Here is a 137959-nt window from a genome sequence, read left to right as displayed (position 1 = left end):
GCCGCAGCCGCCGCAGGTCCTGGCCGATGCTCTCGTTCTCCTCACGGTACCAGGCCTCCTTCTCCTCGTAGATGGCTGTCAGCGCCTCGATGTCCTCGTGGAACAGGCGTCGGCTGTGCTCGAGCCCACGCAGGCCCTCCTCAGCCGCTGCCACCTCCTCCAGCACCTTGGAGAAGCGCTCGAAGTTGATGTAGGTGTTGTTGGGGGGCATGCTCGAGTGTGACTTGATGGTGTACTCCTTGAGGCGGGCGGTCTTCAGGCGCCGCCGCTCTGGCTTCCGGCTGCTGTCCTCCCGCCGCACGTTCCGCCGCCGGATGGCCTGCAGCAGAAGGGAAGGGTGGCCTGGACCCGGCACCAGCCCGGGCAGCCCACCCAGGGCCATGTGCAACCCTCCGCTCACTTTTGTAAGTGAAGTTTTATTGGCACACAGCCACGCCCACTCAAGTACACATGGTCCTTGAGCTTTCCTGCCCTGAATTCTAATTCTGATGGCAGTCGTGTCAGAGACCGAAGAGCTAAAAATAATCACTCTCTGACCCTTTATAGAAGGTAGCCAACCCTGACCCTGGCCTGCAGGTGACCCTTTTCTGGGACGTTTCTGGGCAGGGAGCCCCAGTACATGCAGATGGGCCGTGTGTTCCGGCTGGTGTCTCAGTGAAACGGCTCCAACACCACATCAGTGAACACCGCATGCCCCGCACCATCCAGGACCACTCCTCTGTGCTGAGCACTGGGCACGCCTGCCATGCCTACATGGGGACAGCCCCACCACCTCACCTTGATCCAGGAATGCTCCAGGCTCTGGGCGATGGTCATCCTCCTCCTGGAAGAACCCCCCACCCTAGTTAGTCTCACATGGGCCACCTGCACTGTCCTCCCCCAGGGCAGAGAGCAGGAAGGGGTGGTCCAGGCTCTCCCCACTGCAGCTCCGGCTCCCAGCCCCCACATATGGCTGATTCAAGCACCTGCCCCTGGGGACTTCCAATTCCCTAAAGTCAACATCCAGCCCAGCAACAAGTCCCTGAAGCCACCATGGAAGTACAGGCACAATTAAGAGCTCCCACCCTGCTTGGCTGAGCACAAGGAGCCTACCTAGGGGCCTGGGGGTGCAGGCCCCAGGGTCTCTGTGTTTTCTGAGGGATTTTGTTAACAGTGCTGAGACCCAACACTGGGGTCTCACAACCCAAGCACCCAGAGGAGGAGCCTGGGGAGGACGGTATCCAACGGGGGCACCTCTGTGTGAATGAGGGCTCCGTGCTGCCAGTATTTTTTTTCTAGGGAATAAAAAATAGTAATCTGGAATCTTACATGAAACCTCCTATCTCAAACATTGGCAACAAATTAAAAGCCAAGACACAGCGTCCTAAGAGGCCAGCCTAAGCCCTCTGTGTGCTCCCTCCAGCCAGAGCAGAAGCCACGCCAATTCCATTACAATAGGTAGCAGTTCGGACACACGTTTTACTTGTCCACGACCACAGTGCCCATTCTGGGGGACTCGCTGGGCCTTCCGTGCCAGGCTGCCCCGGACCCCCCTGCCCAGCCTGGTGCTCCTACTTGGGGTCTTTGACGAGCAGCCGGCGGATGAAGTCCTTGGCCAGCTCGCTGGTGTTGCTGAAGTACTCCTCGTCAAAGTCGTAGTTCACGGCCGAGATGTTAGTCAGGGTCTCCTGCTTGGTCTCGCCCAGGAACGGGGATGCGCCGCTCAAGCTGGCAGGCAGACACGGGGCTCAGTGGCGCGAGGCCATGACCAGGCTGCTGCCCAGGCCACCACCCAATTCTGCCATGCCCAAGAAGGGGCCACACGCAGAGGAAAGCGACGCCAGGCCCCGGGCCATCACCCACCCCCGACAGTGCCCTGGCTGCCACCCAGAAGGCAGTGAAAATCCACCATCCACTGACAGGCACCGAAATGAGAGGACAAAACTCGCCGCAGAAACTCAAAAGTATCTACACAGGCACGTAGTCTCGAAGCACCTTCGCTGAAGCATTTATTTGTTAGAGGGAAAGTGGCTAACTTTCGGAGGAGTCCTGGCCGGCACTACTGCAGCACGTGGCCGAGTGCAGTCACGAGTGACTATTCAGATGTCATGTCTTCCTGACATGCTGCACTGAGGCCACACCACCACCCTGTGGGGTTCTGGGCATGTGACACGGTGACTTAGGGTGAAAAATACACATTTAGTCTTCCATTCCCATCCTTGGGCACACAGATCCTAACACCCTTGTAACTTCCTAAAGCCAAGGTGGGAGCATCTTTTGTTGTAATATTCGGTCTTTGTTCTGTTTCCTGAAACAGCTCCAGAGAACAGAAGCATTTTTTGTTATTCACGACAAGCCTCTTCCAGCCACACCTGAGTGCATGCCAGTGAGGTGACCCTGGGACGGCCTGAGGAGGGGCTGGTGGCCGCGAAGCCAGCAGAGGGGTTAGAGGGATGGAACTTCAATCCTCACCCTGATCTCCGGGGGGGAAAGGCGCTGGCGGCTGAGTTAGTCCCCAGTGGCCTGCAATTTAATCAACATGCCTGAGCTGCCAGCCTGCAGTTGAGGGGGACATGCTGCCCTGGCAGGCACCTTGCATGGTTATTTCACACGAGGGTGCCCTGCCTTTTGAATTCTCCAGAACACATCTCTCACTCCTGCACAAATTCATTCATCCACCCTTCCAGAGTCACTGAGCACTGCGACGGGTCAGAGTGCTGGAGGTCCTGTGTTCTGCTCACTGCCCCCACACAGAAGCCTCCCAGCCCTCCTCCTGACCCAGCAGGGCCCCAGGAGGGGGCAGGACGCGCCAAGCAGGTACTCACAGGATATAGGTGATGACGCCGATACTCCTGGAGAAGAACACACAGAAGAGACAGGGATCAGTTCTGCCGTAGGCACAGCTCCCCAAACCCCAGAGTCCCGAGGGGGCCAACCTTTGTTCTAAGGCAACAGTCTGTCTGGCCCTGACCCCACAGCTCTAAGGCCAGAAGGATGGGCTACACCCCAGCCTGTGGCTGTGACCTGGCAGCTCCTGGGGACAGGCAGGGGATTCCCTAGGGAGAAAGGACAAAGGCAGCCCTGGGCCCGCTGCCCCCTACTCACCACATGTCTGCCTCCAGACCCAGGGGCTCGTAGTTGACAATCTCGGGAGCTGCGGAGACAAGGAGAAAGGGTCAGGTGGCGGGTGTGTCTAAGGGGGCACAGGGGACATGGCCAACAGGAGCAGCACAGCCCTCAGGCAAGGCTGGTTCTTAGCGAGGAAGGCCAGGACGGTGATAGCACCAACCCAAGGCCTTGAGGTCCCCATGCCTGGCACCAGGGGCGGGAAGGGAAACTCGAGGCCGGTGGACCCACCTTGCTCGACGCCAGCCAGAAATCCCCCAGCGCCCCCCAAGGCCCAAGCCAGGCCTCACCCACAAACTCTGGGGTGCCGAAGATGTTCTTGAACTCGTTCCCTGCTTCGATCTTGTGGGCGATGCCGAAGTCAATGAGCTTGATCCGCGGGTTGGGCACGTTCTTGTCCAAGAGCATGATGTTCTCTGGCTGGGAGCGGGGCAGAAAGGCAGGGCGCTGCGGGGGCGCTCTGCTGCAGCCCGCCCAGCGTCTCTGGTGTCTCTGGGAGCAGCACTGAGCTGCCCCTGGGCTCCCCTCAATCCCAGCGTGTGGGTGTGGGCACGCTGACCCTCTGCACAGGTCCAGGCCTGAGCCAGTCAGTCTCCTCAACACCCTGCGCAGGGACATCCTGTGCCGAGGGGAGGTGGACCCTCTCGACCCCCACCCTCGCCTGCTGTGGCCAGGCTGGTCCAGCGGGCTCACCTTGAGGTCGAAGTGGGCGATGCGCTTGGAGTGCAGGTAGTGGACGCCGTCCAGGATCTGCTTGAGGAACTGAGTGGCCTCGTCTTCCGTCAGGGACTCCTTCTCGGCCAGGAAGTCGAAGAGCTCCCCGCCCGAGACCAGCTCCAGGATGAGCACCACGTCAGTCTTGTTCTCAAAGATGTCGTGCAGCGTGATGATGTTGGGGTGCCGGATCTCCCGCAGGATGTTCACCTCCCGCTCGATCTCCTCCCGGCTCACACCCCGCCGGCTGGATGACAGGCGGCGCTTCTTGATGAACTTGGCTGCATACTCCTTCCCGGTGCCCTTCTGCCGGCATTTCCGCACAATCGCAAACTGGCCGCTGCAGGGACAGAGCGGGGCAGGGAACAGGCACTGAGAGGGCCGCGGGGCTCATGGGACCTGGGCCACCACTCGGACAACACAGCCTTCTCCAACAGCACGTCCCAGCTCCTGGCGCCACGAGGATGCACATCCCCACCACGTTGAGAGTCCACCCCACCCGGCACGTGCTCCCACGTGACTGCAAAGTGGCACATGATACAGTGACTGCCTGGTGCTTCTCCAACTGTGAAAGAATGGAAAGGGCTCCACGGTTAACAAAAGGGAACCAGACTCCACCATGGTAAGCCCAGGGTAATTTTATGCAGTCGTAAAAGAGAGTGACTCTGTGCTGACAAGCAATACACCCGTGAAGACCTGTACCGTGAAGAAGGCTGCAGAATAACATGAGGAATGAGATCTCTCTGCTTAAAAAAAGTACATGCTGTGCTGACACTTACAGGGACGTTTACGTGTGTGTATGTAGCAGAAAGGCCTGAAGGACACACACCAAGCTATGAGCAACACACATCTCTGAGCAGCGGGACTGAGGACAGTGAAGAGGGGCTTTTTTACTTTTTATTTGATATGATTCTACATGATTCAACTTCTCACAGCGTATTTCACTGTTTTTTAAAATCTAAAAATAAAAGAGGAAAAGCCATTGAATTCAAAAGAGCTTCCCATTCAACGGGCATAGTAAAAGAAGTACACACATTTTCACAAGGGAGAAGAGCGAGGATGTGGAGAAAGTGGAACCCTTGTGTGCGGCTGGCAGGGATGCAAAATGGGGCAGCTGGTGAAACGTGAGTTCCCCTCAGACCCAGGAATTCCACTCCACAGAAGTTCTTCTTCTACAGATGTTCACAGCAGCACTATTCACAGTAGCCAACAGGTGGAAATGTCCCAAATGTCCATCAACGGATGATGGATAAACAAAATGTGGTCTACTCACAAACGAATATTATGCAGCCATGAAAAGAAGTGAAGCATTGACACTCACTACAACATGGATGACTCTTTAGAACATGATGCTCAGTGAGAGAAGCCAGACACAAAAGGCCACACAGTGTGTGATTTCATTTATGTGAAACATCCACAGACATGCAGAGTGGATATCTGGTTGTCAGGAGCTGGTGGAGAGGATGGGGAGGTGACTGCTAACGGGGATGAGATTTTTTTTTTGGATGATTAAAAACAATCTGGAATTACTTAGTGGTGATAGTTCCAAAATCCTGAGAAATATAGTAAAGATTATTAAACTGTATACTTTAAATAAGTAAACTGTATGGTGTGTAAATTACATCTCAAGACAGCGGTTATTTTAAGAGAAAGACAGAAATTCTATTTACTGCACTCCAGGGAGCTGTCCAATGTCCAAATTCTTTTGCTGTCTAGGAACTTAGTTTTGTTAACTTGCTTTTCACTCAGGAGTTGACTGAAAAAGGCCAGAGGGTAAATATTTTAAGCTTTATTGGCCATCTGGTCTCTGTCACAATTCTTGTGTGTTTTTACAACCCTTTAAAAAAGTAAAAAGCCATCCCACATTCACGAGCGGGCCACACTAGGGCTGGAGGTGGCTCACAGGCCGTGCAGCACGCACCTTGGCCTCAAGAGGTTATATGTACACACACGTAAGTGGAGAGACCAATTTGAAGACAGAAGGCACACGTTCCAGACAAGAAACTTCAACAAAGCACCATCAGGGGTCCACAGAAAGGAGACCAGGTGACTTTCTGACATCTGGTGAGAATGGGGGGCGAGTGAGTGGAGGAAGAAACGGCAGACAGGCCTTGGGGACAGGAGGGATCTCTGAGGTTGGCGGGGCACAGGGAGGACAGCACAGGCAGAATGAGACAGATGAGTGAGGGTCACCTCTGTCAAGCCGGCAGGGCCCTCATGACCATGTATCCCAGCAAGTGGACCTCACTGGGACACCCAGGGCTACCTGCAGCCAGCAAGCACCTAAGTCGCTGCCCTCATGAGCACTGCGGCACCAAGGCACCCACGGCGGGCCACCACAGACATGCTCCACAAATACCTGGGCAGGTGAAGTTCAAGGTGGGCAGGTGGGAAGAACAAACTGCTGCACCGAGGTAGGCTAAATAATGCTCCACATTCAAATCCTCAGAACCTGTAGACATGTCACATCACGGGGCAGAGGGAATTTGCAGACAAGATTAAGTTAAGGCCCCTGGGATGGGGGTGACCCTGGATTCCCCAGGGACCCAGTGTCACCACAAGGGGTCCTTATAAGAGGGAGACAGGAGGGTCAGTCAGAGAGAGACAGGAGACGCTGCATTGCTGGCGGTGAGGATGGAGGGGGGTGGCCGCGAGCCAGGGATGCGGCGCCTCTAGAAGCTGGGAGAGGCAGGAGCCGCTTCTCCCTGGAGCCTCTGGAGGGACCAGCCCTGCAGATTCATTTTAGACTCCAGACTCCCAAAGCTTTATGATAATAAATGCATACTCTTCTAAGCCACTAACTGTGGTAATTTGTTATAGCAGCAACAGGAAACTCAAACACTAGTCTAAAAGCCAGAGCATAGGTCAGTTGAAAAATGTCAAATGTTCCTGACCAGGCCTCAACCCCCTACCCAAGTCCACCACAGCGGTCCCCTGGGTACACTGAGCTCCTGCCCTCTGCACATCTTAGCTAATGTCCCCCAATCTAAAATGTCCTTCCTTCTCCCCTTGGCCTACATCAACCAAGCAGATTCTTCCAGGCCCCGCTCCCACCCCACAATGACACCCTGATGGCAATGACCAGAATGCTGAGTGTTCACCACTTGCTGGGAGCACCGTGCTAAGCACTGGACATGTGGCCTAACTCTCAAATATTCCAAGTTGGAATAACAAAGACAAGTAAGACAGAGCTCATGGGGACAGGGACAAAGACACTGTTAGGTGTTGAACTGTGTCACCCCCCAAATCCTAACCCAGGACCTCAGAATGTGACTATTTGGAGATGGGTATTTAAAGAGAGAATTAAGTTAAAACAGGTCACCGGGGTGGGTCCTGATCCAGTATGACTGGTGTTCCTATAAGAGATTAGGACACAGACACACAGAGAGAAGACCCAGTGAGGATGTGGGGAGAAGGCAGCCATCTCCAAGGAGAGAAGGACTCAGCCCTCCAGACACCTTGATCTTGGACTCCCAGTCTCCAGCACCAGGAGAATCAATCTCCACTGTTCAAACCCCCGGTCTGTGGCACTCTGCCACGCAGCCAGCACTAACCAATACAGACACACACAGCACTCCGTCACGTGGGGGCCAGGCTAGATGTCCACACTGACCGACCACAGATTAACTTATTTCCCAAGACCGTCAAGGTGACTTGAATTGGGAGGAAAGAACCCTCCCTAAACATCCACACTCACTCCCAGTTCCTTCAGCCCTGTGACTCCTGGGGAGAGAACACAGCCCTGCTTTACTCCAGGCCCAGGTCACCACGGCGATGCCCCTAGACAGTTAATAACCAGGTTTGGGAAAGACTCAGCTCTGCTCGAAACCGAATTCCAGCGGGATCCAGCCTCTGAGACCCAACACTTCTCACAGTAGCCAAAGTCAGAGTGTGCAAAGTGAGCGTCTGAAAGTGGGTGGTGTCTGGGCAGAAAGCCACACTCCCTTCCCAACATGCAGGGCTAAGCTCGGACATGTGACATTGGGGCCATTACTGGAGTGGGCGGAGGAAGCTGGACGCCCACCACTGGTTCCAGCACGCCTGGGCTTTGTAGCCAGCAGGGCATGGTCTCTAGGTCTGAATCCCGTCAGGCCACTGATGGTCTATAAGGCCTTGGACAAGCTGCTTCCCAGCTCTCAGCCTGTTTCTTTATCCATAAAATGGGGTAATAACAGTACCTGCCTGGTAGGGCCCTTCGCAGATGAATGAAAGTGTAATATAAAAACAGCCCCGAACTCCGATGTCCAAACAACATCTACACTTTATACAAACTGCAGCACAGTATGCACAGTGTTTTGTGGCATTAATCCTTCATCCCACGTGTTTCCAAGAACATTCCAGATCATTACACAGGGCAACACTGTCCAAGATAGCAGCCACTGACTGCACGGAAGCTGTCAACTGAGACACTTGAATGGAGATGTGCTGTGAGCATGCAAGACACATCAGATTTCAAAGGCTCCCTGTCAAAAAAAAGGCAGGGGAGATGAAACGAGCACCCTGAAGCTGCAGGAAGCACCCTTCTCCCCTGGAATCTGACTTGGGCTATGACTGTGAAGTTTCCTGTCAGCTTCTGCAGAGAACAAAATCATTGCATCTGTGGCAACCTGGAAATCATTTCTGCTTCTGAAAAAAGTCATTTTTTTAAATGGTTTTCTTTTAATCAAAATGAAGATTTGAAATAGATTAATTTGGGGGGGGAGGATATAGCTCAAGTGGTAGGGCACATGCTTAGCATGCACGACGTCCTGGGTTCAACCCCCAGCACCTCCTCTAAAAATAAATAATAAAACCTAATTACCTCCTCCTGCCAAAATAATAATAATAATAATAATAATAATAATAATAATAATAATAATAATAATAATAATAATAGACTAAGTTTCTTATTACAAAAGCAAATTATGTGATTTATAGAAAAAAAGGAAATGCAGGTAAACACAGAATAAAATGAACACCTGTACACCCCCTTCCCAGGAATAAGCACTGTTACCCCTTTAGTGGCTATCCCTGCAAGTCTTTTTTCGCGATACATACATATATATTTTCCACAAAAACTGCTATGCTATTTTACAATCTACTTTGTTCACACGTAAGTATGTCCTAAACACCTTTTCATATCAATAAATGACCTTCTATAACAACAACAAAAAGCAATAAACTATTTCATTAATAATTTTTATAATGATCACAAGCAAAATGATAATAGTTTGACATATCAGGTGAAATAGAATATATTATTAAAATTGCAAAAATTGACACAGCTACTGGAAAATCTCAATAGACTTCCTACGTGGCTCACGTCACACGAGGTGCCTGGCTCTTTTTAATGGCTGCATAGTAGTCCATCCGTGAGGTGGCAGTACTGAGGTAGCCACTGAAGAGGGTTCCCTCATATAAAATTCTTAGGGTGACTCTCCCTGTCCCTAGATCCTTAGGTCCACGCACGAACTAATCCCAAAGAATTAACCCCAGAAGTGGGATCAGTGGATTGCAGGGAATACACATATTTTTGCTGACTTTTGCCAAACTACCCTCAGGAGACCCTAATACATTTTCAGCAGGAGTATGAGATTTCCTTGGGGGTGGGGGACAGCCTGCATTCTCTATCACTCCGACAGGGGAAATTTCTAAAGGAGAGACTTCAGAATCCCAAAAGAGCCCCACACACTCTCAGCAAAGGTCTGATGAACGGCTCAGTTATTTACATTCCCTTCTGCTGACATCACGGGGCAGCCAAGGCGGCTCTGGGAAGGCCAGCCAGCAATACACTCACCAAATAAGGTTTGAGGCTCTGCGGAAAAAGGATGGTGCCTGGCGAGTCCTAGGCAGGGGAGCTCCCAGGGGACAGTTCCAAGGCCCAGCCAGGCAGGAAATCAGCTGCCAGGCTGGATCGGGAAAACTCCGCTCTTTCCCATAAGAATGCTAACAATTGGCAAGGGTGTGGGCTCCGACAGGAGGCCTTCCCTGGAAATGTACTAGAGCTGGGGAGACTCAACTGCCCCCAACAAGAAAGGATTAAAGAGAGGGACAGACCTTTACCAACAAAACCTGCAAAATCTTCTGCTCTCACACCATATACCAGGCACTGTATTAGGTACCATATATACTCAGTTATGTTTTTCCCCAAAGAAAATGCACAGAGAATGTCAGAGCAAGAATTCTAGGCCCTGACTGGCAGACTCCAAGGCCCAAACTCGTTCCACAGCACATGATACTGACTCATGCCTTCTCGGAGAGTAGGATGAAGGACAGGAGAGGAAATACTTCCAGAAAACCCAACAGTGACTCTCCCCCCTTCTCCAGAGCCCCATCAGAGGGCACACTGCTCACCTGCCCAGCTCCTCCCCCATCTCATAGTGGTCTTCCACATCTTCCTGCCTGAATGTGGACATGGTGGCCGGTCTGCCTTCCAGCACCTTCCACTCCAGTGAAAACTGTCACAGTGGCCCGGGGAATCCTCTAGCTGTGACCCTGGAGGAGACAGGGAAGTAGGAAAGGAGATGCCAGCCATTACTTCTAGGTGAACAGACTCGCTCCCCAAAAACAGGTTTCACATCACCCCACAGTGAAACTCCACTCTCCTCACAGAAAGCACTTGCACTTGGTGGGTGGGGTACTTTCCTGTGTCATCTCATTTAGCTATCACACCACCCAATAGGTCAGTATTAGCCCCACTGTGCCACCTTCACTCCCACAACTCCCGCCAAGCACATACCTCTGGTTCTCCACAGTGCCCCAGTCTTTCCCTGCCTCTCCTTCCCAGGCTTCTCTCAACATGTTCGTCCAGAGCCCCACACATTCCTGCAAGTTCCCCCACACTCTTCACACCACCAAACCCTGGGGCTCCCTGATTCTCTGACAAGTTTCCTAACTGGTTCCAGTCCCAAGACACTCCCATCTCCCTGCCCATCTGCAACCTCAACCCCTCCCTGTCCTTACCCGCGCTACTCCTACACCCCCTCCCTATCTCGGCTGGTCTCTTAAGACGCCCCGCAGCAGTGCTCACCCCATCTCTTACTCCCCTCAGTCTTGAATTCCCCGGGAACTGGACAATGGCTTCCAAGCTCCTGCAAGGTCCCTACTCACTCTTGCCTGCCCCTGACTTCCACTGTCCTAGCAAAGCTAACTTCTTTCTCCTCGCTCCTCGAAAACGCCCACCCTTCAAGGTTTCAAAGTCCCCCACCCAGAGTCTCCAAGCCCCAAACGGGACCCCGCAAAGGGCCACATTTGAGAGTCTCCTCCATCGTCCTTCACCCCGAGCCTTCTCACAGGCCCCAAGGCAGACCCCGATGGCTTCCGTCATAGAAGCCTCCAAGGTCTCCCCAACCCCTAACGCCCCTGCTCCAGCGTCCCAGATGCCACCACGCCCCTCACAGGCCCCGGTCCACCTCCTCCGGCCAGGTCATCCCAGGGGTCCCTAAACGTCACCCCTCAACTCCCCCGAGGGCCCCTCCATCCGCCAGCCTCAGACCGAGCCCATTCCGCACCCTCCTCGGCCCCGCACCACGGACCGGCCCCTCAGCCGCGCTGGCCGCCGCCGCGTCCTCGGGCGCCGCCGCTTCGGCTGCCTCGAAGTGCCGACCCGTGCGACGTCACCGCGCCCGCCAGCTCCCGCCCCCCAGAGGCCGATCCCACGGCCCAGTGGTCAGTGCGCCCGCCGCTCATGAAGCCCCGCCCTCCACCACTTTCCAAGCCCTGGCCCGCGGGCGTCCCACCCTCCTCAGCAGAATGCTGTCTCTGGAAAAGCCTCGCCTTCCCGCAGCTGATTGGCTGTACTGAACGCCGGTCAAGCTTACGGAAGTTGACCTTCCGACTTCCGGCCCCTGGTCCGCCCCGCCCGTTCTCCGACGCGGCTCTGAAGTCGGGAGGCGGGATGCTGAAGTCCTGCGTCGCTCTTCCTGCCTTTCTTGGGCATGATACGCGAATCCAAGGACCAGAACCGGTATGACAGCTCCTGGGGTGGATCCTGGGGCTGTTTAAGCCCTTGAGTGGCAGTTTCCTCCTCTGTAAAATGTTACCCAACTTCCAAATACGTAAAAACGCGAATCAGGTCAGTCAGGTGTTGCCGTTAACTCTTGAGGATTGTTTCGTGACTCCTTTTCGACCTAAGATAAATGATAGCAGCTACTGCTGAATGAACCTTAAATGCGTACCAATCAACCTGAGAAGGTAAAATACAGTAATATCTTTACCCACTCTACAGTTGGGGGAACAGATCCAGCCAAAGTCACATAGCCCTTAAAGGCATAGCTGAGATTCTTTCTATGCAGAACTACCTTAGATGCCGTCTGACACAGACCCTGTGTCTCTTTGTCTTTGCTAACCGCCCTGACTTTGGCAAGTCTCCCTCTTCTTCACTCCAACACGATTTGTCTTCCTTCCCACCTCAAACGTCTCATTTCCGCCGTTATGTTTTGGCACAAGCTGTTCCTCCTGCCTGGAGATCGCCTTCCTGCACCCTTACTGAACTTCAGTTCACAGCTACAGCAGTGCCTTCTCCCATATCCAGTTCTCCCTATCATTACATCTTACATTAGTCTGGTACATTTGCCACCACTAATGAACCAACAGTGAAACGTTAACCAAAGTCCATACTTTATTCAGAATAGACTCCCTTGTTTTTCCCTAATGTCCTTTATCTTCCCATGTCACATTTAGTTATGCCTCCTTAGGTTCCTCCGGGCTGGGACAGCTTCTCGGTTTCCGATTTTTAATGAGCTTTGAGGATTGGTCAGGTATTTTATGTAAGTCCCCTGAATTGGGATTTGCCTGTTTTTCTCATGGTTAGACTGGGATGATGGGTTTTATGAAAGCCACAGAGCGGCATTCTCATCACATCAAGGGTCTACATTATCATGATTCATCACTGATGTTGACCTTGGTCATCTAGCGCCAAAAATGTCTGATATCGTTACTTTTTTCTCCTCCTTCCACACTTAGATTCAGCAATAAAGCTGAAACCTCATGGACACATTAGTGAAGCTTAGGCCTGGGCAGCCTGGCCAACCTCCTGGCCAATAACCCACCAGTACTTCACTCTCCCCATCTGCCTGAGGACAACCCGTATATAACAAATCCGAGTTAAACTCTTTGACAAACCCAGAGAATCTGACAAAGGAATCTTCACTGCTGCTCAAGGAGCTGGTACGAGCACAGAATTTAGGTAAGGGGTCTTTACCACATCCTAGGAACTTTTACAAGTGAGCCCCTAGCGTGCTTCACTAGTTACAAGTTTTGATGGGGTAAGACAAAAAGCAATTTTATAAGCCTGCACTAACAGCACCAGCCCCGTCAGGCTATGGAAATGTAGTTAAAACTAAAGGTCAAAAATCTGGTTCTGGGGCTGCTCCAGTTTCAACTGCTCAGTAGACACATGGAGCCAGTGGCTGCCCCTCAGAACAGCACAGATGCAGGACAGTTCCACCATCACAGAAGTGCCATTGGCTGGCCCTGGGTGACAGATGGACTACTGGACCGGCCTGGATCACGTGTCTTGGACCCGCTGGTGTGACCTTCTGACACGTTGAAATGATACTGAACACTGTACTGGGATAGCACCAACCACCATGCACTGGCAGGGGCAGCCTGAGTGGATGGTGAAGGAACACGTGGACACACACACACGATCACCACCGTATCAAATTTATTATTCCAATGGCACTAGTACAGCTGGAGGTGCTCATGGTGACACTGCACAGGATTTCCTGCCTTCTAGTTTCTGTCCAAAGAGAACGTCTACCCGCTTGTTCCTTCCCCCTTCTAGAGGAAAATCCACTACGGACCATTTACCCAAATAAACCTCTTAATGCAGTTTGTTTTAATTTTTTTATGGACATTTGAGTTTCCCTCTGAAGAAACAAAATCAAGTGTTGGGTGTCCCATCTCCCCATCCCCACAGGCCAGGTAAGTCCCTGCTGTAAGGATATTTCTGTTGCCTCAAATCTGGAAATAAATATCGAAAGAAAACGTCATCAAGTGTTCATGTTGAGCGATGGCACGGAGTAGGCCCCAGAAACCGGTCAGGCAGAGAATTACTGGGTCTGGACAGTCTCAAAGTGTCGTGGAGAATGTGGGGGCTTGTTGCTGTGGTCACCTGTTCCCAGGCGCGGGGGCTGCGCTGAGTCCCACCAGGAGGCAGGCTGCAGGGAGCCCGCCTACAATTTGTCCAGGAAGTTGTCCAGGGCTGGGATGCCTTCCTTCAGGCCTTTGCGCTTGCGCGTCTCTGCCACCACCTGGCTAGGGCGGCTGGTGTTGTCAAAGGGGTCCCCGGGCAGGATCTGCCAGTGGTCGAACACACACTGGGGGAAGGCCTGGCCACCGGTGTTGGACCTCAGGTCAGCAGTGAAGCCTGCAGAGAGGAAGAGGTGGCGCTCACTGGCAGCCCCGGGCGTAGTGCTTCACAGCCCCTTAGCAGCCCCAGAGGGGAAGGCGGGGACATGGGCCCACGCCAGAGGATCAGAGCCAAGCCAACCTGGGATGTGTCAGATGTTAAGCACACAACCCCAAAACTCCCTCAAAGACTACTGATGACCAAGTGAGGGAGTGCTGCCCTTTTTGGGCCTCTGGTCTCCACCCACTCCTTCTCCGGATGAACCCGGGATAAAGCACAGCTGCTCTGCAAGCCTTGCTCTTCAATTTACAGACCCAAGGACCCTCCCCTCTAATTCCTGAACCCACGTGAAAAAAAGGTCACCTCAACTATGCTGCTCCCACCTCCCAAGTAAGACAGAGCAGAAAGCGCCAGTTAGCAGATTATGTCAACAGCTCCCATCAGACCCAGCCCGGGCCCCATGTGAGGACCTAAGTGGGGCTGTCCTAGACCAGGTGGGCTCTGCTGGGCTCCACTCTGACGACGGTGAGCAGTGGCTATCTGAGGGCCACACCAGGCTGGCACTCACCAAACGACTCATTGACAGGCAGGTAGGCCTTCACAACAAACATGGGGGTGCCAGCCACCTGGGACTCCTCGAAGACGTGGCCCCGCTTCCTGTTCAGGACACCATAGATGCCACCAACCACTTGTTCCGGACACTGTCAGGCAAAGAAAAGCTGTCAGCAGCTCTTGGGCAGGACGGGCCCGGCAAGAGGAGCCAGATGGCCAGGCCTCCCTACCTGGATCTCCACAAGGTAGATGGGCTCCATGAGCCGGGGCTGGGCGGTCAGCACGCTGGCGTAGAGGCAGCGCCGGGCCGTGGGGATGATCTGGCCACCCCCGCGGTGGATGGCGTCTGCGTGCAATGTCACGTCGTGGACGTCGAAGCGCACGCCCCGCATGTTCTCCTCGCACAGCGCCCCCTACAGAAAAAGGCAGCAGAGACCACCATCAAGAACCTGCCTCCACTGTAGCCCTTAAGAACAGCTCAGCCACATAGCTCTGTGCCAACTCCTCCAGGTCTCCACCCACAGGGACCAAGTGGGTCTTGCCTAACTCGGCCTTCCTAGGTCCCCTTCCAGGAGACAGGACCATCACCCCACTTCAACAGGGAATCAAGCACAGATTATCTGGAGACTCCCACGGGAAAGCACCCTGCTGAGACCCACCGGTGCGCTGCCTGAGCAGCCCCTCACCTCCTTGGTAGCCCACTGGAAGCCGGCCACCACGCTGTCCTTGATCTCATTGAGGTACTGCACACCCTTGGTGATGTCAGTGAGGATGTTGGGGCCGGTGCCATCAGGGCCAAAGCACCAGATCTTGCGGGCCTCAGCCACGTCCCATTCGTACTTCTCGGCCAGGTAGCGGGCCCGCTGCTTGAGCTCCTGGCGGGCAGACACCTCGCCCTTGTCGATGTCCTCAGCCAGGCCGTCTGGGAAGGGCCGGGCCTTCATGTACAGCCGGTTGTGCTTGTTGGGGGACTTGGACAGGCAGAGTACATTTGACTCCTCACTGACAGTCTCACGGTACGAGACAACTGGGTCAGATTTCTGCAAAAGGAGTATAAAGGTCAGGCCTGCCCATAGGCAGCAGAGGCACCCAGGAGTCATCTGAACAGAAGACCTTCCTAACGAGCGCCCAGGAACCAGAACACATCTGATTTGATGGCAGAGCCATGCACGTCTCACTCCAGTCTAAGCATGAGGTGTGCAGCTATTTGCTTCACACAGAGGATGCCCACTGGTTAAACACAAAAACGGACAGCTCAGTTCCCTGAAAAAGCAGAGAACACAAATCAGAGCACACCAGTCAGGTGCGGGGCTGGGGCTAGAACCTCAGTGTCTGCACCCTTCAGAAACTTCTAGAATTTGTCTCTAAGAAGCAGACCCCTCCCACCCCAGCCTTGGAGAGAAATCTAAGCCACTGCTGTCACAACAGTACATATTACTGGCAGGAATGAGCACAGAGGAAGGAGGGAGTGCCCCAATCAGCCGGGATCCTGGTCTGTGCTCTCTACCCTCTTCCTCCTGGGAACCTTGGGCCTCCAGCCATCCGACCCCACCAGGCTTCACCTTAATGGGAATGCAGGCGTGGTCCTCCTCCAGGTCCTTCAGGCAGATCTCCAGGTGCAGCTCGCCAGCCCCCGCGATGATGTGCTCTCCAGACTCCTCAATGATGCACTGAAAAGGCCCCAAGAAGTCACCCCCTGTGCACAAACCCCAGGACAGATTCGGGGAACCCAAGGGATTCTAGGGAACAGGTGGAAAGCCGGATCCAAGCTTCCACCCAGCTGGAGACTCCCAAAGTGGGTTTTTTTGGGGAAGGTGCCAGGGCCCTTCAGGTGGTTTTCAGCTTTGGCCTTCTAGTGCTCGACCACTCTAGACACCTTAAGCAGCCTATGAGAGAGAGCTGGGATCCTGGGTAGGAAACCACCATCTACATAACCAGGCAGCAGCTCTGCCAGGGTTGGTGTGCCCAGCACAGGTGATTTTCCAAACAGTTGGAAATCTCTACTTTCATGAGCAGCCACTAGGATCTTTCCTGCTCAGCCATACCACATAGCCAACCAGTCACCCCCTGCATGGACTGCCTCTGGTCAGGGGCCACCCACCTGCACCATGGGGTCTGACTTAGCTAGTCGCTTCAGGCCCTCCACCAGCTTGGGCAGGTCGGCTGGGTTCTTGGCCTCTACGGCAACCCTCACGACAGGGCTCACGCTGAACTTCATCACCCGCATGTTGTGGGCATGCTCGAAAGTGGTGATGGTGCCTGTCTTCACCAGGAACTGGTCCACACCCACCAGCCCCACGATGTTCCCGCATGGCACATCCTCGATGGGCTCCACGTAGCGGCCCATCATCAGGATCGTCCTAGGGGAGACATAAGGTGTCAACCCAGCAGCACCAGGCGCCAGATCCCCAAATGACCAAAGCTTCCTTCGTCTGCGGTTGTCACTCGTCTGGAGCAGTGCCACCCCACCCCCAAGCAGTGAATATTGACTGTCTAGAGGAAATCACTGGTGACACGGACTGTGTAAAGCAGAGCCTCGTTCACTACCCAGGGGTCACAGAGCTGCAGCAACTGGGAGTGAGACAGCTCATTCCTCCGGGCCATGTACAGAACTCCACACCCCGGCCTAGGTCAGATGTGAGCACCACACGGAAACCATGTGGCACCCAGTATACAGCCAGAGCCCTGAGGAGCTAAACTGAAGGCAGGCTGGCTGAGGCGGGGGAGGCAGAGGAAGCAGTCTCAGCTCACAGGTGCTACCAGGCACCCTCACCCCACTGAGCTCTCACCTCTGGATCGGCTTCAAGTACAGGTCCTCCTTCTTCCCGGGCGTGTAGTTGGGCCCCATGATCCTGACCTTCAGGCCAGTGGACACCAGCCCTGAAAAGACCCGGCCGAAGGCGTAGAACCGGCCTTTGTCGGAGGTCGGCACCATTTTGGAAATGTACATCATAAGAGGGCCTTTGGGGTCACAGCTTTTAATGCCTGAGGAGCAAGAAAGGGACCCCCAAAGGGGACATCGTGATTCCCTGCAGCTCAGCTTTCCAGCATCCTGAGACCCGAGGCTCTGCCCAGTGTTCTGCCCCTGGGTGCAGGCACACCCCACATACCCATGGCTGCCTCATCATCCGGGGGCCCCTCATACAGGAGCTCGCAACGGTACTTCTGCGCCGTCACAGGGGAGGGCAGGTGGATGGTAATCATCTGCAGCAGGGCATCCCCAGCGGGCAGCCAGCGGCGCATCACAGCCTAAAGGAGGCATCATGAGGCTCAGGAGGAAGAACCACGTGCTCCCCAAGGTGATTCTCAAAGAGCAGTACCAACACTTGAGTGCTCCTGCCCACCCCTGCTGGTGATGGGGCTTCTGCTGGTGACACTTTCTAAGAACCAAGGCCCAAGCCCACAAGGGAGAAGGGCTGGCGGGCCACCCTCTAGCCCCCACAAGCACCCAGAGCTCTGGTGGGGACTCCTGAAATGGACCCTCCACTCACCTTCAGAAGCGGTTTGCCTTCTTTGTCTTTATCCTCACTGTCCAACTTGATGTCTAGTTTTTCAATCAGTTTTGCCGTCTCTTCTTTCTTAAAATTCATGATCGCATCAAACACCTAACAACCAGAGGTGGCAAAGTGGGTTTGGGAACATACCGGGAAGCCTGCTTCTTGCTAAGGAGCTTAAGGCCACAGACAGAGTAAGGGTAAGGCTGCAAAACTCCTCACCATCAAAGGCCTGACCCACTTAAACAAGTCATTGAAAAATCTCCTAAGGAACAAAAAAAAACTCACAAAACTCGAGCACGCTTTAACTTACAATCAGTTAAAACTCCCCAGCTTGCAAAGCCCAGACCTTCCTACCTCATCCCACCTTACACCCAGGGGCCTGGGAGACTAATAAAATCAAGGCTGAGAACCCCGAGGGCCTCCAGACCCTAGTGCTGCCTTCCCCCTCATCCCAGGAGCTGCCTTGAGGCCTGGCCCTGCCCAGCCCCATGGCATCTTGCTGCAGCAGGCTGGATGCTCAGGAAGCCCAAAGACAATACAGGGGATACACATCCATCAAGCACAAGCCAGCTCAGCTCACCTTGAAGATGGGGTCCAGGATGAGCTGGCAGAATGTCCTTGGCAGTTTCTTGCCATCAGGGCTAGTGGCCGACTTGCTGAATTTGCCATTGGATGGATCAAAGTACCTGTCAGAGAATCCCTGTGTTAGGGGAATCTGGGGAGACCCGGGTCAGAAGACCCCAGACACTTTAGCTGTGTCTCCAGCACTCACCGGTCTCCCCACAGCTTCTTCATCATGTCCTCCACCTTCTTGGCCCGCTCAGCAGGCCTCAGCTGGCCCTCACCCTTGGCGGCAAACTTGGCCACATACATCTCGGCAAACTGCTTCAGGGTGAAGGCCCAACCGTGGAGACCAGACCCGAAGCCAACAGTACCAAGGACAGGGTCAATCTAAGAGACAAGAAAGCTTTGAGTAGGGACAATTGGACAGAAAAACCATAGCTTCAGAGTCCCTGGGCATCATGGGCCTCAGACATTCGATTTCTTCAGTTAGCCATCAGGTCAAAGTGAAGAAATTTTTAGTCATCACACACAGGATGCCCAACTCTGCCTCCACCCCCCTCCCCAAGGGCACTGCCCCATGCACTTCTGAGCAAGGGTGACCCACTGCCCAGAGCCTCCCAAACCCAGCCCCCTTGTCTCTCCAAAGTTCCTGGCAACCCTGCTTTCGGATCTCTGAAAAAACCCCAGGAGGCCACACAACAGTGGTTCCTCAGGGGAGAAGTGGGAGGGGGTACTGGGAATGCAGCAGGGGAGGCAGCGCCCCTACCATGATGTTGCCCATGGGGCCACTCTCGCCCTCCCCATAGGTGGAAATGATGACGTTGACGTTCTCCACGATGCGCTGGAAGGTTTGGTAGAGCTCCTCAGGCTCCAGCTGCAGCTCGAGCAGGGCCCGGTCCATCTTGTTCATCATTAGCACAGGTTTGATGCGCTCGGCAATGGCCTGGCGCAGCACTGTCTCTGTCTGCACGCACACACCTGTGGACGGGCAGGGGACAGGTCGCCACTGGCCAGAGAGAGAACAGCCCCAGGTCCCAGGCCACCTGTAAGGGCCACCCACAGGTTACCTGACACACAGTCCACCACCACCAAGGCACCATCAGTGACACGGAGGGCAGCTGTCACCTCTGAGGAGAAGTCCACATGCCCCGGGGAGTCAATGAGGTTAATAAGGAAGCCAGAGCCATCCTTGCTCTGCTTGATAAAATTCAAGTCGTTCTCTGAGAGCTCATAGAAGAGGGAGATGGCCCTGAAGGGATTGGGACAGGTCAGGTAGATGAAGCCACACCTCAACCTGGCTCTTAAACTTTGCTCCCAGAATTCCTGGGGTCACTCAGGTTCCTACTGAGAGCCACGGCTAAAACTCTTGATCTGTAAGTGAAGTGGTGATCTAGTAAGAAGCCAGGGAGACACTACAACCTGTCTCCTCCCCCAGTATTACTCATCCCCAGAGATGAACTTCAGAATTCCCATGCAGGAACCATCACCTGCAGCTCCCTCAGCCAGGAACACCTACCTCCCTGGTACCAGGTGTAAAGGTACCAAAGTCCTCCCAGGTTCAACACACCTGATTTAAAGAGCAACTACACCATCAGGCAAGACCCAGAAACCCCAAAGACTACCTTTCACCCTTCCCTCCCCCTGCAAGCCCAGGTGATATTTCAGAGCAATAACCAAGGAAAAATTGCCAAAGGGAGACATTTGGTAGTCAACTTTTCTCGGATTCTCACCCTATTGACCTCTGGGGCCAGAAAATTAAGAGACACCTGCCAAGTGCAGAGCAGGATTCTTAGCAAGCATTATTCTCAGATGCCAGCGGCCCTCTCCTAGACTTCTCCAGGCACTGCCAAGAGCCCCTTGGCCCCCTTTCTCTCCAAAACCCCTTAACACCGCCCATCGCTGTGCTCTCCTGCTGGAAGCAACACATCCTATCTCGCTAGATGCCTCACTGTTCCTCTCAGTTCAACCGAAGTGCTCCGTCTGCCCAGAAGTCTCTCAGGAAAGTGATGGCATCTACTGTCTGTCCTTCCTACCCACCATCGAAGGCTCTGGTGCGTGGCAAGCACCTTCCCTCCCTGACCCCTCCCCGGCCAGAGGGCAGCAGGGCTTGCTCACGTTGACTTGATGGTGATGCAACGCTCCTGCTCATCCTTCCGGGTGTCAGTGAAGCGGGTCTCCCCAGCCCTGGCGGAGGCGATGATGCCCGCCTTGCACACCAGGGAGTCTGTCAGAGTGGACTTGCCATGGTCCACGTGGGCGATGACAGACATGTTCCGGATGTTGGCCTTCTTGTCCATGATGGCCCGGATCTGGTCTACTGTGAAGTTCACCTGGGGGCAGGGGAAGGGGACACTCAGACTGCGCACTCCAGGAATGGGGCTGGCAGGGAGACTTTGGTCAAGAGACTGCTACGCCACTGCGAGTGGGGTCTGGTCCTGGGGCCACCCCACCACCCCCCAAACACACCGTCCCGTTTCTTGACATCCCTTTAAAAATGCAACTCATCCCGTCCCTGAAAAGCAGGATCCTACTTGTCACTCAAAAGAGACAAAGCAGAAGAACTGGGGAGTAGGTCTCAAAAGGTGACAACAGATTTCCTTCAGGCTGAGTACAAATACTGGGGTGTCACGAGGGTCGTCATAGATCTAAGCTCCCAAAACCGCTCCGTATTACCAATCGTATATTCCCAAGGTTTCCGACCGAAGGGCTTCTTTAAAACCCAAGGTCACCTCTCTCGCTTGGGGGGGGGGGGGCAGACAGAACCATCCCCGCACTAAATGTGCCACCCCCGGTCGGGAGGGAGGCTTGCGCAACCCTAACAGGCTCAAGCCCTCCACTTCATGGTTCCGGAGTCAGGTGTTCACAACTAGGATACGGAAGGACAAGGGAACCAGGCCCAAGATTACAGAGCGCAAAGAGAGCCTTTCTAAAGCCCCTACTTCCCCCTCCTTTTCCCATTTCTTTGCTGCATACCGCTCCCGACAGAAAACCGAACTCAAACTCCCGGCCCGCGAGTTACATAAGGCGGCTCCCCTCTCCCCGCGACGCCCGCCATTACAGCGTCTGCCACATCATCGTATCTGCCCGCCCACCCAGCTTCAGCCGGGCCCGGGGCCCCGCGAGGCCGCGGCGCCCCCGGAAGCGGAGCTCGGCAAGCAGTGAGGAGCGTAGACATGGCGGCAGCCGCTTTCCCAGCCAGCCGGCCCGCTGGCCCCGCCACCGCCATGTCTCCTCTCGGTCAGGAATGCCACAGCGCTCCAGGCCCGGCAGCGCCGACCCTACCGGGGCCCCGCCGCCCTTTCAGACAGCCAGCTGGATAGCGTTGCTCACCATGGTGGCGGATGGCGGTGGATTCTCCCTAGCAGATCCAACAGCGGTAAGCCGCGCCGAGGATGGCGGCGACGACGGCGGAAGAGAACACTGACGTCAACACCTGAGCTTTTATAGGCCGACGCCGGTTGGGTGGGTCATCTGATCGCGCTTCGAGGGCGGGGCGAAGGGACGCCGCGCGCAGGCGCATGGACGCCCTTCCCTCGGGTAACCCCTTAGGCGCAACCCCTTAGGTGTCCGTGCGGTCGCTCTAGGTTGGAAGGTCTGCCTTCCGCGCTTGGATTTCCCTGGGGCGTGGTTGGCTCAGAGCTGCGTACAAGTTTCCAGGATGCAATACTCAGATGCAAAAAGCGAAGAGCGCCGTTTTAGCTGAGAACGTTGTATCACAGCAACTGTATCAGTTTGCAAAATGCCAAGCACTTCTATTTAAAGCATATTACAATCCGAATAGGATCTGCAGATTGTACCAAGGTCAATTTCCTGGGATTGATATTGTTATGTAAAACGACAGCACTAGGGGAAGCTGAAGGAAGAGTACTGGGGACCTCTCTGTACTATTTTTGCAACTACCTGTCTATTTCAAAATATAAAGCTTTTTAAAAACCAGGTATTAATCATTAGTTTATTCCACAAAGACAGATTGAACATCTACTATACCAGGCATTGCTATAGATATAGCACTGTGGGTATAACAGTGAACAAAACACCTTACTAGCTCCGCCACTGTAAGTGTTCTTACACTAGATACTTGGATTTTCTTCTATTCAGTTTCCTCATCTGCACAATGAGGGTAATCAGTGCTACCTCACTGTTTGGGGGAGAGTAAAATTAACTAAATAGATGTAAAAGGACTAGCGCTGTGACTGACACAGTTCTGAATATACAGATTAGCTACCATGACTATTAATAAAGCATTTCAGGGACTGTTTTGCCATGTCGCAGGCACGGGGGCTCAGAGCTTGTTTACATACGCAATCTCATTTTCTGTTTCATTTCTTCTCCAGGAGGAGGCGCAGGAAGACTGTTTTGTGTTTGTGTCCTAATATGACCCTAAGAAACGGTTGTAGTTCCCAAATCTTTGGCTCCAGGGAACGAATTGGCATTCAATTCAGTATATTCATTCTTAATAAAGAGCCCAGCTTAATGTCTGGTTCACTGTAGGCACTCAGTATTTCTTGCATCAATGAATAGTATTCTTTTTAGCGCAAATAAATCCCCTTCAGTAAATCTCTTAAACTCACTCGGTCAAAAGGAGGTGGACTGCAGTGCTTTCCCTGCGCTAGGAGAAGGGGAGATGTACATCTGTAAAAAGCCACGCAAGTTCAAGTCTGAACTCTAAAATAAGCCTGTGCACTCTTCCTCTTCTGGAAAACGCTTTGCGCATTTTGCTTTGTAAAGTGCTGTCACGGCCCTGATTTCGTGTAATCGAAGATTGCTAACACCATACTGCGTTTAACCAAGGCAGGTAGGAACTGCTCAGTAAATATCTGTTGAATAATCGAGGCTCAGAGCGGCAGTGTCAGGCAGCAGATGTCACTCCCCGTGCTCAATCCGGGATCTTCAAACACCTGCACCTGTGTTCGTGACCCTGTTAATTTTACAAGGCAAGCGCATGCGCTATTCCGGGGACGTGTATTCAGCAGATGGGTATCCAGTTTCCCGTTCTTAATATGTTTATTTTAATTTTTAAAAATGTTTAAATGCACTCAGCACCCATTGTGTGCTGGGCTCGATATCAGGCACTTCGCAGCACTTCCTTGCAAATTGGAGCATTTCAGAGATGAAAAGCAAAGATTTTCATAAACAGGGTTGAATTTGCTCGCAAGTGAATAGACTGATTATTGAGAAATTTTAACTTAGTGTAAGGTAAAGAAGCCGGGGAGAATTTGAAGAGAATAAGGAGATTTAAGACATTCCCTCCCCACTGTAACCCTCCATGCAGAGATGTAAAACCCCACAGCAGCACGTACAGGTTCGCAGGGGACCTCTCCCCACTACCATCCCCAGACCCACGTTTATTAGGAGCCTAGAGAAGGAGCACAGCTTCAGCAGAGAGCAAAAACAGCCACAGCCAGGCTCAGAGTCTGCAGTAACAAATAAATGCGGGGGTAAAGGGCGGGGAAGAACCGCGAGAAAAAAAAGTACCCTCTGCAGGGAGGCTCCGCTGCGCATGCGCCCGCTGCGGCGCGGGGAGGGCAAGGAGGCCGCGGCAGCGGCCCCTGCTGACCAGAGGCCGTCACTGCACGCCCCTTACGTCTCCGTTTCCATGCTGTTGAGGGCTTATTTGATGCCCATTACCACTCTGAAACAGTTAATTCACTTAATTCTTTCCACACTGGGGGCTTTGTGTGGGCTTATTTATGCAGGAGCAAACAGGCTCAGAGAAGTTTAGTGATTTTCCCCAGGTCATATAGCTAATAACGGCGGAAGCAAGTGACTCAAAAAGGCATGGCTTAGTGATCCATCCATAGAGTGGAATACTATTTAGCCTTAAAAAGGGAGGAAATTCAGACACAGGCTACCGCCACATGAATAAACATGATGCTCAGTGAAATAAGCCAGACACAAAAGGACAAATACTGTATAATTCTATCTATATGAAGTCGCTAGAGAAGTCAAAGAGACAGATAGTAAAGTGGTGGAGGCTGGGGGCTGGGGGAGGGGAGGGGGAGCCAGTGTTTAGTTGGGGGCAGAGTTTCAGTTTGGGAAGATGGAAAAGTCCTGAAGATGGCTGTTGGGCATGTTTAGTGCATTAAGTACATTACAAAAACGATTAAAATGGTAAATTTTATGTGATACATATTTTACCACAATTTTAAAAAGCATTTTTTAATCAGGGAGCAAACTCTGCCCCACTACTATTTCCTAGATGTATTTCAGAATTGATTAACCTGAAGCCAGAAATCCTGAGTTTAGGTTCTGCCCTCATGGACTGTGTGACCTTGGGCAAGTTACATAACCTCTCTGAACCTCAGATTCTTCATGTAAAATGTTGACTAATAACAGAAACCATTTTATTATGGGGCTTTTGTGAGTCTTAAACACGTTAAAATAAACAAAGCAAAATAAAGCACCTAACACAGTGCCTGGCATATAGGAAGCCCAATTGATGACTACTCCTACATTGGGCTGAATTGACCCCCCTCCCAAATTCATATACTGAAGTCTTAACTCCCCAGTACCTCAGGATGTGACATTATTTGGAGATAGGGCTAGAAAGAGGCAATTAAGTTAAAATGAGGTCTTTAGGGTGGGCCCTAAACTGACACTAGTCATATTAGGAGATGACTGGCTCAGAGGGAGACCCTGTGAAGACAGAAGAAGCAGGCAAATTTACAAGTCTGCAAGCCAAGGAGAGAGGCATTGGCAGAAACCAACCCTGCCAATACCTTGATCTGGACTTCTGGCTCCCAAAACTGAGAAACAATAAATTTCTGCTGTTTAAGTGACCCATCCTGTGGCGTTTTGTTGTGGCTGCCCCAGCAAACTAAAACACTGTGAGATAGAAACACTAGATTTTGTATATTGCAACCATTCCTTCCAGGAACATTTGTTAGCACTCCTGCTCTGGTGCAGAGAGGGAGGCATTCTCCTCGACCACAAAATTTAGGGAGCTCCAAAAACTGTCATGATGATATTTTAACATCACTTTTTAAAATTCAAATAAATGCCAGAAAAATCCATGAAGAACAAAGCATCAAAATTTAAAATAAAGATAGAAGGAGTATTATAGATTTCTCCTTTTGCCTCAGGGTCCAGGATGAGTGCGAGCAGGGTTGGGTCGTCCTACCATATGCTCTAGGAAGGTTCTGTAGCATGGAATGTTCTGGTATGACCTTAGGAAGGGATGTACTACCTTCTCTGGATGGTTGGACAGTTGGGTTTAGGGAGGTCTAGCGGGGCTGCGTGGTGAGAATGGGCAGTCCAGGGTTGGTTCCTAAGATCACTGAGCTGTGTAGACAGGTTTGCTTGGCACCTTCAGAGGGGTCTAGCTGTGGCAATCCAGTTTATAGAGGCTAAAACTGAGACTCCAACAGGGCAAGTGAAGGTTAGCGTCAGTTCAGGATTCAGCCTTCAGTGATGGCTCCCAGCAGGCCCTTAGGGACTTGATTAGAGCCCTAGGCAAACTGTTTTGCATTTCACTGTTTGTAAGTTGTCCCCTGGGACCTCCAGGCTGAGGGACTTTCCACACACCCCGCCCTTCCCCGCCTGCAAACACACCCATCAGCTTTGTGGCCTGGCTCAACCTTTTTGCCTAGAATTCCTCACATCCCTCAGACTCGCCACTCATCGGTCTAACAAATGTTTTCCTGAGAGCCCGTGGTAGGAAAAAAAATAATCCCTGCCCTTGGGGAGCTGACCTGCTGGTGAAAGAAATAGTCAAACATATGCACAAATTGAAACTTTTGAATTGCTCCAGGAAGCAGAGAGAGAATGAACAAAGGAGAGGATAGGGCGGAGAAGTCTATGATCCAGCCTGGGGAATCCTGGAAGGCTGCCTGGAGGAGGTGACTCCTCAACTGTTACCTGAAAGATGGGAAAGCTCTCGCTGGGCCAAAGTGGGAAAGGACATTCCAAGGAGAGGGAACAGCAAATACCCTGAGGTGGGAGGCACAGTGAAGAAACAGAGTATGACTCTGTAAAAAGAGCAGAGGGGGCTGCTTTAGATGGACTGGTCAGGGCATGACTCTGAGACAAAGGTCAGCTAAGCTATTTCTAAAAAGGGCCAAGTAAAAACTATTTTGGTTTTTCAGGCCGCATGGTTTTGCTCCCAGCTACTCAACTCTGCACATAAGCAGCCACAGATGACATATACACAAATGGGCATAGCTGTGTGCCACTAAAACTTTACTTACGGGCCCTAAAATGTGAATTTCACACAATTTTCACATGACATGAATTATGTTTCTTTTGATTCCCCACCCCCAATCATTAAAAAATAGCAAAAAAATTCTTAGCTCCTGGGGCATACAAACGCAGGCAGTAGGGGGGGATATGGCCTGTGGGTCATAGTTTAAGAGCCCCTTGCTCTAGGATAAGTGTGTCCCCATAATTCATCACCTAAATAGGAAAACTTTACATCTCAAAATTGTTTTTTGTTGTTTTTTTTCCTTTTTAAAAAAATGTTTGGTATTTACATTTGCAAAGTTGTGACTGAAGTTTAAATAATATGCAGAAAGGGCATAAGTTAAATGTGTAAAATCTGACTGTGTTCACAAGCAATGTGAAACTCAAGATAGCGAGTGACCAGCCCTCAGAAACCCCAGAAATCCCCCTTGTGCCTCTTCCAGTCACTACCACCCAAAGATACCCAGCATCATGTCTTTCAACAACAGATCTTAGGGGGCCCTATCTTTGAATTTCCTACAAGTTGAATCACGCAGCATGGCTTCTTTTAAATACGGCTTCTTGCACTCAACATTTATATGGTTTGTCCAGGTTACGGATGGCTGAGCTTTATCTATTCTCACAGCTCTGTTCTTTTGAGACCAGGGTGCAATTTATTTATCTTTTTCATTGCTGGTGGGTCTTTGGGTTGTTTCCAGTTTGGGGCGGTTATGACTAATGCTGCTATGGAACATTCTAGCACGTGTCTCAACAGCATTTGTGTTGGGTACGTCCCTCCGAGAGGGATTGCTGAGTCATACACTGTGCCTGATTCCAGTTTGAGTGGATGAGTCCGTTCACCAAAGTGCCAACCATAAGGATTCTGAAAGCAAAAGGGATGCTAATGTGTTTACACCAGGAGGATGATTGTAAACTAGGTTTATCCCAGGCCCCTGGGATGTGTGGCTCCCCAGAGTTAGGGGAGTATATGTGTGAAGACCCCAATGAGCAGAACCCCAGTACTACCCGTGCCTGATGTAAGCTGCATTCGTAAGATGAACTCAGTAATCCTACATCACTGGAACATATCCAGGAGCGACCCTGCCCCCAGGGGACCCTGGGTCATATCTGAGGACATGTGTGGTCATCACAACTGGGGCTGCTCCTGGCATCAAATGAGTGGGGGCCAGGGGTGCTGCTCCACACCCCCCAGTGCCTGGGACAGCCCCGCAGAGAATGATCTGGTCCTGAATGTCCATAATGCTGAGGTTGAGAAAAACCTTATATTTGATTATTTACTTAAATGATGTGCTCTAAATTTTTACTTTATTTTTTAAATTTGTTTTTTGATGGAGGTACTGGGGATTGAACTCAGGACCTCGTGCATGCTAAGCATGTGTTCTACCATTTGAGCTATATCCACCTGCCTGATCCAAACGTTTAGAGAGCAGATGGTATTCATTCAACCGATACATATTTAGTGAGCACCTCCCATCATCCAGATTTTGAGTGAGAGCAAGCATTCCTGTCCTGGTGGGGTTTATATTCTAGTGAGAGATGGTGGGGGGGCAATAAATAAATATATGCCATGTCAGATGGTGAGAAGTGCTCTGGAGGGAAGTGAAATAGGGTTAGGGAACAGGGTCCTGGGGGCAGATGATAGCAGATACTTTATAGGTATAAGGAGATATCAGAGCAGAACCCTGAAGGAGATCAGAGAGGGGGCAATTGCGGATGTCTGGAGGAAAGGCATTCTAGGTGGGAGGAACAGCCTGTGCAAAGGTCCTGGGGCAGTACCAATACTGGTGTGCCAGAGGAACTACAAGGATGTGATTGAAGCAGAGTGAGTGAGGGGGAGAGAGGGAGGAAGGGAGCGAGTCCGGCAGGGCTTGTGGGTCACCAGGAAGAATTGGGCTTTTACACTGAGGAAAGTGGGATCCCTGGAGGGCTGGTGGGCTGTGGGCAGAGGATAGGCAGGACCTGACTCAGGTGCTCATGGTCGCCCACTAGTGGCTTCTGTGGGGAGGACAGACTGTTGTGGGGGGGCAGGGCATGGCCTTGGGGATTGTGCTAGTCTACAGAGGAGACAGTGGGGGCTGAGGAATGGATAAAGAAAATGTGGTCTAGCCACACAGTGGAATATTATTCAGCCATAAAAAGAAATGACACGTGCTACAAGGTGGATGAACCCTGAATACATGATACTCAGTGAGAAAAGCCAGACACAAAAAACCACATAGGGTGTAATTCCACCGATGTGAAACCTCCAGAACAGGCCAATCCACAGACACAGAGAGTGGGTTCGTGGTTGCCAGGGGCTGGGGAGGGGGAGGGGGTGACTGCTAATGGGGATGAGGTTTCTTTGGGGGGTGACAGAAATGTTTTAAAATTATATTATGGTGATAGTAAAACTCATTAAATTGAACAGTGAAAACAAGCCCTTTGATTCTGTCCATTTCACCCCATCCTCTCTGGCCCCCACCTTGGTCCAGGACCCCATCATCACGTGCCTGGGTGACTGCACCAGGCTCCTCCCAAAGACAAAGCCTATCTTACCCTGGGTGCTGGTTAATTTTATGTGTCCACTAGGCTGAGTCACAGTGGTGCCCAGATACTTGGTCAAACAATACTTGGATGTTTCTATGGTGTTTTTGAGAAAGATTGATCTTTAAATCCATGGACTGTTAAGTAAAGCAGATTCCCGTCCCGAATATGGATGGGCCTCATCCAATCAGACTAGAATAAAAATCTGATCTCCCCAAGCAAGAAGCAATTTCACCAAGAGACGGCCTTCAGACTTGAGCTGCAACTTCAGCTTTTCCCTGAATATTCAGATGCAATTTCAATGTGCTTGTTTTCCTAGGTGACTTGGGCAAGTCACTTAACCACTCAAGATCTCGCTGTTCTCATCTGTCAATTGGACCCAATAATGGTACCTATTGCACGGGGTTGGTGTGGGGATGAAATGGTGACACAATCTGAGTGCTTAAAACAGGGTTTGACAGTATTAGCCGGTATTATTACCATCAGCAGCATTGCAGTGATTTCTATGGGAAGTGGAGTTGGTGGGTCAAAGGTTAATTGACCTCGGTTTTTCCAAATGGCAGCCAACCCAGCCATTTTCCACACTGGCCCTTTTAAATGTTCTCAGCTTCTCTTTCTTTCGGTTTTTCAAAAAATAACATACTTATCATACTGGAGAAAGGGTACAGGGTAAAGCGATCACAAAGATCAACTTGGGAAGCGGTGGGTCTGGCAAAGAAGGGATGGGGCCTTGTACCTGTTTAACATTTTGTCCCCTAGAAGAAAAGGCAGCCGGGGGGGGGGGGGTACAGATCAAGTGGCAGAGCGCATGCTTAGCACGCACAAAGTCCTGGGTTCAACCTCCAGTGCCCCCTCCAAATACAAATAAATAAATAAACCTAATTACCTCCCCCCAATAAAAAAAAAGAAAAATAAAGGCAGCCAAGTACTTTTTTTCTTTTTTTATATTTAAAAAAAACTTTGGTAGGATACATATAACATAAAACTAGCTCTCACTTCTATTCCGCTGGTCTGCGTGCCTGTGTGGATGCTGGGACCACACTGTTTTACTTATGTAGCTTTATAATAAATTTTGAAACGAGGGAGTGTGAGTCCTTAAGTTTGTTCTTTTCCAAGATTCTGTTGGCAGTTTGGGACCCCCTGAGATTTTCTACCCCTGTAAAACATGGTTGGGACTTCAACAGGCATTGCATTGAATCTGTAGATCAATTCGGATCGTATTGACATGGTTTTTTTTTTTTTTTTGGAGGGGGAGAAATTAGGCTTTTTTTTTTTATTTAATGGAGGTACTGGGGATTGAACCCAGGACCTCATGCATGCTGAGCACGCACTCTACCACTGAGCTGTGTAGCTTCTCCCTTGACATCTTAATACTATTGTCAGGCAACCCAGAAAATGGGAGAAAATGTTACAAAACATAAATCTGATGAGGGATTAATGTCCAGAATACATACAGGACACTTACACCTCAACAACACAAGAAACAAACAACCTGTTTTTGAAAAAATGGGTAAAAGACTTGAGTTGACATTTTTTCACAGAAGATATACAAATGGCCAATAAGCACATGAAAAAAAAATAAACCCAAAGAGAATCCTAATCATTAATCCTTAGGGAATTCAAATCAAAGCCCCAATGAGATACCACTGCACATCTGTTTGGATGGCTATTATTAAAAACACACAAACAGGTAGAAAGTAACACATGATGGTAAAGATGTGGAGAAATTGGAACCCTTCTGCACTATTAGCGGGAATGGAAAACAGTATGGAGGGTCCTAAAAATATTAAAAATAGAACTGCAACATGATCCAGCAATTCCACTTCTGGGTATTTACCCAAAAGAGTTGAAAGCAAGGTCTTAAAGGGCTATTTGGACACCCATGTTCATATTAGCAACACTGTTCACAACATCCAAAAGACAGAAACAAGTGTCCATTGACAGATAAATGGATAAACAAATGGCCCATCCATGCAGTGGACCATTCACCTTACAAAGGAGGGAAATTCTGACACGTGCTACAACATGAATGAAACTTGAGGACATGATGCTCATTGAAATAAGCCAGACACAGAAGGACAAATACTTTCTTATCCCACTCACAGGAGGTCCCTAGAGGAGTCAAATCTATAGAGACAGAAAGTAAACGGTGGTGGCTAGGGTCTAGGAGAGGGTCTGGGGGGGGGGGTCAGTGTTTCATGGGGACAGAGTTTCAGTTTGGGAAGACGAGAAAGTCCTGGAGATGGATGGTGGGGATAGTTGCACAAAAATGTGCATGTACTTAATGTCACTGAACTGTACACTAAAAACGGTGAAAATTATAAATTTTATGTTATGTGTACTTTGTCACAATTAAAAATTTAAAAAAAACACGGGATTTAAGGAAAGAGGAAAGGGAAGGAGGGAAGAAGGAATGAGGAAGAAGAAAGTGTCAAATCTAGCCTGACAACTGTCTCTGTACAGCCCCTTGCAGGAAATGTTTGCCCATCTCTAATTCAAAACAGCCTGGCATAGAGTAGGTATTTGAATATAGGGGGAGATTATCACTGAATATGGGACGTTAGAGTCTGATGCAGTTTACAACTGTGGTGTTTGAAGAAGGTCAGACCTGGATTAAGATTCTGGCTTTGCCAATGTCTGGATTTCATCATTAGAAAACTGGGGTCCACCAGATTGCTGACCACAGGGAAAGAGCCTGTTCTGGCAGCTCTGGGAGAACTCAGAGTCTTACCTACTGAATATCATGACTCCCTCTTGAGTCTGTCCTCAGGCCTCAACAATAAGCAACTGACAGTCCATTTTGTTTCATCTATCCTTCCCCAGGCCCTCCTCATTATTGTAAAGCAAATCCTATACCATTTCCTCTGTAAACATGCCCTCCTGTATTTTTCACAAAGACTCAGCCATAAATAAATAAAATATAGCCAATAATACCATTATCACACCTTCAACTGTTCGAACCTTGACGGTTGTTAAGAATTTACATGAAATTCAAATTCATAAAACTAGACATCGCCACCACCACCAACAAAAAAGGTGCATGTAAAGACTGGTGAAATCCAAGTGCCTGTACCTCAGCTGCCTGCATGGTATCAACATCAACTTCCTGGTTTTGACAACACACTGTGGTTATGAAAGCTATTACCACTGGGGAAAGCTGGGTGAAGGGTACATTAGAGTGAAGGGTGCTAGTTTTGCACCCTTTTCAAAATAAAGTGTAGCAAAAGTAAAACAAAACCCTGCAGAGTCATAGTTCGGATGAAGTGAATGAACTGGGGTGAGGTTTAGGAGGTCACGTGTGCAACCGCAGAGATGGATTCTCTCTACTTAAATGAGTATTTTCTTCATCATGGATTATATTTTTGCATTAATTTTTGTTTAAAAAATATCACACATACTTATCTTGTTGACTGAGTCATTTGGGACGCTTTCTTAAATTTCGCCTCATTCTTGCCCTGAGACTTATAATTTTAAGGGATAAGCCATGAAATATACATTGTTTTCTTGCTTCCTGCTTTTGATACAAGAAAATTTGAGCTCCGCGGCCCGTGGGCATCGGGGAGCCATGAAGAGCTCTTGAGCAGGGTAGGTTGCGGTTCGTGCAGATTCCAAGGGTTTACTGTGGGTGGGGAGGCGGAACTAGCGGGGAGCAGAGGTCTGCTGGAGTGAGGGATGCACGAGCTCACGGGAACCGGGCAGGGGGCCAGCCGTGGGGTGTAACGTCCGCGCCCCCGCTGCCGTGCCAGGACCCGGATGTGCAGCGCGCGGGGCGCCGGGTCCACCAAGGCTGCACCGCGCTGCGCTGCAAGGATCCATCGCCGCCCGCACTGGCGACTGCTGAGCAGGCCAACCGTCTCCTCCCCCTAAGCCCCCTAGGCGCCCGGTCACACACCTGGCGGCCGCGTCGCGCCAGGAACCGCAGAACCTGGCTGCATTGTTGTCGCCGCTGCTGTCCCCTCCCTCCCCAGACAGGACCCAACACCAGCCCCAACCTGTACGGGGCTCGTGCCCCTTTAAGAAGCCAGAGGCGGCCAGGGGTGGGCGTGGCCGCCGCTAGCGAAAAGGGAGGGGCTGTGTCGGGCCTCCCTGATAGGCTCGAGGCCCGGGCGGTGGCTGCGCGCGCCTGCGCAGTGAGAGTTCGCGCGCGTCCCGGGGAGGAGGGTGCGCGGGTGCTAATTGGCCGCAGCGGCGGCCCCGCCCGCGTGTGGAGGGTGGTCACGTGACGCGACGGCTGGGGGCTCCCGGCGCGGGGGACGCTGGTGGCCAAGATGGCGGCGGAGCTGGTGGAGGCCAAAGTGAGTGAGCGGCGGCGGCGCCGGCCGGGACGGGCGGTGGGGCAGCGGCCAGGCGGCAGGCCGAACTCTGCGCCTTCCGCTCCGGGCCCCATGGCGCGGCCTGCCGGCGGCTCGGCATCCGGCCCCTTCACCCGCCTCTGGCCCCGGGGCTCTGGGTGCGGGCGGGGCTCAAGGAGGCCGGGGGCGGGGCCCCCGAAACCTCACCCTAGTCTTCGCGCTGGGGTGTCGGCCCCCGAGCTTGAGGTTGGCTTCCCCTCTTCCAGCCCAAGAGGTTGGGGTCCGAGTCCGCCTAAACACGGTCATAGGGCCGCGCCTCCCAGCTTGAGGCACAGTCCCCTCGGACAGTATGACGGGCTGGGCTGCTCGTCCCGAACTGGAGTCCGCGCGTTCTTTGGCCTGGGGGTGTGTCTGCGTCTCCCCGACCTCCTTGGTACAGTGGGCTGGCACCTGGGTTTCAGCTTACTTGCCCAGCAGACCAGACTGGGTTTGGTGACTCCTTGCTCACAAGGATCTCCTGACTGTCCTACCGCTTCCACAATCCTGGGTGAGGAGCTAGGGTCCTGAACCGCCCCCAGACACAGCGTGTCTTTTGGAGTCTGTACCCCAAGCTTGGGTTTGGAGCCCATATTCAGCTCCCGCTCTAGTCCCAGAGCCCCGCCCCCCTCCTGACACCATCCGCGCCCCGGAGTGAGCGCGGTATTAACTCAGCTTGCCCCACTCCGTGGGATGGAGCCCTGGCCCCTGTGTCCAGGGCCTTCCTAACTCTCTCTTCTCAATTTTGGGTCTTGGGCTCTGTGTTCCTCCTCCCTCTTTCCCCTCAAGACAGCATCTGTGAGGCTTTGGACTCTGCTCCTGGGGGCTCTGGAGTCCACATTTGAAGGATCAGACCTCATTTCCAAACCTTGGCTGCTTCGCTTGTACTCTCCTCCATCGTGGTCTACTTCTTAGGTCACATGCCCTTCCCACACAGCCCCCAGAAGTCTTGCTTTACATCCATTTTGTACCTCAGCTCTGGCATCTGAGTCCCCCCTCTTTCTGCAGGTTCCTGGCTGATTGCAGGGTATGTCTCTTTCTTTAGGATAGTTCCTAGTGCTTCTCTTCTATGTTCCTGTCTTGGGTCCACGTCCTATAGATGTCACCCCCCCCTCTCCTAGTTTGGGCTCCAGTTAATCCTCTTGGGACCGAGCTGGGAGCATCCCTCTCCCAGGGATGCTCCTTTTCCCAGGTGCCTCCCCGAGGTGAGGCTCCAGAGCTCTTGTCCCCGAGTAACTAGACTAGGCTCCTTCCTTCCTTCCCTGAGTAGTTTACTCAAAGCCACTGATCCCAGGAAGGTAGGGGACAGGACCTTCCCAGGACCCAGGCACAGTCCCCACCCCCTTCTGGTCTCCCCTTCCCAGGGTCCTGACCTGTAATTATTTTCTTTCGCTCCTCCCTCTCCTTAAATTTCTCTTCTCTTCCCACTGGGATCTAAAATGCAGCCATCAGGGTTTTGTGATTATAGGGTATTACCCTCCCTTCACCTCTGAGCGCGCTCCCCCTCTACCTGCACCACACATGTTTCTGCCTCTCTCTAGAGTTTCGAGAAATTGAGATTTGCCCTAGAGATGTGGAAGTCTGAACTCTGCAAGCCCAAGGCGGCAGCCTGTGGGCTTGAAGTCCCTTGGAGCCCTAAAATTTAACCTCCTTGGGGCGCTGTAGGGCTGTGGCTCTGGTCTGTCGCCCCCACCCCAGCCAGAGATGAGGGTCTGAACTCTTATACTTTCCAGGGCCTTGAAATATGATCTGATGAACTCTACTTGACCCTCTGGTGGCTGGGGCCCCCCCACTCCAATTAAATCAAGTTGACCCTTTTTTCAAGTTCTCTAATCAGGACTGCAGCCCAGCTTGCTCCGATCCTATGGAGCCTTCTTTCTTTTTTAATGCCTTACTCTCACCGTGGGGTGCCTTCCATGCCATTGAAATGTCTCCCTCTTATAGGCACTTTCCCAAGTGTCTCAAAGAGCTGGAGATTTTATCTTTTGGGGTGCAAAGTGGGCTGGTCCTAGGGTAGAATGAGGGGGGCTTGTTAATAAACTTGGAAATCTGAGAATTTTAATCTGAGGCCCCTGAGAGGAGTTGGGGGTGGGTGTCTGAGAACTCCCTGAGATAGTGTGTAGCGTTTTGTACAGAGCTCCTATTTCTTGGAGAGAAGAGCCCCTGTTAAGTTCCACGCAGCTGCTCTGTCCAGGCTGATGTTTCTCCACAGGGCTCGGAAGGCACCCAGAGTTGAGACTCTGGAAGCTGTTGGGGCCTGGCGCTGTTTATAAACACAGATCTGAGGGGCAGGCGGGTCAGGATGAAGCCACGGCAGGAAGTGATCTGCGAAGTGCTCAGGGCTTCTTCCTGAATGTTTGCACCCTGCTCACGCTGCCCCTCCCCTCCCGTGTCAAGGGCAGGCCCCTTGGTGGTGGCAGCTGCGGAGAAATCTGAGTCGTGAACATATGGTAGCTTGAGGGGTGTGTGCTGGGGTGCGCGTGCATGAGGCAGCTCCGGATGTCCAACCTGGTGGAAGGGATAAATGGGGGCAGGGGCTCGCAGGGGTGGGATGATGTGTGGTGGTCAGACTCCAATAGGCCAAGCCCACTTGCCTTTGGCTCTGTGGCCAGCGGTCAGCTCCCACATGACATTGCCTCTCCTTTTGAGTGCCTTGGGCCTCTTCCAGAAGAAACATCTTGTCTGCAAGCATTTCTTCTCTGCTCAAGGTAGGAAGTCAGGGTGAGGGAGATGGAACCTCTTTGTTTTTATAGTATTCAGTCTCTCTGCTTGGGTCCCGAAGCAGGTGGTGCTCTGGGGAGTGAGGGTCTCTCAGGCAGATGGGTGCAAGTGGAAATAGACAGCCTTAGGAGCCCGATGGTCCCAGGTCCAGATGCCTGCCCTGTGGTTGACAAGCAGGGAGGCCTGGGGCCAGCTGCTTCCCTCTTGGGGGCCTCAGTTTTCTCACCTATATAGTGGGCACCAGTCCTCTTGAGAAGGCCCTTGTGGTGCTTGGTATTGGTGACACTCCACATTTGTGCAGGAGTGGAAGGAAGACCCGCACATTTGTCTCGTGTCATTTTGAGCCCACCTGGCCATCAGCCGGAGCCTGGCGCTGGACAGCGGGAAGGAACGTTGGAGAGTTCCTGTCTTGGAACTCCTGGAGGGCAGGCCACTGCCAGGCAGTCCCAAAGGAAACATGGGGATCCACTGCACTCATGTGTTTGGTTTGATTTCATTGGCGGGACCCTGCCAGGTAACAGGTGTCAGACCTCGTTCATCACTTTGCTGCAGCTCAGTTAACAACCTCTATGGCTGGTGGAGCCCTGTGGTTCTCAGTTGGGATTGACTCTGCCCCTAGAAGACACTTTGTAATGTCTGTGGGACGTTTGTGGTCATCACGAGTGGGGCTTGGGGGGGCTTCTCCCATCTGGTGGGTGGGGCTCCACACCCTGCAGTGTGCCCAGGACGGCCCCCCAAGGAGGATGATCCAGCCCTGACATCCGCGGAGCTGAGGGGAACGCCTGCTGGAGGTACTAGCAGACACTTTGATGGCTTCAGCCGTGTTCAGCTCTGAGTCAGTGCTGGGACAGCATGGTAAAGAGGAGCCACCACTGGCTTCAGAGTTGGGTTTGAATCTTGTCTGTGACAAGCTCACCCAACCTGGCCGGGGTGTTCAAAGGATCAGAATTAAGCATATAATCACATGCCCAGCTCAGTCCCCAGCAGGTGAGCGGTGCTAAGCAAGTGGTGGCTGCCAGCCTCCACACTGAAGGGAAAACATGTTTGTGACCGATGTTGTTTGAGCACTCACTCTGCTTTTCACCTCATTTGGTCCTTCCTGCATCCTGATGAGGTGGACCTGTCATTGTCCCTGATGAAGAGACTGAGGGTCAGAGAGGCCTTCAGTGTCCTCGGCTAAGGAGTGGCTGAGGCTGTTTATGAGGAATGAAGATTCCCAGTTCCTGCCCTGGAGATGCTTTCAGGGTTGAAAATGGGAAAAGAGAACCCAAAATAGAAGCAGTTGAGGGGGCAGTCAGAGGAGCTTCTGCTGCGTTGGCGATGCTGAGGAAAGTTGGAGGAGGAGGAGGGGAGCAGGACTGAGCTGGGAGGGGACATCATAGGGAAGGGTGAGCCAGCAGCCTGAGCTCAGGCGTGGAGGTGGGACCAAGCCCAGGCCAGTGGAACTGGGGCTGAAGCCACCATCTCCTGGGGGGCCAGCTGCTGACAGGGTCTCACTTCTCTATACCCTCAGTCAGAGCCCAGGTGGCTCCGGAGAAGGCCGGCGTCCCCTTGGTGGCCCCTCACTCTGACACCTCCCTCTAAGCATATGTGTCTGTGGTTGCTCTTCCCCAGAACATGGTGATGAGTTTCCGAGTCTCCGATCTTCAGATGCTCCTGGGTTTTGTTGGTCGGAGTAAGAGCGGACTTAAACACGAACTTGTCACCCGGGCCCTCCAGCTGGTCCAGTTTGACTGTAGCCCCGAGCTGTTCAAGAAGATCAAGGAGCTCTACGAGACACGCTACGCCAAGAAGAGCTCGGAGCCCGTGCCCCAGCCCCACCGGCCCCTGGACCCCCTGACCATGCACTCGACCTACGACCGGGCCAGCTCAGTGCCCAGGACTCCCCTCACAGGCCCCAACATTGACTACCCTGTGCTCTACGGGAAGTACTTAAATGGACTTGGACGGTTGCCTGCCAAGACCCTCAAACCGGAAGTGCGCCTGGTGAAGCTGCCCTTCTTTAACATGTTGGATGAGTTGCTGAAGCCCACCGAGCTGGGTGAGTCATCGCCTCCCCTGGGGGAGCCCCACCTTCTGAGTTCTCCTAGTACCCGAGGCCTGCCATGAGCCAAGGGGCTGCGGGGGCTTGACCGTCCCAGGAAGTACAGGCGCCACCTCTGGGTCCTTGTGTTATTGACCTGTTGCTGTGTAACAATTTACCCCAAATCCCAGCAGCTTGAAACAGCCAACATCTGTTAGCTCTCAGTTTCCGAAGATCAGAACTCAGGAGTGGCCTGGCTGGGTGGTTCTGGCTCCAGGTCTTTCAGGAGGTCACAGTCAAGCTGTCGGCCAGGAGCTGCCTCATCAGAAGGCTCGACTGGGGCTGGAGGTGGGGCGCTTACTCACGTGATTGCTAGCTGTTGGCTGAAGACCCCAGTTCTCACCATGTGGGCCTCTGTGGGCTGCTTGGGTGTCCTCCCAGCATGACATGGTGACTCGAGTCCCCAAGAACCAGTGATGGGGTTGGGGGTTGCTGTAGTGGAGGGAGAGAGAGAGGAGGTAAGTGTGTGCACACGTGTGTATGCATGACCCAGCTGGAGGCCACAGGCTCTCTCTCTCATAACTTCAGCTTGGAAGTGGCATACCTTTGTACCTTTACTTCTGCGGCACTCCACTGGTCACAGATACCAAGCCTGGTACACCATGGGCAGGGGCTATGCCAGGCTGGACCACCAGGAGGCAGGGGTCACTGGGCCACCTGGAAGAAAGGCTTGCTCCCGTGCCCTTAATCCCTGTGGCATAGGGGCTGAACGTTCCATCCAACCTTCCCTCCTTCCCCTCGCAGAAGGCTGTTTCCTAGTGGGCATCCAGCGGGAGTGACATTGGTCAGGGGGTTCAGGCTTGTCAACGTGGGCCAGCCTGCCAAGGCACATCTAGGTGTACGCCCAGGAGGTGGGGTGCAGTCGCAGCCGGAGGAGGTAATGCCAGGGAACCTCGTATTTACGTTGACTGCGCGCCTGCTGTGTGGCGGGCCCCGGCCCCTCCCAGACAGTTCTGATGACAGAGCTGGGGGTGGATGTCAGCCTGGACTCAACCTCAGATACTGTCTTGAGCTCCAGGCCGGGAGGCCGACTAGCCACATTTTCTAGGGCTGGAGATGGGGTGGAAGGCAGTGGGGCTCTTGTCGCTCCTCCAGTTTTACCAGGTCCCTGCTTGTTCCTAGAGAACCCCCTCATCCATCCACTCACTGGTTTATTCACACGGCACGCATCTAAGCGCATGGAGCAGACAAAGCCCCCACCCTTGTGGAAGTTCCCTTCTTGCACTCCTTGTCTGGGGCCTTGGGTGCCCCCAGCCTGTGCTGGCCCTCTGGGTCCTGCAGCCCATCATGGTGAGCCCTGCGCACCGTGGCAGAGGTCACGGCCCTTCCACCCAACTAGCCGCTGGGCCCCTGGCTGCGCGGTTCTCTCCCTCCCACCCTGCTGACCCAGCGGACTGCCTTGCTTGGCCAGGGGCCCTCTCTGCACATAGGCTTTAGTTCAGCCCCACGCCCACTGGCCCTCTCGGTCCTGCCCTAGGTTTGGGAAAGGGGAGGGGGACAACTGCCTATAGTCCTTGGACTTGGTGAGGGTGGGTCGGAGGGGCTGTGGTTCCAGACGAGGCTGCAGGAGGCCAGTGAGAGCTCTGGTGGTGGCCTGGCCCTGGGATCTGAGGGCCTACACTCCAGCCCGGGGCTCTGCCCTCCTCTGCTTTCTCTGATTTGAGCAGGCATTTCTCGCCAGCCTTCAGGTGGGGAGCAGGTTGCCTCAGCAGCACCTGTTGTGGGAGTGACGTGGCAGCACTGAGGCCCAGAGTCCCCTCCCTGCGTTTCTCCGGATGACCTCCCCTGCCTCTGCTCCCCACAGTGTCTCATAGATGCAAGGACCGGTTCCCCCACCCTGCCCCTAACAGGCTTTGAGGCCTCAGAACTGGCTGGCTGGCTGGTTCTGAAGGTCGAGCTGATGATTTAGGCTCCTAAGGACTCCCAGCATGATCTTTGTAACAAGGAGTCTGGGTTTTTACTGGGGAGCTGCAAGGCGGGCTTGGCATTGGGCGGAGGATGGGGCTGGAGGTGACTTTGAACTCAGGGCGGCAGCCTCCCTCCCCTGCCTGGACCGTGGGCTTCCTTCCTGCACGGCGAACGTGCAGTCCTTCCGCCCCACAATGCATCACTTTGCCCTGAGCCCCCGGGGACCCCGGTCACCTGATCTCCGGGAGAGTCTGCTCCCCTGTCTATACCGGGAATTACTCTGCTGGCGGCTCAGAACAAAGAGGCCGACCCCACCCTGCCTTTGCTCCCACCCACTCCCCTGCCCCATCCCAAGGTGTACGCTTTTCTCATGACTCTCTTTTTTCTCGAGGACTCCCAGCGGCTGCCCGGTTTCCTAGGGAGGGGCCTCATCCAGCACAGACGCTGGCCCCAGAGCAGGCCAGCCCCTTCTGTTCCAGGAGAAGTGGTTCTGCCTGCCCAGCCTGCACCCTGGGTGCCTCCCTGTGGTGAACCCTGCAGCGCTGGCTTTGCCCAAGGGCCACTTCAGGAGGTTCTGGCCAGCTTCCCCTTCCCCCTCGCCCCTGGTCATGACCTGCCGACCAAAACAAGGCCCAAACAGTCTGGTCCTGTTTCACCAGAAGAGCCGCCAGCCAGCTCCAGGATGGAGACTGAGCTAGGCCGACAGGAGACATAAATCACAAGGAGAGGAATGTTCGGGTTGGGGGAGGGGAGGGGAATAATAGAACCACAGAGCGAGAACTGGAAGGACCTTAGGAGACAGATGATCTGCTCCAGCAGGGGGTGAGGACCGGTGCCCAGAAAGGTCAGGAGACTGGCCCAAGGTCACACAGTCTCCTGAGGAGGGGAGTCTGGGGCTACGTGCTCAGCCATCTTCCCAATTCTCACCCCCTCCCTGCACTATCAGTGCCTTGCTCCCCTGTGGGGAAGCACCTGTTCTGAACCACATGAAGCTTCTGGACCCCAGGCCTCTTCTCAGGATGGGGACCCCAGCCGTCTTCCCCTTCCCAGTTGGGAGAGGGGCCAACGGCCAGGCACACTGGGACCAGAGGCTCTCACTGCCCAATGATGGGGTGGGGCTGAGAATGCAGCCTTGGGTTATGACACTGCTGCTGGGGGCTCACTGGATATCTGGTGACCTGAGGGTCCCCCAAGCCTGGCCCCTTGGGGTGTCAGCAGCCAGAGTTTGACTGGTGACTGTCATGAGACTCAAGGACAGACAGAAGAAAACACAACCTGGCCTGGTGCTGAACCTGGGCTCCTGGCATCCCCGTGGCCAGCGCCTTGCAGGGTGGGCCCACTCCCATGGCCCAAGAGAGAGAGTAAGCTGTCCCTGGTACTCCAGTGCCCAGAGAAGTGGCTGATCGAGAGCCAGTGGTCTAGTGCCCGCTCTGTCCTGCAGAGCCCACACATGTCCCTCATTCAGGCTTGACGCCCCTTTGGTTGGTATTGCCCAAATGACAAGCAAGGTAATAGAGCCCTGGCCTGGTGCATTTTGCCAGGAAGCTGCACTGGAGGTGATGATAGGGTGATGGGTGAGGAATGTTCTAATCAGGGAGGGCAGGGTTCCCAGGGAGCCAGTAATATTTCAGTACCAGGAGCCCCTTATTGCACATTTGTGGGGAGGTGGCAGTCAAGGAGGCTTCCTGGAGGAGGTGGCATTCCCATCTGGATCTGAGGGATGAGTAGAAATTAAGCTGGACCAAAGGAGGTTAGGGGGTGTGTGTGTTTTTTAGGCAGAGGCTGGGTGGTGAGAGAGGGTCGTGAATGGAAGCCATTGTGACTGGAGCATGGTGTGGTGCAGGCTTGGGGAGGGAGAGCAGCCCAGACATGGGCCGCAGAGGCCAGGAAATGCAAGATGGGTAGGCCATTGGGAACATTGGGAGCCAATTGGACTGTCCTGAGGGCTTCTGAGCTTTTCCAGGTCTTGTTTTCTTGAGTCCTTTCTGCGGCAGGGAATATCCTTGAGGCACAGAGGTAGGGTGGCCTGCCCGCCACCCCATAGCCTGGAGTAGTTCATACCAGGCCCCTGGTGCCTCCGTGGCATCAGGTCCATCTAGTGCCCTGGGAACCTGGACAGTCATGTGGCACCCCATGTCCTGTGTCCCAGCTGCAGGGCAGGTGGCCTGTCCCACTGGGCTGGTTGGTGGCAGGAGGGGCTCTGCCAGCTCTGCCGTAGGTGCCTTAGGGAGCATCCAGCACAATCTGTGAGGAGCCTGCAGGTGGGCATGGAGGTGGTCCTGCCTTCATGCTTTCCCCCCAGCAGCCAGAGGAAGCTTTTAGACTAGCAGGCTGGTTACGTTCCTCCTCTGCTCAAAACCATCTCATGATCTGGTTTTTCTTCTCTGTCCCCTCTATGCCCTTACCACCTCCCTCTTGCCCGCCCACCTTGCTCACTCTGTTTCAGTCTCCTCCAGCATTCCAGGCCTGATCCTGCCCCAGGACCTTTGCATGTGCTGTCTTCCTGTCTGTCACACTCTTCTCTATACACCCACATAGTCGTTCTTCCCCTATCGCGTAATCTGAAGCTCATCTGCCTCTTCTCCTTGCCCTCCCTCACCACTCTCTCCTCCCAGCCTGACATTATTCAATGCCTGGGACTGGCTTGTTCCCCCACTGCATCTGCAGGATGGAGTGGGGTGGGGGCAGAATGAGCAAAGGCTTGGAGCTGAGGAGCAACCTGGGGGCTGCAGTGAGAACGACTTTGAACTCACGTTCTCTTTCAGTGCTTGTTCCTCCCACGGCCCCACCAGCAGGAAGTCGGGAGCCCAGGTCCCTTGCCCCGTGAGTGGAGGAGCGTGGTTTTGAACCCAGAGCCCCCAACTGGAGTTTGTGGTACCCGTCTGCTCCCTGACATTTTCGAGGCCTCTGTCCTCAGCCCAGGACACCTGTTTTCTGGCCTTGTCCATGACACCCCCCACATCCGACCAGCACCACCTGCTGGGGCGGGGCTTCAGCCTGGACGCCAGGCCTGGGGCCCCAGGGGGCTGCCATCTAAAGGACTTCAGGCCAGTGGGAGAGACACCAGTCCCATCCGATTGAATTCTTAAAAGGTCTTTTTCTTCCTATTTAAATTTTTGTAAATATGTGTTCATCATAGAAATCACAGGTTAACACCAAGGAAGCCCGTTGTCCAGGGCAGGGGCGGTCCCTGTGGGCGGTCTCGGCTAGTTCTTGCCACCGCCTTCTCTGTGTGTGTGCGACCTACGAAGTGTGGTGTGTCCTGACTACTGGTGTGTCACCTCCTACCCCCTGGTATATCGTGCGCACCTTCTGAGGTCACTAAATATTATTTGCTAGTGGCAGTTTGCGAGGCTGTGTGGTAATGCGTATGTCATGCTCTGTGTTGGGGTCTCAGATCGAGCAGGCAGCTAGTTCCCCGTCTCCCTGGTCCATTTGCTCCTCCCGGGATTCCAGCTCCCCTGAGCACCCTGGAACAGGGGCTCTCCCTTTAGTCCTGAGGGGCGCTCTGCCTGGTGAGTGTGCTGGAGGCTAGGAGGGCGATTACCTCCTCCGCCCTGCTCCACCTGTGCAGCATGGGTGACAACAGAGGTACCTTTGGCACAGCGTCCACAACGAACCAAAGACATGGGAAAATTGTGTTCACTCTAAGAAGATAAAAGTTTTGGAGAAAACAGAACAGGGAAGGGGGTGGGGAGCGCTGGAGTTGCAGGTGGGTTGGGGTGGAGGTTGTGGCTTTTAAATAAAGGCACTCAAGGGAAGACTTCTATTCCAGGGGCATTTGCGCAGACTTTCTTAAACACCAGGACTGTGTAGGTACTTGAGGAGGGGAACGTTCTGGAAGAGGGGATGGCAAGTGCAAAGGCTTCTAGGCGAGATGTTCTTGGCAGGTGAGGAGCATGAGGAGGTGGCTAAGGTGGCTGCCGTGGAATCAAGGCCACCAGGGCTGGGGACAGAGTGCCCCCTAAGGTCCTGAGCTGAGGGAGCCAGGAGACCAGCATCGGGTCTGCATTCTGATCAGATAAGCACTGGCGGAGAAGGGACCACCCTGGATGCATTTGGGATTTGAAGTGAGCAGGATTGGCCTCAGGAGCTGATGGTGAGGATGGACGCCACATCTCAGCCCTGAACAGCCCGAAGGGTGGGGCCGCCACTGGCGGTGGACGGCTAAGGCACGGTTTTGGGGGACCCTCACCCCCTCCTGGTGGTGTAGGGTGTGCTGTGTCCCTGCTGAGGTGGCAGCTCACCTCCCACTGGCCATTTGGCTCCCTGGGGAAACAGTCACAGCCGTCCCAAGCTGATGGCACAGCAGAAAATCTGGATTCAGTGTGCATCCCCTGCCCCCACAGCAGCCTCACCTAGAAGTAGGAGTCCTTCTCGGAAAGGGACCCCGGATTCTAGTCCTTCAGTGACCTTTCTTGCAGTTTCTACTGGCAGAGCTCCCTGATTACCAGGTGGACCGCCCCCCTCCCCTGCCTTCCAGGGGACTCGGTGGGATCTATCAGATGTGAGACCCCCTCCCCCATAAATAATTGCCCCAACTCTTTGGGCAGGTCTGGGCATGTCTGCAAGTAGCCTCCCTGCACCCAGCCCTCCAATTAGGCGGCCCTTTTCCAGGGCCCCAGCCAGGACTCTGGAGGGACCAGCCCTCCTCAACAAGCAGGAACTGGCGGCAACAACGTGGCAGTGTCAGTGGCCACCTCTGACTGGCTCCATCTCCAGACCTAGCCCTGAGAGATGGGTCCTGTGCGTGGAGGCTGTCCAGGCTTGGGTGGGGATGGAGGTGTACAGGGCTGGGTAGAGCTGGGGTACGAACCAGTCCGAGCTGGTTTCAAATTTGAATTGTGTTTGCTTTTTAAATAGCTTCCCCATTGTGCTGCTTTGGACTTCGGAAGTAGGGGTGGGCTGACCAGGGCCTGTTCCCTGCTGGTCTTGGCCACGCCAGGCCTGTGCTCAGCTCTCACTGGCGGCTTGCGTGGTGCAGGGCAGAGTGGGGACGTGGAGGCATAAGCCACGTGGCTTACAAAGCCGAAAATATTTACACCCCTACTCGTTACAGGGACAGTCGGGCCATCGCTCTTCTGACGGGTTTGCAGTATGAAAAAGGCAGACGCCTTACCTCGTGGCCACTCCAAGGCTGACATGTGGCCAGCTCTCGCACCCCCAGAGACAGCTCTTGCACAGAGCCCCTCCCTCGGTTTTGGGTTTTGATTACACAAATAGCAACCCCTGCTCCGCACCTGCCTTTTTCACTTAAAACCATCTTGGGGATGAGTCTGTATCGGAGCACCTGTTTTCACGGTAGCATAGTATTCCCTTGTGTGGGGTCCCGTGTGGATGTTGACCAGACCACACGGGTGGGCACCTAGGTCATTAACAGTCTTCTGCTGATAAAAACCATCTGGAGTCGCGTCGGGCGGCAGGCGTGGTCCTGCTGCGCGTGCGCGCGTCTACCGGCGCCGGTGGCCGTGGTCCGGGGTCTGTTCCGGCTTCTCCGCAGAGCCTTTCCCTCCTGCCAGCGCGGCCTCGTCAGTGTTTATCAGACTTCTCCACCTCTTCCAGTCTTCCAGTCACATGACTGCCCAGTGTAGTGGGTTTTGTTGGGGGGGGTATTGGTGTTATTTGTGTTTTGGTTTTTTTGCTTCATCAAATTTATTTTTACATTGAAGTGAGATTTTTTTTTTTAATTGAAGTATATAGTCAGTTTACAATGTTGTGTCAGTTTCTGGTGTACAGCACAATGCTTCAGTCGTACATGAATATACTTATATCTGTTTTCATATTCTTTTTCACCGTAAGCTACCACAAGATATCGAATATAGTTCCCTGTGCTACACAGTATAAACTTGTTTATCTATTTTATGTATACCAGTCAGTATCTACAAATCTCAAACTCCCAGTTTATCTCTTCCCACCCCCTTCCCCCTGGTAACCATAAGTTTGTTTTCTATGTCTGTGAGTCGGTTTCTGTTTTGTAAATAAATTCTTTTGTCTTTTTTTTTTTTATTGGATTCCACATATAAGTGATATGTCATACAGTATTTTTTTTTTCCTTTTTCTGGCTTATACATTGAGTAAGATTGACCTATAATCTGATATTAGTTTCCGGTGTACGACATAGTGACTTGGTATTTTTATGCATTACATAATGATCACCACTTCTCAGTGCAGTTTTATATTTTTAATCATTGAGGTATAATTTACATACAGTGAATTCCAGATATTTAGGGTGTAATTTGAGTTTTAGCAAATGAACGTACCCGAGTAAACCAAGTGCCATCAAATACAGAACATTCCCGTCACTGTTAAGTTTCCACGTGCCCCTTCCCTGACAGTCCTTGCCTACCCTGGCCCCAAAGGCCACCATTGTTCCGAGTTCTGTCACACAGGTTCATTTTGCCTGTTCCGGAATGTGACACAACACACAGGCAGCACATACTTCTTTGCATCTGCCTTCTCTGGCTCAGCGTTTTGGGTTTCAGATTCATCCATGTCAATGTATAGATAACAAGTTTTATTTTATTGTATGATTGTAACACATCTTGCTTGTTCTTCCGTTGGCAGGCTCTTGAGTTGTTTGCAGTTTAGGGCTACTAGGAATAAATTTACCAAGCATTCTTGCACAGGTCTTTTTGTAGACGTTTATTTGGGAAATACCTAACAGCAGATTGCTGGTTATAGGGTAGGTTTAGATTTAACTTTATTAGAAAGTGCCCAACCATTTTTCCAAAGTGATTGTACCATGTTACAACCACCATCACCCCCAGCAGAAAGTTCTGGTTACTCCACATCCTCATCAGTTGGAATTGTTGGTCTTATCATTTTAGCCATTCTAAGTCGACGTGCGGAGGTTTTAAACCAATCTTGCATTCGTAGGCCAAATCCCAGGGGCCCTGGCTGTCTGCTAGTATTTTGTTAAAGATTTTTACATCTATGTTCATGAGAGCTGTTTGTGTTTTTCCTTTCTTGATGCATTATTGTCAGGTTTTGGAAGCAGAGTTATGCTGCCTCATAAAATGAGTTGAGAAGTTTTCTTCCTTCTCTGTTTTCTGAAAAAGTTTATATATAAAGTTTATATGGATTCTTCCTTAAACATTTGATAGAATCCACCAATCTGGACCTGCAGTCTTCTTTGTGGAAAGGTTTTTAATTATGAATTCAATTTCTTTAACTGATAAAAAGCTTTTCAGACTCTCTATATCCCTTGGTGTCAGTTTTGGTAATATGCATCTCTGGAAGAATTTGTTCATTTCATCTAAATCGGTGAACTTACTGGCATGACGTTGCTTACGACTGCCTCGATTGAACCGGAAGGCTGTAGGGTCTGTCCTGTTGTCCACCTTTCGTCTCTGATAGTTCATGTTCTCACTGTCTGACTGTCCGGTCTGACTAGGTGTTTATCAGAAACCTTGGGTGCTGTTGGGCCGTCTGTCGTGTACTGGGCTTTCTGTTTCATCGGCTTCCATCTTCATCTCCTTCCTTCTAATGGCTTTGCTTTTAGTCTGCTCTTCTTTTTCTAGCTTCTTGTGGAAGGAGGAAGCATATGTCATTCATTTTAAACCCTTTTCATTTTTTTTTAATAGAAGCACTTAAACCTATAACTTTTCCTCTCACGACTGCTTTAGCTGCCTTCCACACACACATTTTGGAAGGCTGTGTTTTCTCATCCAGGCCAGAGCACTTTCTGATCGCACCTGGGGTTCTCAGTGCAGGTACGACTGAGAGTAAAGACCCAGCTCTTCACCACCAAGGTCTCAGTCCCCTGGCCGACTCCCCTAGCCTCTAGGGGGTCTCCAGTGGGTGCCTTGTGACGCGAGCATGGCTCTGTGTGCCCTGGCCCTGCTGCCCTCCTCACACTTCCCACTGTGAGCCAGGCCAGACTGCTCTGTGACTCTGATTTTGTGCACTTGGACTTTTACTGCTGGTTCAATTCCTTATCTCCTCGGCCAGCCCGTGAGTGCCTGAGGCAGGATTTTGTTCAGCTTGTGCCCTGTCCCCTCTGGCAGTGCTGTGCAGGGCCCACTGAGAACCCATCACGTGCAGGACCTGGGCCGAGTGCCTCACAGTTGGGCACATGCTCACAGGTGCCTGGAACAGCCCTGCGATTTAGGGACAGGGCAGTCACTGGTGTCTCTCGGACCTGGAGCAAGCGGCTGACCTGAGGGCACTTGGCCTGTCGTGCTGTCTCCTGCCAGCCTGCCGGGCTCTTCTCCTGGCACGAACAGCTCTCAGTCCTCTTGAGTAGATGCCTGAACTCTGGAGGGCTGAGAAGGCTGTTACTCCCCGAGTGGCCCTCAGTGGGGGGCGTGGGGGACACAAGTGTTCCCTGAACCATAGGCTGTGGTTAGTGGCCCCAAGAAGGGGCAGGATCCCCCATCCCTGGAGGTCCCCCGTCCAGCCTACATGTCCAGCCACATGGATGGGGCTCAGCCTCCCATTTCCTGCTTCCCAGTCTAAAGATGGCCAGGCCTGTAGGAATGACCATGGTCAGCGCCTGCGCCAGGAACCAAACGTGTCCCTGACCCCGAATTTGTCTCCAGTTCCACAGAATAATGAGAAGCTTCAGGAGAGCCCATGCATCTTCGCCTTGACGCCCAGACAGGTGGAGCTGATCCGGAACTCCAGGTGCGCCAGGGCCACTGCAGAACCTGGGCTCAGCACTGGGGGAAGGGAGGCCCCAGCCTGCTCGGGGCCCGTGCTCTCATGGCCTTTGACCCACAGCCCTGAGGCAGGCCAGCCGTCCTTCTTTAACAGAGCCCCGCCTGGGTGCTGCCAGCATCGGGGCTTGCGTTCTCTTGGGGGGGTGTGGAGCAGACTCCCTGGCCCTGCTGTCCCCATGCCAGGAGCGCCCCGCCATGACCACCAGAGACGTCCCCAGACATCACCAGTGTCGTGGGGGCGGGACTGCCCGGTGAGGACACTGGGCTGTAGCAGATGACGGTTGGAGGCTGGTTCCGGGCTGCGACTCTGCTCTCTGAGGCCTCCATCTCCAGCCATTTGTCAGGCACCCACTAACCCACTATCCACACCAGCCCCCCACTTTTCAGAGAGAGGAGGTCATTTGCCCAAGTCACCAGTGAGTCAATGGCAGGAGAGAATGTTCTAGATAGTACCCCTTGGCCTTTGGTTGTTATAGAAGGTAACAGGTTAGTCCACCCAGCTGGCCCAGGAGGGGCCCACAGTCCCCAGCAAAGGATCAGAGTGGCTCCCGGCACGCTCCCCCACTGACCCCTCTTCTCCTCCCCGTGCACAGAGAACTGCAGCCCGGGATTAAGGCCGTGCAGGTCGTCCTGAGGTAAGCCCAGGTGTGCCAGGACCCCGGGCGGGGGCACGGCAGGGACCCTTACCTGACTCTACCTCCCTGACCCTGGGTGGCCAACGTCCTGCCATGTCCCGCCCCAGGCCCCTCTCAGAACCCCCTGCTTCTCCTTTCTTGTTATCTGGCCTTGTCTGTGGGGCATCACTATCCAGCCCCACTCAGGCCAGACACGGGACCCCTGACACCTCCCACTTACAGTCCAGCATTGAGATCTACCCATCAGGCCTGACAGGGCCTCTGTCGCCTCCATCCACCGTCTGTCCTCCCTGCCGTCCCAGCGGGCCCTCCCGTGCCCGAGGTGCTGCGGCCCTATGGTCCCCACTGTCCTTGCAGAATCTGCTATTCAGACACCAGCAGCCCCCAGGAAGACCAGTACCCACCCAACATTGCAGTGAAGGTCAACCACAGCTACTGCTCTGTCCCGGTGAGTGCGGCCCTGCCTCCGGCATCTGTGGTGGTGGGGGGGAGGGGGCAGAGAACAGAGAGTAGAGGGGGTGACGCCGAACACCTCGGCGATGGTGTGAGCTGGTCTGTTTGCTCTCAGGGCTACTACCCCTCAAATAAACCTGGCGTGGAGCCCAAGAGGCCGTGCCGCCCCATCAACCTCACGCACCTCATGTACCTGTCCTCGGCCACCAACCGCATCACCGTCACCTGGGGCAACTATGGCAAGGTGAGCGCGCCCTGCCACCCCTGCCCTTTCCCTCCTACCCCCTCCAGTCACCCACCCTTCCTCCAGCTCAGTCTTGACTCCCCTCCCCCGCCCTCAGAGTTACTCCGTGGCCTTGTACTTGGTGCGGCAACTGACCTCCTCGGAGCTGCTGCAGAGGTTGAAGACCATCGGGGTTAAGCACCCGGAGCTGTGCAAGGCACTGGGTGAGCCCTGGGGCCTTTGTGCTGATGGGTGGGGCTCCCACGGCCCCCGGGGGTGGTTGCAGCTCCATCATCTCAGACGTTCCCTGTCCCGGGTGTGAGGTGCAGGCCCAGTCCTCATGGGAGCGTGTTGCCTGTGAGGGGCCCCCTGACAGGGCACCTTGACCTCCCAGGGCCCAGCTATCACCCTGGGGGTTAGGGAGCTCTGAGAGGTCTCTGGAGGGTGTGGAAGGAGGAGGGGGAGCCAGGCAGCGAACCGTCAGTGCAAAGGCCCTGAGGCAGGGATGAGCAAGGAGTGCTGACAGGCCCCAGGGAGCCCAGTGAGTAGGGCAAGGAGAGCTAGGGTGGGGGCTGTCGGGGTCCACCGGCCAAGCACATGCGGCAAGGAGCCTTGGAGCCTTGCTGGGAGGGGCCGACCCACGTGGTCTGTGCTCAGGCAGGTGCTTCTGGCTGCCCTGCAGGGGATGGGGCAGGTCAGGGTCGGGGCCGGGGCTCAGAGAGTTGGAGCAGAAGACGGGCTCACGGCGGAGGTGCATGCCTGGTGATGAAGGTCTGACCAGAAAGCCGAGACCACTCATTTGGTGTTGTGCTCTAACAACCGAAGAAAGGGGGTGAGAATACAGAGGGCATTTTAACGAAGCCAAAACCTCCCCTTAGACCAGCAGCGGAGCGGGGCTGCCCGGCACACAGTAGTACTCAGGAGTTTCCTCCCGGGTTGCCCAGACGCCCGCCTGGCTTGGCTTCTGACCCCAGCCTCACAATGGCTCTGGGCAGTGGGACCTGGCCGTGTCCCAGTCTGACCAGTGGGGACAGACGTTGGGGTGCAGAATGGCCGAGTTAGGGGGCTGTGACCCCGGGACCTCTGCCTAGGCGCCCTGCTCCACCACCTCTCTCTTTTCACAAAGGGCCCTTTTCCTTCAGCCCCACCCTCACCTGCCTGTTGGCCTGCAGGGACGGTGGCCAGCTTGACCAGAGGAGGCAGGCTCCCTGCAGCAGCTCGGCTAGCCGCAGTGCCTGTTGGCAGGTGCACGGATTGGTGCAGGGCTGGGTAGGGCTCATCTAGGCAGCAGGGGCTACAGGGGGGGGACCGGCTGGTGGAGGCTTAACTCCTCAGTGACCAGCCAGGAGCCAAGGCCTAAGGCAGTGCTGGGGGCCCTCAGGGTGTGTGTCGCTCTGTGCGTGCCAGCCTGGGCCTGTGCTGGGCAGGGCTCCCTCTCTGCAGCCAGCCTCCTGCCGGGCATCACCGCTGCTGCATTTGTTCCTCTCTAGTTTCGGCCACGAAGTTCTGTTGAACCTTTTCTGCTGCACACGCCTTGCCTCTCTTAGGTAGGGGAGGAAGAGGCCTTGCTTTGAAACAGTGGATGCTGCATCCATTCTTAGCTGTCCTGGGTCTTTTAGAGGGGCCGAGGCCTCTGGGTCCACCATCAGTTAGCACTTGTTAGCCAGAGAGGGGAGCCACAGGGTAGAAATTCATACTGAGGTGTGAATGACTGGTGTGACCTTAGGGACAGTGGGGGAGTGGTGGGGGAGAGGGGGCAGGGGGCAAGCTGGCAAGTCACCCTCAGCCCCCTGTGGGATCGGCTTTCTGGAGGAGAGGGCGCAGGAGTTGTGTTGGGGGAGGGGCAGTTCCAGGCCCCTAGCAAGGTGGCCTCCCCCACTGCAGGGCCCGGGGTTGATCTTCTCCTGAGCCATCTGGGAATGAAGTTTAACGAGGTGCCCCTCAGGTGCGTCCGCCAGCCTCCCTGCACCCCCTGCAGGCCCATCCCCAGGGCTGCAGTGGGCGAGTTTCCTTCCAGGCTTTTTCCAGCCTTGTGTGTTTGCGGTAGGGTGGCTTTAGTGGCAGGTACCCACTGTCTTCTCATCTGATAGAGAAGCAGACTCAGATGGTGCCAGAGAGCCGCGCTCGTGGGCCTGCTCTTGCCCCCCGGGTCCGTGGTAGGCACTCCTGACCTGGCATCAGGGCTTCCCAGCCCTTGGAGTGTGCAGGAGGCCGTCGGCACTGCCTCACCCACCCCAGAGTCCTCAGGGATGGTTTTCATGGGAATTAACAGTCACAGTAGGTGGCCTGTGTTAGCTGCTTGTTGCCTGGATCTTTTCAGAAAAGTCACATGGGTCATGAAAAGCCCCAGCAGGGCAGGCTTATTTGGGGGGCCTGTCCCCCATCGTCACGCACCCAGAAATAACTAGCTGCTGCCCAGAGGTTTTTAATGTAGGTGGTCTCTGTAGCCCCTCGCCCTGGAGCTAAAACTCATGTCTCATCATCCTGGAGGTGGGTATTAGGGTGCTCTTTATGTGAAACGCTGCCTTTCTGAAACAAGGGTGCCGAGCGTGCTCGCTGCTGCCCTCCGAGCACCTCTGAGTGCTGCAGAGAACCCGCCTCTGGCCTCAGGCCTGCAGGCATCTCCGTCCCTTCCCTGCTGATCTAGGCTGCCCCTTCCCCACAGTCAAAGAGAAGCTGCGCCTAGACCCTGACAGCGAGATCGCCACCACGGGCGTGCGGGTCTCCCTCATCTGCCCGGTGAGTGAGGGAGCGCGGTGGCCTGGGGCAGCCAGGCGGGCGGTACTGGGCCGGGTGGCCACTCACACCTTGTCATCTTCCCGGCTCCGCAGCTGGTGAAGATGCGGCTGTCGGTGCCCTGCCGCGCGGAGACTTGCGCCCACCTGCAGTGCTTCGACGCCGTCTTCTACCTCCAGATGAATGAGAAGAAGCCCACCTGGATGTGCCCGGTGTGCGACAAGCCGGCCCCCTACGACCAGCTCATCATCGATGGGTGAGTCGCCGGGGCGCTCATGGGGCTGTGCTGGGCTCAAGCTCTCACCTCTCAGGGCCCCTGTGGAAGGAGGAATGGAGCCAGGCAACCTGTGAGGCCTCTGTGGCTCCTCCTCCTGGGACCTCTGGGCAGCCCTGTGGGACATGTCAGGGGTGTTGCTGTGCAGTGGCAATGGTGTCACTTAGGGTTCAGAAGCAGGGCTAGGGAGGTCCACTGTTGCTTTCCACGTGACCTCGCTGCACGATTCAGGAAGCTGCTTCCTGGGTGGCATTCAGCACAGGCTCCGTCACATCCTGCATGTAGGACGGTGAAGGGGATATGTCTCCCCAAAACTCTGGCCCTTTCTGTTGGTCCCTTTGCTAGGTAGTGCCAGCTTGTGGCCAGTCTGCCTCCCCAGTCTGACTGGCAGGCCCTCCCCTTGCCACAGGGGAACGAGGGGAAAAAGGCCATTCTCCCCAAAAAGGAACCTTTGCTCTGGTCTTAGGTTTCCAGAAACTGAGCCTAGCACCTGACTGACCAGCTCCTGCCAGGCGCCAGCCACACCCGTTTCTGTCCCCAGAGCCGGGGCAGGGGAGGGAACAGGGTGGCCCAGGGAGGAGCAGGCCAGGGGCAGCATGGCTGAGTCTGGTAGCCACTCTCTGAATCACCGGCTACACGGCCCACACCAGTGCGTGGCGGCCGAGGTGCAGCTAGGGCACATGCTGTGGGGAAGGGAGTGGCCGCGACCTGCAGTGGCCACGTGTGAGTTGTCCCCACGGTCAGCCACTTGTCTCCATCTGATCACCGCACGTGAGGTCCTGCCAAGCCCTCCCTCTCAACCATCCTGGGAGCTGGACCTTGATCCTCTCCACCTTACAGATGAGGAAGCTGAGGCTCAGAAGGTTCCCCCCAGCTCACAGGTGGCCAGGCTGGGACTCTGACCACACTATGGCAAGCTCTGAGCCTGGGTCCTCTCCCCAGGAGGACTGAGCTGCCACCCCCATGCAGTCCAGCCTCAGGGTAGAGTGAGGAGGCCCCTGGGGCCGGGCACAAGGGCTGGGCCTGAATGGCAGCTCTGTTCCCGGCCTGGCAGCTGTGCGGCCCAGAGCCCGACTTCCCCCCCACAGGCCTGGAGTGGGCCACCCAGGCTTGGGTGGTGGTAACTGTGACAGCTCTAGGGACAGAAAAGACTGGGGCTGGGCATTGTGATGGTGTCCCACACAGACTGCAATTCCACTAGCCCATGGAGCCTGGGTGTAGCCAGGGAGGCTTAGGGTCTTTGATTTATGCATTTATTCCTTGAGGCTCTACCACTTTGTTCCTGGCCCTGAGCTGAGTGACTCAGGGGTCCCCAAAAGGACTCTGTCCCAGACTCTGCGTTCAGGGAACTCCCAACTGGGCATGAGGGGTGGGGGGACCAAGCCAGACACAGATAATTCCTGTTGTCTGTGCTCTGCCTGGAGATAAGCCATAGAGTGGGGCTTTGGAGGGTGAGTAGGAGTTTTCCAGGTAGTGAAGTGCATTGCAGGGAGAGTTGTGTTCACACCAGGGTAACCCTGGGGTGGTGGGTCTGTGAGTGTGACGGTGGAGACAAGGCCTCAAGGTGGGCCTGGGAGGGTCCACGTCAGCCACAGCGGTGTCCTACACAAGGCTTCCCTCCTGCGTGACCACGACCCAGGTGGTCGAAGTCACCTAGAGGCAGGTGCAGCGTTGAGGTTGAACAAACGCTGGGGGCTCTGGTATGTTCCCTGCACCCAGCCTGGTATGGGCACTTGGCCACTCCTCAGATCCCTGCAGCTGCTGGAGATGGTGGGCCCTGTGCCTGCCTCATCCTGCAGACAGAGAGACCAAGGCTGGTGGTCAGGAAGTAGCTGGGGGTTAGGACCTGAACCCAGGCCTGCTGCTGCCTGGCCTTGTGGCCTCAGGAGGACTCACCTCCCCATCCCAGGCTTCAGTTTCCCCAACTGTAAAATGGGCCTTGCTGGCTGTACCTCAGAGAACAGTGCCCAGGGCCACAGCTCGCCATGGGGCCCTCTGGGGTTGCTGCTGGCCATATGGGAATTATGTGGGCTCATTCTGTTCCCAGGTGAATTGAGCCTGTTTCCTCATCTGTAAAAACAGGGGCAACACAGAATCAGGATGGGAGGGTGGGAGCCCCTCATTTAGGGGGTCAAGTGGCCCCCTAGGCCTCATGCTCTCGAGTAATTGGAGGGCAGGCCCCATTCTCTGCCCCGGCCGGCTGTCACCGCAGTCCCCTTGCCACGAGTAGCTCATTGCAGGCCCTCCTGGAACCCCAGGTCACCAGGCCTGGCCAGTGCTGCCCCAAAGCCGCTTCTGCAGAGAAGGAAGTGGCTCAGCAGGCATCTCACCCCATCCAGGAGAGCAGGGTGTGGCCCAGGAATCAGCACCCACTCCTCCCGCCCCCAGGCTCCTCTCTAAGATCCTGAGTGAGTGTGAGGACGCCGACGAAATCGAGTACCTGGTGGACGGCTCGTGGTGCCCGATCCGCGCCGAGAAGGAGCGCAGCTGCAGCCCCCAGTGCCCCATCCTCGTGCTCGGTGAGGCTTCACCCAGGCTTGACCCAAATCCCTGTTCCGGGGTTTGGCACTCTTTGAGTTAGACTTGTATCCACTGTGTGGCCTTTTTGTCTAAAACACAACCATCCCGGGGAGTCGATCCCCTTGGAGCAGGGTGGCTGAGGTGGTTAGTGAGTGCTCGCTGTGTGCTGGGCCCTGTGCAGAGCGTGGGGGACCCGGCAGCGTCAGGCCACCTCACCCCGTCCTCAGAGGTGTGCTGCGCGACACGGCTGGCCTACCCTTCGCCGGCCTCAGCTCCTCGACAGCCATCCCGAGCATCTGTCCCTGTCTCCCGCAGGCACCTCGGACGCCAGTGGGCTCCTACCCACCCCCAGCGTCAACAGCGGGGGCGGCGGTGCTCTTGGGGGCACCGGAGGCGGCGGCGGCGGGGGTGGGGCGGCGGGCGGCCTAGAGAACGGGAAGCCGGGAGCTGACGTGGTGGACCTCACGCTGGACAGCTCGTCGTCCTCAGAGGAAGAGGAGGAGGAAGAGGAAGATGAAGAAGACGAGGACGAGGAAGGCCCCCGGCCCAAGCGCCGCTGCCCCTTCCAGAAGGGCCTGGTGCCGGCCTGCTGACCGCCCGCCGCCGCCGGCCGGACGCGCGACTTCCCTGGTGCTCACCGCGCAGAGGGCGCAGGCGGGCCTCGGGCGCAGAGGGAGGGGTGGGTGTTTTTTTTTTCTTTTTATTGTTGTTCATTTTGTTTTTCCAACCCTTTCCCTGGCTCCTGGCACCTGTACCTCTGGACTCTATCGGAGGATTAAAAAAAGTAAAATGACAAAAAAAGTACAAAAAAAAAAAGAAAAACAAAACAAAGAAAAATCAAACTTAAAAACAAGGCCAGCCACCCACACAGCTGCTTCCTCGGCCGGAGTCAGAGCCCAAAGACAGCTGACCCTGGGAAGGGCGGGCGGGCCCAGGATGCCGCGCCTCCGGACGACCATTCCAGCTGGTGCAGGGGACCGGGCGGTGGGGGCTCAGGGAGGACTGCCGGGCATGCGGCCCTCTCCCCGGCAGCAGACACGACTTCGACATTCGTCTGTTCCTTTGCTTTTTCTCTCTTTGCAAACGTGTCCTCTGCTGAGACCCTGGAGCAGGGAGCGTTTTAGCCAAGAAGCCATGGAGTGGGTGGGGGCGGGGAGGGGATGATGGGGGGCGGGTGGCAGGGGTGGGGCAGCGGGGGGGAAGTGGTGGGCTGGGGAGGGTTTAGCCACAGATGTGTTGTATTTTTTGAAAGTGCAATAACTTGGTATTTTGAAGACCCGGCATGTGGCCAGGACCGCCTGTGGAAGGCGGGGGCCCCAGAGTGCGGCACCGTGTGGCGTGGGGGGGTCTCAGTTTTCTAGCCAGCTACCTCGGTAACTCCAATTCAGGTTAACTTCCCTACGGAACAGCGCAGATGTCCACGGGTGCCGCCGTCACCCGCCCCTCCTCAGCAGGGCGCGGGGCGGCCACTTCCAAGGGGCAGCAGGGACCTGCCCGGCCTCTCCATTTGGGGCAGTTCCTTCCCCCTTTTCTTGCTCTTGGGTTTTCTGACGGGTATGAGGCCTGCCCGGCACCCCCTCCCCCTGGGAGCCTCAGTCTCGTCTTCCAACAGGACTGGGCTGGGCCGCCCTTCAGCTACCCGCCTGGCCCCAGGTGGCCCCCGGCCTGGGGTCCAGTGACCACGGGGCTCCCACAGCTGCCCCAGATGCCTCCAGGGACCCGCAGCTGGGTGCCCAGCCCCCAACCCAGCACCCTTGCCCCCGGAGGCCACCCCTGGTTCTCCAGACTGCCTGTGCCCACCGTCCTTTTTGCTTTTCTTCTTCCCCACGTCCCCACTCCCAAGCCCCAGAATAATTTTTCTTTATATAAACAAATCTAGTCAGGAAGCAATATCATTTCAGGTCTAAAGAAGAAAGGGACACAAATCTGGTCGAGGACAAATTCAGTTTTACTGTATAAACTCGGTTGTGCAGTTCGGCCCCCACCGCCCTCCGCCTGCACTGGCAGCCGAGGGCCGCTGTTTTCTAATATTTGTATTCTAATTTAATTGTTTTTTAAAAACGCAAATAAAAAAGTCAAGGTGAAGCCACTGAGGCGTCCGCTTCTCTGTGTATCGGGGCTGTGGCGGGGAGCAAAGGACAAGACTTCCCGCCATGTGCTGCACAGCCTTCGGGTTCCAAAGGCACAGCATTTGGTCAAATGAGGAAGATTGCATCTTGAGCTGCCAGGTCCAGTGTGTTTGCTGGGCCGGACAAGGAATTCAGACAGCCACTGAATCCCAGGACCGTCCCTGGCCCCCTGGGTGACCAAGAAGATACGCAAATGCTCAGTAAGCTCAGAAAGATGCTCAACATCTCCAGTCACCAGGGAAACGCAGCTCACGACCACGGGAGGCCGCCCCATGGCTCACCCGCACCGGGTCAGCGAGGATGAGGACGCAGAGCCCTGGAGGGCGCCGGTGGGAATGTGAGATGGGGCAGCCTTGGTGGAAGGGTCCCAGGTTGGAGTTGCCATCTGACCCAGCGGCTCCTCTCTGAGGTATCTGCCCCAGGGTAAATGGAAACAGGTTCACAGAAACACTGGCACGTGTGTTCGTAACAGTACGATTCACAACAGCCAAAGGTTTGTTGGGAAGCAACCTGGGTGTCCATCGACAGGTGAATGGCCACACAAAATGTGCTCCATCCGTGCAGTGGAATGTTAGCCTTAAAAAGGAAGGCAGTTCTGACACCCACTACCACGTGGACGGACCTTGAGAACACGATGCTCAGAGAACCAGACATGGACGCACAGTGTGTGATTCCATGGATGTGAAACATCCAGAATGGGCCAATCCACAGAGGTCAGAGGGTACCAGGGGCTGGGGTAGAGATAGGGAGTAACTGCTAATAGGGAACGGGTTTCTTTGTGGGGTGTTGAAAATGTTCTGGAACTAGATAGAGGTGATGGTTACATAATTCTCCAAATATGCTAAAACCTCTGTTTCACTAGGGTGAACAGTGTGTGAACTTGATGAAGAGCCAAAGCCTCCCCCCTCAGCAGAGGAGACAAGGGAGTGTGAGCGAAGACGCCCTCCAGGGCCCAGTGGCTTAGAACCTTCCTCCACCGTTCTGACCAGAGGCCTCCAGTCTCCTTCATGGCTGGCTCACCATCCATAACATCTTCTATTTGCACTGGGTGCCACCCAGCCTGAGCAGGAGACCTGGGTCTACAGGAACACAAACAAGCGACCTTGCTGCTGACGGAGGACCCCCACTCCCCACACCGAACCAGCACTCCGAACCCCTCCCCAAGCTCCTGCCTTTGTGGCATTTCCAGGCAAGGGCTGTCCATCCTCTCCCAGGCTGTGGTGTGGCCATTGTGCCCCCTTGGTGTCCCTCCATCACCCCACCCCCAACCCGGCCCAGGTGGCCCCAGTCTGATTTGGGGACTGGAGGGAGGGCACTCCCCAGGGCCCTTGAAGTGGTGGTATTTGGTGACCCCAACCCAGAGGAGGGGGCCGCAACCCATTCCCCCCAGGGGTTGGGGGAGCAGTGAGCTCAGATCGTGGATCATGTCACAGAGACCCATTGTAGGGCTGCATCTTGGGGCCCTCTGGCTGACTTGGGGCTCCCTGGCCAAGGCCATCCCACCCAGGGCCTCAAAATACCCTGCAGTTGAAGGTGACCAAGGAGCCCGCCCAGCCGGTTCTCCCCACCCACCCCCGCCCTCACCTGGTGGCACCCGCCTGTGCCCAGGGGTGTGGGTCACCTCCTCTGTAGGGGCCCTGGGCCTGGCACTGCTGGCAACACCCACCCCACCCTGGGAGCCCAGAGGCAGGGTCGCTGCGTGCAGACCCCTGCCTCCCAGGCCTGGTAGGAAGAGTCAGGCTGAACTTGAGGTCCCCTCCTGGAACCCGAGTAGAGGGGCCCCCCAAACCCTCCATCCCCACTCCCAAACCTTCCCCCAACAAAACACAAAGAACATCAAAATCAGGCAAATGAGGCAGCAGCGGTCGTAACAGGCTGCGTTTAGTGGTTTTTTTATGTACAAGAAAAATGATTTTTTTGTCTGGTTTTTCATCATCTTTTGTCCTTTTGTTTTTTTTTTTTATTACTTTCAAAGCTTCTCCCTCCCCACCCCCAAAAAGTGCATTTTTATCAATTGTTTTTTTTTTTAAATCTCCCACACTTTATAAAGACTCTCAAATACAGTCTATGGAATGTCTGCTCTGTGCTCTGTGACCCTGTGGGCGCTGCCCCCCGCCCTTCTCCACCAGGCCTGGCCCCCCAAAGTCCAAGGCACCTCGTGTCTGGGCCCGGGCAGGGCGGGGAGGACCCTGGGCATCAGGACCCCTGGCCGCAGCCTTCAGGCAGGGATGGGGGAGGTTCTCCTTAGCCCCCTCCATCTCCTGCCCTGCCCCCATCCCACATGTAAATCTATATATTTAGTGCGAGCTAGTCTCACTCTGAGGTTATGGCTCCTGGGGTGCCCGAGCCCCAGGCCCTGACCCGTCCTGCGCCAGCCATCATCGCCCATTCAAGGAAGGCTGCTTCCTCAGCTTAAATAACTTTTTTAAAATAAAACTGCAAATATAAATATCTTTCTTTCTCAAAAAAATAGGATTTTTGCTCTTTTTTTTTTTGTTGATTTTTACTTTTTTTCCCCGCTTTTCCTTTCACTCTCTTGGTCTCACCTCCTACGATCCCGGCTGCCTGGACTGCCTCGGTCCTGGGGGGGCCCTGGCCCCTGCCTCCGTCCCATGACCTGTGATGAGGCAGTCACAACCACGGCCAGTGGGTCTCAGTAGTGCAGACTCCCCAGAAGACCCTGGAAGGGGCTGGGGGACTCCCTCCCCTCCTACCCAAGACACCCCCCACCCCTTTAGAAAGAAGCAAAGGGACAGCCATGTACAAACAGGGTGACAAGACAGGATGGCCACAAAGGGCCTCCTGGGCAAGCCGCCCATGGGGGCAGACTTTGGTACGGCCCGGGGGAGCCCGCAGGGCCCAGGCCCAGGCCCACACCCGAGCCCGGCTGGGCCTGGTCCGGCACTTTACATTCACTGGTTTTTGATTTTTTTTTTTTTTTTTTTTTGCTTTTTTTTTCTCTTAATCTCAAAAGGCAGGGTGGGGATCAAGGTCGGGGCTAGGCAGGTGCAGCAGCAAGGGTGCTAATCTCTCTCTCCCTGGTCCTGAAGGCTGGCGACCGCTCCAGGTGAGGGCTCCGTCCCCCACCATCCTGTCAGGGACCCCTGCCCCTGCCCCGGTGTGCCCCTCTGGAGCCCCCACCTGGAGCCCCCCACCTGGACCTCACTCTCGCACACACGCGCACACACATCCACACAACTTCACCAAGATGATGGAAATAACAATTTTGCTGTTTTTCTTTTTTCTTTTTTTTTTTTTGTACCAGGCAGTTAAAAAAACACCCCAAAAAAAGAAACCACAAAAAAAAAACCCCAAACAACCAAACAAAAAAACTTTTTGCTGTGTCCTTTCTGACCAGTCAGCACGTTCCCCTCAAATATTTTTGTTTGTTTGTTTCCTGAAACGCAAGAATTCAGCAGTATCTTTGGCAACACTTTATCACGACCTTAATTTAAAGAATAAAAATAAAATTGATCCACGTCTATATACAGTATGTGATTGCGCGGAGTTGGGGGACTGGGCTGGGAGGGCGCGGGTCCCGGCACTGGGCCCATGCAGATGCTGCGGCCCCCGGGACGGGCTGGCGGGCAGCAGGAGAGGGGTTAAGGCGGAGTGGATGGGCAGGGCTGGCAGAAGCTGAGCGCAGAGCTAGGGGCAAGGGTTTAGTGCAATTCCCGAGGAGGTTTGTGTTAAAGTGTGCTCGGCGGGGTTCGGCCCTTGCCCCCGCCATAGTCCCAGAGGCCTCGATCCCCCAAGTTCGGTCGCCCCCACTGGCCAGGACGACAGCTGTGATTTTTTCAGTTGGTTTTATTGCGAGGGGGTGTATGAGTAGTGGGGAGAGGGCTGTCCCCTCGGGGAACCTCTCTGGGAGCTGGAGTTGGGTGGGGGGGTCCCTGGCCTGGGCACTTGAGCTCTCCGCTCGGCCTCCACAGATGGTTCTCAGCAAGAGCTCGCCCCATGACGCTGGGTTGTGGACGGGGCCACCCGGCCCTGGGCTCCCCTGCCACCCCCCTCAGGAGGGGGGGTCCTGAGACATTTGGGGGGCTGACGGGCTCGGGGGGGTAGGGGGAGAGCAGGAAGAAACAAAAACTATCCTGTAGAAACAATGATGAAAGTTGCCTTCTTAAAAAGCTTCCCTTTAAAAACAAGAAAAAGATGGGGTTTGTCACAGAACAAAGGGGCATGGGGTAATGGGCCAGTGGCTGGAGGTGGGGAGCAGGGACACCCCTACACCTTGGGTATTGACGAGGAAGGGTCTCAGCTCAGCAGAGTGTCTATTTACAGGGTCCCACGCTAGGGTTGCATATGCGACAGTCGGGGAGGGGGGAGGGTGCCCTGGCCTCTGGCAACACGGTCTCCCTAGCCCTGGCCCCAATCCGTGGCCTGTGGCTCGGTCAACACCGGGCCTTTGGGGAGCCAGAGGCTGGGGGGAGGCAGGTGCCAGCCCCCAGATTACAGTCAGTGCCTTTGAGTAAAAAGAGGGGTGTCGGGGAGGGTGTAAGGCCCTGGAGACGGGGCCCCTGGTCGCCCACCTCGACGGGGATGGCATATCCAAGATGGCAGCTCCTCGGTGGCCACAAGGAAGGGCGGCCATGTTGGAGGACGGGGGACAGCGAGGGTTGGGGACAAGGGCAGGGACACAGGGTTGCTCTGGCTGGTTGGAAGGCCAGCCCTCTCTCAGGCCCATCCCTGAGCTGGGGAGTCGGTAAGGAGGGTCCCCGTGGACGTGGGTGGCCACTGAATGGCTAGCAAGTAATGAGACATCTCCAAATCAGAACCCAAAAAAAGGACAGGACAGGGTGGGGGTGGAGGGGTTGGTGGGGACACGGCAGAAACACAAAAACCCCACAGTCCTGCCTGCAAGGCAGGCCCCCGTGGTAAAGCACAAACGCCTCAGAAGGCCTCACCCTCACCCGTGCCTTCCTGACCCTTCTCACCTCGGGGAACAGAAGTGGATTCTACGTCTGCAGTGGGTTTCTTTTTTTATTATTTTGTACAAAAATAAATCGACTTTTAGGAATTTGTTTGCTCTCTCTCGCTCTCTCTCTCTCTTTTTTTTTTTTTTGTCTTTTTGACTTTTCATAGAAGTTGGTTGCAACTTGTAAACATGTTTTTTAAATTAAGAATTAAGATAAAGCGTAGTACCCGTTCTGTTACAAAGTGCCAAGACTTCTATTTGTGGTTGGTTGTCTTGTGTTTTTTTTTTCTTTTTTTCCTTTCATTTTGTAAAATCTTGTTTTTATTGCTTTTGTGACATTGGAACTTCTGGACATTCTCTCCCCTCATCCCTGCCACCGTGAGACCCTGGGTTCCCTCTCCTCTTGGCTCTCACCCCACACTGTTGCCTGCTCCTCTGAGGAAAAGTATATTTCATATATATATATATATATCTATATATAAATTTTGTTTTTAAGGAGGAAGAGAAAAAAAACCTTAAAAGTGCTTTAAAAAATTGGGAGAGGGCTAGGGGGAGGGAAGAGGGTGAAGACAAAAAGTTTCGAATCTCCAAACATCTCATGTGGTCTGGGGGGCTGGGGTCAGGGGATGAAGACAGGGGTGGCAGGGAGCCCTGAGCGGTGGCCCGAGGGTCACGCTGGGTCGTAAGTGCCATGAAGGAAGGCAGTGGGGACCCCGGGGAGCCTCCCTGGTGTCCCCCCCACCTCGTCTTCTCCCCTTTCTCCACACCTGGAAATAAATAGATTTGTGTCCCAGTGGCCAGGAGATACGGGGGACCACAGGCAGGAAGGAATGGGAGGCGGGGAGATGGAGGGGGAGACCCCCACTTAGGAAGTGCCCTGAGGAAGGAGGGTGGGGGTGGGAGGATGGGGCCATTTTAACGTCCGCTCACAGCGGACAGAAATCATTTAAGGTCTTGTCTAAAAGACTCTAGAAACCAGCGAGGAAAGGAAAGGAAAAGCCCATCCCGTCCCCGGCCCCCCGAGGCCCCACTCACCCCTGCTGGGGCCCAGGGCCCTGACCGAGCCTCGGATGGGACCCCAGACCCCGAGCCGGCGGCGCCCGGGGAGCTCAGAATCCTTGTGTCCCACAAAAACCCCAAACCGAGCCCCGAAAGCCATTGTCGGGGTGGGGGGAAGAGGGGCCGCAGGTGGGGTGGGGCGAGGGTCCCCGTGGAGGGAGAGAGCATGAAGGAGAAGAATCTGAGAAAAGCACTACCCTAGATTCTGTGACGCTTCATATATATATATCTGTATATATATATATATATATATATATAGATATAGATATCTGTATATAGATAGATTTTCTTTTTTTGTGTTTTTGGGGGGGGGTGGGTGATTTTCTCTCTCTCTCTCTCTCTCTTTCTCTCTCTCTCTCTCTCTCTCTCGGGTTTCTGTTTTCTCTTTTTGGTTTTCAGGCAAGTCCAGCCGCGAAGCTGCCATCGGCGGTGGCCCCGGCGCCCCCGTCGCCTCCCCCTGCGGCGCCCGCTACATTCAACCTGCCCAGGCCCTCGGGGCTGGCCTCGTCCTCGTCCTCCTCCTCGTCCTTAAAGTGCTTCTCCTGGCCGTTGCGCCGCGCGTCGGGCGAGCCGGGCGGGGCGGGGGCGCCGGGCGGCGCGGGGGCCCCCGGGGCGGGGGCGGGGTCGGGCCCCCCGAGCCCCCCGCTCCGCACGCGGGGCTTGCGGCCGCGGCGCGAGGGCACGCCGTTGCAGCCGTCTTTCTTGAGGTGTCTGTGCAGGTGGTCGGAGCGCACGAAGGTCTTGCAGCAGCTGTCGCACTGGTAGGGGCGCAGGCCGGTGTGCACGCGCATGTGGTTCTTCAGGTCGTAGTTGTGCGCGAAGGCCGCCCCGCACTGCTGGCACAGGTACGGCTTCTCGCCCGTGTGCTTCCTCATGTGCACCTTGAGCTTGTCCTGCCTGTGGGCGGGTCGAGGGTCAGCGGTCGCCCGGCTGGGCCCCCGCGGGGGACAGCAACCCCCCTCCCCGCCCCTGCTGGCCTGGCGCTGAAAACCTGGACCCTTGTGGAAAGGGGAGCTGCTGCCAGAGGCGGCCCGGGTGAAATGGGGCCAGCGGGTGCAGTTTCCCGTTCTGAGGACAGCACCAAGGGCCCCTGAAGGTCTGAAAAGCCCCTTGGACCCTGCTTGCTGCCTGGTCTTGGGGAAACAGCTGAATCTCTCTGAACCCTTTTTCTTAACCACAGAAGGAGGAAGATAACAGGTCTCCCACCCCCACGGGCTCTGCTCAGTGGCAGGTGCATGCCTTCACAGCACAGGCATTTATCGAGCACCTGCTGAATACCAGACCCTGTTCCAGGTGCTAAAAATGCTACAGGGAACAACGCAGGATGCCAGAGTGGTAACAGAGAGGGTGAAGCTGTCCTGGTTTTAGCACTGCAAGTCCTATGTCCGAGGAAACCCTTCAGTCACTGAAAAGCCTGGGCAGTTGATCACAGCAGTAACCAAGTCCTCACTCTAGGGATCCCCCAAGTTCCTGCCAAGTCTCCATTCACCTCTGGCTCACTCTGCTCTGGCCACACTGGCTCCCTGGCTGTCACCCCCGCATGCCAGTAAGCACAAGCCTACTTCAGGGCCTTTAAACATGCTGTTCCTGCTACCTGGAACACTTTTTTCCTCCCAGATCTTCACAAACTTCAGTCCAAAGGCGACCTTGCCAGAGAGGCCTTCCCCCACTCCCCCATTCCTGGTCCCTCACGGCACAACCTTGTTTCTCGAGAGCACAGACCGAGTGTGATTACAGGGCCCCTCCCTGCCCATCTCACCCCACAGAGAAATGTGGACCTGGTTCAGTCTGGGGCTTCCAGCCCACAAAGCTGGTCACCATATCAGTCCTGGGCTGACTATGGCCCAGTCGCTGCTCTGTCCCCAGCCCTTGGCTGTCCAAAGTGAGATGTGTAGGAAGTGCAAAAGGCACACCAGATTCTGAAGACTTCATTTGCTCAATGCAATGTAAAATATTCCATTTATAATTTTGCATATCAATTACATGTTGAAATGGAACTAATGGATTATGTAAAATTTGATTAAAATTACTTTCACCTGTTCTTTCTACTTTTTAAAAATGTGGCTGCCAAAAAATGTAAAATTACGGAGGTGGCTCACACGATATTTCCATTGCACTGAGCTGGTCCGTACTGATTGGGCTGTATTCCTTTGTGGACTCCACAGGGCATGAGCAGGGACCTAGGTCTCCAGAGCTCTGGCTACCATCTGATCTGCCCCTTGCTGCAGCCTTTTGTGTGCCTCTGAGTCACTCTGGGTCTCTTCCTTCTGATGCCCACCAGACTGAGAGGTTCTTCGGTGCCAAGACTGACAAACTCCTACTCATCCTTCAAAGCCCCACCTGAAATGCCCTTCCTCCCCCAAGAAGCTTTTCACAACCCCCAAAGACCTAATTGCCTCCCACCCTTGGGGCTCTTCTAAGTCCCTCCCTCTAGCACCACCCACACAGCTGGTGTCCCTACTTGCTCCAACTCTTCTTACGGCTCCTTATTGTCCTGAGGATCAAGACCTGGCCCTTTGCAACAAGACCCTTGCCTATTCTCTGGCTTTGTTACCTCCAAATGAGCCAACAGAACTCAGGCCACAATGAACTCAACACTCCCTGGATTAATTGGGACTGTTAACAAGGGGCAGCAATCACCAGGAGCTCCCCTTCCCCCGGCCTCCCTCAGAGCCCACTAACATGGTCTCCCAGCTGTCCTGCTCAGATCTAGGAGCCAGCTCATGGAGGGGACGGAAGGGACTCAGACTGTTCTAGCACTAAACAGAGATTTCCCCAGCTGAGGCTTGGAGGCTCAGAGAGGGGAAGTGACTTGCCCCGAGTTGCACAGAGGGTTGGGGGCTGCGCCAAGTTGGGGTGGGGGTGGAGGCAGCCCCAGTTTCATCACCTCAAGCCCCGGCCCGGGTAATTATAGCCCCGGCCGCCACAGGCCCTGCTTACTCAATTCTCTAGTGTGACTCAGAGGGGCCCCTGGGCTCCCCAGCCTGGAAGGAGGGGTGGGGGCTGGGGCCCTGGGTGGGGGGGCAGAGAAGAGCCAGGCGGGTGCATTGGAGGAAGGGGCCTGGCCTGGTGTCCTTCTCTATGCCTCAGTTTCCCTGACTGGCAAACAGGATCGGCCCTAGGGTGGGATGGCCAAGAGAACTCCAGCTCAGAATGAAACCGAGCCTGGGAGGGTTCAGTGGGGGTCACCTACAGGTACTCTGGCTTGCTGGGCCTCCATCAAGCTGTTCTTCCCAGGCCCAGAGACACTTGAGGGTAGGACCCACAGCCAGCCCAGACCCCCCATCTGGAGGAAGAGGTAGCCCCAAGACCACTGGCACCCTAATCTCACCAAAGGGAGAAACTAGACTGCCTTCCTCCCAGTAGCTGCCCTTTGCCCCTGCCTGGCACTCCTGGGCCCTGGAGTCCTGGCCACACCCTCCTCTCTTGGCCTGCTGGGGAGGGGGCTGGGGAAACTGGGTCGGGGGTCAGTCCCTAGATCCTGTCCCCATTGGGGTAGGGCCGAGAAGCTGGGACAATGGCTTCTTTCTTCAGCCTGGGTGGGCGTGGCTGGGGGAACCCCAGGGCGGGTGGGGGTAGGGGGTGGTGCTGAGTCATCCAGCCTGGCCAGGCCCCTGCATGCCAGCCCCCCACCCCCACCAGGCTGGCCCCACAAGGCCTAGCCAGTTACCTCTGGACTCTTAAGACCAAATCACAAATTACCCCCAGCCTGGCCTCAAACTCCTCCTGTCCAGGGACCAAGCCCAGTGGCTCCTGTGCCCTTTTCCGTCCACTGGCTGTAGTGATCCCCTAAGTGAACTGGCCTCTGGGCCTTTGCACTGGCTGTTCCCTCTGCCTTTCTCTTTCCCTTTCTCCACGGCTCCCTCCCTTTCCTCCGTCAGGTCTCGGCCCCTGGGGAAGCCTCCCTGTTTAAGGCAGCACGAGCAGGCAGCACGAGCAGCCACCCCCAGCCCTGTGCTCTGCTCTCTTTTCCTCCCAAGCACTTTCCACCAACCAGTGCCATCAGTTCTGTGGTTTCATCTCGCGCATGCTCTGTCACCCCCACGGGGATTTTGGCTTGCTTCTCCACTTCAAGAACAGGGTCTGGTACCCAGTAAGCACTCCATAAATGTTGGCTGAATGAAGCAAGTTCCCCAAGTGACACAATAACCAGGGTTCCCTGTTCCCAGTGGGGCTGCCGCCCTCTCTCGTGGCCCAAATTCTCCAGTTGGAACAGGAAGAACCACCCCAAGAAAAAGAAGAGCGACTCCTTGGGCCCTTCCTTCCAGCCTCATGAGGTTCAGCACCGCCTGGCACGCTTTACATTTATGTAGTCACCTTGTTTAGGGCCTGTGCACCCCCCACCCACAGGCTCTCGACAGGCACACAGGGATGCCCTGATGGAGAAGGCACCCTGGCAGGGCTGGGCAGTGCTGGTTTTACAAGCGCACAGGCACGTGTGTGTGTGACGGGGCAGGAAGCCCCTGCCACCCCCGGCCACCCCCCGCCACGGTGGCGCCAGCTCACCTGGTGAATCGGACTTTGCAGATGTTACACTCGTAGGGCTTCTCGCCTGTGTGGGTCCGGATGTGCCGCGGCAGCTTGCCGGCGCCCTGGATGACCTTCTCACAGATGGGGCACTTCTGGAAGGCCTTGGCCCGGATCTTCTTCTCCACCTTCTGAGACCAGGCCGGGTAGACGTCGCCATCGTGGGCACTGCTGAAGTACTTCAGGTAGTAGTCCACGACGCCCTTGTCATCAGCCCTCGACTCTTCGTCGCTGTCCCCTGCCGTCGCTGCCCCAGCCCGGCCCACAGACGACATCATCTGCTGCAGCAGAGTGCTGGCCGCCAGCCCGTCCGCGTCAGCCCCATCCCCGTCCTCGCCCTCAGCTGCGCCCGACAGGAAGCCCGGAGAGTCGCCTGGCTCGGGGGCCGCCTCTGACAGCGAGGCTGCCTCCTCCTCCCCACCTCGGCTGTAGTGGCCATTCTGCGTGGCGGTGGACGGCGGGGCCACGGGAGGTGGGAAGAGACCCCCAGCAGGGGCATCCTCGTCCCGCTCTGGCCACAGACCCGGGTTGCTGTCGCCCTCATCCCCATCCCCAGCTGGGGGCCGCTCAGCCGGGGGGCCCGGCCCGTAGAAGTCCAAGCCGTTGCAGTCGCCAGCAGCCACAGCAGCCACTGCAGCAGCCACAGCCTCCTTGGTGGCATCCAGGTCATCATCAGATGTGCCAAAGGCAGACCACGGGAATGTGGCAGCGGCGGCAGCAGCGGCGGCAGGCAGGCTATTCATGGGGTTGCTCTGGAAGAACTCGAGGTACTCCTTGGCGCGAAGGAGGTTTCGTTGATCAATTTGATCTACGAGGTCCAGCTGCCCAGCGTCGGCGCCCGCGTCAGCCGCCAGGATCTGCCGATCGAGGAGGTCGGCGCAGACGTGGCTCACGGCAGGGATCTCAAGTAGGCGGGCGGCGCTGAGGATGTCGCCCACGTTGGCCGTGCTGACGGTCAGCGTGGCCGTGTAGGCGAAATCCATGAGGGCCGTGAGCGCCTCGGCACTGACAAAGTCGATCTCGTACACGTTCTGCTGGTCCACCACGGCGCCCGACGTGAACAGCTTCTTGAAGTACTGGCTGCAGGCAGCCAGCACCGAGCGGTGTGTGGGGAACTCGCGGCCCTCCACCAGAATTACCACGTCGCACAGCAGGCCCTGCGTCCTCTGCTCGTTGAGTCCGCTCAGGATGTCACTGCTGTGGTCGGGGAACGGGATCCCGATGGGGCCGTCCACGCCGCCGGCCATCTTCCGCGCCGAGACCTGCAGTGCCGGGAGGAAGAAGCGGTCATGAGGGTGGGGAAGGGCCGAGCCAACTGGCCGGGGTGCAAGACCCTAGGAAAGTAGTGCCCCCCTGCCCCCCAGACTCAGTTTTCCCAGCTCTGCACCAGGATGGTCGATGTCTGGTTCTGCATTATCCATGTGAGATTATGCTGACAAAATCCAACTGGGCACTTCAGAGATGAACACCAGCACCCTCCACCCTTCACTAGGAGGCCCACTGGAGTGCCCAACCAAGGGGCGATTTGAAGTGGCATAGGTGCACACAGTAGGTGTTTGATAAATGCCCAACACGAGGTGTTTCCCAATGCATCTGAGCACAGGCTTCTGCCCACGCTCTCTCTAGGGGGCCACAGCGACATAAAGCACTCACTGTGCGCTGTCGTGGCCGAGCACCCAGCAGTCCCACAGCCAGCACCATCTCCGCTGCAGAGGTGAGAAAAGGGGGCTCAGGGAGTCCCAAGGCCCCATGGCTGCACCTGACCCAAGAGCCAATATCCAAGCAGAATGGCCATCCATCCCTGCCTGCCCCTTCACCTCCCTGACCTTCCCTCCTGCCTCTTGGTTAGGCCTAGTTCTCCTGGGGGGGCTTTGAGTCAGCAGGAAGGGGTGAGGCCAAGACCCAGGGACAGGGTTAGGGTCACTGGGGCTGTGGGCGTGCCCCAGTGGGGTGGGGTGATGACTCTGCAGGACAAACCCCTTTCTGCTCTGCGGAGCCCCTAGGATGTGGCTCCCCTAGTACTGAATAATGAGGGAAACCGGACCACTGCCCACCGAAGCTGAACCCCCTCAAAGAGTGGGGGTGCTGAGGGCCTCCTGCTCAGCCCTCTCCAACTTCTGGCCACCCTGCCTGCGCTGTTCAGCTCAGGACAAGGCCCTGCCATACTCTGGGCCTCAGTCTCCCCATCTGTTGAATGGGCGGAAGCCACTGGAAATACAGGGGCGGGGGGGGCTCTGTCTGTCCCGCCCCTCTCCCCCCCTCCTTTTTTCCGCCTTCCCCTGGGCTGTGACTCATCCACCCACTCGGGCGCTTGTGCAACCCTCTGGCTCCTGTCCCCACCCCTCCACCCTCTCCGGGGAGAGCCCCCGGCTGCCCTAAGCCACCCAACACAACCCACAATCCTCTTGGCCCAGCCAGCCTTTCAAACCAGAGCCCCCGAATGTCTCTGGAGAGAGGGCCCAAACCAGATCTTTCTCAGCCTCCTAAAGACCCGGGGACCCCAAGCTGAGTGACCCAGCTCAGCTCTACCCTGATCCCTCCCGCTGTGTCTCTAGTGGGATGCAGGCGGTTGGCCCGGCAAGGGAGCTGGGGTTGGTCTGGGAGCCCCAAGGCTAGGGCAGGACTGTCCCGAGTCAGGCCTGCCCTGGGAGCGGGCTCCAGGCTGCGGGGCCGACACAGAGGCCTTTGTGTGGTGCGCAGGCGGGCAGTGCACTTCCCGGGACGCCTCTCTCTGAGGCCCGCCCTCTTTCCCGCCGACCGCACCAGCTGCTCTGCTCCCCCCCTCTGTTCCGCCAGCCCGCAGTGGGTACGGGGGGAGACTCAGATGTGGCTGCTGGGAGCAGGAGGATGGGGGGGCGCGACCCCATCCAAGGCTCGGCCATGGGAAGCCTTGGCGGAGCCCCCTATGGCGGCTTCCACCCCCTGCCACCATCTGCCGTCTGGCCTCGGCCCCAGGGAGCAAGTGGGCAGATGGGACTCTGGATCAGACCAGCCTCCGCCCCTTCTTGCCCCCCTCCTCTGATCCAGGCCACCGATGTGCCAAGATGGCCACCCTGGCCCTGCTTGCCAGTGTCCCTCAGGTGTCTCCAAGGGCTTCTAGGTCAGGACTTGAACTGGTCCAGGTGACTCACCCCTCCCCATGGCCACTCTACCCCATCTTCCCACCAACACCCAGCCCACCAGGCCTACTTCAAGCATGAAGCTGCCAGGTGCCCACTTGCTGGAAGCCACCCAGCTGGGAAGGAGCAAGCTCGGGCCTTGAACCCAGTACCCGGTCTGGGGCACTGGATGAAGCCCTGGGCCTGGGTCTCCACCAGCCAGCTGAGCAAGGCCACATGCAGAGAGCCTGTTGTGTGGGACAGCCCTTGAGTCTGGGCTGAGTCTGAGGGTCACGTCCCTGTCCTCTCCCAGCTGGGGCTGCTATTTCTCCAAATAAGCAACAGAGACCGTCCCCCAAAGGGCAAGGCCTGGAGAGACGCCAGCCAAGGACAGCCCCCGTGACAGTAGCATGATCCCCTACTTACAGACGAGAACACCAGAGAAGCTGGAATCTGGGCCAAGGGCGCCCAGCAAGGCTGATCCATAGGGCTGACCCAGGAGCTGATAGAGGCAAGAGGTTGGCCCCTGCCCTCCCCACCTGACACCTCCCAGCAAGCCACAGCCTCTTCCCTCCCTCTGGAAACTAAAATGGTCCTGCAGACACCTGACCCAGCCCTCTCTCCAGGAACACATGCTACCTGCCTGCCACGTCGGGCCACTGCCCCCACCGGGGCCTCTCAGGGCCCCCCCAAAAGGTGCGAGGTGGGGGAGGGAAATCAGGTAGGGTCCCGGCAATAAAAAGCACCGATTACGAGCACCCACTGTGCGCCATGGCATCTTCTAACCATGAGAGGCTTGTGGCTCCCTTCCTCGCTTTATGAGGCCCTGCTGGCACCTGACACCTAGTAGGTGGCCCCACACGTGGCGGTTTCCTCTAATGACTAGCCAACGAAACTTCTCTCCTCCAGGAAGCCCCACCCCCACGCTGGCCAGGTCCCCACCCTCAACGGCCAGGGTCCCCTGAGCTCAGGCCCACACCCACCCAGGGCCCCGTCTTTCATCACAGCTCCACCCCCACACTCGCCTCCATGGGATTTCCGGGGCTGTTCAGTGCTGACTCGGCGGCCAGCCGAGGGGCAGGCCTCAGCAGGCTCCTCCTGGGCTGGAGGTGGGGCGTCCTCCTCCCTCTGGGCTGCTCCCAGGCCCCCACACCCAGTCCTCTCCCGGGCAGCGCACAGTAGGGATGCAGCAAATGACAGGACAAACCAAAGACCAAAGAGCTATGCGCTGGAGAGAGCCCACACCCAGTCCCGCCCACTTGGCTGGCAGGCACACCCAGTACCAGGGGACTGTGCCAGTCCCACCTCCAATCTAACCTAGGGTCACTTGCTGCACCTACTTTCCAAGGCAGCGGGACCCAGGCCTGCTTTCAGCCCTCCCAGGAGCCTCCTCTGTGCCTGAGAGCTTTCAAGAACCAACTGGGCTCCTTTATTTTTCACCCTCCCCACTGTAAAGCCCTGGGCTTTACAGATGAGGAGAGGCTCAGTCAGGGAGGTGATGGAGACCAGAGTAAGGTCCCACAGCAGACCAGAGGCCAGGTTGGAACTCATGCTCTGACCTGAGCTGCCACCACTGAACTGCTGGAGATGCAGGGTGAGGTCAGAAGTGTCCTGACCTGGTGCCGGGAGCAGCAGGGGCCGCCCAGGAAGGGCCCCGGGATTGCAAGGAGGGTACCCTGGGCATGCGGACAGCAAGGACAAAGGCCTGAGGGTGGGTGCCTGGGAGAGGGGCAGGGGGAGGAGGAGGCTGGGGACTCCCCAAGGTCAGGAGCAAGGTGAGGGCTGGGGCCAGGCCTCCTACTCCCAGCTATACTCCTCAGGAAGGAGGGGCGGCCAGCAGGAGGCAGGCAGGTAACTGCCACACGACGCCTTCCTGAAGGAGTGTCTAGGGATGGGGGCAGCTTAATGAGGTCTTAAGGGCTTCCACCCCCACCCCCACTCATGGAGAGAATGAAAGAAACTAAATAAGGGACCTCTAACACCTACTGTGTGCCAGGAATGGCAGCTTGGGTCCAAATCCTGGCTCCTCCACTTCCAAGCTCAGTGACCTTGGCCAAGACACAGCACCTCCCTGTTTTCCTCAGGGGTTGGAATGGTAGTAAAGGGTCCCACTATCGTCCATTCAACAAACTTTGGCCTAGGACCTACTGTATGCCAGCGCCAGTTCCCAAAGGCCCAACAAGACTGTTTACCCCCTCCCTTGTGAATTGGGGGACTTTGAACTTCACTGCTGAACATTATTTTGGGAGTCCAGCCCCCTTCCCACCTACTATGTGCCAAGGAAGTGTGTGGTGGGCCCCAGGAGGAAGCTGAACCATCATCTGGAGGGGAAAGCCAGGCCCAGAGAGGGTGGGCAGCCGGCCCAAGGTCACACAGCATGTCTGGTGCCCAGGTGTGGCTGCCAGGCCAGCGCCCAGCCACCCCCACCCCCTCCCAGCCTGGCAGCCTGTGTTGCAAGGTTGGTCCTGACGGGTTGCCCCGCCCTGACCTGGTGCCAATCCCCGCCTGGCCCAGTCCCCGGCCCGGGGTTTAATGGGACAGGAATGCAGTGTCCTGATCGGGGGGTGGGGGGCACCAATGGCTCAGGGTGACTGCTGGCTGCCAGCTGTCAGCCTGCCCCCTGCCCGCCTATCCTCACAGGCCTCACTCCAGTCAGACACCAGCAAGCAGGCCCTCGGCCATTTTACGTGTCCATTTATTGCCCTAAATGGGGAGGGGCTTCCTGCCCGGGCCTTAAAGGGCCAGAGGCAGGAAGGCTGCGGGCCCAGTGGGAAGTGTGTGTGGGGAGGCTGCTGGGGTGGGGATTAGGAGGTCATGGGGATCCCATCTCACCCCCAACTCACGGGTGGGGTTAAGGCCCACCCTGTTCTCACACTCCGAGTGCTGTCAGGGGCCAGGAAGTACAGCCCTGACACCAAGACCGGGTTCCAAGAGGAAGCCCCACGAAGAAAGAGCCGTTCTCGGCGGAGTTGGACGAATGAGCTTCCCGTCACTGGGAGTAACCAAAGCCAGGCTTCACAGAATCCCATCACTGTCTACCCTGCCCTCAGCTCAGGTTGCACCTGCTTATCCAAGACCTGGATGACCTCTAGGAGTCCTGCCCCTCTCTACCTCCAGACTGCTCCCTTCCTCCCCTGAGGCATGCTTGTCACCTGGAGACACCTGCACTACCACCCCCAACCCTGGCAAGTGGAGGGCTCAGCCTGGAAGCCCCAGACAAAGGGGTGCTCAGCCTACTGGGGCCCAGGGTCCCGTGCCTACAAATCCAGCCAGTTCCCTCCCATTAAACACATCCTGATGGGAGGTGGGACCTGGCCTTGTTTTCCAGTCAAACCAGAAAGGCGTGGGTGGGGACGCTTCCACTGAGTGGCCGTCCACAGCCTGCTGGGGGGACAGATGGAGGGACTGGTCCTGTGGCCAGATTCTCCACAGGGCGCCTTCCGCACTTTGGTGCTCCAAACTCAGGACTCAGGCCCACAGGGCAGGGGCTGCTCCTCAGTGGGGCTTGGTGGGGGGCCTAGTCTTGATCACCTCAAAATGGATTCTCATAGCTTTGGGAGGCAGGCTCTGCAATCACTGCCACACTTTACGAGTCAGACAGCCGAGGCAAAGAGAGAGGAAGCAACTAGCCCAGGGTCACACAGCAGAGCTAGATTTGAACGCAGGTCGTCTGTCTGCCTCCATCTTGCCTAACTAGTCCTCCCAGGGCTCCACCCCCACCACCCCCACCATTGCCCCCAGGTACCAGCTGGGACTAAATCCCCCTACCCTGGGGGCCTAGAGGCTGAGGACAGCTTATTCTCACGCCTCCTCAGAGCTGCATGATGATGGCTCAGAAAAGGAAGAGGTTTGCCTTAGGTCTGGGGCAGGGCTGGAGCCTGCGGCAGGGCTGGAGCCCAGCTGACATCTGTGAACTCAGGGCATGAGGACAGGGATGCAGGAGGGGCTCCTCCAGGCCCTGACACCACACAGCAGTCACTCAACAAACATTTCTGGGCAATCACTGAGTAAATTCTCTGTACAACACTTTTGGGCTAAAGGTAATCTCCACATTGTACTGATGGCAAAACTGAGGTTGGCAGTGGGAGGTGACCTCCCTAGCTGGACCTCAGGTGGAGGTAAGGGCCAGGCTGAGACTGGACCACACTGGCCCCCACCCAAGCCTGTTCCTCTGGTCTCACTCCCCAGGGCTGTAGCAGGGCGGTTTATGTCTATCAGGTGCCTGGAGCACAAGGTGACAGGTGGGGGCCCATCCCTGCTGGGCCCTAAGCTGACCCAGGAGCTTCGTCCATGAGGGAGGGAAGGAGAGGGGACACAGGTGTACCTGCAGGCAGCACCTGGGGGGACCCTACAACCCCCTTTTACAGAAGGGCTCTGAGAGGCCTCGGGGCTTGTCCAAGGTCACAGAGCAAGTGGGCCGGCATTTGAAACCCCAGTGGCCTCTCTCCTCAGGCCAGCTCTGCTTCAGAAAGGATGGCTCTGAGTCTTGGCTCTGTGAGGTGACCTGGGTCTCCTCAGGAATGATGGGTCGTAAAACCCAGGGCCCTGCCAGTCTCCAGGGGCCAAGGGGCCAAGGGGCCAAGGGGCGGGGCTGCAGCTCAGATGCAGTGGGAAGGGCCTGCCTCTGAAGGTGGGAGGCAGGACTGAGGCTCCTGCTGTGTGACCTTGGTCACCTTGCTGGCCCTCTCTGAGCCTCACTGTCCTCTTTGGGCAGAGTTTCATAAGCCTTAGGCAGGTTCCATTCGGCTGACAGGTGCCTGCTATCAACCTCCAGGCCCTCTGGAAGACAGGTGGGCAGGCGCCCCTTGGCTGCGACACAGAGAGGACTTTGGACGCGTCCTGAGCTGGGAGGGAGGACCACAAGGGTCAGACCCAACTCTGGCTGGGTGACCTTGGGCTGCTCTGTGCTTTCCCCAGGCCTCAGTCTCCCTTGCCCACCACAGTATCGTTCTGAGGCTTGCTCTAAGGGCTGAGGCTCCACACCTGGGTTTGACTTCCCCTCCTGGCCTCGGTTTCCTCACAAGGCACTGGGGACTGCCACTGGCCCAACCAGCTACGGGTCAGAGGGCCCCAGGGAAAACAAAGGGAGGAAAAAAACCAACACAAGGACTAGTTACTGCCTTGGGATCCTTCCCCACTGGACGAAGCCTGAGCTCTGCCAGGCCTCAGTCTTCCACACCGAGAAAAGGGTGCATCCGCCGCCTGTAGCCACCCGCAGCTGAGAGTTACGTGGCTCCCCGCCCAGCCCAGGGTGCTGACTGGCCACCATGCAGCCAATCAGAACTGAATAATAAATACCCCCCCAAAGTGACCCACGAATTAAAATTTCAGTGTCCCCGTTGGCTCCTCTTTCCTTCATTAGGCATGCGGATCCCAGGGCTTCGCTCTTCCAGTCATCGGCTTCTGCCCCCCCTTCTCCCCCAGGCTCCCGTCTCCACAGCGATGGCTGGCGGTAAACAGAGCCCCGAGCCCAGTCGAAAAGTGCCAGGCCTGGTATGCTCAAAAGGCCCCACCGGGGGTGGCCCTCAGAGAATGCCCCGTGCCTGGAGCCTTAGGGGCCTGGGCAGCAGCAGGGCCCAGCCTGGACTCCCCGACCTCTCCCAAGACCAACTCTGCCAATAGGAAGTGATCGGCTGGTCCTAGGGAGGCCCCCCCAGTGTGGGAGCGGCACACTCAGGGTTACGCCCTGGCCTTGTTGCAGGGGGGCGCTGACATGGAATCCCGGATGCCCTCTCCGGCCAGGCTTGCTCCAGGAGGCAGCTGGCAGGGAGCAGGGAGCAAACCAAGCCCGCCACCCATGGGTGAGCCAGGTGGGCACACCCGGTGGAGGGGCACCAACACCTCTCTCACTTCCGCCGCCTGGCTAGGGGGAGAGAGGAGTTGCCTACCTCCCTCTGCCACCATGCCAATTGCTAGCTGCACTCCCCAAACATTTAGTGGGCGCCCACTGGGTGCCCAAGCCTGGTTGGACAGCAGTCTCTTGCTGCGGTCCACTGGACTTCCTCACCAGCCAGCCAGCCAGCCAGCCAGCACGGGCAGTGCTTCCCAGGACCTGCAAAGGCCTGGGCCCGGGGGTGCACTGGCCCCAGCGCTCAGCTCAGGCCCCTGCCCGGTTCCCAGGCCAGGAGCTGGGGGAGGGGGCCGGTTCCTAGGCCAGGGAGGGAGGGAGAGCGAGGGAGGGGCCGGATCCCACCAGCTCACCCCCTCCTCTGCCCGGGCTCTGGGTTCGCACGTGGTGGTGGCGTCAAGGGGAAGAAGGGGGGTCTGGGCCAGAGGAGACGGGGTCACGAGCTTTGGGGGCGCTGGCAGGGGAGAGGGTGCTCTCTGTCCCCTTCCTGGAGGCCAGGGCCGGGCGGCCGCGAGGGCAGGGAGAGGGGCCAGGCCTGTCCCCCCACCCAGGGCTGAGTCAGGCCCGGGCGGGGGCAGGAAGCGGCCCCCTCCCCCGCCCCGGCCGCAGAGCGCGGCCCCCGCCCCGGCCCGCGGGCCCCCGCCGCGCCGCCTGCGCGGGGGCTCCTACCTCCTTCCCGGGGCAGCGGCGAGGGGGCCCAGCCCCGGCGGCGGCGGTGGCGGCGGCTGCGGCTGGGCTGGCTCCCTCCGAGGGGCCGGGAGGCGGCAGTGAGCCTGGCCCCGCGCCACCCCCCGCCGCCGGCGGCCAATCCCCACCCGGGCTGGGGGGAGGGCGATGCAAATTACCCCGGATCTGGGTCCGCCCGCCCGCCCGCCTCCCCCACGCCCGGGCCCAGTCTGCACTAGGCCGCGCATCCCCGGGCTCGCCTTCGCCGCGCGGCTGCCCGGGCCGCCGCCCTCCCCGGGGAGCGCCGGGTGGGTGACCCCCCCCTGGGGCGGGGGGCTGAGGGGAGGGGGGCTGGGGACGGTTACACAACCAGGCGGGGAGGGGCCCCGGGGCGGGGAGGGGGCCGGCCCGCGGGCCGCGCAGCCGGAAGCCGGGGACCGCCACCGGCCCCCGGCAAGGGGAGCCCGGCTCCAGGCCCCGCCCCCGGCCTGGCAGGGCCCGCCCCCAGGCCGCGCCGCGCGATCGGCCGGCGCCCATTGGCTCATCAGCCCGCCGCTCACCGCCCCTCCTCCGCACCGCCCCTACCCGCGGGCCGCGGCGAGCCGCCAGCGCGGTGCAACCTGGGACTTGTAGTCCAAGCCGCCTGCCACCTGCCAGCCGCAAGCGCAGGGGGACTACGACGCCCAGAGGCCCCAGCGGTCGCGCCCGCCCACCCGGACACCCCACCCCTTCCCCCTCCTTTGCAAAGCCCCCCTCCCTGTTTTTTCAGCCCCCTCCCCCCCATCCCCCATGGAGCTCAATCCTGGCCAACTCCAACGTATGCACGCAGCAGCGAATAGGCCCCCGGGGGGCGAGAGCGCCCCCAGTACCAAGCTGCAAACTTAGCACGCGACGCGCCCCCCTATCTCCCCACGCCGGCTCACCCCCCACCCTCAATGCAGCCCCACTTCCCCTCCCCCTCTCCCCGCGCGCCTGGGAGCCCCGAAAAAGCATGCACCCGGGGGGGCTGCTGGCACACAAGCCCTTGCACTTCGCCCCCAATACCCCCTCCCGGACAGCACCCCCTCCCCGCGCTCGGGATCCAGGGCGCCTCCAGCCTCCCGGCAGCTGCCAACCACCCCCTCCTCTGAAACTTGCGGAACGTCCACGGCTCCCGGAATCGCCCCTTTCAGAGAGGGCAGGGGTGGGCGCAGCGCCCCCAGCCCGTCCCGCCCTGCACCCCATGCTGGGGGCCGCGCCGGGCGCTGACTTACCTCGCGGGGCCGGGCCGGGGCCGGGCCAGGCCGGGGCGCGCGGGGCCGGGGCCCGGAGTTGGGACTGGGCTCCTCGGCCGCTCGCCTCCGGGGTCCGCGTCTCGCTCTCCCTTCGCTGGCTCTCCCCTCGTCGCTCTCTCGCTCCGGCGGCGGCGTCACTGCCCCTACAGTAACTGTACAGTACAGCCAAAGCCCCGTATGATGCTCGCGACTCCCTTCCTGGTTTCTCCGAGGGCAAGAGGGGTCCTCCCTTGTCTTAAAGGTGCCGCAGCCGCCGGCCCCCCCCACGCCCAGCCCGCCCCCCCCACCCCGGCCTCAGAGGCCAGAACAGGCTCGGCAGGTCCCCTCTTGCCACGTCTCTGCCCTCCCGTGGGGCTTCGCCCGCTGCGCCGGAGAGACCGGGCTGTTACTAGGTTTTGTCAAGTTGGGGGGGGGTCCAGCCCGCCCCCAGCGCGCCCCCCCTCCTCTGACCTCTCCGCCCCGCTGCGCGGCGCCGTGCCAGCCTGCCAGCTTATCTGGCCCCAGAGCTCCCCGGGGCGCGGGGGGAGCGGGCCCCCCGGGGTGGAGGGGGGTGGGGGCCTCCAGATAAACAGGCCCCCAGCCTCCGCGCAGAGGCGGGTGCGGGGGGGCGCGGGCTTTGCCCCCGACGCCTGGGGCGTGGCAGGATGGCAGCGGGGGCGGGGAAGGCTGTGCGCACTGCGTGGACCGACGCGGGCGTGGGTCGCGGCTGCCCCGGCTGCTGGGGGTGGGTGGGGGGCTAGGGGGTGGGGACCGCGGGCCATGCGCCCGCCCTCCCGGAGCCTCAGTTTCCCCAGCCGCGGAAGGGACCCGCGGGCGGGCTTTCGGATGACGGCTCGGGTCCGCTGGGCACCCGGGTCCCTAAATGAAACAGCCAACCTGCCCGCCCGCGATTATATAAAGGAGTCGCCTCCGCCCGCTGCGCCAGGGGCGTAGCGGGGGAAGGGGTTGGCGAGGGGCGGGCTGGGCTGTTGTTTTCCTGGCTTTCCAAGTTCCCCTACCCAACTGCGGGCCACTGGGCGGGACAGGGACCCAGCTGCGGACGCCTGGGTCCTGCGGTCCGCTCCCGCAAGGGTCTGCGTGGCTCAGGAGGGGCGGAGGTGGGGAGCGGGGAGGCGTTGCCTCAGCCCAACTTTTTTTCCCTGTCCATTTCTCCCACTTCCTCCCCGGTCGTGGGAGAGGTCCGGCGGGGGACGGGAGAGCGGGAGGAGGGGACGAGTGGTGAGAACAGCCTGACCCGGCCCGGCCAGCTGCCCGCTGCACACAGTAGGCGCCCGGGGAGGGCCGGCTGGTGCGATCAGCCGCTTGAGGGTCTCTGAGCCTCAGTTTCCCCTTCCTTATTCCCTTGGTCGGAAAGACTGGCACCTGCTTCATAGTTGTCGTTTACTGCGCGCTTCTAGAGTGGCTGGCTCTGTCCGGGGTCCTGTTTACCTCCATTCTAACATCTAATGCCATTATCATGATCATTCTTTATTGTCATTATCATTTTTACCACCATTACCTTACAGGCAGGAAACTTCCACTGCCTTGGGTGAAATGCACCCAGTCTGTCCTTCTCTGACTTCAAAGCTTACTTCCCCCCCACCCCCCTAAACTCCTGCCCTTTATTGCCTCTTCACACACGTATTAAAAGTGCCTTTCAACTCCCAACGGGTTGAATTGGCTTTTGTAATAATAATTTGGCTTCAAGGGGAAACCCGGGAGGCCCCCAGAAGGGAAGTGACAGCCCCAGGACTTGCAGCCTGAAACCAGCCCCGGGTGAGTGGGAAGGTACTGAGGGAGGGGCCACATGGGTCCAGAGTGAGGGCGGAACCCAGGGACTTTGCTCTAACGACCCTGCCTGGGATATAAGCCCTCTTCCTTCCTTAAACCACCCTGCCATCAGCCTTGGGACTAGAAGGGCCAAGGAGAATCACGGTCTGCAGATCCCAGGACCGTGCTTGGGCTCTGTATATACCTGACGCTCAGGCCTTAATCCTAAATGGTCTTACTTGCTATCCCCCCAAGCTCCAACTATTCAGCCAGAGGCAAGGGGTGACTCAGTGGCCCCACCCCCACCCCGGGTACCACCCAGCCTCAGATATCCGGCGCCCTTCTCTGCAGTTGATAACCTGACTCAGAAGGGGCAGGGAACTCGTATGTAAGATTGGCATTGAATCTAATCCTTATCAGGCCCCTGGAAGAAGCAGGTGTTACATGATTTCCACCTTATATTTCAGAAAATTGAGGCCCAGAGAGGGACCGTGTGCAAGGATGTCAAATCTAGCTTCCTCTGGCTCTGGACCCTGCCAGAGGGGCTGCAGATGGATCCTTCAGGAAACTCAGAAATGGCATATCCCTCCTTCATGACCACTCCTGCCCCTGCAGTGAAAAGAGAGGGAGAGGGGGCAAAGCTTTGTCCTGACCCTCACTCTTTAGTCCCTACCCTCTCCTCGCCCCTCAGAAGATACCCAAATAGATACTATTTTAAAACCTAATAAAGCATGTAAAATTGAGTTATTGTGTGACCTTGGGCAGATTACTTAACCTCTCTGACCCTCAGAGTCCTTTGGAGAGAATACTGATAGAGACTTCCTAGGTTAATGACAAAGGAGAAACAAGGTGGTACATGTAACACACTTAAATAGTACAGTGCCTATGGTGGGAAGTCCTCAACACACCATAGATGTGATGATGTTGTTACTGTAATTATTCTTATTTGGGCCATGCCCTCCGCACCCTGTTCCCAGCCAGGGTAGAGGTGAAACCCACATTTCCAAAGGTGAAAAACACACACACTCAAGGCATTTTTTAATTTCAGACCACCCCCCCACCCCCTGCCAAAGATGCTTGGCTAAAGGGTTCTTGGAATGTAGCAGGACCAGCTCCATCTTAGCAATAAAACAATATAAAAATTGATAAATATTTGGCACTTACCTCAAAACAGATTTGTTCTAGGGTGAGTATGAGTTCTACCTTTGAGTGCTATTTTATTCATCTGCGTAGCAGGGTTTATCATCCCTGATGTACACAATAAGACATGGAGACCCAGAGAGGCCAAGAAACTTGCCAAAGACACACAGCATTGGAGTGGGTGACTTGAATTTGAGTTACATTGGCTAGGCTGCAAAGTTATATAATATTTTGAACAGATGATTCTTGTCACCATAAACGGGTTTCTTCTGGGGTGGACAAATAAGGAGAATGGGGAGCAGAGTGAGAGAGTTTCTGTTCATTCTCTACTCTTTGATATTTTGAATTTTGTATGATACATGCATTACTTATAATAAAATCAAAAGAAATACTTCTAAAGTAACACATTCCATAACTAATGTGCTTCAAATGACACCATTGAGAAAGTAAAGGAAAAACTCATAGAACAGGGGAAAGTATTTGCAAATCATAGATCTCCTAAGGGTCTCCTCCCGAGAATATATAAAGAAATCTTAAACTCAGCAATAAAAACACTACCAGTTTTTTTAAATGGGCAAATGACTTGAATAGTCAATTCTCAAAATATATATATAAATGACCAATCAAGCTCATGAAATACTGCCCAACATCATTAGTCATCAGAGAAATGCAAATCAAAACCACAAGGAGACACCACTTCACCCCTACTAGGATGGCTAGAATCAAAAAGACAGCTCATAGTAAGTGTTCATGAGGGTATAGAGAAACTGGAACCCTCATATGTGGCTGGTGGGTGTGCAAAATGTTACAGCTGCTGTGGAAAACAGTTTGGCAATTTCTCAAATGGCAAAACAGAGAGTAACCATGTGATACAGCAATTCCACTCCTAGGTGCCTACCCAAGAAAAATGACAACACAAATACTCACACAGCATTATTCCTAGTAGCCAAAAGTAGAAACAGCCCAAATGTCCATCAACTGGTTAACGGATAAATAAAATGCATTCCATCCATACCATAGAATATTATTCAGCCTTAAAAAGGAGTGAAGTACTGACACTCACTACAATGTGGATGACCCTTGAAAACCTGATGCTCAGCGAGAGAAGCCAGATACAAAAGGCCACATGGTGTGTGATTCCATTTGCATGAAACGTCCAGAACGGGCAGATCCACAGAGACAGAGTGGGTTAGTGATGCCCGGAGCTGGGAGGTGTTGGGGAGGATAGAGAGGGACTACCAGACAGGAAGTTTCTTTTTGGGGTAAGGAAAATGTTTTGGGATTAGACAGCGGTGACAGTTTCACAACTCTGTGACTATACTAGAAATTGCTGAATTATACACTTTGAAAGAGTGAATTGTATAGCATGGGAATTATATCTCAATAAAAATCATATGTATATACACACACATATATATATACACACATATCATTCTTTTTAAAAAAAGTTTTATTGAAGTGTAGTTTATTTGCAATGTTAGTTTCAGGTGTGCAGCAAAGTGATTCAGTTATACTAGATCGTTCCTTTCGACTGCAGGACATTTTGCAGCTTACAAAACCCTTATGACGTTATTGTCTCATCTAACCTTCCAAATGCCTGAGATACTTTCAGAGATGATATCTCAGTACTACAGAAGGTCATATAGGTGCTGAGCTTCAAAGGGGGACTGGAGTTCAGGTTTCCCTGGGTTGTAAAGATTTTCAAGTGGGGATGTTAGGTGCCATCTTGGGAGCTTCTTTGCTGGTACACGTTGAGTTCCTGAGAGTTCCCTCCCTCCTGGGGGATGACGTAGAAGATAGTCTCTGGACCAAGTGAGCTCTGGGCAAGATGGAGTCTGCCATTTCTCCAGACCTGGGCCCTGAGCTGAGTTTGCACGGGGAGCCTGCTGCTTTCCATCCCAGACCCCTGCTCCCCCACAGTCTATGGGGGTGGTTGATGAACCCCTAAGTCTCCCTTGCCTGAATCTGGTGTTTCTTAAAACCAGTCATTTTGTCTGACCCTGGTCACCCTCCCATTCTGGGCCTCAGCTCGCCAATGGCAGTGAGGGCTGTACCTCTTCCACAGGCTTACAACGCAGCCACAAAACAAGGTGAGGTGTCTTCGGGCACTTGGGTCAAATATCTGTAGGTTTTTCAACAGGTATTGGCCGTTCTCACAACCATGATCCAAGGGAGAGTGGATGAGGGGCCTTCCTAGCTGCTGTGGGTGAATTTGGGGCTGTAACTGGGCCTCGAGGTATTAAAACAGTTTGCACGTGGGCCCAGGGACTCCTAGTTCATATTCCCGGAGGAAGTTCTGAGAAAGAGAGCTGGGGGAAGGTGTTCCACCTTTGAAAAAGGGTGGGACACAGGCAGGTTCTAAAACCTGCAGGGTCACTGAGCTTGAAGAGGACCCCATGATGATTCGAGAACATTCTGCTCAGCGATCGGTCTTCCTGGAAACCCACTTAGCCAGCCCATGAGCCAAGTCCCTGATCTCCAGCTTGTATTCTAGTGGAGGATAGAGAAGACAAGCAAATCAAAGGAGTTCAGACAATGACTGGTGAGCTGAGTGAAGACGGTTAACCCGAGGCACTGAACAGACATTGATGGGGGTCTGGGAGCTTTGATTGTTTGTTTCTTTGTTTGTTTGTTTGTTTGTTTTTTAATGAACATGTGTCAAAAGATTTTATTTCAATCATTAATTGAGGGAGCCAGTAAGATGTTACAACGGGTTCAAAGGAAAATCTGAAGAACATTCATATGTAGACAGGTGGGAAATGCTGGAATGAATTTACAAACAGAAGCAAAACATGACTATGTGCAACCACTTTGTATTTCTGGGGACAAGAATCATTGCTCTAAGCAACCGTTTTTCACAATGTACACAGTTGTACAATAGCCCAAAGACAGCAGAGGGCACAGAGACCCCATAGAATCAGACAACGTCTAGGTTTGTCTGGGAGCTGGTTCTTTTATTTAAATGGTCATCAGGTAGAATTCTTCAAAGGAGGTGGTGTTTGAACAGAGACCTGAATGAGGGTCGGAGGATGGGTTACCAGGCATGTGGGTAAAGGGTGGGTCTGAGTTTTGTGATGGAGGCCAGTGTGGCTGGAGCAGCAGATTAAGAGGGTAGTGAAGGGGCACCTGCAGGCCAGGACTTTATTTAAAGTGTCATGGATTTAGCCATAAAAAGGAGGGAAGCACTGACACTTGCTACCATGTGGATGGACTTTGAGGCCACGGTGCTCAGTGAGAGAAGCAGACACAGAAGGACACACAGCGTGTGACTCCATGGATGTGAGGCGTCCAGAACAGGCCAGTCCTCAGACGCAGAGAGGGGGTTCCTAGTTACCAGGGGCTGGGGAAGGGATGGGGGTGACTGCTAATGGGGACTGCATTGCTTTGTAGGGTGATGGAAATGTTCTAAAACAAGACAGTGGTGAGGGTTATGTAAATCTGCGAATATACTGAAACCACTGTATTGTACACTTTAAAGAGCAAATTTTGGGGTATGTGAATGACATCTCAATTTTCAAAAAGCAAAGCAACACCCATGTTTAACGGCCGCGGTACTCACAATAGCTAAACCATGGAAACAACCCAAATGTCCATCCACAGATGAATGAATAAGCCAAATGTAGTCCATCCACAATGGAATATTACTCAGCCTTAAAAAGGAAGGAGATTCCAACACCTGCTACAACATGGATGAACCCTAGGGATGTGGTGCTCAGTGAAATTAGCCAGACAGAAAAGGACAAATACTGTCTGATCCTACTCACAGGAGGTCCCTAGAGGATGTCACATCCATAGAGACAGGAAGTAGACGGTGGGGGCCAGCAGCTAGGGGAGGGGAGGGGGAGTCAGTGTTTCACGGGGACAGAGTTTCAGTTTGGGAGGATGAGAAAGTTCTGGAGATGATGATGGGGATGGTTGCAGAACAATGTGAATGTGCTTAATGCTACTGAATTGTACACTTAAAAATGGTTATAGTGGTAAATTTTATGTTACCAGAAATTTTTTTTAAGTTGAAAAGGAAAGTCGGCCTGGAACAGAATATGAGTGGCCATGTTCCAGCTCATTCCAAAGTCTGGGAATGTCCCATTAGTATGAAGTGTGGTTATTTAGGAATAAAATTAAATCTTTTCCCTTTGGAAAAAATGAAAATTAAGAGAGTAGGAAGTTCCCCCCCAGAATGTTACTGGAAAGACATTAGCTGGGATTTGAGCAGAGGAGTGCCCTGCTTTATGATTTGTTAATCACCCCAGGGTAAGGCCAGTAGGGAGCTGGTGTGGGCATCCCAGCGAGCACAGTGGGAGAAGGAGGAGAGGGTCTCTTTTGGAGGTTGAATTGAGATGATTTGAAGCTGGGTCAGATGTGTTGCGGGGACAGAAAGCAAAAAACCCAAAGAGCATGCCTGGTTTTACGGCATGATGGATGGGTTTGGGATGACAGCCAGGGTGGGGTGAAGAGTTCTGTTTTCCCTTTTGTGATGGAGTGTCCATCAGATGTCCAGCAGAGGAGCTGAGCAGGCAGGTGGGTAGAAGAATGAGGAGTGCCAGGGCGGGGGTTGGGTCTCCCCAAACTCTGAGGCACATGACATCCCCCAAGGAAGTGGGGACTGAGAGGGCATCCCAGGGCTGGGGGACGCCAACGGTGGGGTCCAGCAGAAGGGGCTGGGAAGGAGGCCAGTGGAACAGAAGGGAGTTGAGAGTCAGGTTACAGAAACCAACTTCTGGCAAAGTGGCCTGGCTGTTCACCGTCTGATCCCCAGGGCTCAGAATACTGTCACTGAGAGAGCGGTACCCAGTACAGGTTTGGTTCAGGAATGACAGTTTGTCTCTAACCTCATGGACGAGACAAACAGTGAGCATTGGGAACCCATGCGAGCTCCCTAGAGGCAAGTCATGCCGAGGGGATCTTCATTTGCTTGTTGGACCGAATAATAGGCAATGGCAGGCAGAGGGTTACCTGGACTCCAGCAAACTGTGGCTGGGGTGGTGCAGGGGAGTCTGGAACATTCTAAGGAATGTTGATGAGCAAATAGAACACAGTAGATAAACGTGGCATGTCCTTAGATCTGCTTGCTGTGTGTGTTACTGCATGTACACGTTTATTTTTAATATTAATTAACTATAAGTAACTATGTATATGTGATATATACACACTGACTTAAAAATAAATTTTTGTTTGTTTCTTTGTGGGGGGAGGTGATTAAGTTTATTTACTTACTTATTTATTTATTTACTTATTTATTTATTTATTTATTTAATGGAGGTCCTGGGGATTGAACTCAAGACCTTGGGCTTGCTAGTCTCTCTCCCCTTATATACCTATTTTTAAAAGGCTCATGATCTGTTTCCTCCAGCTTCAAAACCAGAAGCTTGACATCCTCCCATCTCTCTGTCTCTGACCCTCCTACCACCCTCTTATAAGGACCCTAGGAAATATGTATATAAGTTAGTTTCCTTCAGCTGCTGTGAAAAAGCCCCTCAGACTGGGTGGCTTGGAAGAGCAGAAATGTGTTTTCTCTCAGTTCTGGAGGCCAGAAGTCCAAAGTCAAGGTATCAGCAGGGCCATTCTCCCTCCAAAGGCGCAGGGGAGGGATCTGTCCCTGCTTCCTTCCGGTAGCCTCAGGCTTTCCTTGGCTTGCAGGTGCCAGCTTCCCCCAGATGCCTTCACGTCCTCTTCCCTCTGTGCGCGTCTGTCTCTGCATCCAGACGCCCCTTCTTAGGAGGACAGCAGTCGTATTTGATCAGGGGCCCACTCTGCTCCAGCACGAACTCTCATTAACTGATTACATCTTTAACAGCTCTATTTGCAAATAATCGCATTCTAAGGTCCTGGCAGCTAGGACTTCAGCATGTCGTATATATGTGTGTATGTCTACGCCCATATCTAAACATATCCATCTGTCTAATCTTTTCCACCAGTGAATTCGAATATAGATGCTAAGATGTGGGGGAGGGTATAGCTCAGTGGTAGACAGCATGCCTAGCATGCAGGGGGTCCTGGGTTCAATCCCCAGTACTCACTAAAAAAATAAATAATTAAGCCTAATTACCCCCCCAAAAACAAACAAACAAATAGGGAGAGGGTATAGCTCAGTGGTTAGAGCACATGCTTATCATACACAAGGTCCTGGGTTCAATTCCCAGTACCTCCATTAAAAGAAATAAGTGAATAAATAAATCTAATTACCTCCTCCCAAAACAAACTAACTAAATAAATAAACAAATCTAATTATTTCTCCCCACCACCAAAAAATTAAAATTAAAAATGAAAACAAGATATTGAAGCTGCTGAAGGCTAGCTTACCAGCTCTACAGGAGAGCAGTCTGGGAGAAGGGCAGTAAGTTTGGATTCAAGGTGCATCGCGACAAACACACAAATAAATACTAATAACTTTCCTGGGGGAACTGTGAAGTTCTGTGCGCACTTTCAAAAGTCAGCTGACGGCTGGGAAGAGAGTTTCAGTTTGGGAAGATGAGAAAGTAGTGGAAACGGAAGGGGAGGCTGGGAGAAGCGTGCTGGGAAGCCTGTCTAGAGTCTTCGTGATTTTTCTGTGAATCTAAAATTTGTCCAGAATAAAGCCTTTATTTAACAACAAAGAAAAGAGCAAAAATTGAGGCCACGTGGGTATATACATTTGTCAAATTCACCCAAGTCTATACTTAATATCTGTGCATTTTACTATATGTCACCAATACCTTAATTAAAACATACACACACACAAAGAAATAAAAACACCAGAAAAAAAACCTCTCTGCTGAAAATGCCTAAAAACATGTATCGTGTTTGACCCAGAGATTCCATATCTAGAAAGGTATCCAAAGCAAGTAATTTGAAAGGTCAGGCTGGAGAAGTGAGAAAGGTGGGCTACAAACCGGTGACTCATGAAATTCCTCTTGTTCTTTTTTTTTTTATTTTACTTTTTAAATTAAAAAAAAAAGCATTTGGGGGAGGTAATTAGCTTTATTTATTTATATTTATTTATTTTAAATTTGTATTTATTTTTTAATGGAAGTACCAGGGATTGAACCCAGGACCTTGTGCAAGCCAAGCACACACTCTACCCCTGAGCTGTACCCGCCCCCCAAGTTGTATTAGTCTTAACAATATGCGCACGGCTACTCACAATATACACACTGAGGTCTCGACAGCGCACGTCTTCAGGTGGTGGGACAGGACGACTTTGCTTTTCTGAATATTTGAGTTTTCTTCAATGACTATATATTGTTTTTCTAAAAAGTAAGTAAATAAATAACTGCACAAGATAGAAAGAGAATATCCTATGAGGGTTTTGTATGAGTTTCCTAAGGCAGTTGTAGCAAATTACCAAAAATTTAGTGACTTAATACTACACAAATTAATTTTCTTACATTTCTAGAGATCAGAAGTCCAAAATGGGTCATAAAGGCTAAAACCCAGGCGTGGGCGGGGCTGGTCCCTCCGGAGTCTCCAGGGAGAAGCAGCTCCTGCCTCTTCCAACTTCTAGAGGTGCCGCATCCCTGGCTCGCGGCCCCGCCCTCCATCCTCACCACCAGCAGCGTGGCATCTCCCGTCTCTCTCTGACTTTGACCCTCCCGCCTCCCTCTGATAAGGACCCTGTGGTGACACTGGGCCCCTGTGCGTAATCCAGGATAATCTCCCATCTCAGGGTCCTCGACTTAATCCCACCTGCAGAGTCCCTCTAACCACGTAAGGGAGCACACTCACAGGTTCCAGGGGTTAGGATGCGGACGTCTCTGGGAGACCATTATTCTGCCCACCACAGGTTTGAATGGGCAAACCAGGGAATTAGGAGTGCAGCTAGGATTCTGGAAAAGCTAATGTGATTTCAGGCCACATTAATAGAGGTCTAGTGTTCAGCTCAAGGGAGGTCGTAGTCTTACCAAACCATTCCAGGGATGAGACCAGGACGCTGAAAGGAGACAGGGAGCCATGTCCCACAAGGAAGGACAGACAGACTGACCGATAGCAGAGCCTGGTTTGCCGGAGACTTCTGTATGGCTTAGGGCTTATAGATGGAAGGGGGACTTGATTCTGGAGCATTCCCAAGGGAGGCAGGATGTCAGACCTGGCCTTGGTCCTGAGTCTCCTCTCACTGCCTAGCATACAGCACTGGGCTCAGTCAGCGAGTGGGACGCTCTACTCCCGGAAGGCGAATCAACACACTGTCAGGAGAACCTCCTGGAAACCTTGTGGGGGTCCTTCCACCAGACTCATTTGGTCAAAATGCTGACCAGGCTGCCAAGGCCTAAGTCAGATAACCCAGAGCAAAGTTCAATTCCTAAAACTGTACAGGTGTTTGTACGCCTGTGTTCATAGCAGCATTATTCACAGCAACCAAAAGGTGGAAGAAACCCAAGTGACCATCGACAAATGATAGGGAAACAAATTGTGGTCTATCCACACAGTGGAATATTACTCAGCCTTGAAAAGGAAGGAGAGTCTGACACAGGCTACACTGTGAATGAAACTTGGAAACATGATGCTCAGTGAAATAAGCCAGACACAGAAGGATAAATACTGCCTCATTCCACTCACATGAGGTCCCTAGAGGAGTCACATCCATAGAGACAGGAAGTAGATGGTGGGGGCCAGGGGCTGGGGGAGAGGATAGGGAGGGTCAGTGTGTTTTATCTTATTTTATTTGTTTTTGGGGGGAGCCAGTTCGATTTACTTATTATTATTATTTTTATTTAACACGCGTCCATGACCTGATGCATACTAAGCATGTACTCTACCGCTGAACGGCACCCTCTCCCTTGGGGCGGGTCAGTGGTTTTTTTTTTTTTTTTAACATTTTTTTATTGAGTTATAGCCTTTTTACAGTGGGGGCGGGTCAGTGTTTAATGAAGGCAGAGTTTCAGTTTGGGAAGATGAGAAAGTTCTGGAGATGGGTGGAGGGGATGGTTGCATAACCATGTGAATGTGCTTAATGCCACTGAGCGGTGCTCTTAAAAATAGTTAAGATGGTAACTTTTTTTTTTTAATTGAAGTATAGTTGATTTACAATGTTGTGTTAGTTTCCGGGGTAGAGCATAGTGATTCAGTTACACATATATGTTCTTTTTCATAGTCTTTTTCATTATAGGTTGTTACACATTGACTATAGTTCCCTTTGCTGTACAGTAGGTCCTTGTTGTTTATCTATTTTATATACAGTAGTTAGTATTTGCTAATCCCAAACTCCTACTTTATCCCTTTTGTCCCTCCCCCTACCCTTTGGTAACCATAGCTTTGTTTTCTATGTTTGTGAGTCTGTTTCTGTGTGTGTCATTTTTTCAGATTCCACATGGACATGATAGCATATGATATTTGTCTTTCTCTGTCTGACCTGCTTCACTATTGGTGGTAGGTTTTCTGTATGTTTTACCACAATAAAAAAAAATCATGGTCTGTTTAAACAAAAGATTTAAAAAAAAAAAGAAAAGAAAAGAAAATACTTTGGGGTCCCACGTAACAAAGCCCAGCCTTTTAGTTTGGGCAAGTGAGGGCATTAGAAAGGAAAGAACATGAAGGCCACTGGCCACCATACAGAGACCAGTGGCTCCCCGCCCCGGCTTTGGAGGCTTCAAGCCCCGCTGTGACCACTTGCAGGCCTGAGGCTGGGCCTGTGGGCAGGGACTTTGCCTGCCCTGGGTGCCCAAGAAACCCGGAACCGGTGCCCGGGTGCGCGGCAGGCCAGGTGAGCCTCCGGAAACCCCTCCGGTTCCCCGGTGGGTGGAGGCCTCCTCCCGTCCAGGCTCCTCCCAGGGCCCGGGCCCCTCCCAGGCAGGCTCTGGGGCAGAGCTAACTTTTAACTAGCACAGCCCGGGGTGGCCAAACCAGGTGTGCAAGTATCGAAATACTTCAGCTGCGTCACCGAGCGCCCAGGGCCCCTGCCCTGAGCCCTCTCCTCGGACAGATGGCCCCCAGCATCACGGAGAAGCGTTTTCTAAGCAGCAGACGCTGAGTTCATAGCCGAGGTGGGGGCGGTGTCTGGTCTATGTACCCCCGGGGGTCTATGCACCTCACGTAAGAGGTGGCATAGACACCTCCAGAGGTGGGACACCTGGTGCCGCCCCTCCTTCCCTCCCTCCCCTACTCTCTGACTCCCGTCTGCGCAGCGAGCCCTTCCAGCCGGAAGCTCCTGGTCCCCGCGGGCCCTGGCTCCCCTCTCCACCTGAGCGCTGGTCTCCTGGACTCCCCTTCACATCCAGGCTGGACAACAGCTCCAAGGGGCCTCTCAGAACCTCGGCTGAGTGCTCCAAATCTGGGGTAGGGGGTGAGCCCGCCTGCCTGCCTCTGGGGTTCAGCCCAGAGCTCTGTCCCTGTCACTCTCCACAGCCTGGCTCAGGGAATTTGCTTAGGGCAGTGGGTCCCATCGGTGGGGGGAGGGATGTGATTTCCCCCCTCCCCACTTCCTTGGGACAACTCTGGTTGTCATATTGGGGGCGCTCCTGGCACCAAGTGGATGGGGGCCAGGGAGGCCGCTCAACACCCACCAGGGCCCAGGAGCCCCACCCCCAAGATGGCCCGATGCGGGGGTGGGGGTGGGGGTTGCTATGCCCAGGATCTAACGCGCCTGCTTGCTCCTCCCTCTCTGTGCTCTGCAGAGAAGGAAAACCACTTCCTGGTGGCCTCCACTTGACTGGTGGCCCAGTCCCAGCCCTTGAGCCACCCGGCTGCCCTCCCCACCCCGACTCCCCACGCAGAGCCTCCTCCCCATCCCACCCTGCACTGCCCCAGGCAGCCTGTCTCCACGCCGGGGGACCTTGGTTTTCCATGTGTGCAGGGGCCTGAGGCTGGATAGTAAGTGGAGATGGGCCCCCTCGATCATCTTTACCCAAGGGACCTCGAGTGAACCAGGCCAGTTTTGTGCCCCCTCGCCCCTGCCCCAGGGCCTTCTACAAGATGGCATCCCCCAGCGAGCCTGCGGAGCCAGCGGACCCACAGCCAGGCGAGGCAGTGGAGGAGCGGAAGGGGAGAACGTGGCAGCATTTCTGGCTGGCTGGACCTCCCCCTCCATCTTTCTTTTTTTAAAATCACCGCAATTTAAGGAGCGACTCCTCCCTCCATCCCGCCTGCCACGTGGGCTGTCCGAGGAGTCACCGCTAGCTCGCCCTCTCTCCCTCGCTGGCTTGGCTGAGACGCAGTAGCTTCAGTTTCACTTTGGTGTCACCAGTTTCACTTTCGGGGAGGGAAAGAGGAGAGACAGAGAAGAGGAGAGAGGGAGACAGGGAGGGCGGCTGTGTCAGGTGCAGGGTCAGGGAGGGCTGTGCCCTGCCTGCGGGGCGGGGGGGCCACCACCTGCCGCCCGCTTTCCTGACCTTCCTCTGGCCTGTGGATTCTCATAGTTAATGTCAAAGGGTCAAAGGCAAGTTCTCCCTGTGTGACCTTGGGCCTCCAAGAGTCCCCCCCTCTTGGAGAAGGGGATCTGAGGATCATGCCCACCCTACTGGGTTCTGGGAAGATCAAAGCCCTGATGACTGCTGACCCGGGCCGGTGAATGTCAAGGACAGTCCCACAGTGTCCCCGGTAGGAGGGCGCAGAGCAAGGTCCAAGGCAGAACCGGATGTCAGCTGCCTCTACCCAGCAGGGACCCTTGGCCCAGAAACCACCAGGAAGGAGGCTCCATGTGGCTTGAGTCAGGGCTAGGCGGCGAGTGGGGCATAGGCAGTGTCCCCCAAGGCCAAGTGGCTTGGGGCTCGTGGTCTGGCCAACCAGGACTGGAGGCCCACCTGCTCTGCTTACTTCCCAGCAGGCCTGCTTGTCTCTGGGAATCGGTGTGACCTTGTCCCCCTCAGCCCTTGCTGTTCTTCCTGTGGCGGGAGGTCCATGGCCCGGGCCGCAGAGCTGCCGCCTCAGGGGAAGGGGAGGAGGTTTTTATTTACTTGTTTTTAATGGCGGTGCTGGGGACTGAACCCAGGACCTTGTGCGTGCTAAGCACGCGCTCCACCACTGAGCTATCCCGCCCCCTCCCCCCTCCCCGAGCCACTGTCTTCTGAGCCTGGCTGAGAGCCAGTTAAGGGCAAGAGTGGGCCAGTTCACCCGGCTCAGGTCCTGTAAAAGGAACCCCTAGACTGGACAGGAGAATACAGCTCAGGGAGATAGAAAGTGTGGGAGCCAATGGGAGGGGGCGGCTCGTTTTTAGTAACAGCTTTATTGCGATATCATTCACATACCATACAGTTCACCATTTAAAGTGTGCAGTTCGCTGGTTTTCAGGACATTCACAGAGTTATGCAACCATCACCACTGTCTAATCTAGAACATTCTCATCAGCCCAAAAGGAAACTGTCCTGTCCCCTTCAGTATTGCCCCCAGCCCCTGACAACCACTAACCCACTTCTGTGTCTGGGGACTGGCCTGTTCTGGACGTTTCACGTCCATGGGCTCACACACTGTGTGTCCTCCTGTGTCTGCTTCTCTCCCTGAGCACCGCGCTCTCGGGGTCCGGCCCCGTGGGGGCGGGTGTCAGGGCTGCTCTCCGGGTCACGGCGGAGCGATGCTCCCGTGTGTGGAGGGACCACATTGCGCTTATGAAGCCCTCAGCTAATGGCCAGTGGGTGGTCTCCACTTTGGGCTGCTGTGAATCATGCTGCTGTGAATGAGGGCAGGTGTTAAGGTAACCGAAGGAGGTTTTGATTAGTGCGTGTCCACCCACAAGTGATATATGGGGACCTTGCATTTTCTGGGGGTAAGAAGCACACCCTAAAATGCACAGAGAGAAGGAGCACCCCAGGGGCAGCCTGGCACCCGGGCTCTCTGGGTGTCTGCTGGACGCTGGGAAAATCCTTTCCCCACCCCCACCCCCACCCCCACCCAGTTGGCCCCATTATCAACCCGGAACTTCAAAAGGGAGGGGTCTGAGACGCTCCCAGAACCTCAGGGGCTGACCCTGGGGGTGGCACAGAGCAGCAGGGCTGGCAGGCTGGTAACTAGGGCCCCTGGAAAATGGCCCCACCCTTTTAATGAGAAGGAGAGCTGGGGTAGGAGTGGGCAGGCCGAGGGGAGGGGTGGGGAGGGAGGAGGAGAGGGATGAGGGGAGGGGCGTCCTCACATCCAGGTGGGCGGTCGGCTTCCCTGCACCTGTGCCCGGCTTGCACCTCCCCTTTGTTGGAGAGCGCCCGGCAGGGGAGGAGTCAAAGTCACACAGGATCCCATTCTTGCCACTCTGGAGCCACTTCCTGCTCTTTAACATGGGGTGAAAGCAGGAGACAGTGCACCTCGAGGTTCATGTGTACCGGGGAGACCCCATCCCTCCGTGAGGAGGCTGCTCCCATCGGCCCCGCCCCCTCCAGCCCAGCTCCGGGTGCGGGGAGACCCGGTCCAGCAGCTCCCCAGGCGCTCACCGGGCACCTGTTCAGCGTCTCTGAGGAGGCGTCCCTTCAGGTCCTCTGCCCACCTTTTTAATTGGGGCGACTGTCTTTTGGTTGCTGAGTTGTAAGGATTCTGGGCACTGGACCGGTCTCCCATACAGGATTTGCAAATACTTTCTCCCACTCTGTGGGCTTTCTCTTCCCTCTCTTGGTGGTGTCCTTTGATGCACCCTAGTTTTTAATTTTGATCAAGTCCAAGTTCATCTGTTTTTGTTTGTGCTGCTTGTGTGTATGTATCATGTTGAAGAATCCACCACCAAGTTCAAGGCCATGAAGATGGGCAATGGGAGAGTCAAAGGAGCAATCATGCTGAGGGTTTACATGGTGGGGGGTGTCTGGCAGCCCTTGGCAGGGGTAAGGGAAAGGCTGCCCTGAGGCTGCCCCCTCCCCACCCGTAACTCCTGAAGCAGGAGTTACGGGTGGGGATGGGGGAAATGGAAGAGGAATTCCAGAACAGGGAACAGCAGGTACAAAGACAGGATGCCAAGAGTGAGTGAAAGACTTGCACAGCTTCTCCCTGCTTTCCCCTCCCCTCCCCTCCTCTCCCCCTCCCCTCCCTCTTCTCCTCCCCTCCCCTCCTCCTCCTCCCTGACCCTGACCCCTGGGCAGCCCTTACCCCTGGACCCTTGGTTCCCCCATGGGCATCAGGGGTGAGGTGGGTGATGTGGCTGCGTTTAGAAGCTTTCTGGGTCCCCACTGCAAAATCCAGGGCTGTTATAGACGAAAGGAGATGGGTTGCCAGGCAGGGGGATGGCAGCTGACCTCAGTGCCTGACCTTGCAGGTGAGTATGGGGGTTGGGGGTGGGACGTCAGCCACAAGGGAAGGTTATGGGGGTGTGGAGAAGGCAGAGAGGCCTCCTGGAGGGAAGGTGACTTCTGAGCAGATCCCCACACGTGAGGGAGCAGGGGCAGGAGCTGGGCAGGTGCAGGTGGAATGTGCGAAGAGGCTCACGGGAGAGCAGAGAGGAAGTGCGTCAGCACAGAGGGTGCTGGCTGGGGACAGGACGGCTTGGCCTTCTGGGAGGAAGTGGGGACATGGGGACGGAAGATAAGGGGCTAGCCTTCATCTCCATCTCCACCCAGGGCAGGCCACCTGGACGAGGCTGTTTGTGGACCGACAGATCTGAGCACTGGGTCCCGGGGGACCGCCTGCACGGGGGTCTCCAGTCAAAGGCCTTGCCCTGCCCTGCAGGCCCAGCTCCCTGTGACTTTTTGCAGGACCTGTAACCTGAGGCCAACTTCCCTGTGGCCCTGTATTCCTCCCTGGGTACCCATGCCTTCCTAGCTGCTGTGACCCCAAAGGATGGCCATGGTGGGGACTGGCCTGCACCCCTGTGGTGGTCTTTCTGAGTGTCCTGCTCCTTTGCTAACTCATCTTCCCAAACCTGCTTGTCTGAGGTCACTGCCCAGTTTGTAGTTGGCCACCGTCCCCACCATAAAGTTCCAGTTCTTAGCCAGACATCCAAACGGCCTGGCTTCCCGCTTGGCTACCACCTGATCCTGCACCCAAGGCCAGTGGGGGCTGAAATGCCAACATGCTTCTTTTTTGGTTTTGGGGGTTTTTTTCTTGGGAAGGGAGGTGATTAGGTTTATTTGTTCATTTATGTATTTCGCTGTTTTTATTTTTTAAACGGAGGTACTGGGGATTGAACTACCACTGAGCTACACCCTCCCCCTCTGAATAGGCTTCTGCTCGCCTGGTGGCAGTCAGTGCCCCAGCCCCTATGCCCCCCACACTGGCCACCAGAAATTAAAGGGTTAACACGAGGCATAGTGGGACAGATCTGACCCTCTTCGGAGCCAAGGTCCCTTCCCGTGCCAGTTAGGAGTGGTCACTGCTCTGCTGGACAGTTCTTAAAGATTTTGTGCGCCGTCCCACCGCCACACCCTTGCTCACATGGGGTCCCCTGCCTGGGGTGCGCTCTCCGCGTGGACGCCCAGTCTGTCAGGCGCTGCCTCTAGTTCTGTGAGCTCTCTCCAGGGCACTGGGTGCTGCAGAACAGCCCCAGCTCTTTGTGGCCCACAGAGACAGTGACCAAGGGGAAACAGGGCTGCAGAGCTGTGAGCCAAGGTGGTGGGAAGGCCAGTCTCTGCACCGATCCCTGGTCACCAGGGCTCAGAGAGGGAAGATGGGGTTACCGAGATCAGCTCTGCCCACTTCCTGGGGTGCAGCCAGGGGGAAGGGAGAAGGGATTTGGACTGCTCAGGAGAGGATCTACTCCTTCCTGGGGGTCAGCAGATACCACCTCATTTAGTCCACTATGACCCCCTGGCAGGGGGCGTGGCCTTCCCCAGGGGTGAGTGTCAGGCTGGGGGCGGTGGCGGGGAGAAGGCGTCCTGGGTCCCTCCCTCACCTGATTCTCCAGGTGCTTCTCTGCGGGCCTCCTTCTCTCCCCAGGGAAGCCTGGGCAGAAACCCGAGCCTCCACCCCAGTTCAGGCTGCCATGGGGCCCTGGCCTCTCCCTCCACCCTCCTTCCTCCTCCAGAGCCACCCTGTCGTTGCCACTGGGACTGCAGAACAGGCAGGTCCTCCACCCACCTGGCCTGCGGTTGGAGGTGTGGCCTTCAGCCCCCTGCAGCCTGGGCCCTCCACACCTGGTCAGCTCAGAGCCTGAGCCCTAGAGAGGAGGGTTGAGGTCTGGAGGGGCCCCTGCTGGTTTCGTTTTGAGGCAGTCCCTTCCCCTTCCTCACTCCCACTCCACCCGACCCCCGCTTTCTGGGAAACCCTGTCGCAGCTTCCTCTGAACTGAACCCTGTTAACCCGGAGTCCACTGAGTTCCGCCTCCCAGACCTGAGGCTTCCTGCCTGGCACACACCTCCACCCCTGGGCTGGCTGAGCACACTTCTGCTGATTCCTCACCTTCCAGAAGGTTCTGGGCTGCTCCTGCCTACATCCCCGCCACCCCACGCCACACTGTGTCCCAGGCTCTGGACACAGGAAACCTGGTCGCTTCAAGCAGGGCAGCCCCGGACACAGATGACCGAGGGTCTGACTTCTGCTACTGACGACCATGGCCTCCTACACCGTTGGATGCGGGGAGGGGTGTGGGCCAAACCAGCTTCCTCTCATCACTGCTGATGGGGGGGGGAGGGGCTAGGTGAGGGGTTGAGCAGCACCCCTGGCCCCACCCAGTCAATGCCAGGAGCCCAGTCATGACAACCCCAGATGTCCCCAGACCCTGGCCAGTGTCCCCTGGATTGAGGGGACAAGACGGTCCCCATTGAGGCCAAGTGGGTATGGCCAGCTGGGAAAAGACAGCACTGAAAGGCTTAGAGCTGTGCTGCCTGACATGCGGCCACTGGCCACGAGTGGCCTCGAACACTCAAGATGTGGACCGTAGGAACTGAGATGCTCCCTGAAGGCAAAACATACCATCTTGCCAAGACTTCATACCAAAGAACAAAACAAAGCAAAAAACAAACAAAAAATCTAAATCAGAAGACCAGACTAATTTTCCATATTGATTACAAAGTGAAATGGTAATATTTTGGCAATATTGGGTCTAATAGAACATACCATCAAACTACCTTCACCTATTTCTTTTTCTTGTTTTGAATGCGGCCTCGAGGAAATTTACATCGTGCCTGCAGCTGAGTGATGCGCGTGCGTGGTGGGGGCATGGGGCAGCGAGACCCGCCTGACTCTGCCTGCTGGTTCCGCACATTTTTCTTTCCATTTCCCCCTGCCCCATCCCTGGACCGTGTGTTACACTCAGAGAAGGGGCTGATCTGATCCTGGGTCGCCCGTGACCCTGAGCAAATTAAACAGACTCTTTAGCTGGCTCTTACCCGCTAGCTCACACACTGCTAGCCGGGGCTGCGGGTGGAGGCTGGAGGCTCTCTGATGGAGCTGGGCCATCTTTTCCGGATCATCATTTATTCCTCAGTCACCTGTGAGCTGCTCAGAGCTCAGGGAGAGGAACCAGGTGGGGACAGTCTGCTCTCTGGGGACTCAGGGGACAGCACACGTGGTTTTGAAAAGTGCTTTTGAAAATGATGCAAACATGGAGCTGAAGAAAAACTTGCACCTACAAGACACTTGGTATCTTCTTCCAAACCAGGTGCAAAACAAAACGACAACAAAAGCAAAAAACCCAGGAGCAAAGAAAACCCAAAACCCAAAGGTAAGAACACCCATTGGGCAAGATTCCGAAGCTCTCGGATTCATTTTCTGATTGATTTGTCTTTGGACCCAGAGGTCAGAGGAGCACGGAGTGGGGGGGGGGTCCCAGGGCCCCCAACACAGCGGCTGCACCATCTCACACACTTGGCCATCTTGGGGTTTAAGGAACAGCCACGAGGAACCTTGACACAGAACAGGGTCTCTCACAAGAAGCTTGGGAAGGCCTGGAAGCCCCCAGCGACCTGGCTGCTGGACCCCACATTCTGCCTGGATCCCCGCATGTCAGGAGACCCCCGAACAAACAAATGTTACATTTTAAGAACCTGCCCCCTCAGAACAGAGGACCTATAGGCTCGCCTGCCTGTGGCCACCCTTGGCCAGACCGTGCACCAGGGGAGACAGGGTGTGGGAACAGAGGGTGCCAAGTCTAGGGACGTCCACAGGGAGCAGTGGGCAGGGGAGAGAGGGAGACCCCTGGCTGTCAATGTCAGATCTTGGTCTCCAAGACTCTGGAGTGTTCCCAGCTGACTCGGAGAGGGAAGGGAAAGAGCCACGTGTTGGTGTCTGGCTCTTTTTTTGAAGGGCAGTGGGGTCCTGGCGAAGTAACACAACAGTAGAGGATGCAGACCCGGCCGAGTGGAGCAGGTGGGCTGGGAGGTGCCAGGGCCCCTCTCTGAGGCCACACTGTGGGAGGTGCCTGCTTTTGAACCATCACCCCACCTCCCTCACCAACCCTGGAGGCCTTACCCACTGGCCCCAAACTCCCACACTGCTAGGACCCTGTCAATGTGGTCTTACTCCTTGCAAATGGGAGCCAGCTGTTGGCAGGAGTTGGTCAAGCCCAGGGCCTGATGGGTACAGGACTGGCCCTAAGACGCACCTGTCTGACCGCCAGCACCAGCACCATGGGCCAAGACGCTGAGCCACAGTTCACCTGTTAGGCCTTCCTCTTCTGAAGCTCCTGAGGGAGCTGGGGGACCCACAGAGTGACACCTCCATTGCTTTGAGTTATCTTTTTTATTCTTTTCTAAATCAGGTGAGTCTTGGGCGGGGGTAACTCAAAAGGCAGAAGCCTGGAAAGCTGGTCTAAGGAGCTACCAGCTTGTCTCCTCTTTGGTGACCACAGAAAAAAAAAACACAGACTGGAAGGGTCACCCTAAGAAGAAAAGGATCCAACAGTTCCCACAGGGCCACAAGTCCCCAGCTTCTGCTGCACCTTCTCCAACCCCAGGGCCAGAGTGGCGCCAGGCCCATCACTCTTGGAGAACCCTTCCCCTGCAATTTATCACAGATAAGTATCAGCTTCTTTCAGGAAGTATTGGGGAGAGGGGAGGCTCACAGCTCATCTTCAGAGGGCCCTGCCCTCCACCACTTCCTACTGCCCTTGGCCTGGAGGCAGCCTTCTCCATCAGAGGTGGCACAGCCCTAAAGGTGGAAAGGTTGGGCTTTGGGTCTTGGGCAACGTGCAGACCACAGCAGGGGGCCTGGCTGGACACCCCAGAGGACACCGGGAGCTAGGACCTCACCCCCGCCGCCTCATTTCCAACTAGCTGCAGCTGAACAGTTCAAAGCCCAAGAGTGACGTGCCCTGGGCGGTCACTTCTGATTTGCTGGGCGCGTGGAGGTGACAGCAAGCCACCCGCCCACATCTGTCGGCCTGCAGGCGTGGGGGTGCAGGCCTTATCTACAGGATCTGCTGGGGTTTCCAACCGCACCGACAGCTTGGAAACCCAGCACTTCCTTTCTGCTGAGTGAGTGTCGGCTCCTGCTGCCGCGAGCTGTCAGAAGTCTCTGTTCCACGAAGCATGGGTGAGGATGAGAGAGTCCCTCTGAGGGGCAGGCCATGCTCTGCTGAGGATGGGCTGCGGGACCAGAGGCAGGAGTGGCCGGGGGTGGGTGGAGGGAAGGGGACCCCGTGACGGCCATCAGGCTGACTGCTCTCTGGGAGGTGGTGCCTGGAGGACCACCTCACAGGGGCAGGTGTCAGGCCAGGGGGACACTTGAAACCTAGGGCAGCAACCCCCCTTCTGGTGAAAGGTGCCAACGTTGGGGTCCCTCCGAGGCTTCACCCCTTGGAAAGGAGCAAAGCCAGCTCCCAGTGGCTCCCCATCTCTCGCGGGTCAGGGCCACCCTTGCGGGAGAGACCGCCCTAGGCTGGCCAGGGCTGACGCCCAAAGGGCGAGGAACAAGAAGCACAAGGGGCACGTTTGCTTTTTCTTTCCCGGTTTTGTTTTGGTTTTTTCTTTAAACCTAAGGAAGCAGGTTCCGAGAAGACGGCACGAAGGTGGCGCCCTTCCCAATGCGCGTGGGTCTCCACGGAGGGCGCGGCGGGAGGAGGCGGGAGAGGAGGAGCCGGTCCTGCAGCGGGACCGTCACACAGCGGCGCTGCGCGTGGGCGTGCTGGGCTGGTTCAGCCGCAATGTTTTACACAACCAGCCGGCGAAATCCACTTCTTCTACCTCCGACCGTTTGATGAAGGCATGGTTCTGAAAGGGAAGGAATGGCGTGAGCAGCCTGGCCTTGGCCGGACGTCCAGGCCCCCGGCCCAGGGCACGTGCAGGACTGGGGAGGGGAACCAAACCCAGAGCGGGGAGGCCCCAGGCCCCCCAGCCTGGGACAGGGTCTCAGGTGAGGGGGAGGCTGCTCTGTGCCCCCTGGAGCTCAGGGTCTCCTCTGTCCCTGACACCCTGCACTTCTGACACCAGGGCCAGTCTCTGCAGGACCATCCCGGGCACCGTGGGGTGTGTGAAGCAGCCTCCCTGGCCCCACCCAGACAATGCCAGGAGCAACCCCAGTTGTGACAACCACAGATGTCCCCAGACATGGCCCAATGTCTCCTGGGAGCAGAGTCACCTGGGTGAGAGCATCTGATCTGAACAACGGAACTCTCTGTGAGGATAGTAAGTTCCCTATATGTCCCGTCCAGGGCGGGCAGCCACCGGGGCCATGAGGCTCCTGAGCCCTTGAAATAGGGCTCATGTGGCTGGAGAGCAGAACCTCGTGTTCTCCATCAGCATAAGTAACTTAAATAACTTAAATAGCCGCCCTGGTAGCGGTTCCCGAACAGGATGGCTCAGTGCCAGAGGCTCCTGGTTTGCAAGGCCAGGACCACTGCCTCTTATGCCAGCTGGGAGCGGGCGAGACCACCCTCAGCCTTCCCAAGGTGGGCGCGGGCCTGGTGAAAAGCCAAGCCAAGGGAAGAGGGCTCCTGTGGTCAGGGCGGCGAGCTCAGCCTCACACGCATGCAGCGTTACTCGGGAAGGGGCCTGGAAGCCCTCTGTGCCCCGCGAGATGCGCAGAGCTGGGGGCGGGGGTGGCACCATGGGGGTTTCAACTCCTCTGTTCCGGGGATTTGCGTATTCCGCAACAAAGACATTTCTTATATCGTGTGTTCCTTGGATTCACCAGACTCAATAAGGAGATTCTGGAAGCAGGTGGCTGCAGACCCAGTCCCACAAGGCGCTCCAGGCCAGGCCAGCTCTTTGGCCCGCAGCAGACCGACTGCCACTGGGACACACTGCCTGTAGCCACAGCTAACCGAGGGTGGGCTTAGACAGGGTGCTTTCCTGGAGGAGGCAAGGAAGCGGAGGCCCAGAGGCAGCGAGAGAGAGCAGCAGGACACACCCCGCGGGGGAAGGAGCGCCCTGTGCCGATGCCTGCGGGCGGGAGGACCTGTGGGGGGACGTGCGGGAAGGCAAGGAGTCTGGTCCTGCAGGGCAGCAGGCAGGGGCCTGGGGCCCGGGGCCCACCGCAGGGCGTGGCTCGGTTATTTAAGGTACCACATCGCAACTACCCTAAGAGGCTCCCTCTCTCCCCCGTGGACAGCTGAGACTGAGAATCCATGTCTTACGTCTGTAACTGGCAGTGTTTTCTCTCTCCGGGACACGAGAAATAATTAAGGGGCTGCCTAGCATCGGGGGAGACTCAGGTGGGCAGACCTGGTGGCACAGGAAGAAGGCCTCGCGTCCACTGCTGCCGTGGGCGCAAGGCACTGCGACAGGCAGCCCTGCTGGGGGAAGGCGGCTTTCGGTGACCACCTTGGTTTTCAAGGATATTGAATAGCGTGGGTTTAGAGGAAGGCAGACACCCACATGGTGTCAACGACGCCTTGGAGCCCAGTCATTCAGTCATGCGTCCCAGGCATGTGGGCCCCTGTGTTCCCCCGCAGCCGCTCCCCATGTCTCCCTCCGGCGAACCCAGGAGACCCACGGGGGTCCTCCAGTTGGCCAAGCTCCCCATGTTCCCTGCGATATGCTGGCTTGGGGCAAGGACAGCCTGCCAGGGGCCCATCTCCCCACAAGGAGGAAGAGGCCCTGGGCACAGCCTGTGACCCCAAAACCTGTGTGCCTCACTTACCATGAGCATCTTCAGATCCGCTCGCTCTGCTGGGTTCTTAATTAGGCTGCAGGTTCCGGGAGGCAGGAGAGGACAGAGGGTGGGGAGACAAGACAGGCAGACAGTCAGTGGCCGTCAGGGAGCCCTGGGACCAGGCAGCCCCCGCCCTGGCCGGTCAGAAGCCTGCGTCCTGCCGCCCTTTGCTGCCTGGCTCCTGTGGTGGGGGGCCCCACCGTGCTCTTGGGTGTAAGAACAGGAGGCCCCGGGAGGGAAGAGCAGAAGTCTCAGCCCAGGACAAGAGGGAAAGAGGGTGGGAAACCCCTCGAGGCTTCTGGGTTGGAGGCCCAGCAGCAACCAAGGCTGCATTTCTAATAAAAACCCCAAGTTTGGGAGTCCAAATGTCAAAATGGAACTTTTTCCTTCAGAAAAGCAGAACTGTCTAAAGGCAGCTGCTCTAAGTAGCTCAGGGTGGTGTGGCAGCTCTTCAAATACAGGCCTCACAGGCATAGGGACGTTTACGGGGCGGGGGGGGGTGGCCGCACCCCAGGGAGCTAGGCCGTCCAGCGGCTGTGCCCGGGGCCGGCCGTGCTGGCGTCCTGACACGTGGGGCAGCGGGGCGGCCCTCCCTCCAGGCCCCAGCCCACCTGCGAGGTACTCCTCGGCCTCCAGAGGGTGGAGGGGCTGGGACAGCCCAGAAGCCGGCTGGGAAGGCGTGCTTGGGGGCTGCAGGGCCCTGGGCTTGCAGGATTAGGAAACCAGGGCGCCTGACGGCAGGAGCTGAGGTGGGAACAGTATCACTTCCAAAGAGCCTGGACTCCTGGTTCACTCCAGGCGGGGACACTAGGGGATGGCAGCTGGACACCGTGACTCAGCAGCCTCGGGAAGGGAACCTGGGCTCTCAGGTGAGCTCTGCGTCCCGCCAGACACTGCCACCGGCCTGGCATCCCTGACAGCCAGGGACCAGGAAGCAGGCAGTCTGGCCCCCTCCCTGCCCACCCCAGGCTGGGGGCTGTGGTAGCTCACCATTTATTTACAAACTCCTGGAAGTCCTGGGTGAAAACGACGCTGGGCAGCTTGGGAGGAGGCTGTGGGACAGAACAGACAGGTGGGGGTCAGATGCTCAAGGATGATTCTGGAATCAGGGGAAGAGACGCTTCCCAGCCCTGCGGGAGTGGGGACAGCGTGGCACTTTCCAGGCACCCTCGGGTGCACTTCTCCTGGCCCTGAGCCTTTACTGTCCTGGGGGCAGCCCACTGCAGGCGGGCAGAGGGCACCCACCCCCAGGCTCCTCCAGCGGCTTCCCAGGCAGCCAGCTGGGTTGGGCTCTTCCCAGATTTTCTCTCAAGAGCTCTTGTCTGGGGGTCACAGCTGGTTCTAGAAGGAAGAAGGACAGGGCTCATCCTCATTTTACGGACGAGAGTGGTTACTCTTGACCACAGGTCATCCTGTCTCGGCCACCCCGCTCTGGGGGTGTCTTGGAATGAGCTGAGGGTCTGGACCTCAGGGAGGCAGTAAGCTCCAGGGGTTTGGGCCCCAAAACAGGGGGAGTCTGAGGGGTCTGTCCTGGCACAAGTCTGGGCGTGCAGACAGCGGTGTGCAGGGTCAGGCCCCGTCTGGAGCGGGTACTCGCTGGGCCTGGGTGTCACTGCTGTGTCACCAGAGCCACCTGCCCTGTTCCACCACCACTGACTGGGCCCTGAGCTGCTCACCTCAAGACCTAACCCTGGGCCAAGCCCGGCCACCCCAACTGCAATGGGCCACTGGAAACACACTTCAGTCAGAGAAGGCCCAGGGAGGGTGACCCGGTCGTGCTGAGACGGAGGGCCGTGGGGTCAGGCCTCACTCAGCCCCTTCCCAGCTGCAGGCCTTATGCCTGGATTCACCCATCTGCACAATGAGAGTATTCGTGCTGCCCTCTCCCAGGGTGGGGAGGGACTGGGTGTGCACCCTGGGCCTCCTTCCCAGAGATGGGGGTCTGGGGGGTGGGGACAGGGACGCTGAACTTTCCCCGAGGAAGGGGGAATGATTTAGGACTTCACGCACAGATGTCAAGATGCTCAGAGAAGGAGCTGCTGGTGACAAGAGCTGCAGGGAGGGGCCAGGCTCCTGGGCTCAGGGTGGGAACTCTGGGTTCACCTCTATGAAAACAAACAAAAAGGAGTCCTTTGGGGAGGGTGGGCTTGTGCAGGGTTGGGGGAGTGAGGCCATCACCTTCATGCCTCATAACCTCCTGACAACCACAGCTGGTCTCCATCTCTCCCCACAGCCCCTCCCCAAAAGAACCCGGTCTACAAGTCCGGCTCCCTTCTTTCCAACAGGAACGGCTTAAACCCGCTGGCCCGAAGGCCCGCCAGGGCCCCAGGCACACACCTCATTCACGATGTAGTCCAGCAGCTCGAAGATAGCCATGGCCGGCCGGCTGTCCACCCCATGACCTGCCCAGGGCAGAGACAAAGACGGGTGAGATGGGCAGGTGGCCGCAGCACTTCTGTCGGGCATCAAGGTCCGAGTGCGCTGAACACAGCCGAGCGCCTCCTCCCCACCCGGCTGGAACCAGAGGCGTGGTGCCCCAGCCCGGCTGCCTGGCGACTGAGCTTGCCTTCCTGGGAAAGTCACTTCTCTCCTGAGCCTCCGGTGAATTAACAAAACAAAACAGCAAAACGAACAGGAATGTTTTTTGAGAAGTCACAGGTCTGGCACAGTGCCAAGTCTGTGCTGTACCGAAGTCAAACCCCTGCCCCCTGGTGCCGGTGGGGCATGGGGGGCCGGGCAGGCAAAGGCGGCAGTGTGACCTTGTGTGGACCTGCTGGTGGAGACGGCCGTGGGCCCGAGAGCCGCTCACGACGGTGGCCGGCTGCATGGCTGACCCCTGTCCTAGACCCAGCTGGCCAGGCCCGCGTTTGGCAGCTGGACTTTCGCCTTCTGTCCCCAGTCCTGAAATGGGCACTCGGGCTGGGGCCGGGGCTGGGGGAGGTGCTGGCAGGCCGAGTGGCTTGGCACAGCCCACCGCTCCTCCCCGCCTGGAAGGCCCAGACACCATCTGGGAGTCGGGCTGGGAGGGCGGGGCCAGGGCCTGAGGACACAGATGCAGGGATGGGGGTTCTCCCCTCGGAGGAAATCCAGACACCTCAGCAGTGTGGGTGTGGCACCAGGAAAGGGGAAGGTCTGGGCTTGAAAATACTGTGACAACCACCATCTAAAGACCCAAGTGTCCCATTAACGGTGAATAGGTACACAAAAGCCACCCACACAGTGGAATACTACGCAACCATAAAAAGGAACAAGGCACCAACACTTGGCACAGTGTGGACAGACCCTGAGAACACAAGGCTCGGTGAGAGAACCAGACAAAAGAGGCCACACAGCGTGTGACGCCACTGACGTGAAACATCCAGAACCGGCCAGTCCACAGAGACGGAGAAGGGGCTCCTGGCTGTCAGGGGCTGTGGGGGGGACAGGGTTTCCTTTTGGGGTGATGGAATGTTCTGGAATCATATAAAGGTGGTGGTCAGACCTTATGAAGATATAAAAATCTGCTGAACTGCATGCCTGAAAAGAGTGGGTCACAAGGTAGGTGAATTCTACCTCAATAAAGCTGAGAAATCAACTGATCAACTGCAGCCCAAGGCCTGGTCCTCTGGACCCTCACTTAATTCAACTGTCTTCCTGTCACTTGACTTAAAGAAAAAAAATCACAGAGCCCTAAGCGCTGCTTCCTAGTTAGACCACCTGAGCCGTGACCACGAGCCGGGACCCCGAGCCGGGACCCTTCCCCTCGCCAGCCCCCGGCCTGGTGGAAGTACCAGCCTGAACTTCACAGCACAGGTGGTGGCTCTAGGTACCGAGGGTCCTCTGGGGGCCCCGCCGGCCCTCCGGCCCCACCCACCCCCGCTGTGTGTCGGGGCTTCATCCAACAAGCCACCCAAGGAGGTCCTGGCCCAACACAGCAGACGCGGCACCGCAGAGCCCAGGTGGTGGGCACAAAGGTGCCTGCTGGGCAACCCTTTCAGCTTTTCTGCACCCTTGAACGCTTTTGTGATAAAATGCTGGAAAAACCGCCCACCCCACGCGCGGCTTGGCTGAGGAGAGTTTCTGGGCCCCGCCAGCTGGCAGCAACAGGTGCAGCTGCCCCGGACGGGACAGTTTGAGGCGCTGCTTGCAGAGCTGTCCCCAGAAGCCTCGGGACCATCTGAGGACTGCTGACCACAGTGAGCATGACCCAGGGGGACAGGTGGCGCTGAGAGAGGCCAGAGGGGAGGCAGCTGCCATCCCCGGGCGCCGCGTGCCCTGTCCAAGCTGGAAGTCCCAGGCTCGGGCCCTACCGCTGATGGGGCGTCCGGGGGGTCTCGGCCGTGGTGAGATGCCGTGAGGCTCTCCTTCTGCACCGTCGACCATGGGCCGGCCAAATATCGCCTCCAGCTCCTTGGCGTCTGGCGGGGGGATGGGGTACCTTCCGATGGACAGCTCCACCAGGGACAGGCCCATGCTCCAGATGTCCGACTGCACCGAGTAGTGAGTGCCTTGCAGCCGCTCTGGCTGTGGGCGAGACAGGGAGGTGGAGGGGGCTGGTGCATGCGGGGTAGGGGCTGGCACCCTAGAGTGTCTCCCTGGTTCCCCTGCAGCCCCATCATGCCCTGTCATCCCTCTGGAGACCAAGTAACAGGAAGAAAGCAATTCCGTCTCCTCCCTCCACCTGCTTCCAGCTGTGCTGACGGTGTCTCCTTAAAGACCCACAACCCACAGGTCGTTGTCTCTGCTCCTGGAGAAAGACCAGTCCAGGAAAGACAGCTGTTAAGCAGACTCCCGCCAGACTCACCGACATGTAGGACCGCGTGCCCACGAAGGAGTTGGCCATGGAGTCGATGAGCTGCCCGCTAACCCCAAAATCGCACAGCTTGATCTCCCCTCTGGAGTTGACGAGGATGTTCGATGGCTTCACGTCTGGGAGGAGAGCTGGCGGTGAGGATGCCCCGGGCCACCCGCCAGCCCCACCGGGCCCCAGAGGCTCCCAGCCCTTACCTCGGTGCATGATCTGGTGCTTTTCCCGGAGATACGCCAGGCCCCGCAGAACCTGCAGGGAAGCCGCAGGGCGGTGCTGTGTGGGGGACTGTCCTCTGGACAGGCCCTCAGGCCAGACTGCAGGGGCCATGTGATGGTGATGACATCCGCACAGGCACGCACCTCACTGACTCATATGACTCCCTGCCCGGAAAGCAGACACTGCTCCTCTCGTGAGGCCCGTGAGAGCTGGGACAAGGCCTGAGGCCCCGTTAGTGGGCCTTTGAGTGTCCAGGCAACTGCCCCACCTCGGAGGTCACCCCTGTTGAGCACTTTGGTGCTGAGACAGTGCTCAGGCCCCAGGCCGATGTGGTGAAGGACGCAGTGGCCCTTTCACCACGTCAGAGAGGAGACACTCCATGATGACAGCACGGAGGGACACTGTGTGCCTGGGACCAGGCCCCCAGCATCTCCAGCAACCCATCCGGATGGGGTAGGGGAGCATCATCCCCACCATATAGGGCAAAGGGACACCACCAGCTCAGTGCCACAGCTGGTGGAGACTGGCACCAGAGGCCATCTTCGCAGGGGGCCACTCTAGTGCCTACTACTGGCTCCCAGGGGCTCCTCGAACCCTGGCCGCGTGGCATGGGGGCAGGAGTAAGAATGAGCGGGCGAGAGCGTGCAGCCAGGAGCGCACACTCGCACACTTACCGCGATGCTGACCTTCCCCAGGATCTCTTCCGGAATTCTCTTGGCTTCTTTCAACACCTGGTCCAGAGAGCCACCATCCTAGGGGCAGCACAGAAGAGAGAGGAAAGCCACTCTGAGCCGTCACCAGGCAGGGCTGGCAGTGCAGAGACGGGTCCCCAGGGGGATGCCAGGGCAGCAGGTATAAGAACGGAGCATTTCCCTGTTTCCCAGTGATCTGGTGCCCAACTTCCTCCACAGGAAGCAGAGACCAGACCACAGCCAAAGGCAGCCCATCGGCCAAAAGCAGGGACTCTGGCGGCCCCTGCTGCCTCCGGGGCCTCAGGAAGCGGAAAGGGTGCCAGCACGCTCCCCAGGCGGCTTGTCCTTCCCGGAACTGAGGCCCACAGCTGGATGGCGTGACTCAGCCTTCCCGAGGTTGCCACGGTAGCGGCGGGCGGAGCAGAGCCACGGAGGCCAGAGCTCCACGAGGCCTGTGGCCGAGCCACCCACTCTGGGGCCTGGGTCTCCTCCGCAAGCTGGGTGCAGCCGTGGGAAGTGGAGGAAGAACCCAGAGGCAAGGCCCGTAACTGCCCAGTGCAGAAGGAAGGCCAAGTCGACTGACCCCTCCACTGCTCCCTCGCCCAAGCCCCCAGCTCCACCAGGAAGGCTGATGGCGGAGGGGCACGGAGGAGGAGGAGGAGGGGGAGGAGGAGGATGGATGGCTCCGTCCCTCTCCTGCAGGCCTAGCCCCTGCTCACCGCCCCGTGTGTGGGATGTCCTGCAAAGGACCTGACACAGGTGACTGCAGTCCATCCCCCAACCTGGGCGTGGCCCCAAATTCACATGGTTAACGAGGAAATGGCAGAAATCAAGTGTCTTGCGCAAGGTCTCCTGGCAGTACTTGGAGACCGAAACCCAGGGCGTCGCCAACAGGCCCAAGGCGCTTCTTCAGAGGGGGCTCCAAGGGCCCCAGGTCACTGGGTGGACTGGAGCTGAGGCTCGAGGGGCGCAGTGGGGATGTGGCCAGAACCTGCGCTCGTGGCCAGGTGGCCCGTGCTTTCTCTGGGGCGTTGCTCTAGGGCTCCCGTGGCCACCAGCTGCCTCTTGCTTCACTTGGGGGAGGGGGAGAAGCCTGGGTGCTGCCCCAGCTGTGCTCGGTGAGGAGGGCACGGTGGGAGTTCTGGAAAACCCAAGGCACTCTGAAGCTTCAGGATCCTGTGTGCGACACTGTCGGCTAGCGCCAGACTGAGGGCGGGGGCCGAGTGCAGGCAGATGGTGAGGGTGGCTGAGGAGGAACCCAGGCGATCGGCATTCTGCCCAGCCCAGGCCTGTCTCACATGGGGGGAATTCCTTTTATTCTTCTCATTTTTTGTTTTAGCAACCTTAAAATTTTTTCTTTAAAGTTAGTGATCTCTGCTCCCTAACACAGCCCCTTTCATTCTTAATTTTCTGTAGAGCTGTGATTTGTTTGCTAGAGGATGCTCAGGGTGAGCATCCACGGAGAGGCTATGGTGGCCCAGGCCCCGTGCCAGGGTCTCAAGTCAACTCAAAACAGCCCTGTGGCGCAGACAGCACTGTTCTCCACAGCAGAATCCCCAGGGAACTGAGGACACGGGGCGGGTCACTCTGGCAAACGGGGGAGAGTATCCTGCGTGTCGTGTGCGTGTAAAGCAGCATGTTCGGCCCGCATCCGCATCTCCCGAGTTGTGACAACGCAAATGTCCCACACGTCGCCCAGGGGAGAACCCCTGGTCCACAGCTAAGAAGACACATGGACAGGATGTGGCGCGGGGGCGTCACAGCTGGGTCACTCCTCACACACGACCACACGCTTTCATTGTGTGTGTGTGTGTGTCTCCTAAACATCTCCGAAGCCACACTTGCATTAAGCAGGGAGTCTACAAATACCTTTCTCTTATAAAAATTCAAATGCAGATAAATTACACTCTGATCTCCAACAACTCCACTTGCCTCCCCTGAAGTGTAACTTAGACTCTTCCAGCCCCTTCTGTGCACACACAGAGAAACACAGAGTTCTAAACCTGTCTGCCTGCCTATCTATGTGTCCATCCATCTAGATCTGTCGCTGGGCTCGGATCGCAGACACCTCGCCCCACAGCCGACGCTTCACACCCACCCAGACCCGGGGTGGGGGGTTGATGCTGACCCGCTTTTCTGCAAGGGAAAGAGACTCCGAACTCAGGGTATTTGGGGAGGACGGGAGGAGGGGGGAGGGGGAGAGAGAGAGGAGGGGGAGGGACAATCTACAGTGCAGACCTGGCTCCCCTCAGACCACACTGACTTCACGCCCTTTCCCCGCCCGATTCTGTCTGCACAGTGGCTGCCGGGGGGGGGGGGGGGCAAATCTGGCCGCCCTCTCCCAAGTGAGGAAGGGGCTCCGCCAGGACAGGCGGGGGAGCCCCTTCCCGGGGGCACTCCCCGGACGCTGCCCTCCCTGCAGGCGCCTGCTCAAATTCATTTCCTGCCTCCGTTACAAAACTGTCAGAGGGGACAGCGCACTCGAGGCGTAACCGAAGCTGCCTGCCTAAAGCCACATGGCATCCTGGTTTTGCAAGGCCCCCGAGGGCTAGGGCCAGACAGCCGAGGGCGGACAGAGCCCTACCTGGCGGACGCTGGGCGGAGGAGGGCCGGAGGTGTTTCCTCCGGGGGCCTTCGGCTCTGACCACTTCTGCTTTCGATACACCCAATCCCACCCATTTCTGGGCCTCGATACCAGAGTTCCTCAACAAGGGGACACAACAGAATTGACCGTGGTTTAAAAAAATCACCTGCCACCGCAGAGGTCTGATCCCACAGGCCTGCAGCCCACCGCCCTCTCACTGGGGGATCGTGGGAGGGAGAGACAAGGCTCCCCCTGTGCACCACTGCAGGCCTCAACGCTCACACAGCCTGCTTGGGTGCAAGGACTCTCGGAGCAGCATTACTTGTGACATGGTGGGGACTGGGAGCAGCCTCAGCGTGCTCAGCACATTACCTGCCAGCTACCTGTGGATGCCAGGAGGCTGGACGGTGGGAAAAGGCAAAACTGTCAGGAAGGTGGGGTGGGTACAGCTCAGTGGTAGCGCGGGCTTAGCATGCACGAGGTCCTGGATTCAATCCCCAGTACCTCCATTAAAACCAAAAAATATTAGGAGGACAGTGTCTGGTATCCAATAAAACAAAGGCATCTATACAAGCATACGGCTGTACTGCATCCACCATCTCCACACGGGTCCCCTTGGAAATAGGATGGGGGCCTTGAGGGTCTCAGGCAAGGGGACGTCTGTTCCTCAACCTGTGTGAACTCTGCCCGGTGACTGGGGGACACTGACGCGGCTCCGGGGTTGGGGGTGCTCACCATGTGCTCCATGCAGATGCTGATCTCCCCGTCGCTGTAGAAGGCCCCGTAGAAGCCCACAATGTACGGGGAGTTGCACTCGTGCAGCACCTGCAGCTCGCGGATGATCTGGTTCCGGATGGCCGGCTTGATCTCCAGGTGGATCAGCTGCAGGGGAGAAGAAAGTGGGTTCAGAGCCAAGCCGCCTTCTAAGGGGAGCCGGGAAGCAGCGGGTATCCATCAACCCATGAGAACTGAGAACACAGCCACAGACTCGAACGTGAATGTTCGCAGCAACGTGAGTCACAACAGCTGAAAAGCAGAAGCAGCCCAAGTGTCCTGAGTCAGCTGAAGAAGGGACAGACACACGTGTCCCTCCACACGCGCGACATCAGTCACGGAAAGGAGAGCAGCCCTGACACTCGCTGCCACGGGGACTGACCCTGAGAGCACGGTGCTGAGTGAGAGAAGCAGACACAGGACGACACACAGCGTGTGAGTCTGTGGATGTGAGACGTCCAGAACAGGCCAGTCCACAGACACAGAGAGGGGGCTCCTGGCTGTCAGGGGCTGGGGGACGGTGGAGTGACTGCTAAACGGGCTGGCGCGTATTTCTGGGGTGATGGAATGTTCTAAGACTAAGGTGGTGATGGGTGCATGGCATTGTGAAAATATACTAAAAGTCACTGAGTGAAATGCTCTACAAGGGTAAATTATATGGTATGTGAATTACATCCCAATGAAGCTGTTTTCAGAAAAATGTCATAGGAGGCAACATTTTTCACTTGGTTATGGGGGGAGTTCTTTAAGAGTTTTCTTCCCACCAAATCACACAAAGTGCCAGCCTCTCCCAGGAGAAGGCGGGTGACGCCCTGTCAGACAGGACGACTGTGTCACTTCTGCCCCCAGCCCCACCAGCAGTGGGCTTTCGGGGCCCTTCATCCCTCCAGCCTGGAGACAATACAGAGAGAGCTGCCACCTGCCACCTGCCACCCTAGGATCCCAGCTCCTCTTCTACTCGAGTTCCAGTTGGCAGAGGGGACTGTCACCAAATTCGTCACAACGTGTGGAAAGGTGAGAAACAGAAAGGATGGTCCGGAGAGACATGGAAAAGACAGCTGACAAAAGGCCAAGAGCAGTGTCCAGCTCCAAACCCTGCACAAGCCAAGACCCACCGCCCAGCGGGAGAGAGCCACGGCTGTGGGTCCCTGTCTTAGCTCCTCAGGATCCTAGACGCGCCAGCCATCGTGACAAGGCAAGAAAAGGGTGTGATTTCCACCCCTTTGTCAGAGAGGCAGACCCAGATCCCTGGTATCTGAAAATGACCAATACCAATTCAACAGACATTTCTGCAGTGGGTTATATGTGGGGCCGATGATGGGGAGAAAGACACAAAGGTGGCTCTGCTTGGAGAAGACCTGTCATCAGGGGAAGAGAAGGGGTCAAAACAACCCCGGTATGGCGGAGGTGCCAACGGGGTGACTCAGGGCGTGGTGATACTGAGGCCAGGCCTCCAAGGACAGGTGCGAAGAAGCCAGGCGGACAAGGTGGGGCAGGCGCTGGAGGCAGAAGGACAAGAGCTGCCTGTTGGAGGGGCGTGTGCTCAGTTCAGGGGGGCACAGGGTAGCACGGCCTGCTCACTGGCCCACATCGATGACCATCAAAACCTTGAGAACTGTGGCAGATCTGGGTGAAACCGTGCCTGGTGCCCCCGCCGGCCCCAGGCAAAGCCTCAGCCCTCACTTGAAGGGTCCCCACTGACCCAACCTGCAGAGCCCAGCTCTGGCCGTGGGCCTGGGACACTGCACTTCCCCCTCGGGCTCCTCCAGTGGGAAGGTGGGTCACACCAGAACTCCAGTGGCCACACCAGGGAGGGAACGCCCAGCATGTGCATGCAGACATGCCTGGAAAAGGCGGGATGCGGGTCTGAGAGCAAAGTGCTGGCATCTGTGTGCAGTGCGGCAGGCTCACCCGGGAGCTGCGAAGTCAGCACCAGCGCCGCCCACAGAAACACGGCGTGAGCCACCAACCGAACTTTGAATCCTCCAGCTATTGCGTTAAGAGTGCAAAGAGACAGGCGAAACAAATCTGTTTTGTTTAACTCAGTGAAATGCATCAAAAATTTACTGTTTTGACATGAGATCAAGGGAAAGAAAGATATTAATGAGTTTTTTCACACGGAGCACCGGAAACCTGGTGTTTCTGCACGTACAGCACAGCCCCGGTTCACCCTGACCGTGTTCCGAGGGCTCGGCACCCGCGTCTGACCAGGGGCTTCCTCATGGATGGTGCTACTCTCTGCCAAGAACTTCAAGGAAGCTGCAGGTGAATGACTGGGGCGGGGGTTGGGGGAGACAGAAGGGGTGGACAAGACTGGGCCGAAGTGGACGAATCTCATAGGTCCCGGGAGCCTGGAGTTGGCGCCTTAATGTGAAATAAAGCCAAAGGAAGTCAGGGGCTTTCGAGAAAGATCCAGTGAAGAGAGGACACAGGGGTGGCTGCTATGTGAACACAGCTTTGGTGGATATTATAACTGGCGTGTGTAAAGTGAACCTTCCAGATTGACTAGGAACCACTGCTGAGGGTGTGCAGAGAAAAAGCAGGAATGGGACGAGGGCCATGTTTCTGAGCACAAATGCTTGCAATCTGCCCTGGCCCTGGGGGGAAGGCGGGCAGGGAGGACTGCCCCACTGCACTAACCAGCAAGTTCAGGTTCAGAGACGTGAAATCACATCCCCAGGGGTACACAGCTGGTGAGTGGTCAGGTAGGGTCGGGCCAGGCTCACAGAACACCAAAATCCACACTCTTTCCCCATCAGCACCTGGCTGACAGCTGATTAGATAAAAATGGTGCTAGTTCAAACCCCTGGAGTTTACGGCTGTTCTGACTGCAGAATGGGGGATATGTGTTAGGAACGGGGCAGGGTGGGTGGGTGGTCCACAAACTAGGAAAAGAGGGAAATGGGTTATGGAGGCAAAGCCTTGACAGCTCCCATTGGGTCATTAACTGCAAAGGGCAGACTCTGCAACCCAGACACTGCCCCAGCTCAGACTCAGTTTCTAGTCTGTGAAGCGGAGCTGCTGACCCATGTGAATGAGAACACGTGTCAAGGTCTCAGCACTGGCTTTGACTTTGGGCCATCACTCAAAAGAAGGCAGCTAGTGTTAGGACAGAGCCTCGGGCAGGTCCATAACCTCTGTTCTGGAAGCAAGCAGGGGCCGACGGGAGGGACACACACGCAAGGCCGCAAACGCAGTCACCTGCTGCAAGCAGAGGGAAGCCAAGCGCGCTCTGTGTGCACAGCAAACGCGCCGAATTCTTTGCAGATCCCCTCTGGCCCCCGCAAAGCAGAGGTTTGGTTCCTAGGGCTCTCACAAGGACGCACAAGACAGGACAAGACGCTCGAGTCAAGAAAATATGTACAAACAACAGTGAAAATGGAGACCAGTTTTCTGGGGTCTTAGGAAGCTGGTCTCACTGCTCTCCTGGTGGCAGGTCATACTGGTCACGACGATCCCCTGCCCATCAAAGGGGCCGGAGGGATGCTAGCCCACAGCAGATCTGGACAGGCCTTCCAGAAGCCCCAGCCCTGCCCTCACCCTCACACCTGGCAGGGGCTGCATCTGGAGATCTGATAAGCTCACACACTTGGAATGCATGGAATTCCTACTCAACTTCCTGGGAACTGGAATTCCACCCAAGGCAGTGGAGGAAGGACTGAGGCCACTGTTCCTTAAAACCCACTTTGTCCCGTCAGTTTTCCCACCTGTGTCCTCAGCTGACTACAGGGTGAACTGGCATTCCGGAAGCCCTGCACCCCCACAGACTGGCCAAGGGCTTCTGGGCCACTGGAGACTGACAGCCCTGAACTGCACGCCAGCCGGCAGGTCAGCCTCCGTGCTTACCATATTCAACCAACACTGGTGGGTGCCTGCTCCGACTAAGGTCCACACCCCCTAATTTTTGGACCTTTCTTAACTTTTTATTTTGAGACAATATAGAAGCACAGCAACGTTTGCAAAAGCGGCAGAGAGAGTCCCGTGCACCCTTCCCCCAGGCCCCCCAGTGGTGACCACATCTTCTGTGACAGAGGCCAGTATCAAAGCTACGACACTGACATCGGGACAGGACCGCAAACTAGACTACAGGACTCATCTGGCCCCCCAGCTTTAAACCCCAAAGTCCTACTTCACAGGCTTTCAGGAGGCTGTAGGCAAACTCATGGACTCACGTCTATGCAAGGCATGCTGGCGGCCGGCCAGCGAAGCCCTCCGTCCCCAGCAAGGACTCTGTTCCCAAGACCCCCGTCTCTGCCTGCACCTCACACCTGCCCTTTACTCCCCGTGCTTTGGCCGAGCAGACCAGGGACTTCTGGGGCTGCTCTGGTTTTGAAAAGGCTGCCTGCAGTAAGCAGACAGAAATAGAAAGCGTGTGCCTGTAGGTTTCAGGAGAGAGGGAGGTGCTCTGGAGGCAGGAGGAATAGCTGCAGCGCTAAACCCCAATGGAAACCAAGTGCAAGGTTCCCAGGAAAGGCGGGCAGATCCACCTGGGTGCGGGGCGGGCAGTTTTCCAGAGTACAGTTCAGAAACTACAGACCACGGGCTTCTGGGAAAGGGGGCTTTCTATGTCCGAAAAAATATGCCTGTATGAGCAGAATAATCCTTCAACACAACGTCCACTGGTTACGTGGGTCGGAGCCCCTCTGTCCATGTGGTGACCTTCTCCTCTGCACCACTCGACATCTCTCAGGGATCCCTCCCCAACAAGTGGGGGGGAGGCCACACTGTGGCACAGGAGCCCTGATGAGGAAGGCACCAAAGGGTGGGGTGACAGTTGATTTGATGTGTCCACTTGTCTAGGCCACAGTACCCAGCTGTTGGGTCAGTATCTCTTTTTTGGGGGGAGGGGGTAGTTAGGTTTATTTATTTATTTATTTTTAAATATTTATTTATTTATTTATTTATTTTATTTAAATACCTGTGAAGGTATTTTTTAGGTGTGATTTGACATGGAGATCATCAGACTTTGAGTAAAGCAGATGACTCACTACCATGTGGGTGGGCCACATCTAATCAGTTGAAGGCCTTAAGACAGAGGTCCCTCAAGGAGGAAGGAATTCTGCCTCCAGAATGTCTTTGGGCTCAAGCTGCAACATCAACTCTTCCCTGAGCCTGCAGCCCACTGACCTGTCCAACAGACTTCAGACCTGCCAGCCCCATGACTGTGTGAGCCAATGCCTTAAAATACCTCAACCTGCCCCCCAACACACACACACCTCTAGTGGTTCTGTTTCCCTGGAGAACCCCAACTAACACAGGTGGTTTGGGTGCCTCATTGCCAAGGGACTCCCCTCAATGTGACCATCACTACTGGCAGCCCATCCGGGTCGGCAGGGTCTTCTGGTTGTGCAGTCAGGGTGATGCCGACTCTAGGGGACCTGATTCTCCTCCTTTCTTCCCCCAAACTCCGCTTGCTACCTTTCTCAAACCAGTCCCTTTCTGGCAACCTCAATTTAAGACATCCCAGAAGGCAGAGAGCGGTATCAAACGGAAGAGTTGTGTGAGGCAAGCCTGCATTGCCACATTCTAACTAGAACCCATGGCTGGGGGCAGGGCTTCCGAGCCCAGAAGCCAATCAGACACCAGAGGCCTGCACCTTTCAACCCTCTCTCCCATTTTCACGGGACCTGCCCCCACCACTCGCACCATGCACGGCCCTGCCGGCCACCTCTTACCTTTCTTGCCATGATGAGGCCCGAAGGTCTGTGCTGGACCTTGGTGACCACCCCACCGTTCCCGGCTCCCAGCTCTGAGATCCTTTCAAAGTCATCATCCTTGAGCTCTCCGACTTTGGCCTTCTGGGTGAGGAAGGCTTCCAGCCGCTTCTTCTGTTGCTCGTCGAGTTCTAGCTCCTCCAGCTTCTTCTGGAGGTCCACCAAGTTTGCTCTGCAGAGACCCCAAGGGCATGGGTTAGCCAAGAGCGTGCAAGCCACCCAGAGATGATTCAGGCTGAGCCGAGTTTACCGCGTGGCCACTGCACGCCAGGTCCCGGGCTTGTAGCTGGGAGCTGAATGAGACCTGATTCCTGTGCTCAAGGGCCCTGTGATCTGGCAAGAAAAAAAAGACCACCCACAGACACAGCCAAACTCCCCGAGAACTGGGGACACTGCTCCTCTCCCCACTCATAAAGGTTAGGAGGCCTCAGGACTTAAAGGACCAGCTTTAGTCTGACAGCCCTGGTTTCAGACCCAGGAGCCCTCCTTCCTGACACAAGGGCTCCAGACCACAGGAGAAGGAGACGAGAGGATGGGGGAGACAAGCCCCAGGGTTGGGGGTGAAGACAGGATACCTGTCTTTCACGAGGATGGAGGCGCAAACTCATCTTGAGTGGCCTCAGAGCAAAGAACTAGAAACCAGCAGGCGGATGACAGAAGCCACAGCATACATGCTTCTAATTTACGTGAGTTACACACAGGCACCGGAGGGGGAGAGGAGAGAGGCCCAACCTAAACAGCGAGGACCACTCCAGGGCATTCTGTTCAACCAGCATGCTCTTATTACATCCTGAGCGTTGCTGTAAACATTAGGCCTTTCTACACACACATATTCCCAGACCTGGTTATTAAAAGCCAGCCACGTACACTGCACTGTACTGGGTGACTCGAGGAACTTTCAAAGGAAATTTTGACAGTAAGCTATTTTCACCAGTGCCTTGACTTTGAACCAACTCCTGGAGTAAAAAGCAGTTCTTTATAAGATGCTAGCTTAGAGCACACAAGGACTACCTCAGTGCAGCCACAAAGAAATAGAACATAAGCCATGTGTGCAACTTAAACATTTCTAGCCATGTTAAAAAAAAAAAGTGTCAGGTGAAATTAATCCATCTGGAATGCATAGTGTACTTACAGCTCCCCCGAATCTGGACAAGCTACATTTCAAGTGCTGGCTACGGCCAGGGGCTGCTGGACCAGTGAGTGCAGCTCTAAGAAAAGTCTCTAAAGGAGAATGGGCCACCTCCGGTGGTCCTCAGCCACTGTGTATCAGGGCACGTAAGCCAAGGTTGATGGCCCACCTGGGGGAGACCTCGTGGGGGGATTCGGGCAGGGGATGAAGGGGAAAGAGTGGAGTTCTTGCAGAAACCTTCCAATCCCCAAGTTCAACCATGACTTCCTGCAACTTACAGAGGCATGAACAGAAGGGCACACAGGAGCAAGATGACATGCCGCTGGGTGATTTGACCTGAGCTGGTACTGCGAAGAGGTCGCTGGGAGGTGGGGGCTGGGGCCACTTCCTGAGCAGGTACTAGAGCTTTGACCATTTTGTTTAATTCTCATGACCCTCCTGGGAGGCAGCTCTCTGGGAGACCCAGCCCACACAGGAGGGAAAAGGCTCAGAGGTTAAGTAACTTGCCTGAGGGTCACAAGGCAAGGAAGTGGCAGAGGTGGGAATCACACCTGTGTTGTTCCTGCCCACAAAGCCTGTGCTCGTGGTAGTGACCCCTTGAGCCAGGACAAGGGCCTAGCAGGTGCTCACTGAATGCCTGGTGAACGCAGACCTGGATGAAGAGGGAATGAGGACCCACATGGACAGAGGAGGGAAGGCCAAAGAATGAGCGTATGTGCCACCACTCCCTCACCGTAGGGCTGAAGAGACAGCATTTGCGGCCAGACCCTGGAAGGTCTCCGGCACTGGCCTCTGACATCTAAAATGCATTCTGGAGTCAGCTGATTAATCCATTTTTAATTTATTGGCAACTCAATGGCGGTTATAAAGAAAAAACCCTGGAATTCCAATGGCTAGCTTCCTCTACAGGGGGAACTCTTGAAGGGATGGGAATCAGAAATCACGTAAAAGAACAAGAATATGACAACGGAGCTCTCTTGTAAGAATAAGTGCATTTTTTGAGACTAAGGAACACATCCCCAGACGGATCTGTGCCCTCAGGGACAGAGAAAGATGTTAACTCACACACACGTGCATCAAGTCTGGCCGCCTCCATCCGGTGGCAGAAGGCCAAGCCCCCTGAGAGGCACCAAACGTGCCATTCGCCCCTCATACCTGGGTCTCACGGGTCACAGCACAAGCACAGCACCCGGACCTGGGCCAGGGGCCCCCACCAGTGCCCCCTGCTCCTTCCTCGGACCCCTTCCCTCAAGTCCTCTTGTCACCCTCAATCACCTCAAACCACCTGCATTTCTCCAGCTGCTGGAGGCTTTGCTAATTCATTCGATTCAGAACCTCTGCTAATCTGCTGTCAGGGGTTCCAGGAGCCCTGGACTTCTTTCCTGCATGGCTCCCAGTTCCCCCCACACCCCGAACTGTCAAAATCCCCCTTACTCCTTGCCTCTTCTGGGCCTCCTCACCACTCTCCCCAGGCTCAGGGGCTCCACCCTCTAACCCCTAGGATAGCAGGATCTTCTTAGGTGCCCCTCCCCCCAGATTTCCTCAGAGACCTCCTACTCCTGAGGAATCCCTCCCTCATCCTCGTCTAGCAGGCACCCCTTTCCCTTTTCCTGGACCTCCTCACCCCATGTTCACTCCCAGGGACCCCTCCTCACCCCATCCTTCCCTCTCAGGAACCCCATTTGCCCTGTCTTGGCATGCAAGGAACCCCCTCCCTCCACATCACTACTCAGGGACTCCCACCTTCACTCCGATTTCACTACTAGGGGCCCTTGACCCATCCTCACCTCTCAGGAACTCTCCCACCATCACCATGGCTTCACTATTTAGGGCCCCACACTCCCGTCTTTTCTCCACCAAGGACCGATTCACCACTCAGAGACCCCCACTCCATCTTCTCCCATCAAGAACCCTCTCCCAGCCCGACTGCACCACTCAGGGACCCATTCCCCCCAGTCTCGATATTCAGAGACCTTCATCCCTCCTCTCCTCGCAGGGATCCCTCCCCAGACTTTGCTACCCAGGGTCCCCTCTACCAGCCTCTCCTCTCCGGGACTCCCTTTCTCGATCTTGCTACTCAGGGCCCCTTCACTCGCGTCCTCTCCACCCAGGGCCCCGTCCCCCTTCCTCCCCTCTCAGGGACTCCCTCCCTCAACCTCGCTACTCAGGGACCCCCCCCCCATCCTGTGCTCGCCCCGGCCCTGCCCAGCCCACTCACTCGGAGGCGCCCTCGCTGGTGGGGGACGGGCCCTCGGCGATGGCGGGGTTGATGGTGAGCGCCGGCAGCACCGGCTTCCTCCGGGCCAGCATCGGGGCTCCGCGGGCCGGCGGCGGCGGCACCTCTATCCGGGGCCCATAGGGGGCGGGCCGGGAGCGGGCGGCGCCGACGCGATCCCGGGGCTGCGGCCTCGGCCTAGGCCTGTGCCCGGGTGGCAAGGATGGGCGGCGCTGAGGACTGGGGCCGAAGGGCGCCAAAGGGCGCCGGGGCTGAAGCCGATAGACCGCGGCAGTCGAAGACGGACCAAGGCTGGACCGAGGCTGACGCTGCAGCCAGAGCCCGGGAGGCCAGAGAGGGAGGGGGAGCGACGAGATCACGGGCCGGTCTCTCGCGAGAGCCAGAGTGGGGGAGCGGCCCCGGACCCCGCCCCTCGCCGGGGCGCGTGCGCACCAGCCTACGGCCGCCTCCCAGAAGGGGAAAGCGGCGGAGACCGTCTCGAGGCGGTGCCCGAAGCATGCGCAATCGTTCGCCTCCACCACCGAGCGTGTGCGCATGCGCTTGGGGCTCCAGGTTGGGGCGCAGGAGGAAGCAGGGCGAAAGGAAGGATGCGATGCGGTGGGCAGATGTGCGTAGGGAGAGGTCAAACCCTCAGACTCTTGCAGGAGCCAGACTGGGACTACAGGAGCCAGTAAAATCTCAAAAATTGTGGGAGATTTCAGCTGACCTCAGAATCAACTTAAGTATTTTTCCAATTATGGACACCCCCCACCCTAGCCCCCACCCGCCAACGAACTTATATTGGTTACCATCATTCTTTAAAGAAAGAGAGGTCATTAAAAAACTTTTGTCCTAATGGTGATGGTGGTGCTAGTACGTACGTGCTACATAAAATTTACCATTTTGCCATTTTCAAATGCACAGCTCACCAACGTTAAGCGCATTCACGTTGTTGTACAACCATCCTCACCATCCATCTCTAGAACTTTCTCATCTTCTAAAACGAAACTCTGTTCCCGTTAAACATTCACTCCCCTTTCTGTTCTAGTCCCCCACACTACCACTCCACTGTCTATGAATTCAGCTTCTCATGTAAGTGGAATCAGGCAGTGTTTGTCCTTTTGTGTGTGGCTTATTTCACTGAGCATCACGTCCTCAAGGTTCATGCATGTTTGGCGTCCGTCCAAATTTCCTTTTAAAGGCCGAATAGTATTCCTTTGGATGGATGGACCACATTTTGTTTATCCATTTATCCATGATAGACATTTGGGTGTTTCTGCCTTTTGGCTGTTATGAATAGTGCTGTTACAAAATGGGTGTACCAGTATATATTCAAATCCATGCTTGCAAGTCTTTTGGATACCTACTTGGAAGTGGCATTGCTGGTGAATCTACGTTTAGTTTTTTGAGGAACCATCATACTGTTTTCCACAGCGACTACACCATTTTAAGGGAAAGGTCATTTTAACACCAACTATAAAAAAAAGGAGGAAGTATGTGGCACAAAATAAAGGGACAGCCGTTTAAATGGGAGAAAGTTGACTTCATGAAAAACACACCACATTGCTTTTCTTTTTGTCACGTCTCTGAGCACCTGTGCGCATATCATGGTGGGGTGCGTCTCCAAGTGGGAAGAAACAGGAAGAGGAAGATTCAGTCAACCTCTTCTAGAGTCCAGCTGGAGTCCCCTGGTCACCCTGACTCAGTCCTGCCCACTTCCTGTCCAGCCACCCTGCAGTCATTCTTTTAACAGTCAATTTGCAAAGCCATTTATGTGCTAGACACTGAGCTGGGAACTGAGAGATACAATGTTTTAAAAATAGATATATAATATAAATATACATAATCGCAAAATGTGACAATGCTCTAAAAATGCAAAGATGTATCCATAGCTCTCCCTGATGGAAACTGTTCCCGGACAGTTGCTCCTCCTTGTCTACAGTCTGAGCATTTTTCGTTTTGCTTCTCACTGCTCTCACTCCCTCACCCAAAATTCAGGATAATGCCATGACCTTTCCCAGATCTGGGCTTTTCCACCTTCCTTCTGTTATGCAGAGTAATCTATCATTTTATTTTAGGCTATATATACAATCTTTTTCTTTCATTGAGCTATATAACTTACATATATTAAACATTACAGTTCTTGAATGCTCAATTCCTTAAGCTTTTACAATTGTATGTACCCATGAAACCATTCCCAGAAACAAGATGCAGAGCATTTCCATCACTCCAGAAAGTTTTCTCAGTGTCCTGTTCAGTTAATCCCCCTCGCCCCAGGCAGCAGTGGCATGCTGGTTAATGTTTAACCATTAGGAATAAGAGATTTAGAGAGCGGGGAGGGGCACTGCTTTACCACGTGTCCTTTTTGTGGTGTAAGTATTCTCACCAAGAGATTGCCAGTTACTATGAAGTAGGGAGGAATGGTAACAATAGGCACTTAGGCTTTTTGCAGTGGTCGGGGGGCAGGGAGGAGGAAGTAACTAGGTTGGTTGGTTTGTTTGTTTGATGGAGGTGCTGGGGATTGAACCCAGGACCTTGTGCATGTTAAGCATGTGCTCTACCACTGAGCTACACCCTCCTCCCCAATAGTAGGTACTTATGAGCCAGGACAAGCTGACTGCAGCCCATCAGTACTCCACAGGTACCCTAGATTCTGATTTCTATCCCCATAGATTAGTTTTGCATGTTCTGGAGCTTTTTGGAAAGGGAACTGTGCAGTATATCGTCTGTGTCCGACTTCTTTTGCATGATATTTTTGTGACTCATCCATGTGATTGCCTGTAACAGCAACTTGCTCTTTTTCCTTGCTGTATGATAATCCGATTGTGTGTATTTGGGGGGCTGCCCTTCCTGTTGAAGAATAGATTAGCTGTTGAGGAGGATAAAGGGATTGAATCTTTTCTAAGGATCCAAGTTGTCAGTTCTGCTCAGTTCCTAGTTGGGGCTCAGCTCACATAAAGTCTAATTCTCCCAGTTCCCACTAGTTCCCTGCTTCTTGGAATTCCGATACACCCTGCTTATTTCTGGCTTATGGCTCCTGCTGCAACATTTTGATTCACATCCCTGTTCTTTCATTATGCCTTCCCTTCTAGTTATGAGTATTTCAAAGGCAAGGAAGCAGGTGGATCTGCCTCTTTCTCTCCCAGTCCAGCTCCTTGGATAGCTGAAGCCCCGTACATATAAGCCTCCTGAATGAACGAAGTGGGTGTTCCTGTCCTTGGGAGACAAGGTTCCTGCTAATCACTTGATTCTCAGCCCTGGTTATAGAACATGAGCTTTTATTGTTGCGATTATAGCACAGACTTTTGCCCTTCACCCCCTTCTCTATCTCAGCTAGTGAGCACATTTCACTCTGCAACCTCTCCCTGTTACCTATCTCTCTACTTACCGTTGGTTCCAATCACATCTCTCTTAGTACATCTGTTCCCTGGTCCCCGAGACTTGGGTGTCTCTTAAATCTCCTCCACCCCGGGAAATAAATTTCTAATAGCTTTGTTGATAGATTCAATCCAAAGTGACGTTTATCTTGTTGAGGCACCGTTTAGTATTAATATCACATGTGTACACTCTGCCTATCTCAGAATGCACCCGGAACTTTATCTCTCTCACCTGGGCAATGGATTAACTGAAAGAACAACTGACCTGACCCCTTTGAATAGTGCAGTTTAGTTCTATCTAGACCACCTACAACCCAGCAACTCTGCCCCTAGGAATATACCCTAGGAAACCCTTGCCCTTATGAAACCAGGAGACATATACACTAGTGTTCTCCATGGAAAAAATCTGGAAACCACACAAATATCCATCGATGGAAAAATGGAAAAATATGTTCTGGTCTAGCCCCCCCCCCCCCCGATACGAGGCAGCAGTAAACTCCCAAATGATAACAATGTAAAAAAGTCTTAGACACAGAAAGTTATGGGAGACTCCATGACCCCATTTTTATTAAATGAAAATGGCTCAGAACCATTAGACATGGGAGAGATGCAAATAGAAACCACAGCAGGCCGCCACCACACATCTGCTGGAATGGCTAACGTGGGAAAGGCCGACAACACCAACTACTGGTGAGACTGCAGGGCACCCTCATATGTTGCTGATGGGGATACAGGCGTGGTGCAGCCCCTCTGGAAAGTGGCTTGGCTTCTTTGAAGGTTAATCACACATGACCCAGGAGTCCCAGTCCTGGGTGTTTACCCAAGAAAAAGGAATGTTGAGGTTCATACAAACACCTGAACATCAGTGTTCATAAAAGCTTTATCTGTAATAGATCCCAAACTGGAAACAACCCAACGCCATTCAGAAGGTGAATTGATACACAATTGTGAACTGAATGAATCGTAAAGATGTGGGTTAATTCTACACAATGAAACGCTACTCAGGAACAAAAAGGAACAAACTATAGATCCACGCACCAACTTGAGTGAATTTCAAAGGTGTCAACGCTCACTGCAAGAGGGCAGTCTCAAAAAGTGACGTAGTGCTTGGTTCCATTTAATGGCAGATTATAGCGACTGGCAACAGATCAGAGGTGGCCAGGAGCGAGGACTGGGGGAAAGTTGTGATGTGAGGGGTTTTCTTTGTGGTGATGGAAATGTTCTGTATTCTGATTATGGTGGTGGCCACAGCAATCTAAACACGTGACAACTTTTTGTAAGCCTGTACACATAGCAAAAGGAGTGCATGTCAAAGCTGGTGAAATCAGAATAATGTCGATCGTACCAATGTGAGTCCCCTGATTTTAATATTTTTCTATGACTATTTAGGATTTTATATTTGGGGGAAGCTGGGTGAAGGGTATAGAGGAACTCTCTGTACTTTTTTTTTTTTTTTTTTTGCAACTTGTATGTGAGCCTGAAATTATTTCAAAATAAAAAGTCTTTTAAAAAAACAAGGAAAACATGGCAGTTCCTCAAAAAATTAAATAGAATTACCGTATGTTCCAGCATTTCCACCTTGGGGTATACACCCAAGAGAATTAAAAGCAGTGACTCAGCAGGTGCTTAGACACTCATGTTTACAGCAGCATTATTCACAGTCACCAAAAGATGGAGGCAACCCAAATGGCCATCAACGAATGAATGGACAAGCAAAATGTGACATATACACACAGCGGAATACTACTCAGTCTTAAAAAAGGAGGAAATTCTGACACACACTATGCCATGGATGGACCGTGAGGACATTTTGCTAAGTGAAATAAGCCACTTACAAAAACACAAGTACTCTATGATTCCAGTAATAAGAGGTCCCTGGAGGAATCACTTTCATAGAGACAGAAAGTAGATGGTGGGTGCCGGGGCAAGAGGGGAGGGATGGGGGAAGTTACCTAACAGGTCTGGGTTTCCTTCTGGGGAGATGACAGTGTAGTTTGGTCATTTTGTGACCAGAGCTGATGACACGAATCATTGTGAAAGCAATAAATGCAACTGAACCGCTCGCTCCGGAATGATCAGCTGCGTCTCACTCTGTGGGCCCTGCATCTGTCTCCTGCATCTACTCAACCCTGAGGGTGTCCTGGGGAAGCAGCCGCAGACAATGCTCACCAAATGGGAGTTGCCGTGTGCCAATAACGCTTTATTTACACAAACAAGCAGAGGGTCATAGCATGCCAACCCCTGGTTTAGGCTTAAAAACGTGGTGGAGAAAAGTTATTAATGCATTTGGTTTGTTTGTCTTATGACGGGGGTACTTAGGTTTATTTATTTGTATGTGGAGGAGGTACTGGGCATCGAACCCAGGACCTCGCTCATACTAAGCATGCGCTTTACCACTTGAGCTATACCCTCCCCCTAATAACGCAGCCTGCACTTCAAAACGTGTGGTGTCTGCCATCGTTAGGCTGTGAGCAGCACACGCGCACAAAACGGGAAGTAATTTTCCCAGCGTTCACAGACTGCTGTCTGATTCACCAAAGAAGACGCTCACATTATCCGTGAACAAGTGAAATCCCAACGAAGGTCTTCACTTTCGCGTTGCTTATTAACATAAACGAAAATATTGCCAACGTACACGTCAGAACTACACCTGTTCTGCTATTTGCTACCAGGGGTTGGCTATGAATACGAGAGTCTGGCAAAAATCAACACAGACCTATTTTGAGATTCAAGTGGCTATAGAGAATTTGTAACACGGTATTGTACACCTGATCATTTGTAAACCGTGCTCTATGCATCCTTTATGTCCGTGACATTTATAATAAATACGTGTTCTACAATGCAAGTGTATCATGTGTGTGTCATATATACTGGATTACAGAGGCATATGAAGTCCCTGCCCGGAGAGCAGGCTGTTAAACGCTGACCAGCGCACGGTGACTTTTACACATCGGCCAGTTGAAATATTCCTCCGCCAGCTTGGCGGGCGTTCATTCAACTAACATTTATTGAGCGTCTACTTCCTGCCAGGCAGAAAGACCTACCCCAGGGGATATGGAAATTCACTGATTATTTCACTTGACAGAAGTGTCTCGGGGGAAGGGTACAGCTCAGTGGTGGAGTTCTTGCCTAGCATGCATGCGCTCCTGGGTTCAATCCCCAGCACCTCCAGCAACAAATACATAAATAAACCTGATTACCTCCCTCTTACAGACAAACAAACAGTCCTGTTATCCTTCCCTGCATCAACATCGGTCCAGATGCTCAGCTGGTCAGAGAGAGGAAGGGGGAGGGGGTGGGAGAGCGCAAGAACGAGCAAATAAACGTGCCAAAGCACGGAGGCTCATCTCTGCAGTGCCATTCCTAGGGTTTCTTTCTTTTTTTTAACCTCTTTTTATTTTTTGATTGAGATATAATCGACCTATAACATTATATTAGCTTCAGGTATACAACATAATGATTTCATAATGGTTCGGTTTGTGTATATATTGAGAAATGATCACAGTAAGACTCAGTAACAACTGTCACCACATACAGTTAACAAACATCTTATTTTTTCCCTGTGATAAGGGGGAAAAAATTTTGTACAGTACAGTATTATTACCTATAGTCACCATGCTGTACATTCTGTCCTCAGGACTTACTTATTTTATAACTGGAATTTTGTACCTTCTGATCCCTTTCACCCATTTCTCCCACCCGCTGCCCCTACAGGTTTTGTGTGTGTGTGTGTGTGTGTGTGTGTGTGTGTGTGTGTGTGTGTGTGATTTTGTACCATGTCTTGACCAATGGATGGTCAAGATGACATCTACTTACAGCTGTGCAAAAAGGATTCATGCAGGGGGAGGGTACAGCTCAATGGTAGAGTGTGCCTAGCATCATGAGGTCCTGGGTTCAACCCCCAGTACTGCCATTATAAATAAATAAATGAACCTAATTACCTCCCCCTTAACAACATTTAAAAAAATTAAAGATAAACTTAAAAAAAAATTTTTTTTTTGAAGGAAGTGAAAGAAAAAGAAAAAAAAAAAAAAGAATCCATGCAGATGAACAAGAACCAGGAGGGGATGTGGAAAAAATGAAAGGAGTTTGACTTGGGCTGGGGTGGGGTGGGGGGCGTGGTTAATAGATGAGATTTATTTTTTGCTTTCCTGTTATTTGTTTATTTCATAGCACTATTATCCAGTAATAAACAGATGGGCATTACATTTTAAATTTTATTTATTTTTACATTTAAATTTTCATTGTTTTTTCTTATTTTAAGAGAGGAGGTAATTTGGGTTTTTATTTATTTATTTTAATAGAGGTAGTGGGGGCTGAAACCAGGACCTTGTGCATGCTAAGCACATGCTCTACTACTGAACTCTACCCTCCCCCTTAAATGTTTCTTTTTTTAATCAAGGTATAGTGTATATAATGCAAAATCCACCTTTTCAAAGTTTACAGATCTGTGGTTTTTAGTATATTCACTGTGTTGTGTAACCCTCACCACTGTCTAATTCCAGAACATTCCAGAATATTCCAGCACCCCCAAAAGAAAGCCCATCCCCATTAGCAGTGACTCCCCATCCCTTGCCCAGTCCCTGGAACCCTGCTTTCTGTCTCCACGGGTGAACTCTGGTCTTTGCCACCAGCTTCTGACTGTGCCAGTATATGCCTGTAGGAGGGATGAAGTCAAAATGGGGTTTCCATGCAATGTCATAATTGCTCGGATCAAAGTCCCGAACTAAAGGTTTCCAGAAAGAGCTATGACTTTTTTTTTTAAACAGGGCCAATTAAAATCTCCTGGGCTTGGCAAGATCATTTGGCTGGGTGCAGATTTCTCTCTCAAGGTTGGTAACTCAGGTTACCTTCAGTATATGAAGGTGTTTCTTCATCAGAAGATTTCTTTGTTTCCTATAAAGCATCAGAGACATTTTTTGGGTAATTTGGCAAATGAGGACTCCCTCAGAAACATGGGGCCTTGGAAAACTCATTTCAACCCCCTGGGCCTTAGTTTTCCCTTTGGCAATACAATTTCCTCCTTGACACAGGAGCAAGGCTCTGCAAACTCTTTCTGTAAAGGACTAGATAGTAAGTATTTTCTGCTTGGAGGGCCAGACAGTTTCTGCTGCAACAATATAAGACGGATGGGTGTGGCCACGTGAAACAGACATTTGCATTTTAAATCATTTTCAACATCAGAAAATAATCTTAAATTTTTTTCAACTCATTAAAAAATGTAAAATTCACTCAAGGCTGCACAACAGGTGGTGAGCTGGCTTTGGCCCATGGGCTATGGTTTGCCAATCCCTGATCAAGGGCACTGGGACATCTGTTACACTGGGAGGCATTTGGGGTCTAAGAAACGGCCCATGTGGGGAAAAGAGAAACAGAGGCCCAGGAACTTGAAATGAGTTTTCCAAGGCCCTGTGCTTTGAAGGACTCCTCATGGCCCAGTGTTTCCTGAGTTGGTAAGTGCTGTAGAGGAACATAATGCATGTACAGAAGGTGGGAATAGGACAAGTGTTGCAGTTTTAAATAGAATGTCAGGGAAGTTCTCACTGAGGAATTGACATTTGGGCAAAAGCACCGAAAATTATAAGTGTGCCCCATGGTGATCTGTAGGAGGAGTTTTGAGGTGGAGGAGATAGCCTGTGCAAAGGCCCTGGGGCAGGACCTTGCCTAGTGGGTTGGGAGATCTGGGTGGCTGGAATAGAGTGAGTGAGGCAGAGTGGAAAGTACTGCTGATGGACTGATGTGGGGCCGTGAGGGAAAAAGGTTCCCAATGGCTTCCTATAGTGGAAGGAATAAAATGGAATATAATTTTTTTAAAGTGGTGTAGATTCACACTGAGGGCCTTTGGAAAGTAACAATGCTGTTCAAATTTTGACACTAGCTGAGTGGGACTTAATTCACTGAGAGCCCTTCAAGCGTGTAAAGCACGGAGGGACAGTGGGAGTATGGCCCCTCAAGGACAGTCCAATGTTTCAACCTTGAGAACCTGGAAAGATGGAGGTTCTGTCTAGTGAGACAGGAATGGCAGCAGGAGGAGCAGGTTTGGGGGAAGAGCAGGTGCTCGGTCAGCTGTTTTGAGCGTGAGATGTCTGTCAAAAGGCAGTTGAATATACAAGCTGTTCTCCATCCTTCAGCAGTTAACCCCACAGACAAGATCAGGCTTCTAGAAAGGACAGATTTAGCAGGAGAACTCGCTGCATTTGCGGTGGGGATGGAGAGAGTTCATTTTGAATCTCTTAGCTCACATTTGATATTTGGAGAGGTGGCCCTGGACTTTATAATCGCTGCTTTTTTTTTCCCAAGGAGAAAGGTCAAAACATTATTCTAATGTTTGAGAAGGAATAGGTAAAGACTTTTTATGTTCAGTGTTTGATAAATATTTGATGGGGGAAATGAATGAATGAATGAATTAATTAATTAATTATTCTTGAAGGAAGGGAGGAAGGAGGGCTCTGAAGAAGAGTGATTTATCTTCCAAAAAGTTCCTGGCACAGCTGGACTGGATGCCCTCTCCCAGAGGAACCAGCCTCCTTTCTGGCTGCCACACTGGTGATGCTCTGCTCACATCCCCAAACATAATAGCCACGCTTTCCCTCACGTGATCCACCCAGGAAATCCCTAATTTGTAGCATTTGCCAATTTCCATGGTGTAAATACTCAACCCTGGCCAATTTCAAGCTACCCACATGATATCATTGAATCTCACCAGCCAGAGCAAGCCAGTGCCAGCTCCCCACTGCCCCTGAGTTCTTTCTGGCTTTGACCCCAACATCCCACGGTAGCCTGAGCAGATACATGTTTTACGTCCTCTGTCCTTCTATTTCTTCACTGAGAAATACCAGCCAGTCCCTGCAGATGTCAGATGAAATGATGCAGGTCAAAATACAAGGCATACGCACAGTTAAAAAACACAAATTAAGAAGTGGTCTATTCTGCTATATAGCACAGGGAACTATGTTCAGTATCCTGTAATAAACTTTAATGAAAAAGAATATGAAAATGAATATATGTATGTATATGTATAACTGAGATATTGTGCTGTACACATGAAATTGACACATTGTAACTGACCATATTTCAATTAAAAAATAAAATAAAGAACTTGTGACAAGTCTGAAAAAAAAAGAAGTGGCATAGCCGTAACCTATAATGAAAAAGAATATGAAAAGGAATATATGTATGTGTATGCATGACTGAAACATGATGTACACCAGAAATTGACACAACACTGTAAACTGACTATACTTCAATAAAAAAAGAAAGAAAAAGAAAGAGTGGAAATCAAATCCCGTAGCTGTTCTGTTTAAAACCCTCCAATGGCTTCCTATAGTGGAAGGAATAAAATGGAATATAATAAAAAAAAAAAGTTTCACACGAAGGGCCTTTGGAAAGTAACAATGCTGTTCAAATTTGTCAACATCTTTGACACTAGCTGAGTGGGATTGAATTCACTGAGAGCCCTTCAAGCGTGTAAAGCACGGTAAGACAGTGGGAGCATGGCCCCGGGAAGGGGCAGCCCTGGAGACCTTGGCAGGGGGCAGGGAACAGAATCAGAGCAAGAAGGCGACGCAGAGACAGCATCCCACTTCCCAGGAGAGCCGATGAGAGCGGCGGCGGGGCCGCCAGGGAAGGAGGCGGCTGAGGCAGTTGCTCGTGGAGTCCACTAGAGGGCGCCATGGACTGAGAAGCCGACCCGTCTCCGCAGCCTCAGGCCTGGCCCTGGTGGTGGTGGGACGGGCAGCGGTCTGCTGGGTGACTGCGCAGCTAGAAGAGGAGATGGGGGTCTTAGGTGTGGACCTGGATGGCCCTATCTATGCTTCCAGAGTTGGGGTTTGGGAGGGGTTGGAAAATTAGAGCAGGAGTCTGCAAACTTTCTTAAAGGGCCATGTAGCAAGTAGTTTAAACATAGCCTGTCATAATTAGTCACCTCTGCCCTTCTAGTTCCAAAACAGCGTAGACCACACAGTGGGCGCGGCTGCGCGCCAATCAAATTTTATTTTTGGAGGCTGAAATGAGAATTTTATTTTTGGAGGCTGAACTTTGAATTTCATGTAATTTTCCTGCATCATGATCATTTTTTCCCTATATTTTCAACTGAAATAATCATCCTGTATTTTTTAATTATTTGAAAATGCAAAACGCTCAGGCCTTGCAAAGACAGACTGTGGGGGCCTAGTTTGTCAGTGGAATATGGATGATAATAAATATTGTCTGACGCCAGGAACCGGGTGCTAAGTGCCTAAATGCAGGGGTTTACATATGACGTTTAAAAGCCGGAGGAGATCTTGTTTGAACACCCACTCCTCTATGAGACAAAAAGTTTTAGTAATAATTATGAAAAGCAATCGATCATCGTCATAGCCAGAAAACAATTATAGAGTGAAATTTTTTCTTTTATTGAACGCCACATATGTGATCACACCAGTAACATACGTAAAACAGGGATCCCAGCCCAATAAAGGGGGCAATGAATGGACACCTTTCAATTCCAGTAATGAATTTTTTTGAAGAAAAACGTATCTTCCCATGTGTTTACATGTATGTACATGTCTTTACTGATCTATCACAGTAATGAATAACAGCATTATAGTTTAAAAACAAGTAAATCGTCAAGTAAGAATAGATATTTAAAGGAAGAAGTTATTTCCATTTTAAAGATATGGCTCAAATCCAGTAAAAATGACCCGTGTTTGAATTTAAAAAAACTTTTTTGTAAATTGAAATATAGTCAGTTTACAATGTGTCGATTTCTGGTGTACAGCATAATGTTTCAGTCATATATATGCATATATATGTTCCTTTTCATATTCTTTTCCATTATAGGTTACTAAAAGATACTGAGTACAGTTCCCTGTGCTTTACAGAAGAAACTTGTTCATCTATTTTGAATTAAAATATGAGCTTACCAAAATATAATTTGCAATTGCTACACTGTTTAAACTTTTAAACAGAAATAGAACATCCAAGTGGTCAGATATGGTCAGATAGAAGAAAAAAAGGGGGGGAAGTGAATTAACTCAAATTCCATTTCTCGGCTTTTGAAATCACTATCATTGTTTATTTCGAACCTACTGTTTAAACACAAGATCATGTAACATCAGAAGGGTTGGAAATGGGAAATGTGTCCAAAGAGAACTCAGAAGGTTTAGAATCATTAAGAACTAACTATCAAAATGAATGTGCATAGCTGAGTCTGTGTGTGTTGGGGCCACATCGTTGACGGAATTCTCCCAAGTCCACTTCCATGTACAATACAATGTTTATTAAAGGATAAATAATAAAAATGTGCTAATTCAAAACTTCCAGTGGTTAAATGTCAACAGTAACCACAGCAATTGTTCAGACCAAGAGTGGACAGACCATGGCTTGCCAGCCGAATTCAACCCCGTGTCTATTTTTGTAGGCGCTAAGGAGGTTTGTTTGTTTGTTTTTTAAACTGTTCGGGGAAAAAATCCAAAGGAGAATAATATTTCACATGTGCAAAGGATAGAGGATTCACATTTCAGTGTCCGTAAACAGAGCTTTCCTGGCTCGGGGCCACATTCATTGACAAATTTTCTGTGGCAGCTTTCTTGCTGGGATCACAGCTGAGTAGTTGCCATCTGGCCCACAGAGCTGAATATATTTACTACCTGGCCCTTTATGGAAAAACTCTGCTGACCAATAACAAATTAGGCCAATGAAATATTTCTTAGGGGGAGATTACTTTGACACTGACATTGTTCAGAATTTGTCTAGACACAGTGATAATAAAAAAGCAAATAATACAATTAGATTTATCATTTTTTGAATTCTCTATAGACAGTGGGCCCCTTTTTCACAGCACCTGGGGTGGACTGCTCCGCTCTCCCCGGCTGTAGTATGCCACTTCCTACGTATTAGAGCTCACTGGACCTTTACTATTATCTGCATTTTGGAGAGGAAGAAGTAGAGGCACAGAAAGGCCAAGTAACTTGTCCAAAGTCACACAGCTTGTGAGAGGAAGGGCTGGAATTGAATCTACAGAGCTGTAAGCACCATATCCCCGCTGTCCTGGGTAACATGGCAAGGCCCCGCTGATTGCCATGGGCACTGCCACCTGGGGTCCGCTCTGACTCACGGGGTGGGGGGGGGCGGGGAGGCTCTAACTTGGTATCTGCCTGGAATTTCAACAACATCACTTACATGCTGCACAACCTTGGGCGAGAGCATCCCCTCCCCAAGCCTCAGTTTACTCATCTGCAAAACAGATATAACAAGGCTCTCACCCCACTGGGTGTTTTGGGATAGAATTTATTTCTGCGCTTAGTGCAGTGCCTGGCACGGGGAGTGATCAGTAAATTTTAGCTGTGATTTTGATTAGATTGGGTGCTTAGACCCGGAAGCTGGGCCTAGGAGGAGTGGCCCTGTTTTTCTTGGAGAAGGGAAGTCCAAGAGAGTGGGGAGTTGAGCAGATTCAATGCACAAAGTGAGTTCTCCGTGCAGGTTTGCATGCAAATTGCATGCACAAAATAAACCTAATGAAAGGTAAGAAATGACTTCCTTTTCAATCCTCTTTTAAACCATCTGATTATGTCAAGAAGCACTCAAATTGGATGCTGCTGTGCTTTTAACACCTATTTGCTGATTTCTTCGTAACAGTCACCTAATCCAGGGCCTTCCACCAGCAGCAGTAGCTACTTAGAATTTAATGACATTGTTTATTTTCTTTCACATCTGTTTTAGGCACCTGATACATTTTTTACATTTACCCTGGCGTTACAGTGTTTCCTTTTAAGATACATTTGTTGAAGAAGGAAAGTTCTGTAGGATACGTCACTTATTTTCCTTCAACAAATTTATTTTAGAAAGACACCTGGTCAGGGAGGGTAGCTCAGTGGTAGAGCGTGTGCTTAGCATGCACGAGGTCCTGGGCTCAATCCCCAGGACCTCCATTAAAAAAAAATACAAAGAGTAAACCTAATTACCTCTCCCCCACCAAACAAAAAGGGACACTTAGTAACACGGTAGTAAATTAGACCAGTATCAGATGCCCAGATTAGAAGGTAATTATAAAAACAAATGTAACATAAAAATAACTTATTAAATTCTGTTGAAGGTTGTTGTTGATCTTTTAAGGATAGTCTAACCTGGAGATTCCACTGGTGATCCAAGAGTTCTGCGGTGTTCTTCCTGCACCAAGAAGGAAATTCTGGGCTTAAACACATTCCTAGTGAGAAGAATCAGGGTGCGGGGCTTCGCTCACTCTTTCTCAGTGCGGCCAGTGTCACTCATGCGGGGATGGAGTTGCTCCCCACCTGGTGGGCTTTTCCATTACGTACGTAGACAACGTGGTCCACAACTCCAACCAGACTCTGCTCCTGGTCAGAGTTTCCCTGGGATTAAACATTAACCCCAGTGTTTGACCTGGCAGGGGCTTCATCTTATGTAACCGTTAGATGAATCGTCACACTTTACAGATGGAGAAACAGAGTCTCAGAAGGGAGAAGTGACTTTGTGATGTCACAGTCAGGTTGATTGTAAGACTTTGGTCTCTTGGCACCCAGTCCAGACAGCAGCTGTGCGCAAAATGGGGAAGTTATGACTTGATTGGAGATGAGGCTGACATCCCAATTTGTCTGCTAGCAGGTGTGTTTATCTTGAGATCTGAGGTGCACGCTGAGTTGTGTGGTTCACTCCACAAACATATTTGGAGCCACTTCAGTGGTGGGTGGGCCATTCCTGGGGCCGGGGTATATCAGTGACCAGAATACACAGGTCCCCGCTCCCTGGTATAAACAGGCAACATAGATAAGTAGGTTCCCCCAAAGGTGTTACATTGGATGTGACTAGGGCGGGGGTGACTCTGGCTGGGTGGTCAGGGCGGCTTCTTGGGAGGCATCTGTTGGGCTGAGACTGCCAAGCTTGGGTTTTATCACAGCTTTGAGAGGCATTAGGGGATAAGTTGTGTCCCCAGCCCCAAGTTCATGCTGGAGCCCTAACTCCCAGAGCTTCAGAATGTGACTGGATTGGGAGATGGGGTCTTCATTAAGGTGACCAATTAGAGTAGCCCTAGTCCATAAGACTGGTGTCCCTATAAAAACTCGGACACAGAGATACAGGAAGAAGATGGTAGTAAAAGGCAAAGATAGCAAGCTGAATGTCCATTGACAGATGACTGGATAAAGAAGATGTAGGGGGGGTGTGTGTGAGTGTGTGCGTGCGTGTAGTGAAATACTACTCAGCCATAAAAAAG

At 54.5% G+C, this 137959-nt stretch overlaps 5 protein-coding genes, 1 long non-coding RNA gene and 3 other non-coding genes across 19 annotated transcripts in view; 3 read left to right on the top strand and 6 right to left on the bottom strand.

The window, feature by feature from the left end:
• Positions 1 to 11460, bottom strand: part of DAPK3 (death associated protein kinase 3) — a 13403-nt gene extending 1943 nt beyond the window's left edge. Inside the window, exons 1-9 of one of the 4 annotated variants that reach the window (XM_074351098.1) lie at positions 11334 to 11460; positions 10153 to 10293; positions 3799 to 4159; positions 3396 to 3525; positions 3085 to 3133; positions 2805 to 2831; positions 1555 to 1707; positions 778 to 823; positions 1 to 319 (exon numbers count right to left, since the gene is read on the bottom strand). The exon at positions 1 to 319 is cut by the window's left edge and continues 1943 nt beyond it. In XM_074351098.1, coding sequence (XP_074207199.1) covers positions 1 to 319; positions 778 to 823; positions 1555 to 1707; positions 2805 to 2831; positions 3085 to 3133; positions 3396 to 3525; positions 3799 to 4159; positions 10153 to 10214 — 1147 coding nt within the window. In that variant the 5' untranslated portion in view covers positions 10215 to 10293; positions 11334 to 11460. Of the gene's footprint in view, positions 320 to 777; positions 824 to 1554; positions 1708 to 2804; positions 2832 to 3084; positions 3134 to 3395; positions 3526 to 3798; positions 4160 to 10152; positions 10294 to 10537; positions 11186 to 11309 lie in introns of those variants that run through there. The other 3 variants (XM_074351097.1, XM_074351100.1, XM_074351101.1) reach the window with 3 other exon arrangements.
• A 1988-nt stretch (positions 11461 to 13448) lies between these two features.
• EEF2 (eukaryotic translation elongation factor 2) lies at positions 13449 to 22241 on the bottom strand. Its single transcript, XM_010966712.3, has 15 exons — positions 22096 to 22241; positions 20881 to 21095; positions 19833 to 20014; positions 19532 to 19743; positions 18974 to 19152; positions 18782 to 18887; positions 18196 to 18309; positions 17815 to 17953; positions 17494 to 17689; positions 16806 to 17064; positions 16267 to 16374; positions 15391 to 15744; positions 14935 to 15117; positions 14721 to 14853; positions 13449 to 14170 (listed from the first exon to the last, which is right to left on the bottom strand). The coding sequence occupies exons 1-15, from the start codon at positions 22096 to 22098 to the stop codon at positions 13977 to 13979; spliced, it is 2577 nt and encodes an 858-aa protein (XP_010965014.1). The 5' UTR covers positions 22099 to 22241; the 3' UTR covers positions 13449 to 13976.
• LOC123611819 (small nucleolar RNA SNORD37) lies at positions 19229 to 19295 on the bottom strand. Its single transcript, XR_006718912.1, has one exon. It is a non-coding gene; the product is annotated as a small nucleolar RNA SNORD37 (small nucleolar RNA).
• An 11372-nt stretch (positions 22242 to 33613) lies between the features above and the next one.
• On the top strand, positions 33614 to 61093 carry PIAS4 (protein inhibitor of activated STAT 4). 2 transcript variants are annotated; one of them, XM_074351096.1, is made up of 11 exons: positions 33614 to 33761; positions 38130 to 38556; positions 49047 to 49131; positions 49760 to 49801; positions 50159 to 50249; positions 50370 to 50498; positions 50596 to 50701; positions 53143 to 53216; positions 53309 to 53469; positions 55876 to 56006; positions 58999 to 61093. In XM_074351096.1, the coding sequence occupies exons 1-11, from the start codon at positions 33735 to 33737 to the stop codon at positions 59001 to 59003; spliced, it is 1278 nt and encodes a 425-aa protein (XP_074207197.1). In that variant the 5' UTR covers positions 33614 to 33734; the 3' UTR covers positions 59004 to 61093. The 2 variants fall into 2 exon arrangements, with proteins under 2 accessions (XP_074207197.1, XP_074207196.1); XM_074351095.1 differs by lacking the exon at positions 58999 to 61093 and adding an exon at positions 56323 to 58096.
• ZBTB7A (zinc finger and BTB domain containing 7A) lies at positions 61056 to 79792 on the bottom strand. 5 transcript variants are annotated; one of them, XM_074351094.1, is made up of 3 exons: positions 79506 to 79792; positions 68620 to 69902; positions 61056 to 65010 (listed from the first exon to the last, which is right to left on the bottom strand). In XM_074351094.1, exons 2-3 carry the CDS (start codon positions 69885 to 69887, stop codon positions 64509 to 64511), a joined length of 1770 nt encoding a protein of 589 aa, XP_074207195.1. In that variant the 5' UTR covers positions 69888 to 69902; positions 79506 to 79792; the 3' UTR covers positions 61056 to 64508. The 5 variants fall into 5 exon arrangements, with proteins under 5 accessions (XP_074207195.1, XP_074207191.1, XP_074207194.1 ...); XM_074351090.1 differs by lacking the exon at positions 79506 to 79792 and adding an exon at positions 78256 to 78575; XM_074351093.1 differs by lacking the exon at positions 79506 to 79792 and adding an exon at positions 72764 to 73713.
• A 576-nt stretch (positions 79793 to 80368) lies between these two features.
• LOC123611787 (uncharacterized) lies at positions 80369 to 82018 on the top strand. The gene is made up of 2 exons (XR_006718882.2): positions 80369 to 81281; positions 81743 to 82018. It is a non-coding gene; the product is annotated as an uncharacterized LOC123611787 (long non-coding RNA).
• A 6469-nt stretch (positions 82019 to 88487) lies between these two features.
• Positions 88488 to 88563, top strand: TRNAD-AUC (transfer RNA aspartic acid (anticodon AUC)). The gene has a single exon. It is a non-coding gene; the product is annotated as a tRNA-Asp (tRNA).
• Positions 88564 to 100888: 12325 nt separating this feature from the next.
• MAP2K2 (mitogen-activated protein kinase kinase 2) lies at positions 100889 to 137037 on the bottom strand. Of its 3 annotated transcripts, XR_012501675.1 has the most exons (12): positions 122375 to 122776; positions 118989 to 119199; positions 113275 to 113421; positions 109938 to 110015; positions 109245 to 109296; positions 109042 to 109166; positions 108548 to 108761; positions 106596 to 106660; positions 106269 to 106363; positions 105249 to 105310; positions 104247 to 104292; positions 102320 to 102376 (listed from the first exon to the last, which is right to left on the bottom strand). XR_012501675.1 is itself a non-coding variant. In XM_074351089.1 (11 exons), the coding sequence occupies exons 2-11, from the start codon at positions 118998 to 119000 to the stop codon at positions 102263 to 102265; spliced, it is 915 nt and encodes a 304-aa protein (XP_074207190.1). In that variant the 5' UTR covers positions 119001 to 119199; positions 136854 to 137037; the 3' UTR covers positions 100889 to 102262. The 3 variants fall into 3 exon arrangements, 2 of the variants coding, with proteins under 2 accessions (XP_074207190.1, XP_074207189.1); XM_074351089.1 differs by lacking the exons at positions 106269 to 106363; positions 122375 to 122776 and adding an exon at positions 136854 to 137037 and having other exon boundaries at positions 100889 to 102376; XM_074351088.1 differs by lacking the exon at positions 106269 to 106363 and having other exon boundaries at positions 100889 to 102376; positions 122375 to 122774.
• TRNAV-AAC (transfer RNA valine (anticodon AAC)) lies at positions 124878 to 124950 on the bottom strand. Its single transcript has one exon. It is a non-coding gene; the product is annotated as a tRNA-Val (tRNA).
• Positions 137038 to 137959: the final 922 nt, after the last annotated feature.

This window comes from Camelus bactrianus, chromosome 22 (assembly GCF_048773025.1).
Source record: "Camelus bactrianus isolate YW-2024 breed Bactrian camel chromosome 22, ASM4877302v1, whole genome shotgun sequence".
In the NCBI taxonomy this organism is placed as follows: domain Eukaryota; kingdom Metazoa; phylum Chordata; class Mammalia; order Artiodactyla; family Camelidae; genus Camelus; species Camelus bactrianus.
Note: the sequence above shows the minus strand (reverse complement) of the source record. Positions and strands in the feature narration are given on the sequence as shown.

Bases quoted from the DNA above. Each gene is read 5' to 3' on its own strand.
- MAP2K2 (XM_074351088.1), bottom strand. From the start codon at position 122,466: ATGCTGGCCCGGAGGAAGCCGGTGCTGCCGGCGCTCACCATCAACCCC. The intron at 109,297-109,937 runs GTAAGTGTGCGA...GCTTCCCTGCAG, and splicing joins TGGGGAAGGTCAGCATCGCG to GTTCTGCGGGGCCTGGCGTA. The intron at 102,377-104,246 runs GTAAGTGAGGCA...CTTCCCTTTCAG, and splicing joins CGGATCTGAAGATGCTCATG to AACCATGCCTTCATCAAACG.
- EEF2 (XM_010966712.3), bottom strand. The intron at 16,375-16,805 runs GTGGGTGGCCCC...GGGCCTTTTCAG, and splicing joins AGTCAGACCCCATGGTGCAG to TGCATCATTGAGGAGTCTGG. The intron at 14,854-14,934 runs GTAGGGAGGCCT...TTTGCCTGACAG, and splicing joins TCTACCTTGTGGAGATCCAG to TGTCCGGAACAAGTGGTTGG.
- PIAS4 (XM_074351095.1), top strand. From the start codon at position 33,735: ATGGCGGCGGAGCTGGTGGAGGCCAAA. The intron at 49,802-50,158 runs GTAAGCCCAGGT...CTGTCCTTGCAG, and splicing joins GCCGTGCAGGTCGTCCTGAG to AATCTGCTATTCAGACACCA. The intron at 50,499-50,595 runs GTGAGCGCGCCC...CCCCGCCCTCAG, and splicing joins CCTGGGGCAACTATGGCAAG to AGTTACTCCGTGGCCTTGTA.
- ZBTB7A (XM_074351091.1), bottom strand. From the start codon at position 72,224: ATGGATCAGCCTTGCTGGGCGCCCTTGGCCCAGATTCCAGCTTCTCTG. The intron at 69,903-72,164 runs GTAAGTAGGGGA...CCGGCACTGCAG, and splicing joins CTTCTCTGGTGTTCTCGTCT to GTCTCGGCGCGGAAGATGGC. The intron at 65,011-68,619 runs GTGAGCTGGCGC...ACCCGCCCACAG, and splicing joins TGCAAAGTCCGATTCACCAG to GCAGGACAAGCTCAAGGTGC.